The following is a 126,241-nucleotide window of genomic DNA, read 5'->3' on the forward strand; positions in this document are numbered from 1 at the left end:
TGACTTTCTATTACATGTATTTAGACGCATTTTGGACATAGATATATCAATATTTGGACAAATTTGAGTCACTTAATATGGGACGAGGGAGTATAACTCTTGTGTTCTAGATTTCTGTAAAAATCCATGGAACATGACACCAATTGCTGCAAGCTTTCTATTCTTGAGTTTCTTCTATCCCGCGTTCCAGCCCTTAGCCTTTTTTTGGAACAAGAACGATTAGCCTAGTTGGCACATCAAACGTCGTACGTCTACTAACGTCAGTCTTCATCGTATCCCTCGCATTCCCCCTTGTCTGTCAGATTACCATTCTTATCCAGGTAGCCTGAAGCGACCAGGTGGTCAACTGCATTCTCCAGTGCCACCGGCTCGATTGCTGGGTCAAAAACCTCAAAGCCAGCAGCGGCGTGCCTCTTGAGCATGAGCGCGAACATGGCCAGAGCGCCATCTCGTCTGACACGAGGGACCGTGCGCTCGTCCAGATCATTGAGCTCCTCCCGCATGTATAGCCGGTGGCAGCGCCCCCGGCCGGCAACGGCAAAGCCCGCCGTCGCCGCCCGCCTGTCCGCTACCTCCCTGGAGACCCTCTCGAACGGCTCCTCCGACAGCACGCCCGTGTCGATGACGTGGCCGATCCCGCCGACCAGCACGGCCGTCTCGGCCACGTCGGTCGCCAGCACGACCTTCCTGGCCCCATCCGGCACGGGCGCGTACAGCATGGCGTCCACGAGCTCCTCCGGGAGGTTGTCGTGGACGTACTTGATGACCAGCCCCGGGAGACCGAGCTGCTGCAGCTTGTCGTAGGCCTGCTGGATGTGGACGATGTCGGGGAAGAACACCAGCACGCCGCCGCCGGGCGACGGCGGCTGGGACGCGTGGATGGACGCCACCTCGTCCACCGACGCGCTCACCGCGTCGAGCACGGGGCCAGGCGAGTAGCGCACCTCGACCGGGCGCGAGGCCGTGCGCAGGCACGCCGCGATCGGCGCGCCGCCGAAGAACCCGCAGAGCGTGTCTTCGTCGCCGGCGGTGCAGAGCACGACCCTGCAGCTGTTCATGCTCCCGTTGTCCAGGGCGGCCTTGACCATGCCCAGGAGGAGGTCGGTGCCCAGCGTACTGCGGTTGTGCGCCTCGTCGATGACCACGGCGCCGAACATGGCGAGCGCCGGCAGGGACTGGGCGAAGGTGTCGAGGAGCCGCCGGGTGGTCGTGAACACGACGTCGCCCTGGCCCTGGCCGCGGGAGCGGGACTTGGCCGCGGCCACGGTCGCCGCGAGGTGGCGAGGCTGCGCGCAGATGACCGGGCCGTAGCCGCTGTTGGCGAGGTACCTGGGCAGCACGGACGACTTGCCTGAGCCTGGCGGGGCGGACACGACCACCACCTGTTGCTCGGCCAGGTACCGGAGGATGGTCGGCATCAGGTGGTCGATCGCCGGCGCGTCCAGCTCGGGCTCCTGCGGAGCGCTAGTGGCCATGACCGAAAAATCGAAAGAGACGTAGTACGCGAAACCGGCTGGGCGGGGCAGGCCGGCTATAATAGGCCGGATCCTGACACGGGCCGAATCTGAGACGGAGGTCGTCTGTCGTCCTAACCTTTTTTTTTTTGGGTTCTTACCAGCACGAGGGAAATCCGCCACCGGGATGATTCAGTCTGGGCACTCTGGATCCTGATCGATGATGGATGCCGGAAAGGGTTAACAGCATATCTGGTCTGTCCAAATTTCATCATCAATTACTCAAAAAACCAAAGCATCCTCCATGGTCCTTTACAAAGGCAAAAATGAAATTCGAATCTTAGATATCAACTTGTTGTTTTCCATTGTTCTTATTTTAGACATATTTTTTTGATTCTATGAAAATGATCCAAATTTAACGTTGTTACCTATTAGAGTAGGGGACACCCACCCCAACCAAAAACTGGATTGGGATTAGAGTAGGGGATATTCTCAGAGGATGAGAGTAGCATTGTGGGCAACAATGTTGATGAGGATGCTCCTATCCATGTCAAACGTGGCAGATCCAGGAGCTTGACGATGATTCACCGTTAATCTAGATGAATCCCAGACGACCATATGATGAACTTGGGTAGGAGGAGAGGAGATAAAAGGCAAATGCATACCTGAGAAAGCAGAGGTCACCTGCGAAAAGGAGTCATCAGTGGCTCAAGGGCAAGAAGAAAATTTCAGGGAGAAAAGGAGCTACTAGATTCCACACAAATGGCAAGGTGTGGAAGAGAACTAGGCATTGGGGTCGACCTATTGGTTAGAATTTCGGTGGAAATTGGCAATCAAGTCCATTGGCAGCCAAACAAGGTTATCACAGGAATCCAATTCCAATTTTGTGGTTCCAGCGTCAATTCATAAGAGCCAAATAACAAGGTGTAAATATTATTAAATATATCATCATATTAACTCGTGCCGGCACACAAGCGCTTTGAGCAACTACTTTGGAGCACATGGTATGTTAGCACAAAATACATTTCTACCGCGCACCATCCATGATCGCAGGATTACCACTGGACGCGTAAACCAGTAGCGGAAGTAGAGTTGATGAAGCCCGCCGATGTCGTAGAAGTATTGTCATCTCCTCCTCGTGGATAGCCCATATGGTTTATTCAAGCAGCACCTTCAAAATATCTACACGTACACGGAGAAACATCGAACGATTGGTTTAGTCATGGAGGTGGTGATAGCCGGATTGTGTCTAACACTCGCTGAAAGATCGGTATGGTCGACTACAAGGGGGGGTGAATAGCGATTAACAAATTTCAACTTTTCTTCTTCTTCTTTTCTTTGAGAGATAAAAGCAATTAGTCCTAGTGTTTATTAGATTCTCTAAAGTGAATGCAAAGCTAGTATGAAATGCAGTAACCGAAGCAATAGCCGAAGCAACAAGAAAAACAATATAACTTGCAAGTAACTAAAGGGTGAAATTGAGAGCCTTTTTACTGTACCCATTAATTAGTATGGACCGTCCAATTAGCTTGATCTAACGTTCAATATGACTTGGTACTCCACCCTCGTTTCTACGGAGTACCGATTTGAAAAGTTATGGAGTGCGTCCATTAAAAAGGGCAAAACTGTAATCAACCCACAACGGGCCGCCGGCGTGACTCTATGGCTTCTTCCATAGCATGGGATGAGCGACCGAAATCCCCAACCAGTGTCTACGAGCGTAAGCCGGCGAGACTTTGCGGGGGACATGGGATAAGCGACCAGAATCCCCAACCAGCGTCTACGAGGGTAAGCCGGCGAGACTTTGCGCTTAAGCACTGGCGGCCGCGGCGGAACCAAAGGCGTGGCGCGGTGGCCATCAGCGGCGGCTGCGGCGGCGAGCAGAGAGCGGGACGCGGGGGCCATCAGCGGCGGCGGAGTGGAGCGCGAGAGGCGGTGGCAATCGGCGGCAGCGACGAAGCGGAGGGTGGGACGCGGGGGCCATTTTAACGCTGCCATAGAGGGAGGTTGATCCCGTTGTGGACTGTGCCGTCCGCATCAGCATGCTGGCGAGGACGAGAAACGGGATGGCACCACCGTGAGAGATGCAAAGACGGGAAGCCAGAGAAGTAGCTGCTCTGCCGGTCTGCCGATGTGTAGCACGTACGTGAAAGAGAGCAGGCGGCCATGGCGTCCGGCTGGACCGCAGGAGGAAGACGATGTGCCGTGCGTTCGTTTGGGAATAGACGGGGATGTGACCACGTACCACTTAGTTTTTCCTTTTCTTTCCACCCCCGGCAAAGAAAATTAATTACCATGCATTGCATTGGGAAGGAAAAATTCTTAAACACCCTTTTAATCGAACGGCCAGATTTGCTTTGTACTCCCGCCTCTTTATATGGAGTATCAGGGTACCGTAAATACCAGCATATTTGACGCACTTTGTTTTGACAAATTGGTGATCGGATGAAGTGCCGTGGACTTCTCTATTTTAGTTTCTAAGCTCAGCTTTTCTTTCCCATTTCTCTAGTCCTTTTTCGTGTTTGCTGTAAAAAAAATCTATAACTAACTTTCCATTTTAAATGGATATCCACAATGGCTATAATTCCAAGGAAAGCAGTAGCACAAAATTGTGACGAAATACAGCAGCAGCAAAGGGTTTAGAAGCTGCTAGCATAAACAAAAGCACATAGCATTAATAAGCCTCTGTCAAAATTAGAAGCAGGTTGACGCCCTTGGTCTGGGTGAATTGATGTGGGGCTTGGATAGCAAAATTGTGATGGGTACCTTTTGACTCTCTTTAGTTCAACTAAATGAACTAAAAATTTAAAATGACACAACTTTTTTAAAAACTAGTTCATTTGTTTGAACTAAGAAGGGTCACAGGGTACCCTGAAGGTCACCATGTTGCACCCCCAGGCTTGGATGATTTGCCATAGGCTTTCCTATTTTAGTTCCTAAGCTCAGTTTTTCTCTCCACTCCTCTCTAGTCTATTTTCGTGTTTGGTGTAAATTTTCTGGTCAAACTCGTTTCGACCATCTTGGTGATAACGAAATGTTATGTCATTTTGCAAAATAAAAATAAAAACAGCAGCAGCACCGAAACAAGGAGTGAGTGCTGCTATCAAAATAAAGTTTCTCAGACATAACAACACTTGCAATATAACAAACTAATATTCAGGCAGGGAAGGAAAACATGAAAGCATAAAACCGCAAGTAGAACGATATTCAAAGTTTCATAAGCAAATATTATGCAACTCAAGCAAATGGGGTTTATCATAATCAAGGAGAACGATATTCAAAGTTTCATGGTAGTTCTTTGCTTCCCAAAGCAACTATTTCCGAAAGAAACGAATCCCAGCAATGCCAGATAATCTGAACTAAATGAAAACACCATCCGGTCGGGTATTAGATTAAGGATAACTAAACATCATAACATAAGAACAAAGATGCATCATCACAGTCACAAAGTTCTAGCCAGTTTTCTTGAGTTAAATAGCTTCATAAGTTGGAAGATATCGAGTTAGGATCTCTCTCATCTCTTCGCCATCAGGATCCACTCCCTCGCAGTTGACTCTATTGTAGCCGGTTTCATGACGATCTGGAATTTCATCATCTGACAGAAAATCATCTTTGCAGTCTATAAGTATATTGTGAAGGAGACAACAGACAAGAATCAAACTTGGCAACTTATTCTTATCAGGCCTCCAAATGACTTTGTCCAAGATCCTCCAGCAGCCCTTCAGCTTGGCTAAAGCTCTTGTTCCAAGCATCCTTGCTGCTTTTTGGTGATCATTGAAGTTGACCATTGGAGCAGACGGATCCTCTTCTTCATATGGAGTCATTAGCCAGGGGAGCAGAGGATAACACTTGTCACCAACAATGAACTCCCTTATTTCGGCAGCATCCTCCTTGCAGCTGGAACCTCTGACAGGACCATCCAAGCATTTCCCAGCTTGACAGAGCTCGTAAAACTGAGAGAATTCCAACATTTTCTCAAACGGCAGGCTGCCAGGATAACCGGTGACAATATTAATAAACCTCATCTCATCATCAAAAATCCCTTGAAGGAGCATGCTATACTTCTGCGCGGGGTCGCGCCAATCTTCAGATGACTTCGCATTAGGAAGCGTCATAACTATGTGGGTGGCATCAATTGCACCGCAGCAATTCGGTAGACCGGACAAAGCCTCCAGATTAGATTTGATTTCTTCCATTCTCGCCCGGTTGGGCCACACCAGATGATGGCGAGCATTGCGTTCCATGGACTGGATGAACCTCCATGTCACTTGTGAAACAGTAGACTGCCCCACGCCAAAAGCAGCCCCCACTGACATCTGTGAATCACCGGATGCCAGCCTCCAGATGGCAATTGCAACTTGCTTCTCCACCCTAAGCAGTCTTCCCTCGATCGTGATCAGCCCTGGTGGTGGCAATGAGATCAAATCCTTCCTTACAATCGAGCAGATGTAGGCAAAGGTACTCTTCGACATCCTAAAGAAGTGCCTGAATGCTTCCTCCTGCTGATCTGAATGTGGTGCACCTTCACCTGTCCATGGACGTGAATCAAAAATCAAAATCGGATGCACGCACATAGTCAGTCAGAAGATTTGAATGTCTACGTCTGTACTGTCTTCCTAAAAAAAGTCAGAAGATTTGATGTATATACCGACCTGACTTGGCCTGCCTATCCAGGAAAGTGCACCACCACTCCCAGTCGGGGCCGCGGAGCTCCGCTGCCATCGTGCCATCGGACTTGGCGCTCTTAAGCTTGCCGGAGTCCTTAGTCTTCCGCGTGCCAGAGTTCATGATCTTCCGTTCGCCCTTCTTTACCGGCGGCATCTTTCGACCCCTCTCGGTCTTGCTCTCGCCCTCATCATTTTTCTCTTCCTGTTGTTTGCGTAGGGCAAGCATTGTTCTGCCAGCAACACTGATTGGTGGGACCATGCAAATACAAGTATAATCATGATTTTTTATTTGGAAATACAGACGCAAATTATGAAGATAGAAAGAAAGAAAATATCGGCAAATATGGTAAATTAATTAATTAATTAACAAAAGCAGTGGCTAATCCGGGCATTCTGTTAGTTGCATCATTTTGTTTTTTTCTTCCAGAATACACCAAAGCTGGTGTATATCATCCATTCATAGAAGAAAAGCTTCCATGCAGCAAAGTTTAATTACAAATGCGGCTCTTAGCCGGTATCCCTGCACCCTACAGGATCAACCCCGAAAGAATCAACTAAATGGTCATCAAGGATGCCAGCTTGCCGCCAACATCCTTTCGTTAATCATGTTGATTAATAGTAGTTTCTTCTTTAATTTTTCTAGAATACTTTCTTCTTTAATTGGGAACAATGAAAATTGTATTGCTAAGTGCATATACAATGCGTGAGGTCACCCTTTTTTTAACGATGTCACGTTGAATAATTGTGACGTGGAAGAAAGAGAAATGAATAAAGTCGATCTCTTCACAAAGAGGATAAGACAAAGATAAACAAATTTTCCATTGTACTATATTTCACATTTTCTTAACATTTATTTAATTGATTTTATCCGCCTAAGCATTAACTATATGATATGGCACTAAGAGATATCTATTCCACAACATGTTTTGTTGTCTTTTCTAAATGACGTGGAACACATAAAAGATTTTTATCAACCATTGTACATGGTGATTTCTACGGTACCTAATACTCCCATAGAGCAGATGGAGTATTAGGGAAGGGTAGCATTGACTTTTCACATCTAATAAAATAAATCAAAATAGTAAATTCTTCAGAACCCCGCGCACCGTCCAGCTCCAGCGCCGGTGGGTCCTCCAGGGCCGCTGCCGCCCTCATCGCAGCGGCCGGCGCTGGCCTCCTCCAGCGCCACCGCCCTCCCTCGCCATCCCCAAGCGCCACCGCCTCCGTGCTCCGCGCCGCGCGCCGCTGCCGGACTCCGACGCCCGCACCGTCGCCGCCTTCTTGCCGCGGCCGCCGCCCTCCTCCGCCGTCCCCTAGCCCACACTGCCAGCGCCTCCTTGCAGCGGCCGCCGCCGGCGCCGGCGCCGACAGGTCATCCCGCGGCCACCGCCTCCTCCCCGCGTCTGCCACCCGGCTTCCGCACCGTCCCCCAGCGTCGCCGCCGCTCTCCTCCATGCCGGCGCAGTTATCCACGTAGCTTGCCGGCGATGCCCTCGTAGCGGCAGCTGTTGCGCTTTTTTTTTTTCAGTTGGTTTGTTTACTTTTTTACCCTTGTTTCTTGATACCCATGCATCTAAGTTGAAGTATTACGGAGTAACAGCGAATCTAAGCCTTTAGATTAAAAAAATTGACGGTTCACATTAATCTTGGGGTACCGGAGAAAAGCTCTTGTAAATGCCCTAAAACTTTGGAATAAATTAAAATTTGAGATAGTACTTACTTCTAGGACTAAGTCATATCAAAAGGGATCAAGTCATATTGCGGTAAAAACATATAAATCAAACTAAAGGTATCACAAGGGGAGCAGTCCTTACCCAGTCGGAAAAGTTGTTCCATCCTCCATTCTGCTGGGCATGAAGCCACGCAAATCACGAAGAGCGATGCCTATGGTTCAATCTGGAAAAATGGTTCGGGAACCAGCAACAGAAACAACATATCAGGAGAATGCAAGGATAATGAAGAAGCACCAATGCTTGCCAACTGGCAGCGCAGCCTATGCGGTAAGGATAATTAATTAAGAACTAACACATGTATATGCCTGAGATTTGTAAGTGCGTGTTTTACTGGTACATCTACAAGAAGTGCTTTCAACTAAATGAAAATCCATGAACAAGTAGAAAGACAAAAAATAGGTGGCTGGAACCAATGCACCTACTTAACCTTCAAAGAAGAGTAATTTGTACTGTACTATTTTATACTTGCAGCCTTTACTGATCTTGTAACCAGTAACTTTCAAAGGAAGTGTACAAGAAACAACAGGCATGCCAACCACATGCGTATAATCACAATCTGAATTCTTGAAAATATCAACATTTTCAGTTCTTATTGACATATACCCCCGACTCAAGCAGAAACACAAAAAATTTCAACGAATATTAGAAGGAAAAAAGTTTCAAAACTTCATCAGCCACTGGATTGGGTTGGTTTGGCTTGAAGATATAAAATAAGAAAAACCCGAATTTCGTTGTAGAAGGTTCCACGATACCCTAATTGACATAGTATAACAATTTGGCCAGGCCCATTGCACATGGGGAGCGCGCTCTCTCTCTCTCTCCTGATTTTTTTAATGATTGATATATAAGAACATCGAGATGCAAAGCTTTTTGAGTTTTCTCGGAAGAAAAGAACTGATACTGCACTCAGTTTTAGCCTGTGCCTTGCGCAAGATTTAAACTGATAAGAATAGACGTTGCTGCCTTGATTCTTTGCTCGGTTGATGATGGTGTAAAACCTACTTGAAGAATTTCAAGTGTAAACTTGCACTATAAAAACCAGATGAGGCCCGAAGTGGGGGCCTACTTGGGGTTTGTCAAGAAAGATGGTGGTTTTCATCCGTGCTTAAATAAGCAAAGGCTGAAAAGCACGCCAACGGACAGAATCAGTGTCTAGGTAATGCCACCAACCAATTGTCCGTAGAAAGTAGTTCGGATTGATTAGATCCATTCCAAAAAAATGAATTTTGAAAAAATAGCCTTTTTGTCAATGATCGATCCCTTTCCTTCGACCGAGTCGAAGTGATTTGCTCAAAAAATACTATCCCCCTCCCAAGCTCAAAAGGGTATTATCGACTTTTTGCATTGGTGAAAAGATTAAATAAAAAAATCTTCTCATCTTCCACCAGGGCCGTCCTCGCCACGCCGCTGACTCCTCCTCGCAACGGCGACGCCGCCTCCCTCCTCCAGCACGCCGCTGCCTCCCTCGTCAGTAGCCGTCGCCTCGGAAAAAGCCAAGAAATGTGAGCTGCACGGCAAGCCGACAGCAGCGGACGTAGAGTTGTTTCGGACGGGCACATACCTTATCCTAACAATGGATCTGGGTCAGAGAGGCAACGGGCCGTGTCGGGAAAGTTCTCGAGGAGGAGATCAGCGATGTGGGCGGTGGTGTTGAGGAAGTTCCAATCCACGCCGAACGCGGCCAGATCCAGTAGGTTGACGATGATTCACCGTGGATCTAGACGAATCCCGTCGAATACAAGCAGGAGTTGGGTTGAGGAATGAGACAAGATGAAACCTAGAAGGAAAGGAGATGAAAAAGGAAAGGCATACCTAAGAAAGGAGAGGTTATCAGCAGCAAGGATGCCCGCCAGCGGCGAGGAGGATTTGGGGAAGATGCGCCATCGTGAGGGGCTCGGGGGCAAGAAGAAAATTTTAGGGAGAAAGAGGGATTTGAGGAGGGATTTGAGGTTCCACACAGATGACACGGTATATATGGAGAAGAACTATACATGGAAGTAGAACCGTTCGCTGGAATTTCGTTGAAAATTAGAAATTCTCAATTCGAGTGGCAGCCAAAGGGTTATCTCGGGGAATTCCAATTTTGTGATTCCAGTGTCAGTTTATGTGAGACAAACGAGGTACAAAATGTTATTGAAATACATTGCCTTGTTAACTCATGCTGACACACAAGTTAGCTATGAGCAACTACGTTTCTCATCACAATTACTTAAAGATCCAATATATTTACATGTTTATATTTATATAGACTTGGAAATCCTATATAATACCAAGGGTAATTATTCCTGTCCGTCAGCTGTTGATGTCATCTTCACATGTCCCCAGTGATCAAGCCTCCATGTGGTGCTACTGGGAAGAGAAAAGCTGGGTTCACCTTAGACTCGACTCGACCTTAGACTTGAAATATATTAAATTTATTTGACTAGTTTTTGTCCAGATTATCTAGTTCTAGGTTGTTTCTTTCATTGGTATCCAGTTCTTCTACAACGATGTTGCCGAATTTTGAACCATGTGAAAGTCATCGGAGAGTTGGCTCCTGCCAACAAACTACCAGATAAATAGTGCCATTCTAATCCATCTATTATTCTTCAGGCCAAATACTCAATTAATATTAATCCAGCCACCACCACATCGAACAGATATTGGTACCTACTATCCTTGTCTTCACTGTTCTTTTGCCCCACCTGTAAGTCCAGGTGAGGGTTGCCGGGAGGAGCTCCACTACTCGGGCTAGGAACGTTGCGGGGAATAGCATGCCTTGACCTTGCCGAGTCGGCATCTCCCGGGCTGTGTTTGCGGGAAGGTGTCCTTCTTGTTCTGGATCTTGGCTTTGACGTTGTCAGTGGTGTCAGATCTCTCAACCTCCAATGTGACGGTCTTGGCAGTGAGTGTCTCTCGTAGGCCTGCTGACTGTCCTTGCGGGGGGAGCTTCCCGGGCAGGGCGCTCCCCGGGCTCGCCCTGCCCGGGAAGCTGACCTTGCGGGATCTTGGCCGTCGCGACCCACGCGTCCAGCATCAGTGGGACCCCATGGGCCACTGGTGCGACATAAAATGAAACAAAGAACATTAGCAACACATCAGGCTGCAAATAGCTAATTCACATCAGGCATGGGGCAGGGATCCATCTAATTCACCACAGATTGGCACTAGGTTAGTGCGTTTTGAGGAGAATGCTTTCAGGCAGACACCCACCCCAGCCAAAAACTTGATTGGGATTAGAGTAGGGGCTATTCTTGAGGATGAGAGTAGCATTGTGGGCAACAATGTTGATGAGGATGCTCCTATCCATGTCAAAAGTGGCGAGATCCAAGAGCTTGACGATGATTCATCGTTGATCTAGATGAATCCCTGAGGACCATATGATGAACTTGGGTAGGAGGAGAGGAGATGAAAAGGAAATGCATACCTGAGAAAGCAGAGGTCACCTGCGAAAAGGAGTCATCAGTGGCTCAAGGGCAAGAAGAAAATTTCAGGGAGAAAAAGGGCTACTAGATTCCACACAAATGGCAGGGTGTGGAAAAGAACTAGGCATTGGAGTCGACCTATTGGTTAGAATTTCGGTGGAAATTGGCAATCAAGTCCATTGGCAGCCAAACAAGGGTATCACATGAATCCAATTCCAATTTCGTGGTTCCAGCATCAATTCATAAGAGCCAGACAAGGTTATCACATGAATCCAATTCCAATTTCGTGGTTCCAGCATCAATTCATCAGAGCCAAACAAGGTGTAGGTAATATTAAATATATCGTCATATTAACTCGTGCTGGCACACAACTACTTTGGAGCACATGGTATGTTAGCACAAAATATATTTCTACCGCGCACCATCCATGATCGTAGGATTACCACTGGACGTGCAAATCCGTAGCGGAAGTAGAGTTGATGAAGCCCGCCGATGTCGTAGAAGTATTGTCATCTCCTCCTCGTGGATAGCCCATATGGTTTGTTCAAGCGCAAAACAGGTGCAACACCTTCAAAGTATCTACACGTACACGGAGAAACATCGAACGACTGAATGCTAGGTAAAATCACTCAACCTAGTCGTGGAGGTGGTGACAGCCGGATTGTGTCTAACACTCGCTGAAAGATCGGTATGGTCTACTAGAGGGGGGGTGAATAGCGACTAACAAGTTTCACCTTTTCTTCTTCTTTTCTTTGAGAGATAAAAGCAATTAGTCTTAGTGCTCACTAGATTCTCTAAAGTGAATGCAATCCTAATATGAAATGCACTAACCGAAGCAACAAGATAAACAATATAACTTGCAAGTAACTAAAGGGGTGAAATTGATACAACACGGGAGACGAAGATTTGACTTTGGAGTTCCACCTTTTGAGAGGTGTACGTCTCCGTTTGGAGGAGTGATCTACCACAAAGGTAGAGGCGCCACAAATGCTCACTCTATTCTCCTCTCGCAACACCACAAAGGCGAGGTGAGGTCCACTAAGTGGTTTCCTCGAGGGCGAACACGAAACCCTTACAAACTTGACTGGGACACCACTTCACAACTCAATTGGAGGCTGCTAATCCAATCCTCAAGCTCAATAACACAAGTATGAGCATGAGGCAACCGCTTCCGTCTAGTGTTCTCAAGAACCCCAAACACATGAAATCCATAAAGGAAAAAGGGGAATCAACTTTCTGATTTGATGAACCCTAGATCTTGCTATTCTCCTCCTATCCTCAAAGTATTGGCTTGGGGGAGCAACTCAGGAGAGAGATCAAGGGAGATGAAGTTCTTGTGTTCTTCAAGTGAGAGAGTGACAGTTCTTGGCTTGTGCTCGGGCAAAGACCCGTTGGGGACGAAGGGGTATATAAATGAAGTCCCCAAAATCTAACCTTTATGTGATGCGAAGCGAGGTGCGGAACTTCCGCGGAATCACTAAAAGTTCTCCGACCCTGGAAGTTTCGCCCAAGTTCCGCAATTTAATTGGAGAGAAAATTACTTAAAACCACCACAATTGAGGCAACTGTCTAGGAAAACTACCTTTTTTTCTTTTGCAAATTGCCACCACTTTTGAGGCAAGAGTACTCTCGCGCACTGATTTGCTGGTTGATCACATTTTGACAGAAAAACTGACAGTGGGGCCCGCATGTCAGGTCCAATGTGTTATTTTTTCGATTCAACGTGGACTTTTCCTCTGCCACGAGGTCGTCAACGCTCTGGGTCCGGTTCCCCTACCCCAACAAATGCTACACCGCCGGCGGCCAGTTCCCCTGCCCGCGTCGCCTCGGACTCCGGCAGCTCCCCGTCGCCCTTGAGGAGGCTCCGACAGGTGACTTTCCGCGCTACGCGTCGCTGTGCCAGCCAAGGAAGATCGCCATGCTGCCTCCGGCGAAGGCACAAGGCGAAGGAGGCGACATCCCCCAAATCAAGTAGGGCGTCGGCGTCAAGGAGACGCGGTGGCGGCCGAGAGCCCGTGGGGGAGAGCCATGCGGTGCCCAGCAGCGATACTGCTCCTGCCGGTGGCGACGAGAGCGCGGGGCGTGGGCGGCGCGAGCAGAGGCCGAGCTACGGGGCGGGCAAGAGGTCAGAGCGGGGTGCCGACGGGGAGCTCGCCTAGCGGCGGAGGAGCAACGCGGCGGGACCTGGGGTGTCAGGGGCGAGGACAAAGGGAGATGGCGCGCTAGCACCTCTGACCGGAGGTAGGGAAGACGAGCTCAAATAGGTCAGAGCTCCTCGCCCGCCGCCACGACAATGCCTTCGACCGCCGGCGGGAACCTCACCCCCCGCCTCGTCGGAGTCAGCTGCCCTCTTCCTCCCACGGCGGACTCCCGCCATGAAGCACGCAAGGACAGGATCGACCTCGCTGAAGCCGGCAGTTCCGCCATGAGCTCCTCCGCCGGATCCAAGTCGAGGTCAGGTCCGGCCATGGTGGACGCCTAGGCCAGCGTGGACCTGACATGCGGGCCCAACTGTCAGTTTTTCCGTCAAAATGCGATCAACCAACGAATCAGTGCGCGGGAGTACTGCTTGCCTCAAAAGTGGTGGCAATTTGCAAAAAATTAAAAAAAGGTAGTTTTCCTAGACAGTTGTCCCAATTGTGGTAGTTTTAAGTAATTTTCTCTTGATTGGAAGTACGCACTGCGAACGTTTGCTGGACGTTGTGCAGAAGTTCCGGGGGTCCACCGGAACATCCGGGGTTGGGAAGAACACACAACAAATGGCACTTGATTTCTGTTCTCTCTCACTTTGGGCAGACTTTATGTGGGTGCAAATATGTGTATTTGTGTACGTGAAATTGATTCACCCATTACCTTATCTTGTGGACTCTCTTTTCATAGGACGGAATTCGTACGGCTCAATAAAATTTAAAAGCCGTTAAACTCCACTACGCTTCTTTCCTTCTTGAGGGCATCGAATCGTCTTGCGTCATTTGATATCAAATCTGAAATAATTAGCGCACATTAGTCCACAAGACATGTTATCATCACGACCAAAATCTTTAGGAAGGGAAATGCCCTTTCACTTGCATAGCCAACCACTGCCACATGCTAAATCAATGTTGTTTGTCCATTTGTCCGCAGACATTTCTATTTATACCAAATTTCAGATTGATTTGGCAAGTCAGGACATTGTGAGAGAACACACCATATAAGTAAATTTGACATGTTTCCTTTGTAAAAAAAAATATTTTGTCCATATACCAAGTTGTCACACACACGCGCGCGCGCGCGGATGAATGCCATATCCATCACACGAAGTATGTTGTAGATGCGCATGAAGCCATCATCGACCGACAGCTTTGTTCCCCATCTCAACAAGACGGGGAGGACCCCCCTCGAAAAGATTCGGTGGAGGAGCACCGGCCGGACCTCAGCGCTCACGTCCAATTCCGTCGCCTTCATCAGCTCACTTCCTTTACAGAGCATCATGGCTGCCAAAGTGCTTGACGTGCCCCCACTTTATTCAACGCGATCTTCCGCGCCGTGCTCTCGTCCAGCGGGCGTCTCGTGCGGCCGTGTATATGCGTCGTTGGTACAGCGGACCCGAGACTTCCAGTTCCAGCCAGCCACGTTCCACACTCCACCGAGGAGCCGGCGGGTCCCGCGGCGAGATGGACAAGCCGTTCCTGCCGCACTTGGCAAGATCCGCATACGAGTCCGTGCTTCCGTTCCTGCCGCACTTGGCCCGTTATACACCGTAGGTCATTAGCAGCAGCAGCAGCCCCGGCCCGACCAGTGGTCACGTCACATCGTGTGTGTATCCTGCGCGGCCGTGGCAAGCAGCACGCAGGCAAGGGCTCACGCGGGTTGCCCTGACGGACGGCGTGGCGCGACCGCTTTCCGCGCTCTGATAGCGTGCACCCACCCACGAATCGCGCTGCGGCAGTTGCGGCCCCCAATCAATAAATTAACAGGAACCGTCCGGCCCGGGGACAAAAGGAGGACCACGCCAAACCCGGCGCGGCCCAGCTGGCCCGGCGTCACCTGCCTTTTTCCCACGGACGGTCCAGATCAACCCCCCTCTCCTCACCCGGACCACACGATGGATCCGCGGGTCCCGCGAGCAGTCAGTGGCCCTGACGTGGACTCGGGAAGCGAACCTCCCCGGAGGGCACGCGCCGCACCCCGATGATATAGGTTTATAAAAATCAAGCCAAAGGCGGAAAGAAAAATATATTTTCCGGGGCGGCGGTAGTTGCGTTTTGGTTCGCTCAGAGAGGCAAGGGATCTCTCTTGGTTGAGGGCAGGAGCAGATGAGATTGGTTGGAGAGGGACTGGTGAGGGAACGGAGCAAGCGACCTGGAAGAGGAGCAGGAGGAGGAGCAGGAGGAAGGGATTTGGGAGGAGTGGTTGCCGCGTCGCCGTCGGCTGCCACTGCTCGCCCTCTTTTTAATGCCCGCCTAGCCTGCCGCCGTCTTCTTCTTGTCTAGACTCTAGGCTGCTGCTGCTACACTGCGCGAGCGCTCTCTCCGGCTCTGGAGAGACTGGGGTGATCAGGTACTTCGAAGCTTCTAGTATTTCCTTCTTATTTCGCTGGCTACATGACATGTTTTTCTGAGTGCGGCTCGGTGGCAGATTGGATTTGTCTCCGGGTTTTCTAGATCGATCTTGCTCTGGGATTTACCGGCTTATTTGATCCGTGTTTTGGGGTATTAGTGTTGTAGTATTGGGTAGTAGTTATCCTTTGGTGAATTCGTTCGTAGTGGCATATTGGGGTGCTTCGCTCTCACGCTAGCCGCAAAGCTCGTGTGAATGGGTCAAGTCTGGAGTTGTGCTTTTTGGCACAACACGGCAGAGTTGCAAGCGAGTTCTTATTCGGATGCTGCTGCGCTTTTACTTCTTTTTTTGGCCGAGAGTTAATAGCTAGTGTGAAGCAAGAGTGCTCTATATGATTTCGTTATGATTTTTGATCTTGCTGTGCTCGCCCTGCCGTCAATGAATCGAGGTGTAGTATTTCACAAATGAATCGCTACTTTTGGCTGGTAGATAATACTGGTAATAGGGGTAGTAGCAGTAGCCAGTAAGTGAACCATCAGTTCATCATTAACAATTGCAGATTTGTCCTTCACATCACATCAAAGTCTCGTAGTACCACCTTTGAATTAATAGTTCAATACAGCACTAGAAGAATTTTTATCTTGTTACGGAATGAAGGGTTTTTCTCCTACTAGTACTACCAGTTCCTTACGATCTCTCCGTACCTTCTGCTGGTCTATTCCCGGTTGGTATGCGTTACTTGTGCTTTCTTGAGCTGTTTTATGTTCCTGCCTCTTTTGGTGAGACTGACTACAGTTTGTACCAGAGAACAAAGATTCCTTGCTGCTTATCTGCGACACTGCAAGATGTCGGTAGCCAAGAAGGAAGAGGTACTTGAAATCTCCTTGTTGGAGGTCAATTCTGACTGCTTGGATGTCTCTTTTCTCCTCTCTATGTGCATAAATTGTGGATGTTCGTGAGCAGGTTTGCGGTCATCCGCGGAGATTGGGTGAGCCAGCTGTTGGTGTTCCTATTAAGAAAAGGCCCGTTTTCTTGTCTGACAAATCAGTTCCATCTGGATTAGTGCTCCCGATGAAGCCATCATCTACAGCGACGGGGATATCTGTCTCAGCCGCAGGGGCAGGCTGTAGCAAGGAGCCTTTCTTGAATCGATCTAAATCAGATGTCCCCCATCAATCCGTTTCTCCATTTGCGAGTGAGAAGAATGGAGTGCTACTTAATTTCTCAAGCGTGAACCCCTCTTGTGGAGAGAGTGGTAGAGGAAGGAGCGTTGCTCCCATCGTCAAATCACAGTCTGAGAAGTTCTTGACTTTAGATCTACAGTTAACATCTCGTGAAAATTCCAAAATCAATAATAGTTCCCCTGTGAAGAAAGAGAAAGTAGACCAGGTTATTTCAATCTTTCCTTCAGCAAGACCTCCCAAGGATATTCAAACAACACTTAGCATGGAATCTCCTACGAACAGTAGTTTGGGAAAACTATCTAATTTAGATCTTAATGTGTCATTGGACCCAGTTGATCACCTTGAAGGCTTGCCTGCAATGCAGACGAGCTCTAATGGACTATATCATAGAACATTTCAGCATCAGAAAGCTCAGGTTCCCCTAGTGGCACCAATTTCTACAACAAGAAGTGAACTCAGTCTAAACATTGACAGTACTGTGAACCTGTCCAGTACATGTCAATTTTCTTGTAAGAGTGGAGAAGATGATGTCACCTTAGATTTGCAACTTAAACCACCAACCAGGCCTGTGCTCGGAATAAGCTGGAAAGGACTTGCTCCTGCTCCTGAGCTCAGTCTATCTCTATTTGGTAATCACACAGATGAGCCTAAGGATCCAAGTGAACCTGATGCTATATTCAAACCTGAACCTGTTGAAAGAGCAAAGAAGATGAGTGGGGAGGTTGCCACACCAGGGTCTGACAAATCACCAGTCGAGAAGATTTTGAAACCTGTACCCTGTAATGCAAACCCTCGCATGACTTTGCCATCAACAACAGTTCCTGGAAATGTGAATTTAATGCCCAGTACTTTGGTGAAGAAAGAGCCTGAAGAACCTTCGTGGCAAAATATTCAAAAGAATGCAGAAAAGGCACCCCTGTTTGAACAGCAAACTGTCGGGCTGGTTAGCAATCGTGCAGAATTTGAGAAAACTGGCGATATAAACCAAGTGCTTGGTGAAGCTAGCTTTGATTTGAACTCTGAAATACTTAGAAACAATAGTATCCACAATGGACTAGAGGTAGTGACTGATAATGTTCCTGCACAAACGAACATGTCATGTGATGTCGTTTGCACTGAGAATATGCCTGGTGTTTCTGATGTCGAGAAATTTATCAAGCAAGAAGAAATCACAGCAGATACTCCGAGTCCAGTGATTGCAACAGCCAGTGGCCAGCCTGCATTATCGATTGCGAAATCATTGCTTTTGGAAGGTAATGTTGGCAGACCTGCTGTTGGATCATGTGAATCACCTGGACAGCCCACCATTATAGCACCTGCTGTTGGATCATGTGAATCAGCTAGACAGCCCACCATTCATACTTCAGAACCTGCATGCTGTAATCCTGTTGAGGCTAGTACTGATTGTGAACCAACAGTTAGTCATGTTCATGCTCGTGAAAATATGACATACAAGTCTTGTGGTGCTAAAGTTTGTGATATATCCCGAAGTTCCTCCAAACCTCTAGCGAAATCTTTGGTGTTGAATTGTCTGGACCGTGCTTCATTTGATGTTATGTCTCAAGGGAGTGCTTCAATGGACTGTTCAGATGATGGTGATAATGTTGTTTCACAGTTGCCAATTACCAGCAATCCTCATGTTGAGTTATTAGGGAACAGTCAAAACACTGAGACTAATAACTTAAGCACAGAGCATCGGAAAGAAGATGACATTGATATGCATCATGACTGTTCATCCGTGAAAAATAAGGTTCATATGCAGGGTATTGACAATGTCAAGCATGTTAACACAAAAGATGTTATTGCCACTCTTTCAGGTGAGGAAGAGCATGAAAGTGAGGTTAACGAGAAGTCCAAAGACAAACAGTTGCTGGCATCAGATAAGAGTTCCCCACCGAATAATACTGATGTCGCCATGCAAGATGTTAAGATTGCCACAGTTGCCAGTTCAGCAGATCTCAAAATGTCATCAGCTTTGGGAACTTCAGCTTCGGCTGAAATAGTTTCAACTGGGCAATCTAACAATACTTTTGATAACTGTGCCGGGAAGAGTAGAATCCCAATGATAAAATCCGAAAGGAGCCAGTCTCCTGATGGTAAACAAGCTGCTAATTGTAGTGAGGGCAATGCAAAAGTTGCTGCAGTTGCTGTAAAGAGTGAGCATGGGACAGGAAACGAAGAGATTGCTAGAACCTCTAATTTACACCCAAGTGATTCTATTCTGGCTGAAGATTCACATCTAGATGGAGCTTCTAGCAGTCAACCACATAGTGAATGTACAAAGTCAAAGTCGGCATGTGAAGGGTCAGAACACGAAAAATCCAAACCTGACTCTTGCATGACATCTTCTGTACAGAATGAAAAAGATGGACAGGTTAATGTATCACATTGGCGAGAGGTGGCGAATGCGTGTGTGAATAGGTATGACTCTTGATTTTGTTATTATTGGTCATGCTGCACTAAGTCAGACTGGATTTTCCACATCCATATGGTGTTTAGATTTGCTGATTTTACCTTTTACTAGTGTTACAGAAGGTTATTTTTAACTTTGTCTCCGCAGGAATGAAAGATGGGAGAGGTTCATGCAATCTGAGCGAGAGAAGCATAATGAAGAATATCCTGGTGGCAGACATGCATCTGACATGATCAATCAACGAAGGACAGATCATCGTTACAGTGGTCGTGGTGCTGGATATCATGGCCATCCAAGGAATTTCCAAGGCCCGAGAATGAATGATGAGTCTGAAATTGACTTCACGGATGGACCTTTGATTGGCAGAAGACGCCCATTTGAAAATGGCATTGGTCATTTGCACCGAGTTCCACATAGGCGGCTGCGCTCACCACCGAATCAGATGTCTGGCTGCCTGATGAGAGATATGGACCATGACAGATTTTCTGGAAGAGACATTCTGGACCCTAGGCTCTTGGCACATGGTCAAATGGAAGATTTTCCAGATGACATGATGGAAGAGAGCTTTTTCATACACCACCCACAGCACGCACTAGGTGATCATCCATTTATTCGTAGGGATAGGAGCCATTCACCTGAGCAAAGAAGGGGTGCTCCTATGCATTTCCATCGGGGACGGTCCCCTGAAGCGATGCACAGACCACCACCATTAAACAGAACTGACAGACCTTACTTGCCTCATCAACGCCACACCCGTCGCCGTGGTTCACCTTTCGACCAGATAGGACGTGATGAGAGAGGCATAAGAAGGTGTGGTATGCATCAAGGTGTGCAAGATGATGGTTTTGAGCCATCTCTGCATCCTGCTCAACTAGCTGAACTACATGCAGAGGCTGAACTTGCAGAGAGAAGGAAGTTTGGGGAGAGGAGAGCGTACCGTCGATCCTTGGAAGAGAGCCCTACTGGTAATAAAGAGATGATGTCGTACCATGGAGAAGGCGACATGCACTTTACTGAAGGTGACGGCGTTCAACGGGAGGCTGATGGCCGCTTCAGGAACAAATTGGAGCACCGAGCTAGGGGTGAGCAAGAAGATGGCTACAGGCACAGGGGTCCTCAAGGGTGGCGTGATGGCAACTCCAATGACAGCAGACCGAAGAAGAGGAGGTACTGACTGACCTAGTCTGGAACTGCCATGGCTATGAGTGAATCTAGACTGATAAATAGTAGCCTTCCCGATCAACTATTCCTTCTCTAAACCAAGTGAAGAAGTATTTGGCAACCATATCCTCTTCCTCCATTGGTTTGTTTGTTTCGTTATTTCTCAGGAGATCTGCTGCAGTTTAGCATCTACAGCCTTGGCTCCTGCCTTGCATAAACTGAAGCTAGCATGGAGGCTGTAACCGATAATTCTCGCCAATTCAAAGCAAACGAGTGATGCCTTGTCTCTGTCTGCCATGTTCAGTGCTTGGCTTAAACTGGGCAACAAGAAGTCTCTCTCTGGGCCAAGGCTACTTGCAGTCTTCTTGCACGGTATTGGTATTTGGTAGGGCCTCCTCGTGTATTAAAGTTGGCTTGTCTCTATAATTTGGTTCTTTGGTCTAGACAAAGCAGATGGGATAGTGTCATCGTGCTGCTGGATAGTGGGATGCGGATGCTCGGTGTTAGGAGTTGTTGCTGTCTTGGACCCGACTTTTATTTAGCAATTTAATTCAAGGATGTACACCGCCGGGCAATCTGGTTTCCATGGAATAAATGTGTGGCGTGCTTGGTTTGCACTGCCCCCTTTTTTTTATGAACCCCGTCATGGTGTGGAAAAGGTATGCCGCAAGGTGGGCAATGTGACGCTTTGCGTGAGTCAAGTCTATGTGACGAAAATTACGATGTTCATTGGTTGCATCGCTGGCTACTTAATTGGCGACTTGGCGTTGGTCGGTCGCCTGCTTAGTTTCCGTTATGTGGGCCAGGCATGGAAATTATGATCGGCTCTTTGACGTGGGGCTGTGGATAGATGTAGCTACAGACATTGGAGACCATTGGCGTCCTCTGCATTGGACGAAGTCATGTGCGTTTCTGCGCAAGGAATCGACGTTTTTCTTGTGGAATCCACAAAAGCGTGATCCACGGTTGAGGGCCAAGTGGCCAACGGCAGCATTTCTTCGCTCCTCCATTTCGTTGCTGCTACCATAGCAAACTGTCCGACGAAGAGAAACTCCCAATTCGCGAAGCACAAATTTAATGGAAAACATACACTTCACGACGATCAGAGAACAAGGGAAGAAAATAAAGTGGATTGTTCTAATCTAGAAGCACATTCTCTGAAGCGTCCAAACAATTACGCATTTCGGAAGCAATGCCAGAGTTGTCTCAAGGATGACAGCCTCAAGAAATATTCCATTTCAGAACATGCGGGGAAATTGGAGTTAAGATCAGGCAAATGACGAAAAAAAATATACAGCACCTTTTTTTTTTATCTCGCATCGTTAACCAAATTTCAAATTTCAGTTTTCACAACACATCTTTGCCGAAACCCAATACGTCAACTCAGGAGGTAAATTACAAAAAGGAAGCATCCTACCAGTACCAACGGAACCAAAATCCACGAAGACGCCGGGCCGTGCCGGTCATTCACCGCCCGTCGGCGTCTTGGGCGGCGCCGGGCCCGGCCAGACGCTGATCCGCTCCTTCTCGTACTTGACGAACACCGTGCCGGCCGCGACGATGGTGTACACCTGGAGGAACAGCGTGGGCGCCTGGTGGTACTTGACCAGGGACTTCCCGGAGGCGAGCTCCACCAGCAGCAGCGCGGTGAGTCCGACCGTGGCGAGCAGGCCGTTGAGCCGCTCGCTGTAGCCGGTGAAGCCGAACTCAACGGGCAGGCCGAGCGCCGACCGGGGCTCCCGCAGCGGCACGGGCGGGAGCGTCACGGCCTTGGACTCCGCCGCGGCCTTCCTCTTCCGGGCCCCGGCGCTGCCCCGCTTCTTGGGCCCGACGCGGGACTTCATGCGCAGGACGCGCTGCTCGAACTCGTCGTCGCCGGCGGCGGTGGTGGTGGCCGTGTTGGCCGACGGCTCTGGCCCGGCGGGGGCGTCATCGCCGGAGGTCGCGCGGGGAGGAGGGAGCGGCAGCGCATGGAGGCGGCCGTGCCGGAGCGGGGCGGCGCGGAGGGTGGTGACGGAGAAGGGGCTGGAGAGCGGCGTCGCCATGGCTCCCATGGGTGCATGCGTGCACCAGCACTCTTGATGTTCGCGCGGCTGAGTTGTTCCCCTCGTGGTTCTGGATAAGATTTCATTGGTGGATGCGTGGCTCCGGTCGCTGCACGGGGCCGCGAAAGCTGTACGCCTGTGAATTGTTTCTTCCGACAAAAAGGAAAATTGGGAATAAAATCGAACGAAAAATTACGAACTTGAAGAATGAAGAACGTCGGCTGGCCCGTAACGCTAATGCCCACTGGCCACAGCCCACGGGCCGACGAGGTCCACAAACGCAATTTTATGAATCCCGAGCCTTCCTAGGCCATCAGATTGTTCTTCCGGTTTCCTCGGTTACGTCAGGGGACGCCTCCGGCCGCCGTCTTGGCGCTGCGAGGTGGGGGAACTTCCCTTTCTTCTAAGAATATACATAAGTGTTTCACTATTTCAATTGTTTGGTTTCGATCGGCAACGCAATGGTGGAGGTTGTGATGCCGTCGAAAACAAAGGTACTTTGGTTTTTTCTTTTGTTGTGGTGGTGTCTCAACGGACGTTGTTGCGGAGCTAGAGATTTTTAATTCCCGTGGGTTTAGTGTACCCGATCTTGTGGATATTGGTTTATGTACTTAGAGGTCCATTTATATGTATATGTTGAGTTTTTGTTAGTGTGTCATGGTGATTTTGTTGGTTGTATCTTTTGTAATTTTGAATTACTTCTCTGGTGTTCTGATGAAGATCTTGCGGTTCGACGACCTGCACGTTTAGGGGATCATCCCCGGCCCAAGTACGTTCAACGCTCAAGGCTTCTCATCTTTTTTTATGAGCGACTCAAGGGGTTTTCGAAACCTTGTCAAGTTCGTGCAGGGATACCAGTAATGATGTTGCTGCTACAGTCTGATTGCAGTCTCTATGTTAAAGCCTCAACAGAATTTCATGTTGCAAAGTATGATATCACGAAGAAGATGTCTTTAAGAGATTTCATTGTAATTCTTAATTATAGGAGTTACCTTATAGTTTCTAGAGTTTATGATCCAAAGCATTGTACCTGTAATGTTTCTTGTGTTTGAATAAACTTACATGTTATTCTAAAAAAAAAGTTACGTTAGGCGAGAGCTCGGTGGAACCCTAGCCGTCAAGAGCCTTCGAATCAGCGTTCTTCTCTGACCGCCAATTCAGCATCGGGTGACGAGAGGAACCGTAGATCAACATCTGGCTGTAAGTTGTTTACCTTTTTTGTGAGGTTTCGTGTCCTCGTGACGGCATCGTGGTGGAGGAGGCGGCGACGTATGGAATAATGCTCTTCCGGCTCCATCCTCTTTATGGCGTAGTCAACACGATAACTCCATGGAGCTAGTGGATCTCGCGGTTTGTATTTTCGTTATTTTGGTCTTCTTTCTAGTCGTTCATTAATACTTTTTGTTGTTGCTTTTCGTTTCATTTTCGATCACTTTTACTTTGTTCATCGAATCAATAAAGCCAGGTGTTTCTAAAAAAAAAATCAGATTCTTTAACTTCTTCTTAAAAAAAGAAAATCAAATTTAACATGCGTGTTGTAATTCGCCTAAGTGAAGGTGCCCACTGGAGTAGATTCAGACTCCACATAAATCAAACAAAAACAAAGAACATAATTGAAAAACCCTTAACTGACAAACACGTTCGCTGAACGAAAGCAACTCATCAGCGTGCCGCACCACGGTAAGAGAATCAGAATCGCCGCGCCTCCCTATAGCCTCCAGCTCCTTCCATGCGCCCGCCGCGTGCCTAAATGGCCGTGCCGCACTCTTCTTCTCCAAGAATGGCAGAGCGCCTATAACGCCCTAGCGTCACCCTGACAGCTCTCTAGACTCAAAACTGTCATGTTTGCCATGCCCTCACAACTGAGGCCACCAAGCTGCCACCAATAATAGCTCTCGTAAACCCTAACCAAAATATTCTCTCCTGAACCGACGAACACTCAAAAAGAAAAACTTACAGCACCAGATTCAGAGAACCAAAGGGAAGAAGTGGGAAATCAGAATAGAGCAGAAGTGTGTGGAAGAAGAGAGGATGGACCGATGGACCGACTTGTGGAAGGCATGTCGGTCAGCATGCCATCCACTGACAGTGGGTCTCGCGGACAAACACAACCAACGCTGGAAAAAAGAACGAGCGGGTGTAGCTAGAGGGCATCAAATTCTTCCCCTTCGGGATTGAGATTTGTTTTTGGCGGGGGTTGAGAATTATTGACCGCACCGCACGTACATGAGCATGCTCCATGACTTCAGCACGATCTATCGGTCTATCCGATTTAATGGCGACTTGATTGCCCTCTTTCGGTCAGTTTATCTAAACCCTTTCACGGTGCTGAAGTTTACATGGAGTATGTTTCGGGGCCACGCATCTCCGGCTTGTGCACGCACGACGGCTTATTTGGGCGTCCATCCTCGTGGATGACCTACCCGAGCAAATATGCTATCAGGAACGAAGCAGCAGATCTGCTCAGCCTCAGAGTAGTACTAGCAGGCTGGCTTTGTTTAGGCTGGAGGTTAACTCAAGCCAGCTGTAGCCGGAAAAAGCTAATTTTCTGCTGGAGCTGGAAGGCTGGAGTTGGATCTGACTTGCTGTTCGTTTAGGGTAGCAGTGAAACTGCGGCTCTAGCTGGATGCCAGTGGAATGTCTGAAATGCCCTATTTGCTGCAAATTTTAATCAAATGCTGAGTTTGCTGATGTAAATGCAAATACCAAATTTAAGAGTTGTTTAAAGTGTAAAGTACCTAATTTTGATGGGATTTACATGAGATCGTGTGTTTTGGAAGATTCAGCGAGAGTTGCTATTTCATAGAGTACTCCCTCCATTTCACAAAAAATGGACCACGCTTTTCGAGGTCGAACTTTGACCAACGATTAGACCAATTGTATGTAGATTATATGTTACAAATTTTATATCGTTGGAAAAAAATTTAAAATACGAATCCAATAATATGATTTTTATAACACATAAGCCTCAGAACGGTGAACTTCACTGCAGACAGAGAGCAAGCAATGAAGATGTATTCTAACATACAAATACATTTGCACTGCACATTTAACTAATACGGTTCAGATCTACTAGTACAGAAGTACTACTCCAATAAAACGAGGACGGGGATCGGAGGCGGGGCTGCTCGTTCGCTTGGCATGAGCGGAGGCTGAGGACGGGGAGGCTTGGGATGAGGCAGACGACGGAGAGGGACCAGCGGCACAGAGGAGGCGCGGAGGGGGTTGATGGAGGGCGTTGACGAGGCGGATCCCGCAGGGGCGGGCCGGTGAAGCGCCCGGGCGGGGCTGGTCCGGCTGGATCTGGATGAGTCTTGGCGACGCAGATCTCAGGCGGCCCAGGCCGCGTTCGGATGGTTCCGGGCGGACGACGGGGACGCGGAGGATGGCGAGGCCTTGGTCGGGAGGCTCTGAGGCAAGCTGGCGGAGGATGGCTGGGAAGGGGCTGAGGTGCGCCGACGGCGTCCCGGTGTCACCCGGACCCTGGCGCGGCCGTCGCTCGCGAAGAGGAGGGTAGGAAATCGTGGAAGGACTGAGAGCATCTCCAATCCAAGAGGTTCCCTGGAACTAATTTCCTAAAATCCTAAAATCAGTTTCAGGGACAGGAGAGAGAAGGATTTCTAAGAAAAAATGTGCTCCTTTCCAACAGGTTTCCTAAAGTGGTTCTCTATATCTTGCTTCTTGTCTCACTGTTGAAGCGGATCCATTTGTCAGCCACAGGAAAGCTGTCTTCTTCCTCCCCATGCTACTCCAGCACAGCGCCACCCCCCAAGCCCAAAGCCGATGCTCCCCTTCCCGTCGCGCGAGCCAGCCGCCGCGCCCCTTGCCCGCTGCTCATCCGCGAACCTGCACGCGCCGCATGCCTCGCAGCCGCGCGTGACCCCGCCTCATGGTCACGGTGCCTTGGGCGCTCGCGGAGACGAAGGGGACCGGTCTGCCCTTGCGCTTGGCGGTGGTCTTCCTCGGCGGGCGGCCGCTCGTCTGCAGCAAGGAGGACGGCGGCGGCGACGCCATAGGCGTAGCCGGGTCCTCCTCGTGTGCCACGGCAGGGGCGGAGAAGGGAGGAGCAGGGGCGTGGGAGGGCAGCGCAGGGCCGTGGGAGGGCGGCGGTGGCAAGGAGAAGGGCGCCAGAGGCGCGGACGAAGGTGGCGGCGCTGACCCGGGCGGCGGCATCAACCCGAGGCGTTGGTGCGATTTCTTCGCGGACGAGGCAGCGGGAGGCGGAGGCGGGCCGATTCCGCGAGGATCCGGAGACGCGGCCATGGCCGCCGGCGGCGGAGAGCAGTGGCGGCGGCCGAATCGCAGGAGGCGGGGCAGCCAGGCAGGCGCGGAAGGGAAAGGAAACGGGCGGTTTTTCTTCGCGCGCTCGCTTTTCACGTTTTAGGGAACGGGAAGAGGAGAGAGAAAGTAGGTAAATTCCCTAATATTTTAGGGATAGGCAATGAGATAGGTAAACTGTTGGAGCAAATTTTGGGCATTTTTAGGGAATGTGGACAGTCATTTTAGGAAATGGGTGATTTTAGGGAACCTCGTGGAGATGCTCTGAAGGAGGCGGGCTCGGAAAGAAAACGGTTCGGGAGCTCGGTGGCATTTACGATGTAAATAGAGGATAAGTGAGAAGGGTATTAGGGCGTGGGAATTTGTACAAGCTCCAGCCACAAAGAGAAGCACCGAAATAGGTGCTTGTGGTGTGTAGTGCAATTTTGGCTAGAGCTTCTTGTCTCCAGCTAGCTGCAAATGAGGTGTTTGTTTTGGCTTTTGGTTTGTAGTCCCTAGAAGCCAAATAAGCCCTGTTTGTTTGGGATTCTGTTTCGTGCTTCTAACAATCTCAAAAGCACATCTCCTTTTTACACATGAAGCTGAGAAGCATTTTCGGACGTGCTTCTCAGCTAGAAACAATCTCAAAAGCACATCTCCTTTTTAAACATGTGAAGTGTTTTTGAGATTGCTGAAAGCACAAAAAACTGAAGTAGAAACCCCAACAAACAGTTAAACAAAGGGACCCGTAGTAGGAGCTGGAGGCTGCTCGCTTGCTTGTGAGCGAAGCTTGACGGGTTGTTGCCTTTTTCTTTTCCCCCACAGAGATAGCATCGAGTTCCTGCTCTTGAAAGTGAAACGTCAACACCAACATTTAAAATCGGTAGTCTTCAAAAGTAAACTTACCAAATCGACATGACGAGAGTCTGTAACTGTATTATCCATCATTATTTGTACAGGTACACTTGCAACCCTAGCTAAACACATGCGCCCACTCGCGCGATGGGCCAAGGCCAACAACCCCTCTTCAACCAAACCCGCTAGCTCCCGTGACAGCTAGCTCTGCAGTTCCTCTCCTGTTTCTTCCTCCGATCTCTGCCGCTCCTAGTTAGATAACACGCTTTTGAAACGGCCTGACGATTTTGGAAACGCCAGTTGTGGAATACGTCAGTGTCCACTAGTAAGATATTGTAATTTTGTGCTTGATGGCAGTTGCTTTCCGGGTAGCGAGGTAAGGTAAGGTAAGGATGTGTGTGTGTGGTGGGATTGCATAGCGAAGGCATGTGGAAACACTTCTTTTTTGTTATGAGAACCGGCACAATGCAAACTTTACGCATACACAGTTCCAACACCGTGCATACATTCGGACACTGTTTAGCAAACACGGAGATGTGCTACGCGGGGTGGAGTAAAGAAAGCAGAGGCGCTGGGCCGGAAAAGCAGAGCTACGCGGGTGGAGGAAAGAAAGGCGTGGCACCGGCCGAGCCAATATGGATTGCAATTGCATACTGGGTTTAAGGTGGAGGGTCCACGTGTCGGCAGATTTTTGGTGGTTTGCGGGTAATGATCATGCGTCACAGCGGGTAATCATGATTGCGTGCCACCAGTTTAAAAGCACTGCCCACCCTCCACTGCCCCCTCTCGTCTTTGCTTCTTCCGCTTCTTCTCCTGCCGGAGAAAGCTTCTCCGGCTTCTGCTAAGGTTCAAGACCTTGGAACATCCGCGGCAGGAAAGGTAGGAGCTCCTCCGGCATACTTCTTCTTTCTCTTGTGTGTGCCTTCACTTCATCGTAAGTTCATAGCTCACATCACATCTAAGCCTCTCTTTAGTTTCCGACGGGGGAAACCCCAAAGTTTAGCAACTGTACTAGTTTGCTCTCTTGCTACTTTTACATTGAATTTTCCTGCACCACTGTCGGAACTGAGCAGATGAGAAGAGGAGATTAGTAATGGTATTTCAAATAGCTTTGTCATGCTACAATTTTGCATTCATTTGGAAAGAGGGAAATGAAACCATTGCTACGTTATTTCGCTTCTTTTCTCCTTGATTTAGTTAGTTCCTCTGAAACTTAGAGGATCAAATATGTTCAGACGTCAGTTGGTGTACTAACTGTCCTTTTGTTGCCATAGCTCTGTGCTGTGTCTCTGCACCGAAGTAGGAGACGTGGAGTAGAGATCAAGGCAGCGACTGATGTATACTTTTGTTAGTAAAATTGACCAACTACCAAGCTAGATATTGATTCGGGGATATGTCAGAAAGTAGCTAATATTCCCAAGAAATTAGGATTCTTGTAATCCACTCACCTCTGCTTCTCTGGAAAATGAAAAGTGACCTCTGCTTCTCTGGAAAATGAAAGTCACCTCTGCTTCTCTGGAAAATTAGTACTCCATACTAGCAGCAAATGGTGAAATAATATTGGACTGAAGCAACAATCTCTTTAGGGAATGGAACAAAAATAATATTGGACTGACACTGACAATATGTTTTTACTTGTTGATCTCTTGTAAGATGTCGACAATCATCATGAGAGTCGACCTAGACTGCGACAGATGCTACAAGAAGATCAGGAAGGTCCTCTGCAAGCTCCAAGGTTAAATTCCCCCCAAAATCCCAAGTGCAAATCACTTGTTTCCATACTAGCAGCAATTAGCAACATAAATGATTGTTTATCCCTTGAGAAATTCACTCTATTAATTACACTTTTGCTATATCAGACAGAGAAAACATCAAGTCGATCTCGTACGACGAGAAGAGCAGCACGGTGACGGTGTCCGGGTCGTTCGACGCCGAGGAGGTCTCCGACAGGCTCCGCTCCGACGCCGGCAAGGTGATTACCGACATACAAGTCGTCCGAGGGAACCAGATCATGAAGCCCGGCGCTGCCAAGGCGGCGCCCAAGCAGCCCGGGAACGGGAAGGAGAGCCAGGGCCACGGCCACGGGTCACACGGACACGGCAACAGCCACGGCGGCGGCGGTGGCGGCAAGCCGGACAAGACCAAGCACGTCAAGTTCGACATGGACGACGACCACGAGGGAATCAGCAAGCATGCCGGCCATGGCCAAGCCCAAGCCCAAGGCCACGGCCACGGCCACGGCCACGGCCACGGACACGGACAGGCCAACAAGCCGAGGGTGGTGACCACGACCGCCATGTCACGGATGGAGGGCCCGCACGCGCATCAGCCGGCGTCGATGACGGCGATGGCGCCGATGCGGATGCCCATGCCAGCGCCGATGCCGGGCATGACAATGATGCCGCAGGCGATGGCCACGCCGTCCATCTGGCCGCCGCCGGTCGCCGCCGCCCCGGAGTGGGGGTACAGCGCCCCGCCGTATGGGGGGCCACCTGGCGGCGGGTACGGGCCGTACGGCGCGCCCGCGTATGAACACGGCGGGTACGGGCCGTACGGCGGGCACGGCAGGTACCCGGCGTACCAGCCGCAGTACTACGAGGAGCCCAGCGCCGGGTGCAGCGTCATGTGATGGCGCCGCGCGTCGACCGCGACGGGTCATCTGACAATCTTGGCGACCGTGCTTTGATGAGCACAGCACGCACGAATGGATACGTTTAGTTGAGGAGGCGTGCAGGAAAACCTTCTACTACTAGTGAATTTCTACCTCCTTTTGCGTTTTGGTTTTCCTTCTTCTTTTCTTGGTTGCTTGGTGTGTCTTATGAATACGATCGTATCGCGTCGTTGTCTAGTTCGCGTGTTATATGGCCATAGATATGTATTACTAGCGTAGTTAATTTATGAATGTGAAGCGGTTGCTCCCTCTAATGTACTGTAAAGCTCAACTTATATGAGAATGCTAGGTTGTCTGATCTTTAATTTTGGCGTCCGTATCTTTTAACAAATTTGCCTTTTTTCCAATAAGTTATAAGAAAATTAATTTCACGGTTGCTCCACATATGCCACATACTTTTTGCAGGGTGAAGAAAATCAGTACTCTGTACATAAGATAAGATGTAAACTCACAGAAGATGTTTACGGTACATGGTACGTACTACTGTGGAGAAGGTGGGAGTGCCACTAAAATCTGGCCATTCGGTTAGAAGGGCAGTTTTGTAATTTTATTTTCTATCGGGTGGCTCCGTATCTAATCCGCTTAACAGAATCGCTCACGCATGCCAGATCTTCGTCGATCTCGTTTTCGTTGCGCGCGTGTTCTATCTTGAGTTCTCGACGGTACCATCTTGTTCACTAAAAACATCAAGTCAGTTTAGATACATGTAATATATTGCATCATTGGCCCTCCCATCGCAATAGCGCCGTCGGCCCGGCCACTGTGATCACCGAGCAAGTTTTCTCGTTAATCCATCCCTTGCTAACTACTCCCTCCGTTCTCTAAAAAAAACTACTCCCTTGGTGACATAATTTTTGTCTCAAATTTACCTAAAAATTAATGTATATATTTCTAAAATATGTTTAGATACATGTAATATTTCAACAAGAATTATGAAACTGAGCGAGTAGACCTACTGGCTGGCCACTCGTCCTTCCCGTGCAGGCAGAAAATGGTCGCCGGCGGCACCTTCCATGAGTAATTAACAAGGATCGAGTGGAATCGCTTTTCTAGAGCAGCCTTCCATACTTGCTGAATGTATGGATAGCGTTATGGGCGTCCTGCCTCTAACTGCGTTTCAGATTACGTTTTTACCCCTAAATCCAATCTACCCTAGCTTTTTCAACCGTTGGAGTATGAGTTGAGATCATCCATCCGATCGAAGAAAAAGAAGGGTCCATATTAATTTCAGGGTATTGTAAAAGAGCTCAAATTCACAAGAGTTTTTTTTCACAAGAGTTTAACATCGTCAAGGAGTAAAAAGGCACATGCTGACATAACAAAGAAGAAAGCAATTAGCAGGAAGCGTGACGGCCGGGGCTCCAGCAGCGGCGCGGGGAGGAGCGTGACGGCCTCTTGTGATACCAAAGTTGGGCTGCATGGGGCCGTGACCCCGTGAAAGCTGCCCATGTTGGAATTGCAAACATTGTGTATCCTAGCAAGGTGGCCGTGCGTTGCTACTGGAACATAACACTTTGTGTTGTTTGATTGATTTTTGTCACTGCTATTTATTCTGCTTTAATAGTCCGGCTGACGGAGAATTGGGGATTGGAGAATAGAGGCGGCAGTTGCGGGTTGATTGGGGGAGGAGGTCGGCAGAGGAAAGAAGATACCGAAGTAGATTGGAGTTTGAAGCGATAGAAAAAAATATGAGGCCAGTGTGATTCGGACAGGCCCATTTGTCAGTTGCCAGTACTCGGAAGGAGATGCATGGAAGGTGAATTGACGACCAGCAAGTCAAAACTTTATAAGTATATATCATAAATAAGAAAATAAGTGCAAGCTGCCACCCCCTCAAAGAAATGTGCAAACTGTGACATTTTTTTAGGGGTAGCTTGTTTTTTTAGAACAACGATCTGGCTTTATTTATTCAACGAATAAAGTACATCTGATCCGAAAAATTAAAACGACAACAAAGATTCAGATAAACCGAAAGTTACATAAAAAAAATCTTTGAAACCAACTTCTATAGCTGCTTCTTTTGCATCTTGATGCTTCTCCTAATCTCTGGTGACGAAACAGTAGAACACCAAATCTGCATAAGCCGAACTGACCTTGTAGGTTTTACTTAGCCGCATGAGCTGCCCACCCCAGCGGGTGAGAACTTAAGATCGTTGAATACGCGGTGGCCCGGGACACACCCCTCGCAAGACAAGTTGTCAAACCATTGAATCATCGCCGAAGCGACGAGGAAGAAGACCAAAATCACGAAATTACGAGCCATGAGATCCACAAACTCCATGGAGTAGACCATGATAGCCATGTCGGAACGGGGATGGAGCCGGGAGACCAAAAATCCGAGCGTCGTCGTCTCCACCGTCAGGACGCCGTCGCCAAGAATACACAAAACCTTATAAAATATGTAGTATGACAATGGGCAGATGTTGATCTGTGGTTCCCCTCACCTCCTGATAGCCAAAAGGCTACCGGAGACGAGAGGAACCGAAGAAGACGACACCGGCGGCTTTTCTCCAGGCGGCGACTAGGGTTCCACGAACTCTCGATCCGTACGGACCTTCTTTTTAAAGGGTAGCTGCGACTTGTATTGTGAGGTTTCTTTTTTTTAGAGTAGTATTGTGAGGTTTCTTCCCAGAAAAAAACGAGGACTAAAATCAGGCCTTAAGCCCTTCACCTCCCTAGCCCACTACCCGCAAAAAAGAAAAGGAAAACCTCCCCTAGCCCGTAACGCTGTTGTCCCACTGGACACAGCCCACGGGCCGACGAGCTCAACAATGGCACTATTTTTTTTGAACATCGAGCCTCTGCAGGCCACCAAATTGTTTAACATGTCCTCAGAAAAAGAACATTGTTTAACATGTGTCAGTGTTATAGTTAGGAAAACCTGGACCATTATTCCTATAAATACTAGTTACATTACTTTGGGCATGTAACTGACCACAATTGTTGGATACTGCTCTAGACCTTCGTTGATGCGAGAAATTCTAGTTTTGTCCTGAATCAACTTTTTTACACTTTGATTAAATGTATAGAAAAGTGTACCAACATTTACAATTTCAAATTAGTTTTGTTAGATCTATCATGATATATATTTTCAAAGTATACTTTGTTGGAGAATACAATGCAAGCTTCTAGAGTGTTCTCAATATTACAAGAAAGAAGACATTACTATGGAATACTCTAGAATATAAAATAAATAAAAGAGGGAACCTTCTAGTGTTTAGATATGCATAAAGAAGCTTTGGAATACTCTAGAATAGGAGTTTAAAATAAATAAATAGGAAACCTTCTAGTATCTAGATATTTATGTAGAAGTGTGTGGAAGGCTTTAGATATTTTGTATCAATGGCTAAGATTTTGACACATGTCAAAAATCCAATGGCCATGTAGTCCTATAAATAGAGGCCCTTGCCTCACACCTTGTGTAGTAGAGAATAAGAAAGTGAAGAAGGTGGAGAACAAGGTGTGAGCAAGTGTAAGGTGTGTATGCTCTCTCTTGTACTAATATTCCTAAAGCAATATAGTACTATTTTGTTCATATAAGTCTCCCGGTTAGGCCTTGTTATTTCTAAGTACTTAGTGCATATAAGTTGTGATTTAACGTGAGCGGATTCGCCCGGAATCACAACGGTCTTGTTTCAACGTGAGTGACATAGCCGCCCGGATTCAAGACTTGCTTTAACGTGAGTGGCTCTGCCGCCCGGAAGCTTGCACTAAGTAAATAGAAATAAAAAGGGACTAATCAACTACACCAAAGTAGTTGGTATAGGTGAGTAGGCCCTCTCGTAGTGTGTTAGGTCCACCTCGAATTCTCTACATACTTATTTTATAAATTTGATCAAACTTTAAATGTTTTGAGTCGGGACAAAGGGAAGACTTGTTACATTTAGGAAAGCCACACATGGCTGCGTTACAAAAGCAAAACCACATGGCACGAACACACATGACAGACGATCAAAGAGCGCGTTCGGGGCGGACCAAAGATGAGGTGACCTAGAGAGGCATAGGACATGAACTCAAATTTTCAAATTGCAATAGTGTTCTCTTCATCAATTTCTAAGAAAGAAAAACATGAAAAATTTGAATTTAAACAAGAAATGCCCAACTAAAACCATTTGCCTCCACTCAAATTTATTTCTTTGATCGATCGACCTGCAGGCCATGTCATCATCTCCGCTTGTTCCTGCTTCCCAGCACGAGCGTGAGGTAGAAGAGCACCCGGAATAAGAACCCCCACGCGACGGTGGCCCAGAGGCAGTTCCACTTGCCGAGCTGGTTCACGGCCTGCTTCGCTAGTATGTCCGTCCCGGTGGTGATGCACGAGGTGCTGTTGAAGTCGATCTTCATCGACTTGCTCATGGCGTTGAGCACGGTGACCTGCGTGGCCACCGGCAGCTTTCCCATGGGCGTCCCGTCGAACATCTGCACCCCGCGCATGAAGCACTTGCTGGGGTCTGCGCCGAACTCGTTCTGCATCACCGCCTCGTACGGGTACTTGATCAGCGACAGGTAGTGGAACCATATCCAGTAATCCGGGATGCGATCGCGCGTGACGAAGAAGCCGCTGAAGAGCAGGAAGTACGCCAGCATGGCCACCACCACGGTGTACCCGATGATGACGTGCGGGACGACGCCGGAGAGGAAGGTGACGAACCCGCTCCCCGCCCAGAAGGAGGCGAGCACGATGAGCGCGAAGAAGACGAAGCCCTCGGCGCCCCCCGCGAGCCCCACGGCGAAGAAGGTGATGGCGGTGAAGGCGAGGGAGAGGAAGACGAGCGGCGGGAAGGCGACGATGGCGTTGGAGAGCGTGTAGGAGGACCTGCGGTAGGCGTTGTGCGCCGTCTCCCGGAGGAAGATGTAGCGCTCGATGAGGAACACCGGGAGCGCGTCGGCGCTGGTGTAGAACATGGTGGACATGGCGATGGCGAAGAAGCCGAACCGCTCGTTCACGCCCTTGGGCGTGTTGTCCAGCCGCCAGAAGATGGTGGCCAGGACGAAGCCGGTCACCACCACCGCGCCCAGGCGGATTAGGAACAGCTCCGGCGTGCGCCGCGTGTTGGTGAAGGCGCGCCGCGTCAGCACCCACACCTCCGCCCACCACGGGTTCGCGTACGTCGCCACTTCGGTTGTCGCCGCGGCCACCTCCGGGCTGCCAGTGCTCGTGCCGGACACTAGCTTGCCGCGGGCGATGCTCAAGCTGATGGCTTCCTTAAGCGACAGAGACGGCTTATCGCTGCTTGCCGCCGAGACGGCACGGGACAACGGCTTCTCCTGCCACGACTTGCTTAACTGCACGAGCTCCTTGGTCCCGTCCTGAGTGCTCTCGAGCTCGCGGATGTGATCGAGCGCGAACTCGGCCGGGTTCTCGCCGTCGGGGATCGGGTGCCCGAACTCCGAGAAGAACAGAGGCAGCGCGGCAGGTGCTCCATAGTACACCGTCCGACCACGGGAGAGGAACAGGAGACGGTCAAGGAGGCCGAGGATGCGGTAGCTGGGCTGGTGGACGGACATGACCACGACGCTGCCGCTGTGCGCGATGCGCTGCAGCACCTTGACGACCATGAAGGCGCTGGTGGAGTCGAGCCCGGAGGTGGGCTCGTCGAGGAACAGGATGATGGGGTCGTGGATGATGTCGATGCCGATGGACACGCGGCGTCGCTCCCCGCCCGACACGCCGCGCCGGCCCTCGTCGCCGATGATGGTGTCGGCCGCGGCGCGCAGTCCGAGCTGGTCGATGAGAGCCTGCACGCGGCTCCGCTTCTTGGACGCGGCGAGCGAGCGCGGGAGGCGGAACTCGGCCGAGTACATGAGCGTCTCGGCCACGGTGAGCATCGGGTACAGCAGGTCGTCCTGCATCACGTACGCCGAGATGACCCTGAGCAGGCGGCTGTCCAGGGCGTCCCCGTTGAGCGTGACGGCGCCCCGGAGGCTCTCGCGCTGGATCCGGCCGGCCAGCGCGTCGATGAGCGTGCTCTTGCCGGCGCCGCTCGCGCCCAGCACGGCCAGGATCTCGCCCTCCCGCGCCTCCCCGGAGATGCCGTCCAGCAGCGTGTTCTTCGCCGCCCTCGCGCGGCCCTGCTCGCCGTGACGAGCGGCGCCGGTCTCCTCGACGTTGACGTTGTCGCGTCTCCGGTGGAATGAGCTCCTCGGCCGCTTGACGCTGTACGTCAGGTCGTGGAAGGCCAGCACGAAGTGGACGGCCGGGCGGCAGACGAAGTCAACCGTGGGTTGCACGTCCACGACGAGGTGCCGGGACGTGTCGCCTGCGCTGCTGGTGGCCGTAGTCACCGAGCCGCGTGAACGGAGCGCGACAAGCTGATCGAGGGTGGTGACGCCGGAGCTGTCACTGGAGCGTGGGTCCCCTGCGCTGCTGCTAGGCAGGATGTGGTTGCGCGGCCCGTGCCGGGCGCAGCCTGACTCCATCGATCGCCAAGGAATGTATCTCAAGTGGCTTGGTTGCGAGCTCTCGGGTATATATGGATCGCTAAGGAAGCTATCTCAAGAACGTGCTGCTGAGACTGACACGCACGTTTACGACTCTTCTCAAGCTAATTCATGTGCATCAGCAAACCGAAAAAAAAAGTGCAGTGAACAGGTCTCTGTTAAACGAGTTCACTATGCTAGCTTATCGGATCACAATTTTTTTTATTGGAGTAGTGAGGACTAGGGAGGCTTCAACAAGCAAGCATGCATCGGTGGCTGATACTGTAAAGATTTTACCTGGAGAAATGATGGCCACCTAATCGTTTTCTACGAGCGTGTGCGTGTCTGCAGTGATCTCCAAGATAATTTGGACGGTTGGACCAAGCTGAGGAAGTTCGAATTGCACCTGCGAATTTCAATATTTAACCGACCGTTGAATTGTGCAGTCACTGTCTTCTTCCATCTTCAAATTGAAATACAGACATGTTGCGTCAGAAGAACATGATTGATTCCCTTTGTTTAATGGTGTACATTTCTACTGAGATTTGTCATAACAACTGGAACTAGCATGTCGATCTCAACCCAGCGAGTGGCAAGGAAATTCACCAGATTGACATTTTGGTTCACAAGGGATGTAACCATCCAGTTATATAAATCGTGCACATCGTATTACGTACCGTTGCACGCTGTACATGGAACTGTATACCACGGTCTTGGACAGAGACTCTTGGTGGCGAAGCTAATGGCTGTTTTTGTTTTATTCAAATCAGCCGAGACTGAAGTATTGGCCGGTGTCGAAGGTCTGACTGACACTCAGGAAGTCTTGTGACGGATCATGCCACGGTGAACCGTTCCCCTGCAGTCGTCTTTGACGAACAAGTTGCGCTAGAGTTTGATGACATAAAATCTAGTTGAGCTCAGGGCAGGACCGAACCAGTGCGAGCATACTCATATTTTGGAAGAATACCGAAAAACCGTCAATATGCATATTTTGGTCCAAAAACCAGCTCCAACAGCACACCCATATTTGTTAGATACCCAAACAAATTCAGGTAGCTACCCATATTTTGCCCCTCAATACCCAAATATGGATATTCTAGGTTAGAGTAGCAAAAGATACAAATCCACCAGCGGTAACCAACTACCATGATTTTTCACGGTTCTCTCTCCTGTCCCTTCTGCTCCCGTCGCCGGCCGCCGGAAATCCCTCCGCCTCCGGTGAGCTGCAGGTCGCCGGCCCCCTCCCCAGTGCGCCTGGACCGCCGCCGCCACCTCCCGACCATCCGCGCACTCCCCGCCGCCCTCGCGCGCGCTCCCCAAACCCCGATGGCGGCCGCCGAGCTTGAGCAAGACGCCAGCCCCGCCGCGGCCTCTGTCCGCCGTCCCGAGGCCTCCCGCATTGCCTCTTGCTCCTCCCCGCCCCTCTGTGCTCCCCTCCCCTCCCCGCGTCGTGCCGTACAGCGGCGGCTAGTGCTCGCACCCCACTGCCTCCTCCGCCTAGCTCCTCCTCGCCGTTGCTCCACGATTGGGGTTCAATTTTGTGCTTGATGTGGGATCGATTTGGGACTGATTTGGGGAAGAAGAAACTTGGCTCAATGACAGGTGGGACCGTTATGAATTGGTGGATTTGGGTATCCAGTTTTGGGTTTGTTGGAAAAGTTGGAGCCAATTTGGATACCCATATTGTCTCTCTCCCCTACCCATAATGGATTTAGGTATCCAAAATATGGATATGCTGTTGGAGATGCTCTGAACCGGCAAAAAACCGGACCATATCGCAGAAACCCAACCCTTTTGATACTGCCGAGGCCGACATGTGGGACTCACTTATTCTAATACTACTAATTAGTGCAATAGTACGGGGTTAAGTGATAAATTCCAAAAGTTAGTTTTTCGGTACATTTCCAAAAGTAAGGATTTCATAATATCTGGCACGAGAAGGATGCCACACCTATATGTCTAGCACGTTTTAGGCTCAATTAGCGGTGTCGGAACTATGATGTGCTGTTTTTTAAATATAATTTGTTGTGAAAAACTAAAAATAAAACTAGACCCGCAGAGGGAAAGAAACCATGAGAACACAATCGGTCTTAGTCTCTTAGAATTGTGCTTTGGCGTGGGACGGACGATGATTTTTTTACTCCAGCCTATAATTCGTCGATGGCCGCCTCCATGAGCCCGCACCATCTTCACATGCCTCCGACGGTACGAAACACCATCAGAACAAGGTCGAGGCGGTGAGACCTTATTCCAAGCCAACGACGACGCTTCCGTTTCATCGCCGCCGATGTTGGACAAACGAAGACCTATCAAAACCTCTAGGCGAGAAAAAACTATAACTTACACCCGTGTATCTTGGCCTTCTTACACATCCCACCGGCAGAACCGATGACGAAGAAGAAGAAGACCGACGGTCTACTAGTGGAGTAGGAGTGACGGAGGAGGTGAAATCCTAGATGAGTTTTGTAGGAGAGATTAGAGGCAAGAACTGTTAATTACTCATACATTTTCGTGACAGACCCCCTTTGGTATTATGTCCATTGTTTTTATTAATGATTTAGCCAGTCATAGTTTGCTTCAAGCTTAGGCTGAGCAGGGAGGTTTTGCTCTGGGCGTCAAAGATTGAGCATTGTATACATATATATCAAATCGTCACAAAAAAATGATCTATATCAAGGCGCGCCATATATCAAAGATAAAAAGATATCTTGATGTTTAGATAAAAAAAAGATATTTTGGCCTACAATTTTATAGTACTTCCTCCGACGATCCATAATAAGTGTCCTTGAATAGGTCATTCCTTTCTTTTGAACTCTTATTAGGTAGCAAGGAGCAATTCAAGTATGTGCTCTAAGGTTCGCTCCGAGGAGGGACCAAAGAGGGGATAGATATGGTTCTTTCTTTTTACGGAAAATTATTCAAAACCACCGCATTTGAGGTACATATCTAGGAAATCCACTTTTTTTTAATTTTTTTCAAATTACAACCGTTTTTGTGGTTCGTTGTACTCCCGCAACTGATCTGCGAGTTGATTGTGTTTTGATGCAAAAAATGACAATTGGGACCCATAAGTCGGTGCCAGCTTGGCGGCACGCTGGACAAGGGGCCTGAACTCTGAACAAGCCGCCCTGTCCCTTTCTCTCCGTCGAAGCAAAGCCGCCCCCGATCGATCGCCCATGGATCCAAGCCCGCCACTGCCATTCGTGCTGCCTGCCTCCGCCCACCCCTCCATGCTCCGGTCCGGTCCGCGTCCTCCTCCGAACCGCCCGCCAAGAGTCAGTCCGCCGCCGCCGTCCTCCTCCCCCCTCGCGCCGCCGCAAGCCACCGGGCCGGCTACGCCAGCCCCGGCCCGCCCGTGTCCTGCAGGACGGCGAGGGCCGCCACAGGCCCACGCAGCTGGTCCTGCCTAGGAATGCTCTCTTGTGGCGGCGCCGTTCGTCAGATCCAAGGCTGCACGACCGGCGGAGGAGCGACGACGCGGGGGTGCTTCGGGCAGCAGCGGGCTCGGGAGAGGGCGCCGGTGGCTTCGCGAAGGAGAGGCAGACGTCCGGGCGCTGGTACGGACGCAGGGGAGGCTTCGGTCGGGCGGATGGGGAGCGGCGGCGCACTGCCAGGGTGTGGAATACGACCTCTCGCAGGGGCCATGGGGCGTGCACGGGGTTCATGCGTTGTAGTGTTAGGGTTTAGGGTGCGGAGCGATGCAGCGGGGTCGGGGAGGCCTGGAGGTCGACGGGGAGCGGCCGGAGTCGGGCTAGAGAGTTGGCCGGAATTGGAGAAGAAAAAAAGGGAGAGAGGAGGGCTCCAGGGTGGCGCCATGGTGGCACCGACAGGTGGGTCCCATTATCAGTTTTCGCATCAAAACGCAATCAAGTCGCACATCAGTGCGCAGGAGTACAATTGACCACAAAAGCGGTGGTAATTTGAATTTTTTTTAAAGGTGATTTTTCTAGATAAGTGCCTCAAATGTGGTGGTTTTGAATAATTTTCTCTTCTTTTTATTCTCTCACTATTACAAAGTTGTACAAAATCAACGACACTTATTATGGATCGGAGTAGTACCAATAATCGAGTTTCATTTCAGTTAAGAAAAATATCTGGACAGATACCCTATCATGATTTTTGATGCAAATCGTCGGAAGAGAATCACACAAATTATAACCAGGTACGGTGCTTGCATTTGCACGTCGCACGATTACAATTTATTTTTAAAATGTTGAGTTGTAAGTTGTCAGTATCTCACGACAGAAAAGATTGTGTAGCTGTAACTGAGGCTCTAATGTGCAGCGCGCAGAAGGTCTTGCAACTGGATTGGGAATAATAGTTGCATGTTATTGTTGCTGGAAAGAGTATCCTTTCAAGTTTTCATCGTAAAGATCATACTGCCACAAGCCCACAAGGAGTCAGGCTACTTTCCGCTGGTGAAGGGAAGCTAGCCACGCCGGCAGGCAGCAGGTTCAGCATCGTGGACGATCACGGCGAGGACGAGGACGACCTCGAGACCGCCAAGTTATCCGCGGCAGTACAAAGACCATGGAGCAAGATAGGGAGGCAACGGACTCTCGGATCAGGACGGTTGCACTCTTTTTTACATCTATTACAATATATATTGCAATCGGTGGTGATGGGTGGGCGTCGTTGGTCGGTGTTGGTCGGTCAATTTCGTTAAAATTACAATCAATATGCCATTCTTCCTTATTTTCTTTCCCTCCCGCCTTATTCACGATTTCAGTAGCAGAAATTTTACGGTTTAGATTTACCGAAAGTTATCGTACGGTCCAAATTTGTCACAACATAATACGAACAATCCTAAAATAAATCAATCTCCTTAGCATGAAATCCAAAATTCTTCGTATCCATCTCAGTATGAAAATCAATCCGAACCCAAACAAAAAATCTCGGTATCAATCTCAGTATGGAAATCAATCCAATCGAAAAATCAATGTCCAGACTTTGCCTCCACCGGCTCGTGCTTGATACACTTTCCGTTGTTCCGTAGCATCGCACGGGTTCTTTTGCTAGTATAAGTACACCCGAGCAGGTGTATCGTTGATTTATGAGTAAATTTCATAAAAACACTGTTTTTGAGGCATTCGTATCGTTGTACCACAATTAACGAAAAATCATCCGCAGAACCACACCTTTTGAGTCAATTTGTTTCGGTCAGCCCGAAACCGGATGTGTAAGATGTTCTACTTAAATCCTTACCGGTGGGCCCCGCTTGTCGGAGACCACGTTGGTTCTGAAAACTTACGGGAGCGAGAAGGAGGGGGGGCGGGGGGGGGGGCTTAATCGTGGGCTAACGGATCAGGTCTGATTGGAGCCGACGTGACGTGGGCCCACCTATAAGAAATCAAGCAAAATCACCAAACCACTCTCTTTCGGGCTAACCGAGACAACTTCACTCAAATGATGTGGTTTTGCGGACAGTTTTCCATTAGTTGTGCTTCAGTGACACGACTGTCCCAAAAAAAAGGATTTTGTGAAATTTACTCTAAATTTAAAGAAAGATTGTGTGTTGATTTAAAGAAACAAAGCTTAGAAAAGCTAAAAAGCGAATCTGTTTCAAGATGGCACCATTCAGAGACCGACCTTGATCATTTTTCGTTGAAAGCTTGCACCAGGAGGAAAAGTGGAAAACGCTTGCGGCAAAAGAAAAGTAAGAACGGAAAGGAGACGCTGAGACGGCATAAATGGAGACATAATTGAACTCTGTACGGCCTTATTCGGTTAGGCTCAGCCTGGTCGGAATTGCAGCCCAATTACCGTGGATCAGCCCAATCAGGGATTCGTTCTGGCCCCATCCAAATGAGGGAAAAAGAACATCTATATTCACTGTCACGGATCATCATGTTATTTGCGGGTGTTAGGCTTAGTTTGGTATTGTTGAACTGTATTGTATTGTGTTGAATTTATTTTATACTCATTTCGTCTTATATTAAGTGACTCAAATTTGATCAAATATGGATATATTTATATCAAAAAATCGTTTAGATACATGTAATATTTTATCATTTAATATGGGACGGAGCAGTAATTTGCTGTCACAAATTACACAGGAAGCAATCAAAAGTTGCTTAATCAAACAAAAAATAGGGATAAGTTGGTTGAAAAGGCTGAACTATCATGATTCACCACAACACCAAACTCACCTTTAAACGTTCACCCATGACTGCTGAGAGATCCGGGCTTTTGCCTCCACCCGTCAGAGATGATGACTATGGATGATTTTATAAAAAAAAGAGAATAATATTTTTTTAAACCACATTTTTGTGTCTAAGTTTTCACATAACCACAATTATTGTTAATTGGTTCGTAGAGAATCACCATTTTTTGGACGTATGTCCTCACAGAACACAAATCTTAGTAGATTAGTTTATTTGGCACGGTTACTGACATGCCGATTAGCCCGTATTTTTACTAGTATTTCTTAATTTGCAGTTGCGTCTGTGGTAGGACGATAAGCTCGTACGTCTCCCAGCCCTCGTACTCAAGGAACCACCGGCCCCACCCACACACACGCACAGCGGCGGCAACCCTCTGCCCCTCTTTCTCCGGCCGCCGCAACGGCACCGGCGGCGGCGAGCTCCTCCTCATTGGCAGCCCCTGCAGAGCATGGCTAGCGTGCTCGTAGCAGGCTCCAGTTGGCGTGCTTGCCGCCTTTCCGACGCCACCGGTTCAGGAGGGACCTTGCACCTACCCCTTCGGTTCGACCGGCCTCGTCGCGCCGGTATAAACGGCCAAGTTAACTCGAGATCCAATCGTCGCCCCATTCCCCCTATCCATCACCGCCGCCACCCTCCTTCCCTGCGCGTGCAACCTCCGCCCGCATCCCCCTCCGCTGGCCAAGATCCATGGACGGCCCGCCACCGCGCGCCGCCATGGACTCTGGATCGGCCGCCACCGCCATGGAGCATAAACGGCTGCCGCCGCGTTACCACCGGGAGTCACTAGTCACGACCTGCCTTGCCCTCCCCCTTTACTCATCCTGATCTGGACCAAGCCGACGAGCGTCTCTTCCACTTCCCCGCCACAAACATTGAGCCTGCAAAAATCATTCTATTTTTTTTTTAGAATCACGACATGAAGATATCATGCGTCCTCTGTTTTCTATGTAGCCGTCGCCAGCATGGCCACGAGCGGGACAAAGCCGATAGAAGATCTCAAAAGGTAAGCACAGTGGAGGCAGGGCGTACTGCTGAAGATATTTCTCCGGTTTCTGAACTGCCCCATCATAGTGCATTTGTTGGTGTCTGTCTGCAGGTGCAGACTGCGTTGGCATTCGATCATTCATCAATTCCTGCAGCCAAATAATTTCTGATTTTATGGTACACATATTTGGACCCGTTACAAACTTCTTTGGCTCTACTCCACCATCAATTAAGAATTATCGGTGAGTTCTCTTTCTTGTAGTTGTAAGTAATTCTGATGTTCATCCGACCTGCTATCGGTAAATTAAAAGCATGGTCTAGAACATTTCACTCCAGCATCTGTTCTATTATTATGTAACTTTCTTATGCTACAGTTTGATAGGTAAATTAAAATTTCCAATCTTTCATTGGCGTTGTATGCCTTTTGACGCATATAATGTTTTTGGTGTTCATGTTTAGAATTTCGTACAAGCTTAGTGAGATGATAAGAAATTGAAGTGAAATTTCTTATGCTTTTAGAACTGTCAGATTTGCTCTACTGTGCTTGTATGTGTAAAGTACTAAAGTCAGATGGATACTTATTTTGTGAACTCTTTTTTTCCTTTGCTATACATGAGCAGGAACTCCATTTGTTCTTTTGTGCACATCATTATTTTGTTTCTCAAATATATGTTCAGTTTTTATCTATTAGGCATGCTCGATATATATCTGATTGTCAAACAATGCATATTCTATATATGTCTTACTAATATATGTTCCGAAATCATGTCAATATGACATTTTGAGCATGACCATGATCTCTCCAGGTGGCAATATTGTAGCATGAGCTCGAGTTGGTATTATGGATGCTATTGAGAGCGAGAAATATGATGTCAATGGCACAGAAAAGGGTCCTTATTTTGGGAGACAAGGCCTTTCCAAAATTTTCCCATGGTCAGATCATTTCCAAAGATTACCGGGTTACCATACATTAAGGTATGAGGAGATTTCCAAGGTACCTTCAGATTTGTGCCCTTTCAATGATTTTGTTCATCAAATTGCTTCTTTTAAATTCCCGTTATGTTCTGCATGATAAAAGCCAAAAATCAATATTTCAATAGGTAGAGTTTGTACGTTTAATTGTTTCATACGCCAATGAGCGTATCCTTGCAGTGGTCCTTTCTTGTGTGGGCAAAAGTGCTATGTAAAACAAATCCCGTTGATCTAGATCCATCCAGGACCACCGGTCAGTTCCTCATTTAAAGCTGATAGGATGTATTTCTCGTCTTGCTTGAATCACTCCGTATGAGAACACAAAACAACAGATCTCAACAATTATACGTCAGTATGGCAGCAAGGAAACATATGCATGAGCAACACCAATCAATAACCTCATCTCCTAAGTCTCCCTATCCCTATGTATACAGGTATTGCAAGTGGCCTTTTTATATTCTGAAATATGTCTGATGTCGTCTCAAATAATTGTGATCCCAATGCCCACCTGGAAAGAGTGTTACACAGAAATCATGTGCCGACATGTTTTCATAAGCAGTTATATTTTGGAAGAAATAGCTCATAAGAAGTATGTGTTAATTTTCAGGTCTGTTTCTCAGGTGAACTGAACTCGAATATGGCTATAGTTCGTCAATTTTGATGCTTCTATAGTCATTAGCTATGATACTCATTTTTCGAGGTCTAATCATCTTATCAGTTACTCACTTTTGGCCCATAGACTGCTGGTCCTATGATTTGTTGTCCATCTTTTGGAGGGAGAAAATATATGTTGTTTACTACAATGGGTTTTAGAATGGAGGTGCAGCGGTGCATGTCAGATTTGTCCAATGATTCGTTTCCCTTTGCAGTCTTTTTTATGGATGAGGAATAGTTATTCTATTTCGCTTGTTGCACGGATTGTAACAGTTATGGTTGACATTTTCACTTCCACTGCTGATTAGGGATAAATGTTGACATTGTCTGTTCATAATGTGTTCATAATGACATACTCCCTCCATTTCACAAAGGTTGGCGTATCTTGTTTCGTTAAGACAAGGTTTTGACCGATGAAAACTCTATTGATATGTGTTTTTTCATACATGAAATTTATATCAATGGATTCGTCTTTAAAAGTACTTGCTAATGATCATGGTTTCATATCATATAACTTACATATTAATAAATTAATTTTTGGTCAAAGGCTTGTCTTAACGAAACAAAATACGCCAACCTTTGTGAAATGGAGGGAGTATTTATTTATAATGACATATTATTATAGTTTAGTCGCATGTCTTCATGTGTTCATAATGACATATTATTATAATATCAGAAGAACAGTTATGTCTTGTCTTCATGTGCTCATAATGACATATTATTATATTTTAGTCGTATTTTGTTTTTCCTTGCAACGCACGGGCACTCAACTAATCTTTTGACACATTTGACTTATGCGGACCGCATGTCAAGAAAAATGTGTTAGCCGGGTCCGGTCTGGATCTGACGTGTCAAATGATATTTGTTTCCCGTGGTAACATGAGCAACTAACTACAGCTACCAAGAGCTAACGTTTGTGTACTGGATTGTCCATCATGTATGTTGGCAGGACATAGTTTCTTGGTTGCTAAACCGATTTTTTTGTTCTGTTCACCAAAACATACTGATGCGCCACAGCATACCCAGAAAAACTGTACACTAAGTTTTGATCAAATCAATACTAGGTAACAAAAAAACGTGGAAATGGAAAGCTTGAGGAAGAAAAGAAAATCAAAATCATATCCATATCAATATCCTCTGATTACAGTTTCAACTTGCCATGATAACGTACACCTTACAAGCAAATTTACACGCACCAAATACCCTTTCCATCTTAATCACATGCGGTTAATTAAAAGATTTAAAATTTGAACAAATTAAAATTACAGGACAGGACGGACCGAGAGCGAAGCCGACGGGAACGGAAATGGATGCAATGGAAGCAACGCGCGCCTCCCCCCTAGCTTGCCGCTGGATCCAGAGAGGAACTCATCATCTTGCATCTACCTCCTCTTGTTCCTGCTGCCGAGCAGCAGCGCGATGTAGAAGAGGATGCGGAAGAGGAAGCCCCAGGCGACGGTGATCCAGAGGCATTCCCACTTGGTGAGGTCGTTGACGGCCTGCTGCTTGAGGAAGTCGGGCCCCGTGGTGATGCACGTCGACGTGCCGATGTTGATCCCGAGCGACGAGCTCATGGCACGCAGCACCCGCACCTTGACCGCCGGCGACAGGATGGAGAGCGGCGTGTTGTCGAACATCTGCACCCCGCGCACGAAGCACCGGGACGGGTCGCTGAACTCGTTGATCATCACCGCCTCGTACGGGTACTTGACCAGCGACGCGTAGTGGAACCACAGCCAGTACTTTGGGATCCTGTCCCGGTTGATGAAGAAGCCGCTGAAGAGCAGGAAGTAGGCCAGCGTGGACACCACCACGGGGAACCCCAGCATGACGTTGGTGACCACGCCGGACAGGAACGTGGCGAACCCGCTCCCTGCCCAGAAGGAAGCCAGCACGATGGCCACGAAGAAGAAGAAGCCGTCGACGCCGCCGGCCAGCCCCACGGCGAAGAATGTGGTGACGGCGAAGGCGAGGGAGAGGACGATGAGCGAGGGGAAGCCGACGATGGTGTGGGAGAGCACGTAGGAGGAGCGTCGGTACGCGTTGTAGGCCGTCTCCCTGAGGAAGATGTAGCGCTCGTTGAGGAACACGGGCAGCGCGTCGGAGCATGTGTAGAACATGGTGGACATGGCGATGGCGAAGAATCCCAGGCGCTCCTCCACGCCCTTGGGCGAGTCGTCCAGGCGCCAGAAGATGGTGGCCAGGATGAACCCCGTGATGAGCACCGCGCCCAGGCGGATCACGAAGATCTCCGGAGTGCGCTTCGTGTTGAGGAACGCGCGGCGGGTCAGCACGCCCATCTCCACCCAGAACGGGTTCGCGAACTTGGACACCGCGGACTCCGGCGACGCCGACGACGACACCGTGACGTTGCCGTCGGTCGCGCCGGACACGAGCTTCCCGCGGGAGATGCTGGCGCTGATGGCCTCCTTCAGTGAGAGCGACGGCTTCTCGCCGTCGTCGTCGTGGTGTTTCATCTTGGGGCCCATGCGCTTCTGCCACGACTTGTTGTGCTCGACGAGGTCCCTGGCTCCGTCCGGCATGGTCTCGAGCTCCCTGACGAGGTCCAGCGCGAACTCCGTCGGGTTCTCGTTGTCATGGATGGGCTTGCCGAAGTCGTGGAAAAAGGACGAGAGCGCGCCAGGCGGGCCGTAGTACACCGTCTGGCCGCGGGACAGGAAGAGGAGGCGGTCGAGGAGGCCGAGGATGCGGTAGCTCGGCTGGTGGATGGACATGACCACGACGCTGCCGCTCTGCGCGATGCGCTGCAGCACCTTGACGACCATGAAGGCGCTGGTGGAGTCGAGCCCGGAGGTGGGCTCGTCGAGGAACAGCACGATGGGGTCGTGGATGATGTCCACGCCGATGGACACGCGCCGGCGCTCGCCGCCCGACACGCCGCGGTGGCCCTCGTCGCCGATGATGGTGTTGGCGGCGTTGCGCAGCCCGAGCTGGTCGATGAGCGCCTGCACCCGTTTCTTCTTCTCCTTGGTGGGGAGGGAGCGCGGCAGGCGGAACTCGGCCGAGAACATGAGCGTCTCCTCCACGGTGAGCATCGGGTACAGGAGGTCGTCCTGCATCACGTACGCCGAGATCACCTTGAGCAGGTTGTTGTCCATGGACTCGCCGTTGAGCGTCACGGAGCCGTGCAGGCTCTCCTTCCTGATGCGGTTGGCCAGCGCGTCGATCAGCGTGCTCTTGCCGGACCCGCTCGCGCCCAGCACCGCCATGATCTCGCCCTCCCGGGCCTCCCCGGAGATGTTGTCGAGAAGCGTCTTCATCCGTGGCGCCTCGGGCTCTGCCGCTGCCCGGAACGGGAGCGCCGGAAGGCACGGGCCCTTCTTCCGCTGCTTCACGCTGTACGTGAGGTCGGTGAACTTGAGCACGAACGGCAGGAGTGTGCCGACACCGGCGTGGGCGGTCAGCTCGCTGCCGTCGCTGCCGGTGGATCCCGGCGCGGACCCGCCGAGCTCGATGGTGTAGTGCGACGGCGATGAGTTGGGCGACGACACGTCGCTGCGCGCCTCGTTGACGCGCTTCAGGAGCTGCGCCAGCGTGAAGGACGACTGCTTCGTGGGCGGCGACGGCTGCGGCGACATCATGGCGCTCTGTGCTGCAGGCTGCTGGTGGTGGTAATGGTGGTGGCCGCCGTGCAGGTGGAGGAGGCCGCTGCGCGGGATGTCATCCGCCTCCTCCATTGGCGACGCTCTCCGGTCGAAGAACGGCAGCTTGTCCACAAACCGCGACATCCTTGCTCCCCGTGTGCTAGTATATATCTAGCTGAGTGAGTACCTTAGCGTGCGCACAGGCGGCCACCTTTGCTAGGCTGTGGCTGCCGCGGCAAGAGAGACCCGATTGAATTTGGGCGATGTTGGGTTGGACTCTATGCATCCTACTAGTAACCATTCTTATAGTTCTGCACTCGAGTAGTCAACCCGAGAGCAGCTGATCAGGTTGGTGAGGGGAGATTGGCAATCGGCTGGCTGCTGCTTTGTGGCTTGTGGGGTTTCTTGTTGTTAGTTGGAATCAGTTAACTTGACACGAAGGCGAAACTGGGAGGATCTGAGCGAGAAACTGGCAGCGGTAGCTTGGGTTTAGGAGGGGGTCAAGAAGGTGGGTGCGGTGGTTGGCGGGACGAACGGCACTTGCCTGTATATGTGCTCGCGCGCAAGAAATGTTGCAGAGGTGGTTAAGTGTAGCTCAGCCAAAGCTCACCAAATGGGCAGCTAACAATGGCACCGCTGGGCTATCAGCTATGTTAGCTGCAAAAGTACGGAAAAATATTGTGCAAGAGGGTTGGGGATGGTGTTGGCCAAAGTCAGGAAATGTGTGCAGCCACAATTTAATCAAATGTCAGTACAGTCTCTTGGAATTAGCCAATTGGATGGTTCTCGCGGTCTCACTGACACTTTCTTCTTCTGATTTCATTCAGATGCAAGTATGTTTGCTAGCATATCAACTTTCTGTTTGTTATTTCCAGTGTTGTGATGATTGATCAACTTGTAGCAAGTTTTTGACCCTCCTGCAGTACTTGCTAAGATAGATTGTGTCATCTGTCAGACAGCTTTACAATCCATGATGATGATAATTAGACGGGCAATAATCCGCTCTACCGCTTACAAAAAATCATGTTAGGTGCAACCATACCGTTTGCGTGCGAGTAACCTGTTTAACCCGGGTAATACTACTTCGTGACTAGGGATCTTGCACTATTTAAAGCACCGGCTGCCGCTCTGGTCAAAATCATGTGAGCAAAGCTTGCAAGTTTAGTTTTTGTCAAACAGAAATCATTGGCGAAGGGACGCATGTTTTAGGTTGGTCAGAGTGGTGAGTAACTTAGAATAGTAACATGTACATGTTACTAGACTAAATTATTACCTTCATAGTGGGTAGTAACATATATGTGGTGTCATGCATTGTGTCATTTATTAGGTTGTAGACTCATCTTGCCTTGATTTGTGTGATGTTATGGTAACATATCTAGTTATCACATCTCTTTCTTTTTTCATTTAATACCATGCAATGTCACCAAAATGCCTAGTTGGCATTTTATGTTAGTACCTAAGTTACTCCCACTATGAGTAGCCTTATTACTCGGAGCACGGAGATGGTGAACAGTTCATCGTCTAACCATCGGAGGTCTAAAATTTCTAGCGCTGGGGCGCTCGCGCTTCTGTGGCAAACGTACGGAACAACCTGATCGGCGTGTTTCTTCTCTAGGCGAGACCGGGAGGCGCATATCATTTTCGGCAAAACCCACATTCTGGCAAACAAGTAAATGGATGAGCTGATTTCCTTAACAACTGTCCATTCTTATATGTCAAGCAACTGGTCACATCATAGTCTGACCAAGATAACGTTCAGTCAACCCAATAGATGACCATATTTATACGCTTAACACATTTTTTCTAAAACAATGGGCTCTTCCAATCGATTTCTATTAGACAAACCGTCCCGGTTATTACAAGCGTTCAAATGAAATGTATGCAAGCAGAAAAAAAGGGTTCCAGAACAACAAGCCACTACTCCAGGAAAGCTATTACAGACTCCAGGCTCACACCTAAGAACAAAACAGCTAGCACATAGCCCCACACAAAATCCATTTTGACAAAAGTATCAGCCTGCGATTCTTCTATTCATTGGCGCCCATCCTTGTCGCTGCGAGAAGGCTTCTAGTGGAACTTGTCTAATCTTCGCGCTCCCTGCCTCCAAGCTTCTTCTGTTTGCTTCGATCTGTAACAGAGCCCAAGAGTTCAAATTGCTGCATAAGCTGAAAATGATTGTCGCAGGATCTTGCGGAAACTGCTTCCTGAACACAGGCATTGTTTCTGGTTTTCCAGATTGTCCACGGTACTGCAGCTGCACCACAAAGTGCCAGCTTGCGATGGATAGAGGAAAAAGAGGTGCCCCAGGCCCAAAACAAATTTTCTGTAGAATCTGGCACCCGCGGCCTAAGCCCCAACGCACAGCCAGTGACTTGCCATATGAATCTGGCAACTGGGCATGTGAACATAAGGCGGTCAATGGTCTCTGCAGCAGTGCAAAAGAAGCATTGTGCATTCCCAGTCCAACCCCTCCTGAGCAAGTAATCCTTGGTTTGCCGACTTTAAATTTTCTTGCAAATTGGCCAGCGAATTCAACTAAGCTAAAAAAAAACTAAAGGGAACAGAATCGAAATTAATGTGGTCCAGTTTTTACAACCAGAACAATTAGTGAGACGCAGAAGCAAGAACGACTAGGAGGAGCCGGAGGGCGTCCTCCATAGGTTCCAGGGACACGTGACACCGTCCTATGGGGAGCACGTGGTTTCTCTTTTTACTTAGATCAAAGATTTAAACTGCAATTAAACTGACCATCTAATTGTGAATGGTCTCGTCGATGACTTTTTGAATATCTTCAAATCTAGATCTCATATTGGTATGTTTCATGAGAAAAAAAAACCATTTTTACATTCCATGTATTGCTGGTGCTATGTTGCTTGTTATCCAAGTGCATAACACAGGTAAAAGACATGGGAAACCATGAGACATCAGGCATGACAACTGCCAAACATAAGATGGACAACTATGACTCTACGAGAAACAATGCATGACAAAGCCACAAGGCATGACACCTAGCCAGTACAAAGACAAAAGACAAGATAATTGTGCAAAAATAGCAAGACAATCGTGAGACGGACATATATAAAGTGACGACACTCTTTTTTTCACGAAAAATGTATTGACATCAGACCTTATTTTGAAGATCTCGTCATGATGAACTGATACACCAAAACAACTTGTAATTTGGATGCTAAGTTACTGCCTTTTGAATTTTGTAATTCCTAAAGACCAAATGATTGCCGCCTCATAGGAAAATATCTCTCTATCTATCTATCTATATATATATATGACACGCATGCACGCGCTACATACAAAACACACACAAAATATAGCACCGAAGTTATTAATCTAGTCTAGAGGGGAAAAATTCCATCTCCCGACCCACGTGTTGGCGACCTCCACGGAACCGGACCCACATGCCGATGATCTCCACGACACCGGACCCCACATGTCGATGATCTCCACCGCACCAGATCGAGTTAATCGGCCCAGACACTTGTCATGTGTCTTGTTATTTTTTCTAGCAAAACAACAAGAAATATTGTTCATTTTTTTAGGGGATTTTGTTCAGTATTTTCAGAATCAATTTGGTTTCTTTTCCCTATTTCTGCAGGGGAGTGTACCGAATAGTCGTGCCCAAGGCCCACACCCCAACATGACCATATGACTACACCCCGCGAGGCCCAACCCATCTCCGATTCCCTAACTCTCCCAAAAAAGAATCAGGAAAAACAAGAAGGTCTCCACAACCGTACTCCCCGCCGCCGCGCCCTAGTAGCCGTCCAGGCTCGCCGCGAGAGGCGTCCGTCATCGCGCTAGCGCCGGAAGCAGACGAGGCGGACCGTGTGCCTCCACTTTATACGCGCCTCCGCCGGCGACCGTGGAGATCGGGAAGCCTTATCACAGCTCCGACAGCGACGGCGACCGTGCGCTCCACTGAAACCTTAGGCGTTGATTCCCAGTCTCCCACTTCCTGTCAGTACACGATCCTCTCCCACCGATCACCTCCAGTCAGTCTACCACCGCCTCCCAGTCCCATCCCACCCATGGACGGGAGCCTCGCTTCGTCCGATCCCGGCCCGTCCTTCGCCAAGCCGCCTGGCAGCTCGGGGGACTCGGGGCCGTGCGCATCCAGAAGCTCGGGCCCTGGTCCCGAGGTGGAGGTCCGAGCTCTCGTATCGATGGCCGGCGGACTCTACCCGTTGGCTCGGGCGGAGGCACTGCGTGGCCTCGCTGCGGTCGTCGAGAAGGTGGGGACCAGTGGTGGGGCCGTGGAATGTTGCTACGGCTGCGCGGTGGAGTTGCTGAGGGACGAGGACCAGAGTATCAGGTTGGCCGCCGTGCGATTGGTGAGTTACGTTTTGTTGTTGTTATTGCGCTTCCATGCTTTCGGGGTTTACACATGAGGATTTGAGATATCATGTTTCTGGTGATAGATTGGTCTATGTGCGGAGAAGTTTGCTGGACGAGAGGAAGTGAGTGGCATTGGCAATGGTGACCAAATGGACCTTATTTTTCTACAGGTACGGTTTGTAGTTTGTACTGGATTTGGTTGTTCATGCAAGCAGGATGAATTGCCTGAGGGCGCAACCTAATCTTAATGCAATTACAAAATTTGGATTTAGCCCAAATAAATTGATACTCGGGAGATGTTATTTTTTCTTACAAGATCTATATTCCCACAATTGTCAATGCCAATTGCATTTATACATGCTTGTCAGTAGAAATCCTTTTACAGCACAAGGTGAAAGTTCTCATGTCAAAATGATACAGTATTATTTAACACTTGATGCACAATAATCAATAAAAATCTGTGCATTTGGTTATCTTTGTGCATTGAATATTTTTCAAAATAATAACACTAGAGTTGCTCTGCGATAATACTTACAACTCTGTTTTTCTTTTCTGTTTCGTCCATTCAGCTTAGCTCCACAGCTAGGGATATGTGTATGCAAGTGAGAATCGAAGCATTCAATGGACTTGCTAAAATGCAGAGAGTATCCGAGGGTGTTTTGCTTCAGTCATTGTCTAAGAAGGTCATAAGGACTGACACTGGGAGTGGCTCTATCTGCAAAGCGAACAAACTACCCCCTAAACTAATATTTCCTTGTGCTGCTGGCATTTTTGCACATGGGATTGAAGATGAGTTTTATCAGGTCATATCGTTTCTCCTATACCGCTCAATTCCCCATTACACTTACTTGTTTTGTTTTAGTAATGCTATTTCCTTACTACAGGTTCGAATAGCTGCCTGTAAAACATTGGGAGCACTTGCAAAGTTTTCAGGCCAATATGCGCAGAAGGCCTTGGACTTGTTGATGGACATGATGAACGATGACACAGAAGCAGTTAGATTGCAGACTTTGCAGACACTATTTAATATGGCAACATATGGATATTTGAGTGTGCAGGAGAAGCACATGCATATGGTACTAATTGTCACGTGTAAGCTTGATGTATTAATTGGTTATGTATGTGTATTTAGTGTTGCTAAATGCTAAATTTGGTAAACATATGCCTGCTTTTGCAGTTCCTTGCCACATTGATTGATGCGAATGCCATAGTGCGAAATGCAGCACGCAAGATCCTAGGGTTAGTGAATCTGCCTAAACTTCAAATGTTTAGATCTGCACTTGATGGTCTCATTACAAGTTTGGAGAAAAATCCGGAGGTATGTTAGTGTAATACCATATCAAAGCGATCGCCAGGCTTGGTGGGTTATCTCTCCTTTACTATTCATGTTCTGTTCTCAGCTTGACAAGGTACATAAATATAGGTGCAGTCAACAAACTTTGATCATCAATATATGTGAAAGTATATAAACTTGCGCATGTAAGAATAAAATCGTTGGATTTGTCTTGCAATATACTCCCTCCGTTCCTAAATACTTGTCGTGGTTTTAGTGCAAATTTGCACTAAAACCACGACAAAGTATTTAGGAACGGAGGGAGTACTTTTATGTGATATGTCTTACTAATTCTGTAGGCATATCATAAGTAACTATCGTAATCAAAGTGATGTATTGGAGACTGAGAAGTCTAGTGTCCCTTATATTTTGGAACGGGTGGAGTAACATTTAATAATTAGCACTATCATCCTCCCAAATTCGTTTAGCAAATCATGGCTAAAGGTTGTGCACTTTTCAAATCAGTAGTTATCTGTATTTTTACCCTGCCAGATCTTGATTTCCACTGCCTGTCAGCATACAGGATAGAGAGCTTACTCTAGAAGTTTGAGGCTTTGAGCATATGACTTCTCTTTTGTACTCATTGACACTTTTCTTCCATGGTGTAACTGTATACGTGCAGGAACAAGATATATACAGCATTCTGTTTTCCATTGGGAAGAATCATGGGAGCTTTTCAGCCAATGTAGCTAAACATTTAGCCAAAGAGGTGTTTCTCAATTGCTTATTTCCAGCTGTATTTACGTGTTAGCGATCTACTCCCTCCGTCACATATTAAGTGACTCAAATTTGTCTAAATATGGATGTATCTATATACTAAAATACGTATAAATACATGTATATTTCGGCACTGAATATGTGACGGAAGGAGTATACAAAATGGCAGTCTTCACTTTCAGCCAAAAGATGCTCTTTTTTTTTCCGCACTGGCTCTTTTTTGCTTGTGCGGTCTACAGTCTACTCCGTATTAAAATTTAGTGTTTGAATAAATGTTTACCCTACTTGTTAGTTAACTTGGATCGTGCCGTAACTAACCATTCAGTATTCTCTCAAGTTTCTATCTTTGTGTTCTTTTCACTCCCATTTTTTTCTTCAGCAATTAGTAGTGATTTTAAGGTAATTAGGCTGCATAATAGCTCTATTAGATGGTTTAACTTATGCCTTGGCAGCTTTGCCCCCTCTTTTCCTCCCTCCAAGCTCCAGCACTGACTGAGTAGTAGTCATTGCCTGTTTTTTTTTTCCTTTTCTTCAATTTATAAATTGCCATATTTGTTTTCTCATTTTTGTTATTCTTAACATACAAGGACTTTGGACTTCAATTTTTTTTATACTCCCTCCGATCCATAATAAGTGTCTCAGATTTAGTACAACTTTGTAGAAAGTTGTACTAAATCTGAGAGAAAGTTGTACTAAATCTGAGACACTTATTATGGATCGGAAGGGAGTACATGAGTAGCATATATTGAGAAGTAAATCTAAATTTTTCTTTTGGAATAATTCCTCTTGATTTGATGGCCAAACAAAAAACAACCGCTTGAGTGGACCACAAAGGGTGATTGCATAGAATGTTGCCTTTGTTATGCTATTTAGCGGCAACTGTCTAATAAGGCTGTCCTGCCCTGCATGATCTTTTTTTCCATGTGTATTATGAGCTTCTGTGCTTATACTCATCTACCACATTGAGTATAGCAACATTTTCTTTGTAGTTCTTTGATCAAGTTTTTTGTCCCTGAATATTACATTTCCTGTGACACAGATCAGTACAGCACCCAATGGAGAGCTAATCTTGGATAAACATAGGATCCAGGCATTGTTAATAGTGTCTATCTCGGCACCTGTTTCTGCTGATAAACACAAGAAATTAGATATACCTTCGGTTATATTTTCACATGCAATTCCCTTACTTGGGAGGATCTCATCTGCATTAGGAGAAGATATTATAAAAGACTTATCCTACTTGTGTCATCCAAGTGGGATGCCTTTTGCAGAGAAAGGGTTAATGTCTGGAGAAGGTGGAAGATCTGAGTTCTGGAGTGTTGAAACTATGAGGGGGACTCATGCTCTGATAGAAAAAACCAGAAAGGAAACTAATTGCTCAGATGAAGTGCTGATAATGGGATCGATGAGGCTGATGCTAGAAACAGTTGAAGAAACCTGGGCCATGAGAGAATCATGTGGTATAGAAGAAATTCGAACTATTCTGAGGTATCTATTACTCTATTCCTTTCTTTGACATGCAGACAATATCTGTTACAGTATTCTGTTAATACTTAAGGATTTCTGATTTTCTTGGTTGCAGAACATGCAAAGAAGAAGTCAAGGTATTTGCTATTAAGTCTTCTGGGTCAACTGGTGCATTCTTGAGCTTTCTATGTGACTATCTTGATGCCATACGATGCATTGTTGAAATACGGCAGTTGATTCAATTGGAGAATTCTTATGCTATTGGCCCTACTTCACTTGATATTTTGCTAGAGAAGTTAGATACATATGTGAGAAGGATGAAATGTTGTTACACTGGATTGAACAGAGAACTGGAGGTTCAAGTTTTGGAGCTTGTTCTCTTAGCTAATTTGTTTAGACTCTCAAAGTTTGGAGTATGTTCAAAATTAATGCTGGATAAGTTGCATTGGATAATCAACCAGTTAGATGGTCTATGTGCTGATGGATCCTGCGAGTTTTCTGACTTCAGCAACACAGTTAAGCAAACATTTGATGCCAATGTTATTGACGGTACTCTTGTTGTGGATATTTGCAATTTTCTTAAAATCTTCCGTCTAAAACCAGCAAAAGATTTTGGAATGCTTAATGCTGCAAGTGCCGTGTTGCAAGTCTTGGGTAATAATTCTGAAAATCCGTTACCATACATTTGTGGATTACCTGTGGGTGTAAGCTTTGACATATCTCTATCAAATATCTCTGGTCATGATAGAATCTGGATCCGCATGAATTCTGGTCAGTCAATCCAACATGCCTTCTTAGAGTTATCCTGTTTTGAAGGCAATGATGAGGTCAAGAGCTGCTCTACAGTAATTCCTTTCTATGCTACTCCATTGGCGTGTTCATTTGTTCTGAGGGTATGTTTGGTAATTGAATGCCCATCTGGAAGTATCTGCACACACTATGAAGAACATGGAGGGCCAAGAGATAGTGTAGTCCAACTCTGTGATGAATTAAATGTATACCTTGTTAGTACTGATACAGAGTGCAAGAATTAAATGCTCCAGGCTTTTTATTCTTCAGCATTCTCTTTGATTGAGGTTACAGTTGACTTCTAACATCAAAGTGTGGTCAGGTCATATGAAAATGACTGGTTTGATCATGCAAAAATACTCCCTCTGATCCGAATTTGTTGATGCAGGCACTTCACAATAACTCCCTCCCTCCAGCCGGCCGTCGCGTCAAGCTTTTCGGATCAGAGGGAGTAGTTAAGAATACTATTAACGAGAAGTCCCATGTAATGCATTTCATTATCAGATTAATCTGGTTAGTTTTCTTTATGAATGGTTAATTTCTTACGGCATGTGACCTGAAACTGTTGTCCGATAACTGACACTGATTCTTGGAACACTTAATGAAGAATTCTGCTCTACCAAGATTTTTGTAGCAGTAGCAGTAAGCAAGAACAAACAGTTCCACTACCAATTGAAACATGTTCCTGCTCAAGGTATGTGTGCATCCTGCTGCGTATGTGATTACTGTTATGTTGTTGTTAAGATGTGTATGATATGTGATCTGATGTGCTTTTGATATACGAAGTGTCTCGTGAGTTTTTTGTCTGTTTAGTTGGGTCATTTTTCCTATGAGAAGAAGAATCTGATGTACTCCCGTGTCGCTAAATGAACGACACTTAATATGAGACGGAGGGAGTAGTTGGCATTGGAGCTGTCATTTGGCCTCTACGGAATACATCAAATGCGGCTTGGCTTGTTCCCGTTTATTGGTTATTTTTTCATTTCTCTGTTTTGTTGGGAAGATTTTTTATTTGTCGTTAGCTGGATTTCTAGGCTAGTTTTAATTTGCCTTTTTTTTAATGGCAAGTTTGTTCATTTCTCTTTGGTAGCATATCTGGTACGGATGCAAGTGGGATCCCACATATATTCTGGTTTTAGGTCAACCTTCAGCAAGTCAATTAAGCGGGATCCTGCTTCGGATCCCTAATTTCTGGTCTAGTATTTTGCTAAGAGAAAATTGGAAAGAAGAACTATATTTTTTTTCTAGAATACAAGAAGAAGGAACTATATGGTCAACAGCTTGTCTGCAGCCTTTCAGCATGGGGCGTATTTATTTCTTTTGTATGTTCTGATTTTTTCTGTTTGTTACATGCTGGTACAACAGTTTGTTATATGTCTTTCTCATACCATCTCAGAGTGTTAAATTTGATGTCTTTTTCGCTCTACTGACGGATAGTGACAGTATCTTGACTTCAGTGGTTTCCCTCTCTTTCTGTCTCGGGAAAACAGCGCCCTGTAGTCAATTCCTGTATGAAAATCTGGGTCACTTGGGAACCACTCCCTCCGTTTCTAAATTCTTTTCGTGATTTTAGTGCAAATTTGAACTAAAACCACGATAAGAATTTAGGAACCCTAACCATGATTTGTTCACGCTAATGTATTGTTTCATGTATACTGCTCATGGCTATATATCATATATCGCTGTTTGAATTTATGTGTGACAAAAAATATGTGTTGCTCAAAAATTTGCGACAACTTTGGTTAATCTGGTCATTACCGAAACCGAACCGAAATAAAAATGATTATAACCTAGACTAAACTGTATTTTTATATAAACCATATAAACTGAAGTACTCCCTCCGTCCCTTTATTCTGGGCGTATTATTCAAAGCCCTCTGTCCGTTTATACGAGGCGTAGAACTCTTTTGCCAAGTTTCTTCCGAAAATACCCTCGTCCTGTGACTGCAGCTGCTGCATGCATATAAAATAATGCTAACCCATGTGACCAAGCACTGCATGCAAGTCTAGGCCGAGCCAAATAGAAAAGGCTAGTATGCTGGAGGAATTTCACAGGGTAGCAAAATTTCACAGGGTAGCAAGTCTGTTTCTTCCGGCTCCTTGGTACCTGTGCTGAACCGAACTGAAAACTGAATGCACAGTCTCTGCACCGTGCCTCTTGATGTCCTGTTTTCTGTAGTGCACTGACGATCCATAACGTGCAGTACATGGTTTCCATACTGATTTTATTTTACAACCGCATGGTTCTACCTCCTGCCATAGCCAGCGCGTCAAAAGCGTTCTACTTTCACCACCATGATTGAGTACAGGAGCAGGAAGTGCAGCTGTACAGGCACGCTCGTTGGTCGTTTCCACTGCTCACATCAAGGAGCGGGGCGGCAGAAGCAGGGCCCCCGCCCTAGTGAGCAGTGAAGGAGAATTTGCAGGAAGACGACGCCGGAGGAGCATGATGGCTGTCCACCTCCGCAGCCGCGACGAACTCGCACTTTTTTTTACCGGAAAGATGAACCTGCACCCACGACCCATATCGATCGATTGTTGATGCCTTGGGCTAATGCCTCATCCATCGATAAGATTAAGCCGGCTGACTAAAGTGCACTTAAGTAAAAATAAATCAACGTAGAAAGTCGAAATGGACAAATTAATCAACAGCTGGATTAGATTCCTCTTTACTGGCGGTAACAAAAGGTACCATAAAAAACCTCTTTTCGAAAAAGGATCTCGGCTGTTACAATGGAATACAACACGGAGGCTCGAAGCAATCAAGCTAGTATTCAAATGCCCATGTGCACGATCTAGCACGAGAAAAAAAAATCAGGAACAGAATTAAGATAGCTATACACAGAACTTTTCTGCGATGCTAAAAGAATAATAGAATCGCCTGCAGACATGGAGCAGGAGTAGTACACTACAAAAGTAAACCTACAATTACAATAGGACAGAGCTAAAAAAGACTGATCGCTGCGGTAGCTGCCGAGCTCCTGTCTGTCAAATCGACCGCGGCAGGCGTATCCGAAGTGCAGAAACAGAACGTACGAAACGGTATCCTTCCTCTTCGTCACGCGTGCAGAATTGCAGATAGCCGCGCCCGTGCCGGCATCTCACTTTGCAAATTGCATGGCATAGTAGACGTCGTCGTGGCCACACCCTCCCCGGTTCTTCCCGATATGGCTGGCTACTGACTTGAACAACTCGTGGCGTCTGAGTCTGACTCCTGGCCGTTCGTCAGTGTCGATACCTCTTCGGTCTCCGACACGCTCTCCTCGTCCTCTTCAATCTCCGACGACACGCTCTCCTCCTCCTGCTCCACCCACTCTTCCTCCCTCTGGAATGGGCAGTAGTCCCTAAGGTACCTCTGGCGGCGCGAGTAGGCCTCGCACATCGCCGCCCATCTGGCGCCGCCCCCTCCTCCGCCGCTCTTCCCGCGGGCGATCACGGACTCCAAGAACGCGGCTTCGGATCCCGGACCGAAGCGGTAGGCGCACGTCTCGCGCACCGGCGCCTTGTTATAACCTCCCGGCGGGAACAGTGGCTTCTCCGGCGGCCGGTACTCCTGGAGCAGTATCGCCGACCGGTCCCCTTCGTCCCACCGGGGATCTGGCCCGCCGGCTCGCTGCATCGCCTCCACGACCAGCCGCTTCTGCTCGGCGATCCACTCCCTCTTCTCGGCTTCTTCGCGAGCCAGGACTTGCATTTGCGACAAGCTGTCGTTCCTCCGTGCCTGTGATCGCGGCCTCAGCCCCTCGAGCAGCCGCTTCCGCTCTTGGGCGCAGCGCCTCCTCTCGATCTCGCGTTCTTCGTCCGGCGACGGGACGTTGTACGAGGGGTGTGCGTCGCGGGCCTCGCGGCGGCGGCGGCGGCGGAACCAGCTCGGGAGCAGCGCGCGTGCCGCCATGCCCATGCAAGCTACGTTCGCTCTGTTCGCGTGAATTGGTCCGGTCTCTGGGAACAACCGCTTGCCGAGGCTTTTATTGACGGTCGTCTCTCCAGTAATAAAGCCTACCCCGAGTCAGGGATGGGCTTGCGGTTGAGACGCGCGTGCTGTGATGCTGTCCGAATCCGTTTGGAGGATGATGAGCGGCGCCGTGGGGTGCAGATGGGCCTTGGGCTGGAACTCGAAGCCTGAATAATTTGGGGGACAATACTTGCCCACTCAGCGGCCCGTTTCCTGAGGCAGCTCGTAATTTTTGTAAATAACTAGCAGAATGCCCGTGTGTTGCCACGGCCCAGACTCTAGGCAGGCGCATGATGGTTATCAAGATCACTTTGAAAGGTGGTCTATCGCGCGCATCATGCCGTCGAACTCTGACGTGTGGTGACCAGGGCAGCATTGCTTTGGCACCACGACACCACCACCATGTAGTAAAACAAGTACCTTTTGTATTTTAAAGGAGAGTCGTGCAACATTAGAGATTCATAACCTATGACACGAAAAAAATCAATTTTCTAGATTGCATAATCATCTTGAATAAAAAAATCAAGGTAATACTGTTCATTCATCTTCTTATCTTCTTTGCCTTCCAAATTTTATGAGCAAAATGGAATTTAAACATCAGCTCTGTTTTGTGTCTGGCAAAATTTTGTTGTAGACAAAGTGTATACCTTAACTAAACAAGCCAAACACATTGAAGGCAATCTATATCCTTATCATTTCTTTCGTCAGTACATTTTAGTTTCAAAATGGCAGACACCAAACAAACAAGCACGCTGTTGGAAACAAAATCTTCAACCAGATAGTTCTTTCTCCTTCTGCATAGTGCTGATTAATATATCATCTGAATTAACACCAGAGAATTCATGAAAATAAGAATTATGATCATATATTTATCTACCACAATTGATGCTTTTGTGATGTTAAATTTATGCACAATGTAGTTCCGTAATCAAATCGTTAGGGACAATGATACATGATAAGTTTCAACATCGACCTCTTGCAAATGAAGAAGCACTTCGGGAGTCCAGCATGACCGATTGCTCGACGCGAGAAGAAAATAGTGATCTCCTTAACCAGCAAATTCACCAACAATAAAAGCTCTCAGCAAACGCTCTACACTCCAAATCATCCATATTGGTAGAAAAATCAAGAGATGCCCACACCAGACAAAGGGTGCAAATGGGAGGTTGGTGAATTTCTGGTACTTGCTGTCCAGTGCCACCGTGCCTGGGCGGAATCATCGCAGCATCAATTATTTGGTGCAGATATCGAATTGGTAATCCAGCCAGTCACAAATCAAAATAACAACTGCTGCCGCTGCTCCACGCTCCAACCCGCACGGCGGTGGCTACCTCTCCCCCTGACCCCGAGCTCACGCCGCTGCCCCGATCCTCTTGACCTCGAGCTCCCGCTTCCCTGCGCCGCCACGGCGCCGCCACCTCCTCCTTCTCTGCTCACCGATGACTGCTGCTCCTCGCGCTGGCGCTCCTCCGCGACTGCTGCTCCTCGCGCTACTGTTGGGGGGAGTGTGCCGTGTGCGGCGTGTGGTGTTGTGGTGGGCAAGTCAGAGCGGCGGGCGAGGGCAGCTGAGTTTGGATTATGCGAGGCGGCTGCAAGGAGTCCGGCGGCGGCGCACGCGGTTTATAGATAGATGGGTGCTTCCATGCTCGTGTTCGAGTAGGCTTCCGTGATTCGTATATTTGGCAGTACTATTCCGATCGATGGCTGGATGAGTCCGTACGTATTGCTTCCGTCTGTTGGGCTGACACAGGGGGCGTCGGACGACCGAAGTTTGACAAAGGACTAAAACGCCGGAACGGTCCGTATTTTTTAGATAGTTATAGATAACTAGCCTTTTTTATTTTCAGGCGTTCCCGCCATAGTTTTCTTAAAAAAGACAGCTTGCTCGTCTCACAAGCGGACCTCAACTAGATAAGCTTTGCTGCTGGAATATATGCTACATACAATAATGAACTTTTATTTAAGCAGATGCTCGAATAACAAAATGTTCTTGAAATAAACCTATGTTCCCTGAAAAATTGAAGCAATAAAAAATGGACCACAACATTGAAGATAACAAATATGAACACCTCCCCAAGACTGCTAATGAGAAGAGCATCACAAAATGTGCAGAAAAGACAAATAGATTGTGCGGACAGTGATACGGTGAGCTTGATTATTAGATGTCATCATGTTGCCATGATAAATCTTATAAGGAAAAGATGAACTCTAGAATCTGAATGCATAGCTCCCATGCCAACAATGTGAAGAAATATAAGAGTAAGCCTTGTGCTCCAAGTCTACATCCAGTGTTAGTGGGCCAGAGAATTTCTTTTCCGTTGCTACAAAACCACGTAGTTATCAGAGATCGGAATAAAAATTGTATCCTTGCGATGATCTAACAGCTTGTAGACTGTTGCCATTCGCACGTATCTTCAAATCCTGCAACAAAAAAGGTTGTTGCTATTGGCACAATATTTAGACTGCAGATGCTATTAACAGATCACAAGCTACTGATCACGACTACGCACACCAGGGGGAGGAATAGAACATACTCCCTCTGATTCTAAATGCTTGACTCAAATTTGCCCAAATATGAATGTATCTATTCTTCAATAGCGTCTAGATACATGTAATATTTCGACAACAATTTAGGATCAGAGGGAGTACTCATTGTGATCCACAAAAGTGACGCTTCGGCAACTGTTATGTCCTCCGTGGACCTTTCCTCCCATGAAGAAGCGTCTTGGCAGCAGCGTCCATCGCTTGCTCCTTGGCGGTACCCGTCGTGCCGAGTCGACAGAGAACAGCATCTCGAGGAGCCCAAACACGGCTTTGTTGGGCACCTCGGACAGACAAAGGTCTCCCTCAGACAGCTCTCGTACGGCATCTGTGGCCGGAACACGGCGGCGATGCAGACGGAGGAGGTCCGGAACAAGTCAGCGTCATCGAACAGTGAGCCACAGCTTGCTCCAACTCCATGCGCCCCTGCAGGATGGGCCACCAAGAGCGGACTCTACTATTCGTATAAAATGAAATTAGGAGAGAGTCTGAGAGAAGATGGGAAGGGGCTTGAGATGATGCGCTCGGAAGTTGGTTTTATATGCCGCGAAGGGAGATCGAGAGCTAGATGACAACAACGGGCATTCGGGGCGCGTCAGTTACAAATAGGAATTGAAGAGGGGAGACGAATCATTGGTGGCCTTAATCGGTTTGTGGAGCGACGTGGATTAATTATTCAGTGTCGATTTGCAAGGTGGGATTCCAGATTTCCACGTGAATGCGGCAGTTTCATGGTTGTGCTTATGGAACGCTTGGACTTGAACTGAGGAGGAAGATGACACGTCGGGCTGAACAGCGCTAGGGTGTGATTGGGCCAGGTTCGGCTACGCTTGGCTACGCAGTGCTCAGGCGGAAGCTGCTGAGAGGCACGTACCTCTTGAGAAGCCCATATCGCCAGAAGGAGCGCTGCTGAAGGGTACATAACTAGGCGAAGCCCACATCGCGGGAACAGAAGGACAACATCGAGAGAAATCATGTGAACGGTATGGATAATTGATCCCTACGTGATAACGACGTGGCAAATTGCTGAGGTGGATAGGTTGCATGTTGGGCAAAATAGCTTAGTGGAGATCTCCTATTTAGGCATAGAAGATTACTCTCCGCACCTAAGTTCCTTTTCAACACTTGCACCTCTGGCGTCTGGCCCATGTACATCAACGAGGCCCAACCGGAGAGCAACACTTGCTTGTAAGGTCTTGGGGCTTTGTTATGAAATAGTCTGTCAATTAGGCTACGCCAAGTGTAAACAAGGCAGGCACTCGACATAGCTGTTTCCTGTAATCGAAACTATCTTGTGAAAAACCTTGCCGCCACAGCCGGAGAAAAAGATCTCCATTTTCCTCGCCTCCGACAGCCTATTGGGCGTCAGTAGGTAGGGGAACCACATATAAACATCCAGCCATCATCTTTGTACCTTTTTGGTAAGTTTTTGTGTATCCTTGGCAGCAACGGCCTGACGATGGAGGCGGCGACGCACAGATTAAAGGTCCTAACTCCATCCCTGTATTGGCGTGGCTATCATGGTTTATTCCATGAAATTTGTGGATCTCATGGTTCGTAATTTTGTGATTTTGGTCATGTTCCTCGTCGGTTCGGCGATGATTCGACAACCTGTCTCATTTATATTTTTGTTTGTGTATTCTTTGTAGTACAATCTTGAGCGATTGTTCTAACATCTGAAAAAAAAACTATTGTTGACTTAAAATATACTCCAGCTAAGCTAACGGCCGGTCAGTTCATCAATAAACCGATTTGTCCGGGTGAGAGCAGCGAGAAAAAGCTCGTCCCAGTTAACCTCAGGCTCAGATACGACCTGATACTGTGAGAAGGTTATAAGTTATTGGAATTATATTGCTTATCTCCAGATGGACTATGCAAGTAGGTACACTTGGCCTGAACAGCTTGCTTAAACCACCACTTCTCATAACTGATGACCATCATATTTACAACATTTGAAAGCATACTTTGAAGTTTATTTGGCATAAAAATCTAGCTTTATTGATCAAATTTCTCAATTAGAGAGTAGAAGTACTTGCAAATACATGGTATGAGCTACTTTACAGCCTGGGGCTCACATTTGCAGGATTGGTGCGACAAGGCACCCCAATTCTACTCCAAGGCTTATGTGAGGATCTTCTTCAAGTTCTGTCCCTGCTCTTGGACCTGCCGGCGACAACTACAGAGAAGAGAGGGAGCAAAATATAAGATTGTCAATGTATCCAGGGATCAACTTGAGAAGAAAATACATGTGCTTGAGGACTAAAGTGCCAAAAATCTCAATTGCCCCAAAAAGTACACACGCGCTGGGACACCAGCCAGAGAGAGAGGGGTGGAGGAAGGCCATCACCAGGGAGGAGGGCTTGGCATCCAAGAAGAAGAGAGGGGAAAAGAGAGAAGAAGAAGGGAAGACATGGAGGCGGATCTCGATCTGTTCCTGGGCTGACCGAGTTCTTCTTCATCGTCGTCAAGCTCCCTGCAAGTCTAGTTGCAACGCATGCAAGTCTCCTCCTTCTGATCTCCGTCGCTGCCTCACCTGCTTCTGCTCTGTCAAGTCGCCCTCAACTTGCAAGATCTCGGTGAAAAGACTCGAACCACTCTCTCCCTTTCTCAGTTCCCTGCTTATCTTGTTGATCATGCCAACTGAGAAGTAGTTTAGCGACCTGAACCTGTTCGTGACTTTGCTTGTATGAGATCAAAGTTTCAGAAATCCTTGTTGATCTTTAGTTTCTTATTAATTCCTAAGCTCTATGTCGTGATGCTTATTTCAGTGATTGATGCTAGTTTACTTTGTCACCTGCCTACTGTGATTTTTCCTTCTTCCCTTTCCAGTCACTTGCTTCTACCTTCTCTAGTTTGTTTGCTCGTGAGTAAAACCTACAATGAGTAGTGTTAATCTGTGTGTTGGAGGTAGGTATTTCGATCAGTGAAACAATCGAGGAAAGTATTGTTCGGATTTCTAATTCGGTCATCTATTTTGCTGCTTTTAATTACTGTTCACCTACGACAACAAGTTCTTCCGGTTAAGCTGTTTGAATCTGAATTTCTGTTAGTAATTTGGTCCCTGTGAATGAACACGACAACTCTATATTATAAACTGATCAAAATTGGCGCCGTTGCCGGGGACTAGCAGCGAGCGATTGTGTGAGGTTATAGACTAGTTTTTTTTTTCTTGTGCTAAATATTTATGTGATAGATTTTTGTCTAGTAGCCCCTGTTCTAGGTGTTTCTCTTTTTTTTTTGTTTCTTGTCCTATTTCGCAGGTTAAAGTATAATCTTGGTCATGTCTTACTATTTCGATTATCATGGGCATGTTAGCAGTAGCACTAATCATATGGGAAATCTTCAAGGAAATATGAGTAATCAAACTTTACATGAATTATCTATGCAACATGGTACATATTTAGTGGATGGGCCTAGCTGTTATGATCCTTATTCTCTAGGGTATCCATTTGTTGGTCCTACATGCCATGTTTGCGGATTTCAGGGTCATACACCCGCCGATTGTCGGTGTGGTAAACCTTACACTCCAGATTGTTATGGTATGAGTTTTGCTCCATGGCATGACCCATACCACAACAATTATTCACCCAGATGGCCTGGAAATCCAAACATGACATATAGGAACGACAGCCCTGAGGTCTCATCTTTTTCTTCTAGCTATCCTATGCAGGGATTTAGGAATGAAGAGGCAAAGTCACAAGCTCAGTTAAATTTTGAAGCAGAACAACAAGCTTGGTTTGAAGATTTTATGAAGATGCAGCAAGAGAAGATGTTCCATCAACAATCAGCTATACCTTCAGATGCAGATCAAGAACATGTGATTCCTGAAAACGAAGAAAAAGTTGCTCAGATTCGGGAAGAAGAGAAATCTGAGATTAAAGAAGATGATGTGCTAGAAGAAAACATACGGAATGAGCAAGAGGTGGGCTGTGCAAGTAGCAAAAATACAGTAGTTGTCAATCCTGAAGACAAAGAAGAAGCTAATGAAGCAGAAAATGGAGATAAAGAAGAGATTCAAGTGGACATGCCCATTCTCATGCAAGAATGTGTGGTTAAAGGTTTATCTAATATTCTCTGTGACATCCTTCCTTATGAAATTTCTGCTACTACCTTGCATTGCATGATACCATCACTAAAGGTAGAACTGAAGTGTTACTTTCTTAAACTTGATGATGCATACTCTATTAGTGCCACTTCTGAAATTGATGATGATGACTCGTGTTACCCAAATGCTAGAATGTTGCCTAAGGATGCATGCTCTAATATTACTCTTATCTCACATGCGAATACTTATCATCATCACCATGTGCTTTATTGCTATGCTTACATAATTGGTTTCTCAATTGATGACTTAGAGGGTATTGGTCCAGTGATCTCTCCTAGATTCTATTCATATGATATAATTGAGCTTAATGTGATATATCATCCTCGCCATGTGTGGTATCGATATGCGTATGCCATTGGTTACTCCATTGATAATTTGGAGGGGGTCAACTCTGTCATTTTTAGTTCCTGTTGTGAGCGTATTTCAGGGATTTCACGGGTGCTTTGTCAACAAGGAAAAAACAAGGTTCGAGTTGACATTCCGTGGGACCCAGGTGGATCCATGACATTGTGATGAGAAGAGAGAGCACGAGGAGAAGAGAAGGAGAGTGCAGGAGGTTGTGAGATGGTGGAGCAAAGAAAGCTGTATCGTACTCATTCTTGTCATTCAGAGTTTTATCTTATCGGAAAGAGTTCAAGTGTGGAGGGATATGATAGAAGAGAGCAAAGAAGAAATTCTAATCTGGTGAGCAGTTCCCAATTTGTGCCTCTTTATTCACTTACAGATTGACGACTCTAAAATCTTGCATTTTTTTTTACTGTCCTTATTTGTGATTCTTTCGTTGTGCTCTGAAAACTTGATAAGAAAAGTTTAGTTGCCTATATATTTGGATATCTTCTGAGCGAAACAAGTTTCAGAAATCTGCAGCTGATATTTGCATCATCGATTACCTTGTTGTGTGAAAAATTCTGAATTGAAGCTATAGCCATCGAGTCTTTACATTGCAGATATCTGCACTATACTTTAGTTTCTCTTTATGGTCATGTATTACTGTTGATAAAATGAAGAATCAGATCGTTGACGATTGAATTGTGAAGTCAGTCCATCTTTGAGCCAATTAATCAGGGCCATTAACTAGCACATCATGATCTCGGGATCGGTGGCGTGTGAAGAAGACGGTGTCCTTGATTATAGATTTCTTTATAAAAAACCTGCATACATTCTGAAGTTTTATCCCAATAAGTGGCTATACAAACAGCTTGTAGGCACACAAAATCAACACATGTTCTGACTTTCAGTTCATACAAACAGCAAGCAACAGGGGGGAAAGGGAGAGAGATTTTGATGGGGATTCACCCAAGGAGAAGGGGCAGCAAGGAGTTGAGGAAGGGAAGAGGTTGCAGTGGCACTCGTGCTTGCCGGAGGCGCTTGTTCTTCACTTGCTGCAGAAGCTTGAGGGAACGAGGAGGAGCAGCAGCAGATTGGAGACGAGGAGGAGGTGCAGCAGCTTGGAGACGAGGAGGAGCAGCAGTAGTGGATCGGGAGCAGGGGCAGCAGCAGCTTCGGTGGCGCGCCGCCACGCTGGCCTGGCTGCGGCGGCGGCCGGAGGTGGAGCAGGAGGTTAGGGGAAGGGAGAGGGAATGCCATGCTCGAAGGGGATTGAGGAGGTTCTAGGGATTTAACCCCCTCTTTTCCATTTTGCCCCTCTCTTTTTCCTCTTATAACATAAGTTGATCCTTTCCTCTTCACACTTCAGCACTTGTTGACTTGTTTCTTTCACATTCAGGCCCTTCTTCGTATTGCTGATCAGCAGCTCGTCTAAAATAAGGAGAATTTGTGCCTTTTCGCACTTAACTGCAAAATAAATTAGAACAAGTTGTAAATCATTCTTTTGTAGATAATTGTACATTTTTCGATGCAATTATGCTCAAAATAACACTGACCAGTGGCTAAAAGATACACAATATATAATTAAAACATGCAAAATAAAGCATCAATAACCCCTTTGAGTTTGACTTGAGTTATGAACAGAGTAGGTAGCCTTGCTCAATCGGTTCTTCTAGTATCTTTGACAGCGACTCCGTGATTCATTGATTCAATTTGTCCACGCACGTCGACATCCAGAGAGTAGCCTACGTGCCTAATTCGGTTGTCCCGGCGGCCGGCGGCCACATGTGATTCAAGGTTTCAAATACTTTCTCCGTCGCATCAAGTGACTTAAAATATAAATTATTTATATTTAAAAAATGCCATACATTCGTGTAATATTCGGCACTTAATATAGGACGGACGGAGCATCTTCTTTTGGTTTCTTCGTTTCTTCGGGTGTGATGGTTCAGGCAAGACTGGCAGCTAGACTGGGACTTCTTTTGTCATCGTGTCGAGCATGCGTCCTCGTGCCATTGTTCCTCTACACGATTTTTCTTTCGAACCGGAGTGCGAAGGACTCGATCTATTAATTAAGAAGAATAGAGTTGTCCAGTTAATTTACGGAAAACCGGACGAAAACCGTAACAAACATCCATGGCGTCGTCATGGAGCATGACCGCGCCAAGAACCACACTGGCCGACTTGGCCACCCACACTCACTCAACGCACGCAACCGAGAAGATAGCCGTCGAGATTGCTCGCAGAAGTCATCATCATCACACAAACACTCCTCCTGAGCCGGTGACTCTGACTTCCCCCCACCAACGCCCAAGAACGGGTCACTGACTCTGCACGCTCGCAAGCTCGCGTCAGCCCATGCCAAACAGTCGGCCACTCATGCCAACGACCAAGTGGCGCCGATTTTGATGCCGAGCTTCGAAGGGGCAATATGCAAGGCTTGCGCTGAATAGGAACCCCGCAGATCGGACCACTCATCACCAAGTCATCGTCATCACAAATCACTCCTCTGAGCTGGCGACTCTGACTTCCCAGCGACGAAGCAAAACAAACCTTGGATTATTTTTTTGAGGCCTCCTCTACACGAAATTTGCTCTCGCGTGGACTTGATCGGCCAGACACCCGTTTTAACCTTTGAAAGGGCATTTCGATCCATAAGTGTTTTGGTGTTAATGACAACATAACTTGTGGACTAATCGTGCGCCAAGTGTTTTCAGATTTTATAACTAGTGTTGTGACACGATTCATCGTCCTCAAAAAGGAAAGAAGAGTAGAAGGATTTATGGCGTTTTACTTTATTGAGTCGTAGGAAAATCCGTACTATAAAGAGCGAGTCCATTTGGGAACGCTTTGTGTGAATCAACTTCACGTACACAAATCTACTAAATTGCACCCACATAAAGCCTAAACCCAATTTTGAGTTGAGAGTTGTCGTTATCCTGCTTTGCCTGTCAAACTTTTTCAGTGATAGCCGGTACTGCCGCCTAAATAGCCGGAGGTTCTGGTGGGCGGAAGTTCTGCCCTGGTACCGGTCTGGTACTGAAATGCTACTGGAATCCTACTGTGTATAGCGGTAGGAGATCGGTAGCAGGGCAGAAGTTCTACCCCCTAGAACTTCCGGTCCACTACAGGCCTGGTACCAGTGTTACTGAAATGTGTCCTAACAGCTGGATTTTGATGGGGTATAAAAGGGGCGTCGTCCCCAACGGGTTTTCTTGCCCGAGTTCACCCAGTTCATCCCCGTTCTCTCACTCAAGAACACCAAGAGCTTCAAATCTCGAGATCTCTCTCCCTAGTGCATCCCCCAAGCCAATACTTTGAGGAAGGGTCAAGAAGAGCTCGATCTAGGGTTTCACCAAATCAAAAGTTGATTCACCATGTTTTCCTTGGTGGATTTTGTTACTCTTGGAATTTTTGGATTCCTAATCGGAAGGTGTTTCTTCAAGCACTCCAATCTTGTGAGGAGGTGTTTGAGGATTTGGGAAGGAGTCTCCAATTTAGTTGTGGATTCGTGCACTCCCCCTTGTTTGTAAAGGTTTGGCGTTCGCCTTCAAGGAAGCCATTAATGGAACTCACCTCGCTTTTGTGGTGTTGTGGGAACTCATCCCACCTTTGTGGTGTGGTGAGTTGGAGAATAAAGTGAGCCTTCGTGGCGTCTCTCTCTTTGTGGTGAGAGCACTCCTCCAAACGGAGACGTACACCGATCCCAATATGTGGAACTCCCGTGAAATCTTCGTCTTCTCGTGTGTTATCATACTTGCCCCTTTACTTACTTGTTTTACTTCATTGTCTATGCTTTGCTTCGGCTAGTGCTTCGGCTATTGCACTTCATACTAGGGTTGCATTCCTTTTAGAGAATTTAGTGAACCCTAAGATTAAGTGTTTGTATCTTTCAAGAAAAGAAATTTAAAAAGTAAAATTTGTTAGTCGCCTATTCCACCCCCCCCTTTAGTCGACCATACTGATCTTTCAATTGGTATCAGAGCGCTGTCTCTTAATTAGGGCTTTACCGCTCTTAAGAGTATGGCGGCGATGATGGGGAACCCACCGTGAAACCCCAAGAAACCGAGGTGATAGATGATAATGCTCCACTAACTTTTAGATCCATCAAATTGCTTTTGGATAGCATGCAAAAAGTGATTCTAGATAGTGTGGACAAAAAGATTAGTGAGCACCTACCTAACAAAGCCTTTTCTTCTTCTACCGAGTCCTTCCATGCCAAGCCACCAAGTGCGGTGGATTTGACTAAGGAAGATTCGGATGCCAAAACCCGTAACAAGGCTAAGGCTATAGAAGAGAGTGCCTCCAAATCCCAAGGTAGGGGTGGCTATGGGTTGTATAGTGATCCCCCCATGCTAACCTCCACTAACTACGTTGATTGGTTTCATTCCATGAGGACTCACTTCAAGAGCACATCAACGGAGTTATGGAGAATTTTTTATGAAGGTTACTTTGTTTATGATCCAAAGAACATGTCGCCAAGAGAGTATGTGGACAATCAACTCAATGAGCATGCAATTGGAATACTCCTAAAGACTCTACCCTTGGAGTATAGAACCTATGTCCGTGGAGTTGATTCCGCTAGAGATGCTTGGTGTGGATTCGTGCCCTCCCCCTTGTTTGTAAAGGTTTGGCGTTCGCCTTCAAGGAAGCCATTAGTGGAACTCACCTCGCCTTTGTGGTGTTGTGAGAGCTCATCCCACCTTTGTGGTGTGGTGAGTTGGAGAATAGAGTGAGTCTTCGTGGCGTCTCTGTCTTTGTGGTAAGAGCACTCCTTCAAACGGAGACGTATACCGATCACAAGAGGTGGATACTTGCCCCTTTACTTACTTGTTTTACTTCATTGTCTATACTTTGCTTCGGCTAGTGCTTCGGCTATTGCACTTCATATTAGGGTTGTATTCCTTTTAGAGAATTTAGTGAACCCTAAGATTAAGTGTTTGTATCTTTCAAGAAAATAAATTAAAAAATAAATTTGTTAGTCGGCTATTCACCCCCCCTCCAGTCGACCATACCGATCTTCCAATCTTGGACTCACGCACGAGAAGCAACCTATGTTAGGAGCGGTTGTTAAAATTGTGCCTCGCACGTCTCAGTTATGTATACTAATTTTGGAGAAGCAAAAATAGTCAAAATGATGCCGAGGTGCAGTACCAGCTTCAGAGATCACTTGAACTTGTAGATGAATTGGTGAAGTCAGTGGCAGGTCGAGCTGCAGTAACTGAAAAGGGGAAATGGAAGCAACCTGAGTTTGGGTGGAATAAAGCTGAACATGGATGGTGTAACAGATATTTGCTCAAATTGTGCAGGATTGAAGTGCTTCCTCGCAGAGACACGGTACTGATGGCTATAGTGAGTTGGCAAGGCAGAAGACAGATCGAAACACTTTGTCAGGGTCTGATCTTAGCATGGCACAATCGCCAGATGTTCAGGGAGTTAGAAAGTTGCAGTCTCCAACCTTCAGGGATTCAGGTTCAATTTCAATCGGCACGACGGAAGTGAAGAGCTTCATGCGCTAACCAACACAACTAAAAGACCGATCTGATGGAAAGGGTTAGGCAATCCACTTATACTTCAACAGAAAGTAAAGCAGCGATTGTGTGCGCTTGTGGAGCACTTAGTTTAGTTTGCATGTTATGAACCGTTGTGGTTATCCCTGATGCCCAATCGGGACTCATATGCCGCTAATGGAATAAAATACTGAGGGCGACCTAAAAAAGGAAGAAGGTACTTTGCACAATTTATTTCACAAGTCAACGTGGATAATTTAAAATGTCGACGGTGAAACAATCCAAACCCATGCCTTGTTTCTTCTTTTTTAAGGATTTGCACAGTATGTGGGCAATGTTGGGAATAGGGACAACAATTACGCAAACCTAAACCCACTGAACTTGTAATGAACTTTGAGGATAGTTTCAACCAACAAGTATGCAGCGGAAATGACACAAACAACATGCACAAGTGACATAAGGATTTAATGTGGAAAAATCTCCTCAACGTGAGGAGTAAAAAATCACGGCTGTGGACCGACCTGTCCACGCAACTTCCACTATGAGCAAATGGATACAAGAGTCTCTCAAGAAAATCTATAGATGTAAAACACACTCGGCACATTACCAACCGGTAATCACAACAACAACCATGAGAGGTAGAACCACAACAAAATAGAGTTGACACAGCTTCTGTCCCCATCAGTATTCTGTCAAGTGTTCTTAAATCGCTGATCCAAACAACACGAAATTTGGCAGACAAGTAGACCCACGAGTCCTCAACAAGCCCTCCAAATTTCATCTCAATTGGACACCGTTTGCGTACCCAAACTGTTCGTCTATCAAAACTACTCTGTTCTGAAACTGCAGTCACAAAGCTGACGAAATCATTCTCAAATCTGACGCTCCTCTGACCCAACACTCAAACCAGCCGACCAGATTGAAGTACTCAAAGCAAGGAACAAGCTCATCAAGTTTGGAGCCAATCCAAGCACGTTTGAGCCTTCAACCACCGGCTTGAAGACAACCGGTCTTGCGTCACTAATCTGGACAGAAATCAGCTCTAACTTCTTCTTCCTCTATTCTCACAGATTGTGTTCCTTGTGTTGCTCTCTCTTGCTCTCACAATGGTAGCCACACTCTCAGTACTTGAGACTTCTTGGTGGCTAGGGTTTCTTCTTCTCCTTATATACAACAAGAGAGCAATCTCAACCGTTGAATGGGGCTGAGATCAACGGTTCACAAGCGCTGGGCTTGTGGCTGTTTGCTGTGCTGAAAGTTCACCTCCATGTGGAGGGATGGCCCAACAGGAAATACTATATGTGATGTTTTTTTCATGCTTGCCCCACATGTCAGCGTGTGTGTGGCAGCTTGGGCGGCTGAATTCCCGGCCTGGTAGTGATTTGGACATTGTGTTCGTAGCTAGAATAGCGTTGGACGTGTGGTAGGACGTATGTACGCATCTTTTTGCTGCCTCCTCTTCTCATACATCGCCTCTCCGGCTGTCCAAGCCTTGGCTAGGGCTGCTATTCTTGATCGCTAACCAGCAAGCTTGCGCTTCGTTCATCCTGTCCTCCTACCCATACGGGATCACCTCATCCTCTTCTTCTCCCTTTGCTTCTTGGGTAAGTCATAATGTGCACTCCTCATAGATAGATTGTCTACTTCTTTGGTCTCTATTTTGGTTTTAGGCTTCCGAGCTTGATTAAATTTAGTGGGAAAATTAGTTTGCGGTTCTTGTAGGTGACATGTACTACACCAATTCCATCTGAATCATCGCGGATACCGCGGGCCCCGAAGCCTGGGCCAACTTGGTGGCCCCTATGGGCGGGTACTTGTAAGAGGTTTTGGTGGATGAAAATGTTCCTCTAAAATAGAGCGCAAAAGAATCTTCAGTCGAAGAAGCGCTAAACAAATTCATCCATACAAACATCTTATGTGTCAAACAGTTTCCTTAAAGCAAATTCGGTTTACCGATCATGTGGGATTCAATGTTACATTTCTTTTTGCAAAGTGAGTAGAGTCGATGGCTAGGAGGACGGTGCCACCACGCCTGTGCATCAGACACTGTCCCAACATTATCGGTAGGGTCGACGACTAGGTTGGACGGGCGGGCACTGTGTCTGTACATTAGACATTGTCCCGGAATTATGTCACTATTTTACTACTGTATTTCCTTTTGTACCTCAATGCCCTAGCAATGTCATGTCCCGTCGTTAGGAAATTTTGGTGGACAGGTGTACAAAAAGGGAACTCCTCCAACTCACTCTGTTTAAAAGCTTGGGAGGACATTTGTAAGTCGAAAAGAGAAGGAGGGCTTGGAATCAAAAACATTGAGGCAACTAACATTAGTCTTGTTTGCTCAGCAGCTTGGAGATTAGCTCAGGATCCTAACAGTATGCTTGCTCTCCTCTTAAGAGCAAAATACCATCCAGGTACTACCATTTGGAAGGCCAACAAAGCCATGCCCAAATCAGCTTTTTAGGCCTCCATCCTCATGGTATGCCATTTTATTGAAAACCCTTGTTTCTATCAAATGGTAGATGGCAATATCTCCATCTGGAGCACACCTTGGTGTAACATTTGGAAAGACATTCATGATCATCTCATTATTCAAAATCCTGACTTTGTTTATCTGGCTGTAGTTAGAGATCTCTGGATTCCTGGAACTAAAACTTGGGACAATAACCTCATCCGAAATCTTTTCTCTCCCCAAGCTACAATGTCTATTCTTAATACTCCTATTCTTCAGTCTCCAGGAAGCGACATTTTGTGCTGGAAACACAATCATTCAGGCATTTGTACTACTAAAAGTGCTTACAAATTAGCTATTCAACAAATCTACTCTAGCATCTTCCTCCATCCAGCAATTAGATCTTGCTCTTCTCAACACCATTTGGGCCTCCAAAATTCTTATACCTAGAGTTCAACTCTTTGCTTGGAGATTAATTAGGAAAGCACTTCGCACAGGTAAAAGAGCAGGTAACTATTGTAGGCATATAAGCAAGCTCTGCTGCAGGTGGGGCGTTATTGAAGATGATTTACACCTTGTTTTTCTTTGCCCCTTCTCCAAAGCAGCTTGGTTCTTAGCTCCTTGGTTCATAAGAACTGAGATTATTGTGAACTCCAATCCTAGTGTGGCTGCCACTATATACATCATTTTAACCTCTATCCACCCTCTTGCCACTCTTCAAAATATTCTCACTTTTCTCTGGTGCTTTTGGAAAGCAAGGAATGATTGCCTTTTTAGCAAGGAAAAAGGCCAAGCCTCAGCAGGTCTTCAAGGATACGCAAGCTCTCATTAGCCGCACAAGCTTTGAACTTGGAGATAATGCTTCCATCCCTGATCTTCAGCACGGAACTAAACTTCAGCAGGATCCCCTTAACTTTGCTCTAAGTTTTGTCCTCTCCAGGTACTCATGTCTATTCTGACGCAGCCTGGAAGTTGCCTCGGCGAAGTCCAGGCTCCTCAGAAGCTAAAGCAGGTCTCGGAGTTTACATCGAACACTTCTCCCAAACAGGAAGATTAAAAGTACAGATCTCGGCAGCTTCTCCTCCCTGTAGCTCTCATTACTGGCAGAAGCTTGGGCTCTTCTTCTTGCGGCAGAATGTAGCAGGTGTCTCCAATTTGAAAGAGGCTCTCTTCTCTCAGACAACATCACTCTCAGTCAAACTGCTGATCGAAGAAACTTTCAACATTTCCCGAGACACTGGTCTATTAGACATTTGCTTGCTGAAATATGGAATAAAATTCCACATGCTTTTTCTGTTAAGCATGTCCCTAGAGATTGCAATGGTGTGGCTCTTAATCTAGCTTCTAATGTTAATCTTACAAACATCTGTAGCCCATCAAAGTTTACTTGTATCAATTTCTCTCACAGAATGTTGTCTGCCCTGTACAACAAGCTCTGAGCCTCGTAAGTGTGATGAGTATCACACTGAGTAATGTCCTGTGCTTCTAATGAATAAATCTTCTTCTTTTTTAAAAAAAATAGCAACGTCATGTCGAGCTCATCCAATTCTTTCCAAGTAAAAAAAAGGTCATCCAATCCAACCCATGCACCGGACTCTATCTCGTATCGTATTCCCGTGTGCAACCCCAGCGGTCAGGCCAGCGCATGTGCATTTCTGGCTGTCTCCCACAAACGGCAAACGGGGGACCCATCGATCCCTACAACACTTGTGCAACTGGTCTCCGTTTCACCGTGAAAATTTTATCCAGATCTGACACCACACCACCAGTACGCGAAAAGGAACGGGCGACAGGAACGGAGGTTACCACGAGGCACCACCTTTACAATATACGAACTCCACTCCACTACCTACCACCTGAATACACGATTCTTCCTGCGCTCCAGGCGAGCAGCAAACGCGCGCGTGACAGGAGATATTTCCTCGTCGTGACCCAAAGGAACAAGAGCAGCAACGTGGTGCGCCGCTTTGAGCCTGCGCTGCTGCCCGTAGCAGGTTCGGTTGATTCCCCAAGCGTGTGTGCACGCTGCACTCGCACGGCAAGCGAAGACGCAAGGCGCTGCAGAAACCGTGTTCGTGTGCCCCCGTGCCTCCTGGACGGACGCCCTTCGCTCTCTGTACCTTCCAGAATTCCTCTTTCCCGTGCCGGGCCTGGGGGAAGCCCGATAAGGAGCGGAGGAGTACAGGTGGCGCGTCATGATTGGCTGGAGACGCGTCATTAGTACTAGCACTCCTATGGGTTTAAGGCTCTGCTCGAGCGGCGTGCCGTGCGATGCTTGGCGGCCGCGACTGACGTCACGTCACTCCGCAGCAGAAAAGATTCCTGGCATCCCCGATCCGCGCAAAGCGGTCCCGCCAGCGACGAGAGCAGCGCATCCTTCTCACTGCATGTGGGTCCATACTGATCGTGGTCCCGTGTATCAGTGTCTCGAGCCACTGCCGCAGGCACGAAGGGCTTGAAAACCCAAATTTCTCGAGAGAACACGTGGCCGCTCTCCGGGTCAAGCAAAGCCATCGACCAAGAACCCCCGTTCCTTACCGGTTAATTAATCCGCTCATCTCATCATCGCATTCGCACGGTAAGAAGCCACACTCACGAACCCTGTCGCTCGCTGACACAGCTGTCCCACAACGTGCAGTCCCACCTGCAGAAAGACGCAAAGGTCGAACGAGATGCTGGGATAAATAGTCGGAGCGTACAATGCGTAGCCCACCAAATCCCCTCTATTTAAGCGGCGATTAAACTAGTGGTACAATTTCTCATCGTCCCGATCGATTTAGAATAAGAAAGTAGTTTACGCCATAAAGAAAAGGGGCGAAGTAAAGGCAAAAGCCCCCCCTCCGTCCTTCCCTGCTTTCGAATCCACACTGCACCACCACCAATCGCCCTCCCTTCCTACTAGTCTCCCCCTCCCGGCAGCCGCCTCCATCCCCTTCTAGGGTTAAGATTCCATGCGATCTAGCTGCCGCGGAGGACGGAAACCCTAGGAGCGTTTCCTCTCCGTTCGAGCATCAAGTCGTGACCAATGGGTAAGGGCGGGCAGGACGAGGCCAGGCGGCCCGACGGATCCGACGGCTCCGGGTCGGAGCCCGCCGTCGCAGCCTTCCCGGTGTGGGCGCGCACCCCGAGCGAGTGCCTGGCGGAGCTGGGCGTCTCGGCGGACCGCGGGCTCAGCTCCGAGGAGGCGGCCGCGCGGCTGCAGAAGTACGGGCCCAACGAGCTTGAGCGGCATGCCCCGCCGTCGGTGTGGAAGCTGGTGCTCGAGCAGTTCAACGACACGCTCGTGCGCATCCTGCTCGCTGCGGCTGTGGTGTCGTTCGTGCTTGCGCTCTATGACGGCGCCGAGGGAGGCGAGGTCAGGGCCACCGCTTTCGTGGAGCCGCTCGTCATCTTCCTCATCCTGATTGTCAACGCCGTGGTCGGCGTCTGGCAGGAGAGCAACGCCGAGAAGGCACTTGAGGCCCTGAAGGAGATCCAGTCTGAGCACGCCACTGTTAAGCGTGATGGCCGGTGGTCGCATGGGCTCCCAGCGCGAGACCTCGTCATTGGAGACATTGTTGAGCTCCGCGTTGGCGACAAGGTCCCCGCGGACATGCGTGTGCTCCAGCTTATCAGCTCTACGCTCCGTGTTGAGCAGGGCTCCCTCACTGGCGAGACCTCTTCGGTTAACAAGACCAGCCACAAGATCGATCTGGAGGACACAGATATCCAGGGAAAGGAGTGCATGGTCTTTGCTGGTACCACCATTGTCAATGGCAGCGCTGTCTGTGTCGTAACAGGAACTGGCATGGCGACAGAAATAGGCAAGATCCACTCGCAGATCCAAGAGGCCTCACAGGAGGAGGATGATACGCCGCTGAAAAAGAAGCTCAATGAGTTCGGTGAGGCACTGACTGCCATAATTGGAGTGATCTGTATTCTGGTTTGGCTTATTAACGTGAAGTATTTCCTCACCTGGGAGTATGTGGATGGATGGCCAAGGAATTTTAAGTTCTCATTTGAGAAGTGCACATATTACTTTGAGATTGCAGTGGCACTGGCTGTTGCAGCAATTCCAGAGGGCCTGCCTGCAGTGATCACCACATGCTTGGCGTTAGGCACAAGGAAGATGGCTCAGAAGAATGCACTTGTGAGAAAGTTGCCAAGTGTTGAGACATTAGGTTGCACAACAGTGATCTGCTCTGATAAGACAGGAACTTTGACCACTAACCAGATGTCAGCAGTGAAGCTTGTGGCGATTGGGAGGTGGCCCGATACACTGAGGGACTTTAAGGTTGATGGAACCACTTATGATCCAAGTGATGGTAAGATCCATGAGTGGCCAAGTTTGGAAATGGATGAGAATCTCCAAATGATAGCAAAGATAGCTGCACTCTGCAATGATGCAAGTATTGCACACTCCGAGCATCAGTATGTTGCCACGGGGATGCCCACTGAGGCCGCATTGAAGGTATGATCTGTTAATGTTATATGTTGCTTTTACTAGCGGACTCAACATTTCGTTGTTTATATTTCATTCCTCTAAACACATAGGAGTGTAAAGGAAGATCATGTGAAACTGCAATGTACTAACAGTAGTGTGTATAACAGAAAAGAAAGATGTGGAGCAACATGGGTTGTTAAGTTAGTATCGCTTCTAATTATGTCTGCACAAGTAAAACTTGTTTTTGAATAGCATTTGCTAAATCTGATCATTTGTAATGTACTTAATTTACTATTGTTCGATCATTTGCCAAATTGGGTGACTGTTATGTGTATGCCAGGTTCTGGTTGAGAAAATGGGCCTTCCTGGTGGATATACTCCATCTCTGGATTCATCGGATTTGCTAAGTACGGTGATTTGTTCTGTGCACAATACATTATAGTCTGAGGGCTTTATCCAGTTCTTTTGTGGAAATAATCAAGAATAATTGTCATTTGTTTGTTTTTTCAAGGGTGCTGTCAGTGGTGGAATAATGATGCTAAAAGAGTAGGGACTCTGGAATTTGATCGGACTAGAAAATCAATGGGAGTTATTGTCAAGAAAGCAGACTCTGGAAAGAATTTGCTGCTTGTGAAGGTATTTTGAATCGTTCATATAATTTTGTTCTGTTGCAAAGCAGCATATGTTCCACTTTTGTATCTCAAGTGGTTTAGTGCGCAGAAGTAATCTTGTTCTGTAATTTACTTTACTAATGTTTTATTCCTCATTTCTCATAATGTGGGAAATAATTGACTTGTGCACTGTCACGATTCAACCACTGTGCCACTTTTTGCACCCTCTGTTTCTCCTGGAATTAGGGTATCATCTTTGTCATACCATCAGCTGTCATTTCTCTTCATCTATTCTGTTGATGGATGTAGTTATGGCTTCAGCCACCACTTAGCATTGAATTTCATATTTGCTTATGTGATGGCAAGTGTTATGGCATATTGTTGTTTGCGTTGTTTTTGGTCATGTTATCTGTGGCCTACAAATATTCATTCATGGCACAATGTACTCTTGCAGGGAGCAGTAGAAAATCTGCTAGAGAGAAGTGCTTATATTCAATTGCTCGATGGATCTGTTGTGCTCTTGGATGATGGTGCCAAGGCACTCATATTGTCAAGACTTAGTGAAATGTCAGCCAGTGCATTGCGCTGTCTGGGATTCGCTTACAAGGAGGATTTGGCAGAATTTGCAACATATGACGGAGAAGAGCATGCCGCTCACAAGTATCTGCTTGATCCTTCATACTACTCTTCCATAGAGAATAATCTGATATTCTGTGGTTTTGTTGGTCTAAGGGTGAGACCCTCGGCTTCATGAAAATTCTCTTAAAGGATAGATGTCATTCTAAGTTGTACCTTGTAACATTATTATTATTTAACTACCACAGGATCCTCCCCGAGAAGAAGTCCACAAAGCAATTGAAGATTGCAGAGCTGCTGGCATACGTGTTATGGTGATAACAGGAGATAACAAAGAAACAGCAGAGGCAATATGCCGTGAGATTGGGGTTTTTGGTCCCAGTGAAAACATTAGTTCAAGGAGTTTTGCAGGGAAGGAATTCATGGCTCTTCCTGATAAGAAGAAGCTCTTGAGACAAACAGGTGGCCTTCTCTTCTCCAGGGCAGAGCCAAAACATAAGCAGGAAATTGTTAGGTTGCTCAAAGAAGATGGTGAAGTTGTTGCAATGACCGGTGATGGAGTGAATGATGCACCGGCTCTGAAATTAGCTGATATTGGAATTGCGATGGGCATCACTGGGACTGAGGTCTGCCTTCTTGCTCTGTTATCAAATTATCCTTGTTCTTAATAGTTCTATCTTAATTCGTGAAATTTATTTGTAGCTCAATTTTGTGAAAGAATGTCAACTGCTAGACATTTTGAGAGTACTGAATTAGGCTTCACGTAGAACCCTAGTCTTACTAGCTAAATGTCCGCGCTCTGCTACGAAATTAAGAATTTGTGTTATGCATGAGTTGTTTAAATATGTGTCGCTCGTATTTTTTAAATTTGTGATAAATAAGAATTATGTCAAAATATTATTTTTGAAAAATACAATTACTCTTGAAAGTCATGAAAACCAATCAAGCATAGTTGAAAGATCATGATACGTATAGAATGAGTGGCAATTAGATGATTCCGTATCCTTTAAGTGATAGTCTTGTTGGAGTGAACTCGCGACCACCAACTCAGATCTTTATAAGTGTAAAGATAATTTTTTCTCTGGTACTTAAAGTGCTTGTACTTGCAACTATTGTTTTTTAGCATTTGCTAGTCTTGTGTAATGTTGCTGCGCTGTCACATTGTTCTGGTGCTCTTGGTCTCTCTCTCAAATTCCCTGCAGAACATTTGATACTATTAACAATTAAGATCCACACAATATATCTTAGGCAATGAAGATGCATAGGATTTCTAAATTTGTGTATGATTCACCTTTCATTTTTTTGGCCCAATATTTACTCCTCAAAGCTCTGATCTCATGGTGTTATCTGTCCTCTCTCTATGTTGATGAAAGAATGCAGAGACTATGGTGGTGGTGTGCATAAGACCTCATACATAATTCAATATAGAACACATATGCACATGCTTGTTAATGAAGACATAATTCTGCAAATGCGTTGTCTGTCTGTGTGGAATCTTGGCACGCCTTCATATTTCATGGTTCCTAAGAGCATGCTGTTGTTGCCTGTTCTGACATATACAGATTGGAGTTGTGACATTGTATTCTGATGATTTATGTTAGGTTGCAAAAGAAGCTTCAGATATGGTGCTTGCAGATGATAACTTCAGTACAATAGTCTCGGCTGTTGGTGAGGGAAGGTCTATTTACAACAACATGAAAGCTTTTATAAGGTACTTCTTTTTGTTGGTTTGACCTTTTCTTTTGATTACTATTTGACAAATAAAAATAAAAATGCAACCAGTTGATGTTATCTTTGTTGCATTGCAGATATATGATCTCTTCGAACATTGGAGAAGTTGCCTCCATATTCCTAACATCAGCTTTAGGTATTCCAGAAGGCCTCATTCCTGTACAACTTCTGTGGGTCAATCTTGTTACAGATGGCCCTCCAGCTACGGCTTTGGGTTTCAACCCACCCGATAAAGATATCATGAAGAAACCCCCTCGAAGAAGTGATGATTCATTGATCACTCCTTGGATTCTGTTCCGTTATATGGTATGTTTTCCTGTGCATCATGTATTTCCGCAAGTATCCTCTTTCTAAATCAGTGGTGTTGAAGCTATTTGTTTAACGTGTCCCTTGTAGCATTTTTATTCGTATATGGTACATTATCTGACAACTGCTATACTATTAGTCAGGCCAACAAAAACTAATACTACCTCCCTTCCAAAATAAGTGATGTGGATTTGTATAAGAATCTATACAAATCCACGTCACTTATTTTGGGACGGAGGGAGTACAACTCTATAAGCCAGACATAAAATGTTTTTCGGCATTTAGTGTACAGGATGTGATCTGTGGGTCATTCTTAAGTTTTGTCTTGAAGGGGCTTCAAACTTTAGCTTCAATTATTACACTTGAAATTCTGTCAAGTAATATTGATTTATACATGTGTCTGCAAGTGTTGGTTTAAGTGATCTATACTACTGAAGAGGGAACTCACGTGGGGGTATATGTAGATAAAACTGCTCTGGTTAGCTAATAAGGAGTGAAATTTAGACAGGTAGCATGAATCACGAATAACAATTAAACAATGTTGTAGCCTTATTGATTTTGATTTTCAGTTACCTGTGTAGAATATTAATGTTCTCCAGTACCTGATTCATGCAATTGTATTCCTCTCTGGTTATACTTGAATACTTGAAATTTTATGAACATAATCTGTGTAGGTCATTGGGCTGTATGTTGGGATTGCAACGGTGGGAATCTTTGTCATCTGGTACACTCATGGCTCTTTCCTGGGAATTGATCTGGCTGGTGATGGTCACACTCTTGTCTCATACTCCCAGCTCTCAAACTGGGGCCAGTGCCCTTCATGGGAGGGTTTCAATGTGTCGTCATTCACAGCAGGGTCTCGGACATTTGAGTTTGATGCAAACCCATGCGATTACTTCCAGGGTGGCAAAATAAAAGCGACGACCCTCTCCCTGTCTGTCCTGGTGTCGATTGAGATGTTCAACTCTCTGAATGCCCTCTCCGAAGATGGCAGCCTTCTGAGCATGCCTCCATGGGTTAACCCCTGGCTTCTTCTGGCAATGTCGGTGTCGTTTGGGCTTCATTTTTTGATCCTTTACGTCCCTTTCCTTACCCAAATCTTCGGAATTGTGCCCCTCAGTTTCAACGAATGGCTTTTGGTGATAGCAGTTGCCTTCCCTGTGGTACTCATCGATGAGGTTCTTAAGTTTGTGGGGAGGTGCTTGACAGCTCGTGCCAGAAAACAATTAGGAAAGCGGAAGGAAGAGTAGATGCTAGTCTTCAGCATTAGATTTCAGGTTTGCCATGGGAGTAGATGTCTGATGAGATCCCATCGTTTTGTCTCTCGAGTTCCAAGGACTCTGCTATTTCTTGAGAAACAGAACCATGCAGGAAGTTAGGGTACTATATAGAACTCATAATCAGGCCGTGGGTTTAACAAACTGCATTTATTCATTTGTAACAAAATTATGTGTCATGAATGTGCTGGAGACACGGCATATTTCACTGTGAATCTAGGCCGTCTGGTCTGTGTGCACTCTTCTGTCTCAGCCTTGTCTGACCGATGATAATGCAGAGAAGTTTACTTTATGCTATTTCTTAACGAACTGTGCAGAATCTGTTGCTCCTTATTGGTGTCTAATACACATCACTACTTGGTATAACTTTCTTCTACATGAAATTATGTACGTACAGCTTACAATGTACGAACTACAGAATAAAAAAAATGATATACATGCCCTTTACTCTTGTCTACAACGTTCACGAGGCTTCACCTGACCTCTTCGCTCTTGACCATCTTCGAGAATACTCCACTCATGGACATGCCGTCGAGATCACCCAAGTTCGCTGTCATGGCAGTGTCAGTCGCGACGCTAGCGATCGACTGGATACGCTGAACCTGGGGTGTTGCCACAGGTGCCAGCGGCATGCCGTCGATGACTGAATCATCCGGTGATGCGACCTGCAGCTGCAGCGCGAACTCGAGGCACCACAGCACGTCCCCCATGGTTGGCCGCTCCACGCCGTACTCCGCGAGGCACTTCTCCGCCGTGTCCGCCAGCTTCTTGAGCGACTGTGGCCGTATAGTCCCAGCGATCCTCTGGTCGACGATTCGATCGACCTCGCCTTTCTTGAGCCACTGCATCGCCCACTCCGCCAGGTTCACCATCTCCCGGGGCAGCGTCGGGTCGATGACCGCGCGGGCGCAGAGCACCTCCAGCAGGACCACGCCGAAGGAATACACGTCGGACTTCTCCGTCAGCATCTGCCGCCGGAAGTACTCCGGGTCGAGGTACCCGAAGCTGCCCTTCACTTTGGTGCTGACGTGCGTCTTGTCCAGCTCCGGCCCGGCCTTGGACAGCCCGAAGTCGGCGACCTTGGCCATGAGAGTCTCGTCGAGGAGGATGTTGGACGACTTGACATCACGGTGGATGACCGCCGTCGCGGAGCTGGTGTGGAGGTAGTGCAGGCCCCGGGCAGCGCCGATGCAGGCCTCCAGCCTCTGCTCCCAGGTCAGGGGAGGCAGGTCGTCGGCACCGTAGAGGTGGCTCCGGAGCGTGCCCATGGCCATGTACTCGTACACGAGGATCATCTCGTCGCGCGCGTCGCAGTAGCCGATGAGCGAGACGAGGTGCCGGTGCCGCATCCGGGACAGCATCTCGATCTCCGTGCGGAACTCTTGCATCGCCTGCAGCGTCTTCCGGCTGCCGCGCTTCACGGCCACCGGCGTCTCGTCGGGCAGCGTGCCCTTGTACACCTTCCCGAAGCCGCCCTCCCCGATCACCATCGCCTCGCCGAACCCGCTGGTGGCCTCTTGGAGCACCGCCAAGGGGATCCTGTACCCGGCGCCCAGGCCGTTCTGCCCGAGCACGATGGTGTTGCCGTTGCTCTTCTTGCCGGAGCTGCGAGAACGGGAGCCCAGCGCGCTCGCCGAGAACGGCGACAAGGTGCTGTTTGACGCCTTCTTCTCCGGCTTCCCCCTCTTCCTACATAGCATCCTGAACGCGATGAACGCGAGCGCCATCGCCACCGCGGCTCCACCAACGGCCGAGCCGGCAATGATCCAGGTCTTGACCTTTGAACTGCGCTTGGACGGCTCTGCGCCAGCCCCAGCGCTCCCGAGCACTCTCATGATCTCGAGCCCGTTCAGGAAACCGTCCGGCGACACGTTGCTGACACCCACAGTCGACGACCCGATGCTCACGGTGATGTTCCCCCCCTTGACGTCCTTGGCGCCCAGCACGAAATCCTTGTACACCGGCACGGCTAGCGTGTTGATCGTGTCTCGGGAGTACTCGTAGTTGTCCAGCACAAGCCACGCGCCTACGTAGACGTTGAAGGCCAGCCCGGTCGCCGCCTTGCTGACGATGTCGCAGAAGTGGAACCGGAGCAGGTAGTCCGACCCGGCCGCCACGGCGCCGAACCTCCAGGTCACGTTGAACTGCACGTTGATGGTGCTGGTGCCCCCCGACGTGCTCTGCTTCGTCGCCGTCGCGTAGACGCCGACCGGCGCCGTCCACGGTGTGGCGACCGGCGTGTACTTGATCGCCGAAGGCAGCACCTCCTTATGCTCAGCCAAGGCCAAGCTGCTGTCGAGCTGGAAGCTCTGGTCCGGCAGCCACGTCCTCCACAGCGTGTCGTTGGCCGGGGTGATCTTGGGGGCACCCATGTTGATCCTGTGGACCGTCTCTAGCGCCCGCGCCGACAGCCCCGTGTACAGGCCACGAGCGCTGCCCGCCATCGCCGCTGTGTCGGCGATGAGGTCGTCGGGGAGCGACACGACCTCGATGGCGTTCACGAACGCCAGCTTGCCCGTCGGCGTGAACGCGATCACCAGGCTGCCACCTGTGACGTTCACCGAGAACTCCTTGACGACAACAGTGCCGTTCTTCGGCGTGTACGACCCGTCGACGAAGACCGCGCCCTGGACGAACACCTTGAACGCGGCGGCGGCGGCCAGGTCGTAGGACTGGTACCGGAAGGGGAAGAAGTGGAGGCGCACGAAGTGCCGGCCGGGCTTCTTGATGGCGAACGTGTAGGAAGCCGGCGCCGTGAATATGCGCGCGGACTGGTACAGCGCCTGCTCATCGCCGTTGGAGGAGCTCAGCGATGCGTTGGCCTCGACGCTCTGGGGCGCGGCCAGCGCGCTGGCTGGCAGGCGACCGTCCCCAACGAAAGTCCGGCCGGCGGTGTCAGTGGCGCTCCCTGACGTGCCGCAGATGACGAGGTAGTTGTCCGCTGGCACGAACGCCGTGCTGGGAGTGGCAGCGCTGGCTAGCACGGGCGCGGATACGACGAGGAGCCATAGCAGGAGCAAATCAAGATGGGGCGGCATGGTGCGAGAACTCCGGCAAAAGCATAGAAGGAGGCCACGGACTACTTCGCGGTCAAATACGGCGAGCCTAGCTTGTGTGAGCAAACTGGAGGGTGTACTGGCCTCACCGGTCACCGGAGAGCGCGGAGATGACGGCCGATTCGCAGAGGAGCTGTTCAGAAACTTGCAGCTTTAGGCGACGACTCGAAATTACTGGGAGGCGGCTGGCGAGACAAGCACAGCGATCAGTCAGAAACTGCTAGTACTAATACCCACAGGAGTTAATCGCTGATTTGATCAGGTATGGGGGCAATATTGTAGTGATAGAAGAGTTTGGAGGAGGTGGCACACTTGATTAACTGGGGAGCACTGCCAACCGCGGTGTCATTTTCTGAGGATCTCCGGTAGAGAGATAGCTTTGGATATATTTTTAATTGTTATCGGGAGCCTTTTAAAGTTCAATGGTGTCATTTTCCTGGTTTACAGGTTGTCTGGCACATACTATTTGCTATTTGATTCTGTAACTTTATGGTTTAATTCTGAAGAAAAAGTCCATATTATTTAAAGACAAGGGAGAAAAATTCCCACGGCATGGCAATGTGCAGAACTGTTTCAGGTGTTTTTCACGGGTCTTCGGTCTTAGCTCACCGGAAACCGTAAAGGTCACCAGTTCATAGCTTTGGTGACTTTGGAGGCGTAGCTGTGAGAGAACGAGACGAGAGAAAAGTTCCATGGGTCCTGTTGTTCCCACGGCGAGACATTCGCAGACGGTGAGACGAAAGCGACGGTGAATCAAAGGGAAAAAACGAGAACAAACCTTTGTTGCTCAGGAACAAAGTAAAAAAGGTGGTTATCGCAGGAGCATATACTACTCCTGCAGAGTGCTCAGCGAGAACCTTTGGGTCGTGAGGTGGGAAAGGGCGAGGAAGAAGTCTCCAACCACCTCGCGGTCGTCCACCTGACCAGAAGACGCACACGCACACACACGCACGCAGCCGTCGTTTTCGTACCACCGTCGTGCGTGCCATGACTGCCATTTCTTTTTTTCCTTCTTCCGGCCGGTGTGTACGTACGCGTCTTAGGCTTGGATCCATGGTATCGGTGCTAGGATGATAAGGCAGGTTGATCGATTGGTTTATTGGATCTCTCGCCTTCTGGATTTCATTCAGAAGGAAAAAAAACCCCGATGTGTATGCCTATAGCTTCCTTAGTCGTTGCTTATTACCTTTTGTTTTCATTAACAAATGTCTCGTGAACCATGAAGGAACGCACCTTGGTTTCGTAAAGCGAGAGAGTATTTATGTTCCTGGATCGGTGCTGACTGTCGTCGTGTACATAGGACATATATACCAGGAAAGGAAAGAAGAGAGAATGAATGAGTTATCCATCTACTGGTAGAATAACGCAAGCAGACAGCATGGTTCGCACCTGGCAGCGGTGGTAGGGCACACGAACCAACTGCCTGGAGGAGGGAAAAAGCGACGCGGTTCCGTCTTCCTTGACTCGGTACCCCGGCGTACTTGTTCCGGATCACGTCCGTGTTCCTGTGTTTTTAAAGGGTGGTGTTTGCGCTGCGTTGGTGATCAAGCTGATGAATTAACACTGGCTCTATGCGAGTACACTTCAACGTTGTGGGTCGCTGGCCATGTCGCCATCTTTCTAACGACCAAACAAAAGTGGCCGGGAGTTGATGGACTCAACTGTTACATCACAGATACGTACGAGAACGTGCCTCCTGGGAAGGAGAGTATGCCGTATGCATGTATAGCTAGCACCGTCAATTAGACAGTTACGTCAGGTATGACCACGTCCACGGGAGAATTGGCGTAGTCTTGTCGATAAGATGGTTAACTTCTTTCCCTCAAAAAAAGATGGTTAACTTCTTCCAGGCCGACAAGATTCCGGCCGCCGCCGGGGCGAGATCACCACGCCGGACAGGCGCAGCGTGTCCAGACAAGGGAAGAAGGTCTTGCTATGCACCGGAAGAGCTCGTGGCGGCGGAGCATGGCGCCGCCGCTGGCTTGCAGCCTGCAAGAGGTCCCGTGGGAGTGGGAGCACCGGGGGCGCCGTCGGCGAACCGGATTACCAGGCGACGATTGCTCTCACGTATGGGGAAAGGCAGAGCAAATGGGCTTCAGCCCATAACAAAAGAGAAACGCTTTGACCTTTAACTTTTTAAATGACAAATATCTACATTTACCCTTATCAAATCAACGGTGAAGAGATGAAGAGAAACAACTGTTTTGCATATTAGGTTCATTTGAGAACTGAGAGCAAACATTTGATATGGGGTAGGGAACTGAATAAAGATCTTATCTCCTTGTAAAACAAAGCACATAATTTAACCCAAGAAACTGACACTTCACTAGTTCACTACATACATTTCACACCTCTTCTGAAGTTCTGATACTCCTTCAATGGGCCTCATTATTCTGTTGCTCTGCACTAACCTGACACCTGATGTCTTCTTCTTTTGTACTCTTTAGGGCATGTGTTTGTGCCATGGAGACAAACGAACCTAGTTTATACCTGATTATCTAATTACTGTCGGGAAGCATAGAAACAACTGCAGAATTGGGACGCAATTGGACAATTTGAATCGAGTTCAGTAGCACATGTCTACTAATGCATCTAGAAGTGATCAAAGTGCGTGCAGAAATAAGAGAAAATGCAACAGGCCAGTAAAATATATGGTTGCACTTCCTGGTACGTACTTAAAACTATCCAAGAAGAAATAATCAAAATAATAAGCGAATGATAGCCACAACACGGACTAAATCTTAAGATGATCAAATTGTACAAAATGATCAGGAGTTGTTTGAAAATTTGATATTCCTAAATAAAAACAAGGACCTAAACATCAGCGTACCATTCCTTAAATTGTTCGCCGCCCAAAGAGCCTAATCTCCGAGAAGAGGCGCTATTTGAAAGCTCCCCAATCATGCAAGGGGTGTATGGAAATGATTCGTATATGCCATTTGTAGGTCGTATAACATAGTCTTTTGGGCGCAATTTGCCACGGTACTGAACTTTTGAGCTATTTAAATGATAAGCAACTTCTTCAAACCACGGTAACTCCAAGAAAACTACCTCTTTGTAGGAGTGAAACCCAAGGAAGTAGAAGTCGTCGTCGATATTTCGACAACCATCTTTAATATTCAGAATACTGTTCATCATCAGAGTTCCATCCAAAATTCTCCCTCATGAGCATTCCAGTATATTGATCTTCATCACCATCTCCTTTTTCATCTTCTCCTTCATCATCATCCTCATCCTCGTCATAATGGTAATCATCACCTTCATCTAAGATATCCAGGTTTTGTCAAATCCCATCAGGTCTCCCGACCAATATAAGGTTGCCCATGGCTTCAGATCAATATGATGCCTCAACACCCAATCCATCTGTCCGCTTGATTCATCGAGGGTCCAGACCCGAAGTTGATAACTGTCATGAATCGTTGCAAAGCAGACCCCTTTTTCTGATTTCCCTAGGTACTGCGAGTGTAGTTTACTTTCCGCAATATCTATTGGGCTTTGTATTACTCCCTAGCCCCTAGGTACTTGGTACTTAGCATCCGGCAAAGATAACCTACAAAAATGTTAAGAACGACAAGTTTCAACATTTTACAGAGTTACTTTTGCATGTGAGAGAAATACTGCTGATGCCATTGAGAAGTTGATTTGGCAAATTAAGATGCGGTGCATATATACCTCGCGACAAATGAACCACGGCAATGCACGTAGAGTGATCCTTGCCAGTACACACTGTAGCGCCACCTCGGGCCCCCGCGACCCACATATGGCTCCAATGCATCTGGTTGAAAAAATTTCACTGTCTCTGCAGCCTCGCCTTGGCGCACAAACGACCTCTCTCGCCTTGTGCTGGACGTGAACACCTGCAGCTTCCTGTCTCCTGAGGCAAGTCTGGGACCGAGAACACCTCGTAGGGCGGTGAGACGGCAGGGTCAAACACAAGGCAGGCGTGGCAGTTCATACTATCGTCGCGGCGGCGGGGAAGATTGTCCCACCGTCTCGTGGCAGGGTTGGCCACACAGAACGCCCGGAATGCGCCGTAAAGCACGAGGCCGTTGCAGTGATCCACGACTGGGTCGAAATCGTACGGGTCACCGGGCAGGAAATTGCCGTTGATCGCAGGCCGCTTGCCGGAGGGGCGGGCTTAAAAGTGCGGGCGCCTGCAGTCGATGTAGTTGATGAAGAGGCCGTGCAGCGAGTGCGCGGGAGCAGGAGCCGGTTGTCGTCGACGACGGCGCGCCATGCCTTGCGGACGCAGCGGGAGGCGGCGAGATCGCGCGGTGGGAGGCGACGGAGGATGTCGGCGAGCGCGTCGTCTCGTCCGGCAGAGCTGGGAGTCCCGTCTGATCCATTGGAGGCCCGAATCAAGGCGAAACGGGTGGCGGCGACGTGTTTAGGCTACATGGAGAAATCCGGATGGAAGGCAGAGAGTCCAGCTCCAGCACATCCCCGCAATGCGGTTTTGACACAAGAGTCCACCTATTATTCAACCGTTCCTTGTGCATCCTTTGATATTGTCTTTCCTAAACGTAAATAAAAAGTCTTAACTTTGTTCTATGTCAAATTGTGAAATTTCTTAAATTTTAACCAAACTTATTGAAGAAATTAGCAACATTCATATTATATTTACTTAGGGTGTGTTCGTGACAGCTCCAGCTCCACGGAGTTGGTGGAGCAGGTCTCCACGAAAATGTGAAACTATGAATGACCATCTCCATCAAATTTGTCGAGACGGAGCTGTCCCAAACACACCCTTAATATTTTAGATGTTGGTTGAAATTTCTATAAACTTGGTGAGTTAATTTTTTTGACTTAAGACAAAGTTAGGACTTATTGCATTCAAGAACGAAGAGAGTACAAGTGAAGAAAAGAGAGAACAAAACTCGCATCATACTAGTTTAAGCTTAGGTAGTTTGTAAGCCTAATCAAATTTAGCGGTCGGCTTCCCAAAAAACACAGGGAAGGGGCAGCTTTCGGCAAAATCCCCCTAAAAGAACTGGGCCTAAGAATGTCTTGAAGAATGTTAAGTATATCCCTTTGAAGTAAGAAGAGCCTCTTCTAATTCTACATAATCAGAACGCACATTACTGCCTGCCGTTCCCGGTATGTTTTCCGTTTTTAGCTCTGGACATAATATTTCATGCAAGTACCCTTAAAAAAATGATTGTAATGCTATGCCGTACTATGTCCATTGCTGAATCCTGGTCATGTTCCTCAAAGGATAAAAAGAGTAAAAGATAAAATAAAAAAAAACTTCTTTCATTCCACAAAACAACTAGTGCAATTTTTCTCTCATTTGTTTCACAATACAACTCATTTTTTCTCGTTTCCGGCATCCAGCCAATAACTACTTACCTCCATCTACTCTTAATCCAATAGGAATGGTCAGTTACTAGAAACGAGAGATTCCTTGGTCTAAGTGCACAAATCTATATGAGTTGTTTGGTGGAATGGAGGGAGTAGTCATGTATTCTTAAAATCAAGTTGTATAGCATGTTTGTGTTACTCCAGTAAATGGCCAGCTGTGTTTGAGAACCTTAAGTTCCTCAACGATGCCGGACTTGGAGAATTGGAATCGATAACCTAAACATCAATAATGTGAGATTGCTTGAGGACCGCAATGACCGATGGGGTTACCAATATTTCTTTTGTGCTTGGTTGCCTGACCATCCCCGGTGTCCATGGAGAAGAAAAACACAGCGACCAAAATAGGACAATGCTTTTGGACCGTAGAGTGTGTTTTGTCGACAACCAAAACCAACCTCCCTACCAATTTTTAATTTTTTTTTGTTCTTGTTAGGCGATAAACCTCTTTGGCAAGGCACTGCGTGGCATTGTCGATTCGACACATGTCTGCACAGAACCACACCCCCCCCACCCCCTCACACACGAACCCTCTCTCCCTCGTGTTCTCCTCCACCCCCAATGTCTTATCTTCTTCCTCATGCTTTTTTGTTTGTGTCGCGTCTCTCTCCTTTCCCACTCTGTGTGCTGCCGCCACCATCTCCGCGTGCTGTGTTACCACTGATTTCGCACATCGCGGGTCTCGCGCATGCCCTGCATCTAGGAGCTCCTCTGCCGCTGCACGCTGCCCGAAGGCACCTCCCAGAGGGCCCTGCCATGGATCTCGTCGCCGGTAAGCCCCACTCCTTTGATCTTCTTATCTACTCTCTCCGTCCCAAAATAAGTGACATGAATTGAAAAGGGAGTAAAAAAAAATCAAAGTTAAAAAGCAAAAGTTCAAAAACCGTGAATTGAGAAAATCCCTTGTCAGGATGGTTGTCAAAATATTGGAGCCTCGTGATGCCGGTGGCCCGGCAGGAGAAGGCGCAACTATTTTCCCCTTTTGTCGCTGGCAGTCCTTTTCCTAATATTTCACCCAAGCGTACGATCCTACAGTTGGTAATGCGAGAGCGCTGGAAGAGAGCTCAGTTTTACTTTCCTCGATACAAAATAATAATAATTGCATTTCTTGATAGAAAAAAATGACGACATGGACGCTACCACTCGGTTAATTGATTCAATGTATTACATTCAGACTCTACTACTCAAAGTTCATTTTATATTGACTCACAGGCTAGTATGTACAATTACACATCACAATATGTGCATACCTGACCGATGATACAACAAAACAAATGATCTATCAGCGAGAAACTTCACTGGAGCCACCTACACCACCCTATGTGAGCTTCTAAGAAACTGATGATACAAGATATGATACACATTCTTTCACGGTACAACACAAGGTTCTCCCAGGAGAAACTGAGCTACTCACATTACACCCCTCTTTGGAAACTTCTAAGGAACTAGTCAAGATGTTACAAGGTACAACATGGCAATGCAAAGAATCAAGGCTAAAATGGTTATATCCTCTGATATTCACGACCATGAGTCGCAGCATCAACCCAGCTTTTCTAGCAGAGAATGAACAGAGGTGGCAAACTTTGTGACGATGAGGGGGAACAAGTCAACCGTTAGGTTTTGCCATTCTGACTAAAGAGTACCTTCTATGTTTTGTGAGAATGCAAACTTAGGTGGTAGCACCATGAGGGGATCACTGCCAGTCTTGTTCAGATAGGCCATGGCCAGGGCATACCCAAGTGCACGGCCAACGGGTACGGCCACAGCATTTTCAATCTGGCAATACCTGCAGCCAGGCTTATCACATGTTAACATTTATGCTACAGGCTGGACAATCGCCAGTACCTAATATTGTATATTCTTCTGTACATTACGAGAAATTGCAGTTACTCAACCATTTAGACTTGCCGACTTACAGCAAAAGAAAGGAAAACAAGTACCTTTCTTTGACTTCTCCATGAAACCTGTAGCTATCAGGAAAACCTTGCAATCGAGCACTTTCACGAATAGTGAGCAGTCTGTCCTGTGCAGGATGTATAAAGGCCTGAAACATAGTCTCTTAGTCTCTTACTACATATTCTAAAATCACGAGCCAAGTGAATAAAAAAGATAGAATCATAGGTAACCTGCGTATGAGCATTTGGACATGTGACCACAGTTCCCACCACCTCATCCCACCATAATCGACCAAAAGGTCTACAACACATCATACAAGAAACAGTTAAATCAGAAATAAGAAACCATATCTATGGAACAACAGTGTAGTTCTAAAATCAATTGAAGCTAACCTTAAGGATTTACCATCCTCATATTTTAGTATACAATCAAGCACCTGAAATGAAAATAAGAAATGAACTGACGTTAAGGTATTCACTGAATTTCACATATAGAGAAGTACGGTGTATCCTGGGCAACTTACCAAGGGATTACCAGATGGTAAAAGTATTCTTTCCTTTGTTGGATCTAATTTAGCTACGTTGTCAGGACCAACTACGACTCCAGGAAGGTCTCTAAAATTAGCTCCCTGGAATAGGACTGGTGAGATTGCAAGGAATGGTATGTATAAGATGGAATCTGAACATACAAGTGTCTCAGCAAACCTTTTTCTTGGGAATTTGCAATACCCTTAAGTAGTTATCATTATCCAGCACAAACGGCCGATGGTCATACAATTTTGGCTTAGCTTTTCTTGACTTAGATTTTGCGGCACGAGATTTCGGACCTCGCACTTCTGCACATGGAAGAAATTTATGTGAGCCTTTTAGGCACAATTATGATGAAGACATGAAGTGACATCAACAGATTTAGTGAAGAAAAGGTGCGGTGCTAAAGAAAATTATGGAAATTACAGGTGAAAACAAAAGAGTAAATTATGTGATCTCGTTCTAGTATTAGCTTAGTACGTCCCACCTGTCAGTATTGGAGAAAGGCTCAAATGGAAATTATTTGTACTGTACAGCCCAAAGGACAAATATATAGATAGTATAGGGATACACCCAAACCCTCGGAAACCCCATTTGGCTCACGAGCGCCAGGGGACACTATATCTCCAACAGGACGAAAATCACACTTCCGGATTTTCAAAAATCATAAAGGAAAACTTTGGATGTACATATGAGCGTATGTTACACATTTGCAAGGTAGCGAAATCTTGTTGATTTTGAGCTACACAAAAAATAACAAATGCACATATTTCAAATGTACTATTATACATTCACAGATTTGGGATTTTTGCACAGACCACAAATCAATCTATCTTTCGACGAAAATGTACAGATATATAGTACACATCTATACTTACACTGGGAAAAAAATTTAGACTTTTCTGAAACTTCAAAATATGATTTTCATGATGTTTGAACTATAGTGTCCACTAGAGCTCGGGACTACAGGTAGTGATACAATAAAAACCATACCCTTGATACCACCACCTGCTGTTATCAAAATTTCTTCAATTGAATTGTATTTAATTTCCCTGAATTCTCCCAACAATTGCTGCCGATACAATCCCATTTTATTACTCAACTTTGTAAGGAAATGCATCTTCCTAGGCCAGAGATCCATGGCAAAAACGACAAAGCATAGAAGAACATTAAAGTTTAGGGACCCACCAGAATTAAATGCCCGAATGTATCTTTGGAATTCCGTTTGAGGGTCTTTTACATATGGCATTTCATCACGACTTTCCTCGTTTCCCACCTAACAAAGGTATTGGACAGTTTATGAATCAAAAGGTTACTAAAATTAGAGGTTTAAGAACTCTAAGATTGTCAATTACTTCTGGAAGATCTGAAAGAATGTCTTCAAGGACAATCGGCTTCGCTAGTTGCACTGTCGTGCCATCCGACCACCCAACCAAATTACGCTACAAGATAAAAAAACAAATTTGAAATTACGCTTCAAGGTTAAAAGAAGTGTCATGATTACACTAGAGGTCAAAGACTACTCTGCCTGACAGAAAAAACTAATAGCAGGCATCAACAGGTGGAAATTCCTAGATGATGGATAAGCAAAACAATCAGATTACAACACACATAACGCATGTAAGTTTACATACAATAAGAATGCAAGAGAAAGCATGTCCTGAGTTTTGACAGAATAATAATGTGAAATATAAAGAGTGAACTGAAGTCTTTCCATACACTAGCTCAAATGCACGTGCTTTGCTACGGAATTAAAAAGTATATATTATGCATGAGTTATATGTTTGTTCCTCATGTTTTCTAATTTGTGCTAAATGAGAATTTTTCTCGAAGTTCCTCTTTTTGAGAAAAATATATACTTCGAGAAAAATTCTCATTTAGCACAAATTAGAAAACATGAGGAACAAACATATAACTCATGCATAACATATAACTCATGTTTAATTAGGTAATCAACCATAATCAAAAGATCATGGTACATATATCTACCGCATAGTAAGAGTGGCAATTAGGTGATTCTGTACCAATCGAGGAAGTGGTTTCGGTGAAGTGAACGGACGACCACCAACTCAGATCTTTGTAAGTGTAAAATATATGTCCAAGGTGGAAATACACTACTTGTTTTTCACATAAACCAAATTCGGTCAAATTACATTTACCTCAAAAGCCAAGGGGCAACCATTTTTACGAATTGCTTCATGTGTAGGCAGAGGAAATGGGGGCAATTTCTACAAAGTAAAAATGGTAATAAGGCAACAGCAAAGTAATTTTTCAATATCAGAACATGGTTTTTCCAGTAGGGCTCTCTCCCATAGTGCCACGCATATAAGAAAAAAGCATACTTGCCTCCTCAGGATGACAGCCCAATAAAAACACACGCATCCGAAATTGTGGAACGCCATAACATCCAGCAGCCATGATCCCTAGTTTGGCTTGGTAACGCATAGCAACTAGGCGACTTAAAGCATATCTTGCAAGTGTTGCATCAGCAAACTTCAATATATCAAGGACGTTTTCCATGTAGACGTATTTTGGCTTCAAGAATTGCATGACATCCATAAAGAAAATGATCTCCTTGTTTTCCTCACACTTAAATTGGGCATCGAATTCTCTATTCCGGTTGTAGCCACTAATACCTTGGCATGGTGGACCTCCACATACAACATCGACATCACCCTGAAAACATAAATAAACAAGACATGAAAGGAAATATTAACTAATAAAGGCCATGGCAAACATGCGTAATATTACGAGTGAAATTCACCACCAGTCCTTTAACTCTGAGAAGTATAATTAGGTCCATGAACCGGGGAAATACACATTTTGCCTGTTTTCTAAAATAGACAGCCCAACACAGGGCACATTTTCTGTACGTGACACAAGTTGAAGAGGCATGAGGCCCATGATTAGGGTGACAGGCAGCAGCAAGGTGATTGGTGCCACGTCTGGTGATTCGACAGTGGCAACCAGCTGGGAGAACCGGAAAGCCGCTCTAATTTACGCTGAGTTAGATCAGCTCATTTGCCCTTAGGTTTATCAGTTAAGTAGAGTTTTTAGGCACAGATCATGGGAGATTAGGGCGCTACGGTTTCATCCTTTTTGCTGGAGAAGATTTGCTCAATGAGCCACCATCCATGGGGAGGCGAGCGCGAGATGGATGAGATGCTCGACTACGGTAAGGGATACGAAATTGGGTGCGGAATTCGGAATTGAATCAGGTGGCCAGCATTTGTCTATTTTGCAAAAAAAAAAAAAGGGGGGGGGGGGGGGGGGCACTCACACGCAGTCCTGGCCAGGCCACGCGGATGCCACGGTACGGCCTACATTCTCGCTGGGTGTTTTTGGGCCAGAGTAGTTCACTTAAATGTGTTTATGGTGCATTACCCAGTTGATGGGCTAAAGTGTTGTCTTCCTCCGAGTTTATGGAATATGAACTAATGGTGTATTTTACTCTGGTATTAACAAAGAAATAATTAATTCACTACATGCGCCCGAGTACCACAAGAATTATAATGTTATAGTGTGATAAAAGTTTCATCTTAAAAGAAATAGCATAACATGTTATTTTAAAGAAACAGTCCTTTTTGAACCCTATGTTATGGAACGAGATTTTGTTTAACCTAATGCTCGTAACTGCTAGATTGCGTGGGGAGGACAGAAACTGTCTAGATTGCAATCTTGAAGTATCAAAACCATTCAACCATTCACTTTTCACCCTCAACTCATTCCAGAGCAGTTTTGACTGACATTGATCCCACATGTTTGCCACATCACCCAAGACATTTTTTTAACAAATCAGCCAATAGAAAATGTTCGACAAGTCAGTCTTTTTCCCTGCCTACTTCTCTCAAGTCTCTCCTTCCTCTTCTTCCTCTGATCATCTTTCTCCGGCCTCAACCATTACTGCCAATCACCATGCCCAAAGCCAACTAAACTCATGTGCTTCGCCATGCCTTCGTTTATTTCTGAACTCACATGGCACTGAAGTGCACTGTACCAGACTGACAGGGAACTGGTCTCAACATACTGGAGGAGGTGGTGGAGAAGGGTAGTCTGGTGGCAAATCTACCTACACAGGGGGGGTACGTTGTGCACCTGTAGAATCCAACTCAAAAGGGCAGAACCATGAGTTACCTACTGCAGGACCGGACCGCCACGAGCACACTGGAGATGCAGGTGGGCAGGTTGACTCTACAACCTACTCCTAGGCGAAGCAGATGAACAAACACTTTGCACGGAGATGGTGGTGGCAGAAACAGAGCACCAGCTCTGTGACATGGTGAGGCTCGTAAGGATGGTTCACATTGGGTCAACTCCGCAGAAGATGGGGGACTTGTCGGAGTCTGCGTCAATGGTGTATCTGCCGTCAGAAGAATCCTCCAATATTGCTTTGTGCTTCCCATACCGTCGCTGGTACTCGTGCCAGTGTTTGTGTCTGTGTGAACGTGCTTGATCAGCCGTGGCTCTGGTACCTCTCCATCCACCATAAATGACCATGATCTTAGGAAGATACGGAGTAGGGAGGAAGCAGTGAGCACTGGGAGCCGATGGGGAGGTGGCTCCTTTGGTAGTGGCTAGGCCAGGAGTGACAAGCTCCAGTCTTGCAGCTGGGCTTGAGAGAGAGAGGGAGAGAGCGGGAGAGGTAAGTCATTTAAATTTTTCCATTTCAAACATTTGTTTCAGGAGAAAAAGGTAATCCCGGAAAAGTGAAATAAAAAAAAAGTTACCATTTATAACAGATTTATCTTCTCAACTTAAAATTTTGAAAATTTAAATGGGTTATAAATTCTTTTTTGTTTTTTCCTTTTCAGTACAACCCCCTTTAAAATATTATGACTCTCAAAGCCAAAGCGGTTATTAATGAAAAAGGGAAACTCTGTGCTTGTTACTTGGTTATGATTTTCCTTCCCTATCCCTAACCGAAATTATTCATTTCCCCACTGTCAAATATGAAAATCTAGATAACCAAGCGTTGCTCGGGTGGCTGGCCTTGCCGTAGTGCAGGCAGCCCACCCAGGTTCGATCCCCGGTTGGGCGAATCTGCATGTAGGATTTAAATCCCTTCTGGTTCCGCCTCTCCACGCGTGTACCTTAGTGGTAGTGCAACGTACCCGTTGCTGACAGAGTCCGTCGAATCTGGGAATCTAGTATGCTTGTATTAGTAGGTTGTAGGTCTTCTTTGCGCACTAGAGGAAGGGTGTGTGAGTGTGGCGTGCGTGTGGTATGTGTTAGTGTGTGGGTTCAAATACTATAGCTGTACTGTAGAAGAGAGGCTTAAAAAACATGAAAATCTAGAGCCATGCCTCTTCAAAAGAAGATTAGTTAGCAAAATGGGTTTAGCCCCTCCACAATTCATGCAGGCTGCCAACATCATGCTTACACAAGGAAAAATCAAGCTCTTCTAAGTTGATGAGGAGGAAGACAGATTTTTGCCCCCCGCGGCGCATGCATGCTCACTTGAACAAAATCATCCACGGCTACAATCAGATGAACCAACGGAAGATGCAATATACAGGGAATTAGGAAGATCCAATATGCAGCAAATAGGGAACATTCACCAGGAGGTTGATTAGATCCATTTATCAGTGTTTCGAACAAACATGGAATAAATATAAGAAATTGGCGACTTCAGATCTGATTGGGATTAAGAAATCAAAGCAGTTTCTTTTTTGCAAGAGGAAATCAAGAAGTTACTAATACATATATTGTATGATAATAAAATGAGACTTTAATATGTAAGAGCAAGAATGTCTCTTAGAAAATATAAAACAGTAAGGGATCACCCCCAAAATGCATATATATAGGAGTAATTCCACAAAACCATACACATTTTTCGCAAATGTTTAGAGTACTACACACTTAGATAATAAAATGAAAGCCACATGTCCATTACATTGACTGTTCGAACCAATATGATAGATTACATTGCATTTAACAGAATCTGAAGTATATGTAGTTAAATGAAATACAAATTGAAATATGTAGCTTTCTGACGATGCAAAATATGTTCCTTTTCACAGGAACTCTAAAGGTTACATAAATGAGAATGAACTCTTGTAAGTTTTGGATTTTTTTTTATCATTCCTCCTACTTATTCTTTGCTCACTATCAACTACACAAATCTTGCAGATGGTATCTATAACAATTATCACAAACTCAGAGGATCTGCCATGAGCCTGTGACACTTTGATGTTCGATGAGAAACACATTATGATGGATCCCACATGGAATGAAGGTTTGATCACGTTTATTATTTAAAACATATACCATGTCAACACAAAGAGACATCCATCGCCCCAAAAAAGCATAAAGAGAGGAATTGCCACAAAGACAATACTGCATCATGTCAAAATTGCATAGTTTAGGTCTTTGCAATATGTCCTTGGATCTTTATTCCGAAGGTCACAAATTAAACTGGACTCGATTTTTCATCTATATTTAGTTTCCTTTTTTGGGGTAAGGATCTAGTCTAGCAGATGACAATCATGTACTCAGTAATCAGTATACTCAATTTCGCCAAAGATGACTTTGAATAATAACACTCACAGGAAGTGGTAGTATCTTCCGCTTATGACCTTCAATAACAAAATCCCTAATTGCCTCATTGCAGTTCCTGCATTAAAAAAGTCAACTGTTCATATTACGTGAAACAAGTCGTGGTAAGATTAAATTTTGCATACCCTAATCCATCAATTGGCTCCCAGGTGTCATCATTACGGCCATAACCCTTCCAACGGACCTGCATACATATTACATAATAAAATAGCACATTTAGTTCAACGTAAAAACGATATATGAACAAAAAGAAGAAAAGTATGTGATCTATCGACATATAGAAGAGCTTGCTACAGGGTTATGGAAAGAGAGTGAACTTACTTTTTTTTATAACCTAAACGCACACAACAAGGAAATCATTTATATGTTTTCTCATGGGTAAAAATCTAAACAGAAATATTTGGTGGGCCCTTCTAAAAGTCAGACTTGTCAGAGGCCCCTTTAATATACTCCCTCCGTTCCATAATTCTTGTCTCAAATTTGCCAAAAAATGGATGTATCTATTCCTAAAAAGTGTCTAGATACATGTAAGATTTCAACAAGAATTATGGAACGGAGGGAGTAGCTACAATGGTGGTGTGTTTATAGGGACTAAAGTGGCTCCATTGTGTTATCTTCTAGCCAGGTTTGAATTAAGCCCAATGAGGCCCTTATTCTATTGCAAAGACAATATATGGTCCAGGAGCATGTGTTAAGTTGAACCAAATGGAAATAAGGATTTCTGCTTGCACCGATAAATCTGGCAAGTAATTAAGCTGCTTCTATTGTAATTTGAAAACAGTAGGAAACTAATCATTACAAACCTTAAAATGTAAGCAGTGATTCTCGATACCATTGGGATCACCAAAGCAAATATCAACTAGCTTCCATACTTCAAGCTCTTCAGTAGGGTCCACAGAATCATCTGGAATTTCATTAATGGTTTCTGTTAATCCGTCAGCATGGTCCTTTACTTCACTTTGCTCCACATATTTTTTGCATAACTTTTGCCATTCTTTCAGCAACAGAAGGAAATCATTGGTAGTTTCGTTCCGGACCTTTTAAAGCAGCATGTCAGTGTAGGGGCAGAAATCCACAATTCATTTCGAGTTACTTAATAGCCTATTTCTTATACCATATCTCTATCTCTATCCCGTGAAATTCTCGAGCCCAAAGATGGTTAGTATTAAAATATATTGAAAGAAACTAGCATGGGCAATGAAATTTACAGTACCCGAGTTTCTGGATGATTCAGTCTGTAGCTTTCGCATGCAACCAGATCATCATCAACAGCCCATTTCTGTAGACAATGAGCAAAACATTAAAAAAAAGAAGGCATTCCTACTAAGTTACAGCACCTATGAGTTGTTCGTTAAGAAAAGTACCTTCACAAGATTCACACCAGCACCATGAGCCCCAAGACAAAGTCCAGTTGACATTCCACCACAACCACAGTACAGATCTAACAAAGAGAGATCCTTCTTATTTGGTACAGGAGACTTTTGTTTCTTACTGAAGTCTACCTTTTTCATTTCGATACTACTTGCATGACTTGATTGCAATATGGCATTTGTATCTTCTGCATTCAGTAAAAGAAAGTCAGGATTATGAGGTAAGCGCGTAACAACAACAAAACAGATGATACAACAAAAGACTACAAAATTTTGCAAATTACAAGACTATATATCAGAAACTATGGCCAACATGATAATGATAAAACAAAATCTGAAAGCTGAGGACAACAGATGCAAACTGTGAAGAGCAGCTTTCAAATCCAAGTCATGATTGATGGGCACCGTAAATCGTTTCACCTCCTGCATCCTAGCCACATATGTATCACTGTTGTTTCAGAACACTAACCCATTTCCAAGGTAGAGAATGTACTGTAGTCCAGTGAGTACTTCATGTCATAGTAATATTGGGATGAAGGAATTGACTTGGACTCTTTATCAACCTGTAACGTAGAAAGAAAAAAAATCATACTTCCCTCGGGAACAAGTCTCAGCAAACCAGTCATCACAAAGAAATATCTAAGATGCAAGATGAAGCCATACGCAAGGAGGAACTTGCACAATTGTAAGTTTGGAGACAATACAGTCTAGTGAATAGTCGTCCTGAAGATCTGAGTAAAAGAGCCTCCTAGGGTCATTAGACTGTGCTTGGTCTTCCATCACCTGGGATCGAATAAGAGGTTGAAAGCATGGTTAGAGATCCTAATCATCAGCTTTCAATTTTATAGGCTCAAAATTGTTCAACACATGCTTATTTCTCAGTCAAACAGCAAGGAGCCAAGGACGACAGAACTTACCGTATCTTCAGCTCTGAAAAACCATTGCACTCTGCAGTAACATTCACCAGCAACAGTTTCAAAAAACTCTAGTATCCTGCTTATGTAATTTGGTCTTCCTTCTGGACCCTGTAAAAACTTAACCCTGTTAGAGTTGTGCGACAATGATATAAGAAAACAGAAAACTCATGTAAACTATATTTTGTAGTCGGACATCAGGTCTAGATAACTAAAAGATTCTGCAAAAATTATGCAGATAGACAACTCTACAAAGTGGCAAAAGGCTACATAAGCTTGAACAATGAGTTGTTTTTCTGAATACTTGTTTGGAACATTAATGAGTTTTTTCTGCGACTAAGAAAAGAGTTTAAAAGACAAATGAAGAGGACATAAGCCATAAAGATACATAAAAGAATGATAAACTTTTAGAATCTGAACTCACCTTCACAAATGCACAATCTCCAACGCATAAAGTAGATCCAGATACACTAGCTTGCAAATAGTGACATTTAACATCCAATACATCATTGCCAGCACTGTAATGTAAGGTAGGATGTATAGCTGTTAGCCTGAGGTGCCAAGATTAACTTAGTTATTTATAAAGTAAAAAAAGACAATGCATTTTTGCTCACTTGGCAAACGGTTGGTTACCACTCCTCTTATCCTTCAAAGAGAGAAACTACAAGGAGAAAACGTTACTTGCATAAAATTCAATTGTTACAAGTCCAACATAAAGCAGACTCTATGAACTTGTAGTATGCACTAATAAAAGCTATAAATATTTCATATAAAATTCTACAGATTATGTAGAAACTTGTCCATGGGTATACTTACTACAAGATTGTACTATTATGCACACACGAGAAAGTATTAGTTTCTTCCTGTCTTTTCATACAACTTAGCCTTTAATTCTGTGTTTCCTGTTACACAGCGATCATTCTTTGGGCTGAATTTTCGTCAACTGTCAACCTCACTGAAAATGTCTATCCAGATTTAAGAATTCTGTTCACTTCTCTTATCATATTAATTCACTGACCATTTACTCGAACCATTGTCCAAACTTACCTGTAACTCCCGTGTTACTAGCTGCATAGAAGATGAAATCTCGCAAAAAAAACGTGCATGGCTTTATTTCTGGGTTTGAAGTTAAATTACTTTCTGTTTCAAATTGTATGAAGGATTCCAGTTTCCATAATGTACATTGGACTAAGTAGCTGTAATATCATCAACAAATATACTCATAAGGTACACTGCAGCACACAGATTGATTGATATTGATAGACAGTAACATGATTATATTGATGTCTTTTGACATTTTCCTACTATGCTTGAATGTTATTGCTACTGCATTGCATGTGTACTAATCAGCACTCTTTGTTATATTTGTAGTTGTGTACTGCTGTGATGAGCATATAGTAAACAACTCCTACTCTTGACAAGCCTAAATATCCACAACTATTTAATCTCAATTAATCTGCACCAACAAATATATCATTCTTAAATCAAGTATATGATGATGCTCCACTAAAAAAATACATGATGATGCAGCCATGCAAAGAGCACACCGGTGAAGCCAAATGCCTACCTTCTCCACAAAGTGGTGATTCTTCTTGTATCGGTGAGGCCACCTCTGCTTAGCCTCCTCCTCTAGCACTGCCTCCCCCACAAAGAAACAGGATCCATCATCACTTTCAACCATCTCTGAATCAGTCAAGTGCTTATCCAAGATGACTTCGTGAGTATTTCCCGGATCTGGCATCGTTGTGACATTTGGCAATCTGCCGATTGAGCCACTATTTTTCTTTGCCCTCTTCAAATTTGGCAAGCATTTATCTGTCGATCCCCGCACCCTCTTTGCCTTAAGAGGCCTAGAAGATTTCCCTTCTACCTCTTGGGGCATCTCTCTGACCACTTGCGGCGTCTGTAAAGCTAGCACCACTTGATTGCTGAGACTGGAGGTGCTTTGCTCCACCCTGTTGGGCAAAGGGAGGTCGCTCCTTTCTGGTGCAGCATTGGTGGTCTCTTTCATCGGCTCAGTGGTGGATAAGTCCGGGCAAGCGACTGGTGGTGACGGCGAAGACTCCAGCACCGGCGCGGAGTCGGAGACGAACACGAGCTTTTCTCGCATGTCTACAGCAACCGGCGTAGACGGAGATTCCGGCATAGGTGAATAATTATCGAGATGATCCAGCGACCTCACCTCCGGAGCGCCTTCCGAGGAATCAAACGCGGGGGTGGGGGCGGGGGCGAAGCCCGGGGCCGCGGTGGGTGGGGATGGCGCCCGGGTCGTCGCCGCTGCGCCCTCGCAGGCGACGAGCCCCGTTGACATCCACGGGGCAGCGTCCCAGGGCCCTCCTCCGAGGTCCTCCAGGGGGTCGGGGTCTGTGGCGGCGACGGCGGCGAACTCGGCGGCGAAGTCGAATTCCCTGGGCGGCGACCACGGCTCCAGCTCCGGGGGGCCGAAGATGCGCTCCAACATGGACTCAAGGCTCCCGTCGAATCCCCCCGCCGCCTCGTCTCCGTCGGCTCCAGCATAGGGCGCCGGCGAGCCATCGGTCACCGGAGGTGGGGAGGGGGGCGAGATGGGATTATGGGGCGGAGTTTCCATGGGTGAACGGTGGCTGGCTGCCTGACTGAACCGAGCAACCCACAAGCAAAGGTAAGTCAATGGATGTGGCAACGGACGCACATATTTCTCATTTACACTGGGCTTGCTGGGCTGGCTGCAACTTTGCTCGACAACGCCTTAGCTGAGGTCACACCGTCACGCTTATGAGGCTACCGATGGCTACCGTGACTCATCTTCTGGCTACCGTGACTCATCTCCTTCTTCTTCTTTTTTGTAAGTACCGTGACGCATCTTCTGATCTCTATAGCATTTTCTCTAGTGGAGATTATCCTAAACCCCGTCGGTTAGAGCTGGAACTGTAGATCTAGAGACACATAATTCAAGCCCGAACCTAAGAGGACTCCATCCTGAAAGTACGAAGCACCAGCAAATGGCTGGTAATTATATGACAGCTAACAGACTCTTTGATGTGGGCCGAACTAAATGGCTGGCAATTAGAGCGTGTTCGGTAACTCCTCAGGTTTTGAAAACTCCGTCGATCCAGCTTTGCAAGCTAACTCCAGCATCTTTTTTTTTAGAGGGTTAACTCCAGCATCCATGGGAGCAAATAACGTTCGGCAGAGCTCCATCGTTCTTGCTGGGCTAGAAGCCCATTAAATCCAAGTTGGACCAGCTAGCTTTGGAGAACTGGGCCGTGCAACGTCTGGCCCGTGCGAAGAAAGCCGTCGCCCCCGCGGCTGCCACCTGCTCCCCCGCCGCCGCCGCTTCTCCCCAACATCCGCATCCGGATCGATCCAGCAACTCCCCACTGACGGACGTGAAGAAATGCAGGTCATTCACTTAGCTTGCCGGCGTCGCTGGGGTTCGACTTCGCAAGTACGGAATCCAGCGAGTTCTGGACTTGAGATAAACCCTCGGAATATCAAAACACTAAACACTAGTGTGGTGTTAATGTATTTTTAGTCACCATTTTTAGTCACCAGTGTTTAGGTTTTTGGGTGTTCTCTCAAAAACCCATATGAGAAGTGTTTTAATTTGGTAAAAAATGAAGTGTTTTGTGGAGAACTAGGGATAATCCCTTTTCTACAAAACAATCATTTGGGATTTCTACAGTTTTTTATTTTGGAGTAGATAATACTCTTAAAAACACTCAAAAAATTCGATTACCAAACAAGGCATAAGGGCTTGTTTGGTGTTAGTATTTTTTTAGTTACTAGTGACTAAGAAAAACACTAGTATGCGAAGTGTTTTTTTAGAAAAGCACCATTATGCGAAGTGTTTTAATTTGGTACAAAAATGGAGTGTTCTGTGGAGAGGGAAAAACTATGGATAATCCCTTCTAGACTCTTCCTACCAAACAACCATTTGAGTTTCTAGTGTTTTTCAATTTGGAGTGGATAATACCTTAGAAAACATCCCAAAAACTCTAGTACCAAGTAAGTCCTAACCCCAAACAATACTCCTTCCGTCCCATAAAGATTGGCACGGCTTTCAACTATAGTTCAAAGCCATGCCAATCTTTATGGAACGAAGGGAGTACCTTGTATGGCCCGCACATGAGAGTTTTATGGATCGCCATACTCATATTCCCTGGTGCCCACGCCGTCGCCAAGTCCCCCAATCAAATGAGGCGGGGTGTGGCGAGGCCGGGAAGGTCGCTCTGCCTCGCCGCGCGTCCTCCAGTGGCGTCGCTGGGGAGGCCTCCACATCGGGCTGGACCGCGTCCCGGCGAACTGGCGGCGGGACGAGGAGCAGATGGCCGCGGACAAGGAGCACTTCTCGCCCGCCGCCTACCGTGGGGAGTCGGAGCCGAGGGGCTCCGGGTCCATCTCCCGCCCGCCACCCACACGCCGCATGCCGTCTCTAACTCCAACAACGATGACGAGGAGGCACGACAACTCCAGTAAGCCCTCCATGAGTCGAGGCTCTGTTTCGAGGCGGAGAGGGAGGTCGCCCCAAGGTCGACAAGGAGCGGACCACAAAGGGCATTGAGCCCTCTTTGGCACTCGATCCTATGTGGCGGCCCCCAAGTTTTCTTAACGGCGTAAACGAAAAATTATCAAATGTTTGGATCTGACCCACGGTTGAAGATCGGACAGCTCACACTGCACTTAGTACACTCAAGTAACTAGTGCATAGCATATGCCCCTGTAAAGAGAGAAGGTATGTATGTGGTTAGAAAAAAGATAAGGGAGGCCGGAAAGATGTGTTGAACTATGCAATAAATCTTCGCTATATGAGATCCTATTCTATGTGGCGACCCACGTGGTGCGATGTTGATGTGTCACGTGCCTCGGGTCCACCTTCATTATCTCTTTCATTCTATGTGCCTCATCTTTTTTTCCTCTCTCCTAGATTCTCTCTCTCTATGTATGTATGTTTCTCTTCGCCTCTTTCAGCCCTCGCCTTTGTTTGGTCGGTTGGGTTTTCAGGAGGGTGGGGGTGAGTAGAGGTGTCTGATGTGATTTTTCTTTTCCAAATTTGATGAAAATTCTATATAATTTAAACTTTCTTGCAAGAAATTGAAACTTGAAAAACCGAACTTCATTGAAAACACTAAAGTTCAAAATTTTGGGAGGAAAAATATCTTTTAAAAAGAGTGAAGATACCGAAAAAAATTCTCGAGAAAAAGAGAAGTCTTCCTCTAAAAAACAAAAGTTCTCTTGGATTTTTTTAAAAAGGTTTCTCTAGAATAGATTGTCTCTACTCCTAAAAGGAATATGAAATTTTCCTAAAAAAAGAGAGTGGTCAGATTCTGACAAGCCAAAAGGCACCGGTCGAAATCGACCGTGGCACACTAAATGCACAAACGACTGTCGACTAGGCATGAAACTATATTGTCATGCTTTCGAGGAAGTCATAGTCTTCATGTTTGTAATAAAATAAAATATTCCCGAAATATTATACTACCTACGATCCATATGAATTGTCGCCAAAATCTTCGACAACAAATATATATTGGAAGGAGCAATATAAACTTTAGTCTATAAGCATCTCTGGTTGATCGAGAACCCGAATAATAAAACTTCCATTTTCTATAAAAAAGAAGCCAGTGATGTATTTTGGGTGGGTTTGGGAGAGCTCCATCCCATCTGTTACCTTTGTTTTTCCAGCTCACGCGATGGTTCAACAAGTGATCAACAGCCATAAACGTCGGTTGTATTCAAGAATTTATCACCGCTCATATCAATTCTTATGATGACTTTCTTACACACAGAGAGAAGGATTCATTCTTTTCTGTATGCTAAAAAAAGGATTTAATTCGTGTCCCCTCGGCAACTGGATGCATACATGATCGCCATATATCTGTGCATCAGTCATCCTTCCATACACAAACATCTCAAAACAGGTTGGGCGCGCACATGTGAATAAGTTAGCGCCAAAATCCGATGTAAAAAAAAAGTTGGCGCCAAAATCCTGTAAGTTCCCGCCAAATTATTGTGTCTGTCCACTAAAATTAAGGAAGGTGAAACCAATAATCCGCCGATTCCCCCACCCCCCACATTCTCCAATCCCACTTCTTCCACCACTAAGCCACGTCTTGCCCTGCATCGCGCCAGCCCCCAGCCATGGAGGCGCCGCGGCCGGCGGACACATCCAGGAAGCGCAAATTCGATCGAGTGGACGACGAAGAACCACCAGGGAGCGGCGGCGCCGGCGATGGAGCCAACCTCGATTTCATCGGCAGCCTCCCCGACGCCGTCCTTGGCACAATCATCTCGCTCCTCCCCACCAAGGACGGCGTCCGCACCCAGGCCATCTCCCGCCGGTGGCGTCCCCTTTGGCGCTCTGCGCCTCTCAACCTCGTGGTCGACTACAATCTCTCCGGCCAGGAACGCAAGCGCGTCGTCTTCGTCTCCAATATCCTCACCAAGCACCGTGGTCCCGCCCTCCGCCTCTCCATCAGCTGCATCCGCGTACGCCACTATAGCAAGATTGAATGCTGGCTTCGTTCGCAGTCACTCACCAATCTGCAGGAGCTCCGCTTCAGCTACAGCTCCGACGAGGACCTGCCGTCCCCGCCGCCGATGCCACCGTCGGCGCTCAGCTTCGCGCCAACACTCACAATCGCCAGCTTCAGCTGCTGCAAATTCCCCAACTTGTCTGCGCAGTCTCTGAATTTTCCGCACCTCAAGCAGCTCAGTATGTACGAGGTCACCATCTCGGAGGACGCTCTCCACAACATGCTCTCTGGTTGCCCTGCATTGGAAAGCCTTTTGCTGCAGTATATGAACATTGGTCACCTGCACATCAGCTCCCCAAGTCTTCGGGCATCTTCAACGGCAAGTTACTTCTGCAACTAACTAGTATAATTTTTTCTCTTCATCTTTCCGCCAGGTAGGACTAGTACCAGCTCAGTATCTCCTATTGGAGATGTCCTTAAGAGCATCGGCTTCTATGCTCCTTATAAGAGAGAAAATGAGGCATCCGTTTTTCAAGAGCTGGTCATCGAGGACGCCCCTTGCCTTGAGAGGTTGTTACCACTTTATTCTGACAGTGGTCCAACGACCATCCGGGTAATCCGAGCACCCAAGCTGAAGGTACTGGGTTTGCTGTCAAAACACATTGGAAACACAGTTTTTCAGGTAACTGTAATTTTTTTGAATCATGGAATCAGAAATCCTATCAGAAGTTATTGTTCTTATTTATACTTGTCATTTTGATGCGGTAATTGACTTCCTCAAGTGCTTCCCCTGCTTGGAGAGGCTGTACGTTATTGTGAGTATCCATATTTGCTTGTTTTCACCGCCAAAACAAATATACGACTCACTTATGCTCTAGTCGATTAGGAGTGTTATACTTCCCAACCAACTGCCTTTATATCGTTTATTCTTTCCATCTCCAGTCGCACCTGCAAAAGGGCATGAAAAATGTGCGGAAGTATGACTCGCAGGATCCAATTGAATGCCTGGAGCTCCATCTTCAGAAAGTGGTGTTGAAGAACTACATTGGCAACAGGCCAGACGTTGACTTCGCCAATTTTTTTGTTTTGCATGCGAAGGTTCTTGAAGAAATGGAATTTGGGGCATTTACCAATTGCAACGACAAATGGAAGTCTAATCAACACAGGCGGTTACAACTGGACAATAGAGCTTCTCGAGATGCTCGATTTGAATTCAAAAGTGGTTCCTGGAGTAGTTTCACACACAACAAGAATACCCATGATTTATCAATGGCGGATCCCTTTGAGAAAAGTCTTGAGTTGATGCTGCATGCAAATTCTGTTCCCTTTCAGAAGATTGTCTTCTCTATATGTTTGTAGTTGTTTTTGGTCTAAAGTTATGCCGGTATGCCACCCTTCTGATTCTCTTTACACAATGGTCTATTTAGTCCAATAATGGAAGGTTTTGTGGCCCGCTCAGGTGCATGCCTTAAGCTCAAGCTTTAAATCCAAAACTTGCAAAATGTGCAAGACGATGCTGAATAGAAGATGTTGAGGGATTTTCCAGTAGTTTTATTTCTGATCTGTTGTGCTTGAATGTTATTTGCTATATTTTCTATTTACCTGGTATAGGTTGTTTCTTTTCTGATTGATGTTGTATTGCTGTATCAGCTAGTGTGCTTCTGTACTGAATACACTTGCTCTGGTGCGAAGGGCAAAAGGTGGGGGCATTGTGGTTGTCTAAATAATGCCTCCTCCGTTTCATAATTCTTGTCTCAAATTTGACCAAAAAATGGATGTATTTATTCCTAAAAAATGTCTAGATACATGTAACGGAGGGAGTATGTAGTTTGAAGTTTCACTCTTTGCAGCAACACATGATATTGACGTAGCTGAGATATGCAATCATAACTATATCAATTCGTGCAACGAGCGAATTAAAACACTATTCGTTGCCCATAACAAAAAGAAAACTCCAAAGGAGAATTGATGCATTTAAGAAATCTGAATGCACTGCTGCACGTCCATGCTTCCTCCATTCTAAAGCTCATTAGTATAAATATCATACTTTTGCTCCCGCCAATGATGCCAGCAAACACTAGAACCTGCAGCCTATGACAGAAAAATCATAAATAACATATAACATAGATATTCTAAAATTTTCTCTGGTAATTATTGGGCATGGAAAGAAAACTGAAGCCTCGCCCTCTGAGTAAGCAGATTTCTTTTCACCTTCCTGGCAATATATCAAGATACAACTTTCTTAGAGTAGGCATCAAACATATAGACATTAAACATTGTTATCTCGTTGCTGAGAGGTGCTAGTGCACCGATAACTATTGGTTTGATAATACTGTTTAACAATCTACTGTCAGTAGGTTGATGACCGTATTGGGAGTGCTATTCTTTCCATTTACGGTAATCAATCCTGCCATGCAAACACAAATATTTGCTTCTGAAATTAACCATCTATTCTTGAAGAAAATACCAAACATACTTGACACAAGCTTACTTCAGTTATGTACATGATACTTAGAAAAACATTGTCACATATTCGCTCTGTTCCTTAAAATATGTCATATTAGATTTCATTAAGACAAAACTTTGACCACAAATTATTATGTCAAGGTGTGGTTTATATGACATGAAATTAGTATCGCTAGATTCGTTATAAAAAATACTTCATGATACTAGTGGTTTCATGTCATATATACCACATTTTGACATGGTAATTTGTGGTCAAAGCGTTGTCTTAATGAAAGCTAATATGACATTTTTAAATAACGGAGGGAGTAGCACTGCCCAAATTATATATCACGTCATAATAAGTATAGACGTGCCAAAAAAAGGACAAATTGGAGCCTATGTCTGATTATAATTTGCGTGAGTAGCAGAGTTAGAAATCAATACATATTCCTCTTGAATCAAGATGACAATGGATAGTCAAAATGTCCAGCCCATGGATCGCGGGTATGGAGCGGGTTTTCGATTCATGAATATTCATTAATGGATACCCGCCAACTCATGAAGCGGGCACGGATACCACTTTGGATCCATGAATACCCATGGATACCCGGTATTTATTAAAATAAATAAATTACTGACATTTGGTTCATTAGTTAGCTATACCAGTCATATATAAATAGTCCACTTCCCACTGAAGCCTAACCCTAACTCCCTCCTCTCCCTCAGTCCCACACTCCTGGCTAACCCCTCCTGAACTGCTATTTGTTGTTGTTTAATGCTGCTGATGTATATGCTACTGTATATATTAATGAGCTATTTGTTGCATTTGCTAAAGGATGGTTTATGTGTAACATTTTCTTTTTCCAGGTGGCACTGGGCTGCAAGATCATTTAATTTGATTCGGTAGGCTTTGGGCATGTTCCTGAAGTTTGAAGATCTATGTTATTAGGAAAAGGAAAAGGTTGCGTGTGTCACCTCATGAGCTATTAAAAATGAATTAGCTGGGACATAGTAGCATAGTGGATAATGCTATGATGGTTAATGCCTAACAAGAGGGAGGGTTGTACAGCTAGAGCGTATATTTTTTAGTGAAAGCCCTAGAAAGTAGCAGAAAACTGATACTTCATAGACAAAAGACAGAAATAGAAGTTGTATTCAATTAATCATACATTATCTGGACAAATGTAATTTAATTGCAGAGAATATGTATGCAGATAAAGTATTCATGACCAACTAAAATGCACCATGCATTACATTAGAATGACAGTTGTTAATCTCAGGTACCAGGTACAGCAAAAAGAACAAGCCTTAACATACACCAAAACTGGGAGTTTGCCAATTAAACAGTACCATATGAGTTTTGGTACAAGATAAGCTCAGACCTTGTCCTTGCTGAATTAACCATCATTATATACGCAACCGAAGAGCTCCGTGTTGGACGTATGGTCCACGATTGCAAATATGCAGCAGGATCATAATAACCTAAAGAAAACTAAACAAGCAACAAAATCCGCTTATTTACATCATTTAAGATAGTATTTAATTCCAGCTTATCCTCTTCTATGTCAATTTTGGATAGGGCCATGTTCGTATTGAAAACTCAAAGCTAAACTGTTTTTTCATGAAGCTCATGTGGAGCATAGAACTGCAAGAAATCCTAATCTACTAAACAATAAACTGGAAATGTAATAAAAATAGAACCACAGAATCTTTAAAAAGTTATAGCTACAGAAAAGCTTAACCTTCGATGTTTATAGGTTAATTCTCATTTGATTTCAAATCCATATGTGGCCCATCTGTTTAACATTCCTTCAATCACGTTTAATATCAAATCCATATGGTCCTTCTTCTGCTTTTTCATAAGCTCCAAGGACTGGAGCTCCCACCTTCTTCACACTACTAGTCCTGAAACGAGCCACAAACTCATAAACTCCACTGATGTCTACTGTCTACATGATTCATACAGCTTTTGTAATTACATATTCAATACATGGATTGTTAATTGTCTCATTCTCATCACACAGAACACATTTCAAAAGGTTTAATAATAATTCTTTTCCATGGATTGTCTCTGGCCATCAATTTTTGTGACGATAGCCACTTAAATTTATCCCCACCTAGTGAGAAAACAGATGGGTTTTCACCCAAAATTTAGAATCGCGATATTATTATGGTAATGAGAACAGAACCGAAAACAGAATAAATGCTCTTTAAGTTCGCTGTTGAGAGTATGGAGTTGGCCTTTGATGTCCTCAATATGCCCTCCTGTTGTTTCATGCAACTGAGCTCCCTGATCCCTAATAAGACGCTAAAACAGGTTTCAGTGGAGAAGACGGAAGATTAGATACAATAAAGTGTACCCCTGTATACAGTTTGAACACAAACATATTTGATATGCAGGTGCAATGAGCGCATATTGCACGGAGCCGAGCATCTAGATAGAAAAATGAGCAATTGAGGATACAGGCACATGTTCAGTTAGTAGCAGCATAAGAAGATGCTCAAAACTTGATAATGCAGTTTCACAATTTTTAATACCATCATAACATGAGTCTATAAAGTAAAAACAAGTACTCTTGTTTTATGACTGATTAGCAGCTCCAAAAAAGGTAAAATCATTCAGCAAGTCCCACTCAAGTAAAGGAAAACGATATATTGCAGCAATAGAAGTATGTTGTATAAGCACATTTTCCCCTTTGTTTCAAATGTTTTATTGTTCAGATCATAGCATGACAGATGTAACAATTAGAACATTACTCTGAACTTACCAGTTGTTGGTATCGTGAGTTGAGTTCCTTTTATGTATTCAATTTACAGCATTATTTTCTTCATTGATTCCTCATCAAGAAGTTAATCAACACGAGCCACCATTGGTCCAGACTTTCATCACTTCTCCAACTATATCTGATTTTGTGCTTTTCACCATCAATATGATTTCATTATAGAATCCCCACCAGAAGTTAAAGTTAAAAATAAATGAAAAATATCAAATATGATCTATGCGCTCATTTAGTGAAAGGCCATTCAGTTCATCAACATTGAGTTGACAGTATTGAAAATATGTTAGCCTCATTTTGTCCATGTTAAGTTGATATCATGTCAGTGTTCATGTTAATGACATGAACGTAAATCCAACATTAAGCATTGGGGTTTTGTATCCAATGAGTTTCCAGTTCAAATGTTTGGAAGGGGACTAATTGTAGTTAAGTGCTTTTAATAGTGAACTGGCTATTTACGTTGCAATTTGAGAACATACTCTGTACTTGCCAGAACTAAAACTACTTGAAATAAGAGTCTCCGAGAGACAATCTGTCTCCCAGGAAAGGAGCCAAAACAGTTGTTTGGACATGGGAAAAAAATGCAGACATAAACATTGGTGTTGGAAACCAACTTGTATTCCAGTTGGACGATTCCTCAGAAATAATTGGACATAGATGTCCGAGATCCTAAGCAAATAGTACTATGCAAGGGGGGTTTTCCATGGTAAAATTCTCAATCTTACAGGTGACAACCACAGAACTTATAGCTTGCAAGTAACGGTGGGGAGGAATCCTAAAAACGATATGTCCGGGGTTCATACTTGAGCCACCCTAAAATATTAGCAAACATGCCTTAGTTCATATTTGATAAATTGTTAAAAGAAGAAAACTGGAAGGAGCACTTGCAACTAAACTTCACATAAATATCGGTTGCGGCCAACTCTGTGTGTTGCTGTAAAATTGCCGGAAGACATATATCAGCTAATGGAGCCCAATATGGACAAATGAAAACGATATATCAGGCTGATATGCACCTTACGGAGGAAACTACACATGTTTTAGGTAATGACTTGATTAAATTATTGAGCTAATGCATGATCTCGGCAGTGATGTATATGCAATGTACTTTCTTATTTTCATACAAAATACGCCATGCAAGCTGCATATCAACCATATCATATCATATATATTAGAAAAAACACAATAAATCAACGCTCCCTCCGATCCATATTAGTTGTCGAAATATTACATGTATCTGGACGCTTTTTAGGCATAGATACATCCATATTTGGACAAATTTGAGACAATTATATATGGATTGGAGGAACTAACTTTTACTTGCATGATTTAACCAAATTAATATATGAATGCACTTTCTTATGTCCATACAAAAAGAAATGCAGGAGGCTACCTGGATGTGTTTCTGCTCAGCGGGAGGTCAATTTGGTCAAAACTCAAACCCCTTCACCCTCTTGAAATTTGGGCGAGTGTCTCGATGTTTCCAATGGTGATTTTGCCCCAGTGCCATTTCTTAAACTGTTTGCAACCCAGATGTTCATGACTTTCTGAAGCGTGTTTTAGAAGCTCCCTAATCATGCAAGGGGTGTATGGAAATCATTCATACATGCCATTTTTACGTGCTTGATAGTAATCTTTTTGGAGTAGTTTGCCAATATATAGAACTTTTGAGAACAGTAAGCCGCTGCTCTAAATGATGGTAAACCCCAAGAAAACAACCTTTTAGCAGGGGTGAAATCCAAGGGAGGTGGTTTTGCTCTAGCAAGTTTTATTGTCATTATTATGTTCCTCTAAAATAAACCTGACACCTGATATCATGTTGCTTTCAGTCTTTACGGCCTAGCTGGTTTGTGTGAATTGATCATTGTGAACACCGACGGATCATGCATCCAATGAAACACTGGACATAAGTGAACCTAAAGTTCATCTTGTTTATTTAACTATTGCTGGAAGACACAAAAACAACTAGCGTCAAGTAGCACATGTCTACTTAAAATAATCGAAAAGCATAGAGGCACAAGAGAAATGCAAGCAACCAAGCAGAACATAAATAGGAGCATGTACTTAAATATAACCTTAGAAGAAGAGAACATCACTAAGCAATATAGAGCACATGTTGCCCAAACCACAAATCTAAAGCATAAGATGATCATATATGTAAAAAATAATAATGCCAGGAGCAGTTTGAAACAAACGATAGTCATTAAATAAAAACAAGGACTCAAATATCATAGTGCAATTCCTAAACTGTTTGCATCCAAATGTTCTAATCTCTGTGACAACTCTTTGGAGCCTGTCTTAGAAGCTCCCCAATCATGCAAGGGGTGTATGGAAATGATTCGTACAACCCATTCGAATGTGCTTTATAGTAATCTTTTGGACGTAGCTTGCCGAGATACTGGACTTTTGAGCTTTTCAAATGATAAGCCACTCCAGTGAATGATGATAACTCGAAGAACACAACCTCTTTGTAGGGGTGAAACCCAAGGAAGTTGATGCCGCTATAGAAAGGTCCATAATCATCTCCGATATTTAAAACGTTATCATCATTCGAGTTCCATTCCCGGTTCTCTTCTCCTCCTTCTCCTCCATCATCATCATCATCATCATCATCATCATCATCATCATCATCATAATGATTATAGGAATACTTATAATCACTATCACTATCATCCAAGATCCAAGTTTTATTAAATCCCTTGAGATAATAAAAGTCTAGCATTGCCCATGACTCAATATCAGTATAGTGTTTCAACACCCAATCTATCTGTCCGCTTGTTTCGACGAGGGTCCAAACCCGAAGTCTGTATCTCTCATGTAGTGTCGCAAGGTACACCCCTTTTTCTGATTTCCCAAGATATTGTGCATGTTTGCTTGCCTCAATGTTTGTTGGCATTTGTATTACTTGGTACTTATCTTCAGACAATAACCTGCAAAAACCACATATTTCTAACAACTTTAATGGCACAGTAATGCAATGTTTGTACTAGAAATATTTACATGTAAACAGAAACACATCTAATGCAAAATTGATAAATTGATTTGGCAGAGATGTGCTGTGATGTATTATGCATACCTCACAACAAACCAACCACGACAATGCACGTACAATGATCCTCGCCAATAGACACCGTAATGCGACCTCGGCCCACCCCAACCCAGACCTCCTGGCTTGAACGGATCAAGTCGCATATTAGTAACTGTCCCTGCAGCCTCGCCTTGGCGAACAAGTGACCTCTTCTGCAATTGCCTTGAACTGGATGAGAACACGTTTAACGTCCACAAGGATGGTGGCCATTCCATTGAATCGTGTGGGTCCTCTTGTTTGTCCCTACTCTCAGGCCGTGATGATTCTGAACTGGTCGTAGAGTCACCCTCTTGTATGGAGTCTTGTTGTGGTGATAATTCTGTTGATCCATCTTCAAAGTGGTCCTCTTCTGTGTCCAGAGCTTCCAGTGTGCCATCAGGCAAAGAGAACAAGCTAGCCAAGCCATACGGTCCTGAGAATTGTCCTAGGTTCTTAGACTTCTCAAGGTTTTTTTTTAACGGAACTTCTCAAGCTTTTTAGGCTCGGGCACCACCAGCTTCTTAGGAAGATAGGGGATGAAGAACACCTCGTAATGCGATGTGACGGCAGGATCAAACACAAGGTACGAATTGCAGTCCCTATCCTCCATGGGGAGATCTTCCCAGCGTCTGGTGGCAGGATTGACCACATATAACCCCCTCAGTTCCTCGTAAAGCAAGAGGCCATTGCAGTGATCCACGATGGGGTTGAAGCTTGAGCTGTAGTCGGGAAAGAAGTCGAGATTGCTGTTGATGACGGGCCGCACCGTCGAGGGGCGGGAAAAGAAGCGTGGGCGCTCGTAGTCGATGTAGTTGATGAAGAAGCCGTGCAGAGAGTGCGGCAGGAGGTGAGGGAGTAAAAGCCGATGGGCGTCGACTAGGGCGCGCCACACCTTGCGCACGCAGCGGGAGGCGGCGAGGTCGCACGGCGGGAGGCGGCGGAGGATGTTGGCGAGCGCGTCGTCCGTCAAAGCTTCCGTCGGATCCATGGCTTCCACGGAGACCTTGATGGCTTGATGTGATGCAGATCGGCAATTGAACCAGCGATGGCGGCGGCGGGTTTAGGTAGCAGGACGAAAGGACTCTTTTTTTAGAGAAATTTGACAAAATGCCACACCTTTCTTTGTACTTTGTCTCAAAAGCACACCTTTCATTTACTTAGACAAAATAGCACACCTTTCTTTGACACGTCGAAAAAATAGCATATTTTTATTTTTCTTGCCACTTTTCCGACCTGGGCCTGCTAGTCAGATTATATTTTAGTCTTTTACTGGACGAGGATACCCACAAGTAAGATTAGATCGAACATATATTCTTTCAGTCTCCACGGCCAGCGGTGGGTACAGAGGAGGTGGACGATAATACCCTCAAGTAAGATTTTACTGGATTCCTTCAGTTGCCCTCCTCTGTACCCACCGCCGGCCGTGGAGACTGAAAGAATATATGTTTGATCTAATCTTACTTGAGGGTATCCTCATCCAGTAAAAGACTAAAATATAATCTGACTAGCAGACCCAGGTCGGAAAATTGGCAAGAAAAATAAAAATATGCTATTTTTTCGACGTGTCAAAAAAAGGTGTGCTATTTTGTCTAAGTAAATGAAAGGTGTGCTTTTGAGACAAAGTATAAAGAAAGGCGTGGCATTTTGTCAAAATTTTCCCTTTTTTAGGGTTCTGCTTTGGGAAAGAAGAAAATGTCGTGCCCGTATCATGGAGGCCTGCTGTAATGGGCCTTGGGCCTTGTGAAAAGATTCGTGCTCGGCAGCTACGTCCCCTCAGAAAAAAACAAATGCTCGGCAGCTACATAAATAGTAGTAGAAGTTGAACGTGTTGAAAAAAAAGGTTATCCAGGAGCGTTGTGCCGTAGCCGCCTTCTTTGAAGATTTACGGTTGCCCTCGCCTCCGGCTGCCCTCTTGGCGCTGCGAGGTGGGGAACCCCAGTTCCTCCTAATAGTAATCAGAAGTATTTGTTTATATCAATTGTTTGGTTTTGATCGGCAATGCAATGGTGGAGGTTGCGATGCCATCACGAATAAAGGTATTCTGGTTCTTCCCCTGCTGTGGTGGTGTCTCAATGGACGTTGCCCCGAAGATAGAGAGTTTTAATCACCGTAGATTCAGTTTACCCGATCTTGCGGATTTTGGGTTTGTGTACTCGCAGATCCGTTTATAGTATCTGCTGAGTTTTTGTTAGTGTGACATGGTGTTTTTGTTGGTTTTATCTTTTGTATCTTTGAAATCCTCCTGTGGCTTTCTGATGAACATCTTGTGGTTCGACGACCTATACCTGTTGTACGGGATCATCCCCGGGCTTTCTGATGAACAATTTGGCTTATCATTTTTTGGGATGAGCGACTCAAGGGTTTTTTTGAAACCTTTGGAAGTAGTCAAGTTCGTACAGGTATACGAGTGGCAATGTTGTTGCTATAGCTTGATTACGGTCTCTTTATTGAAGCCTTGGCAGTATTTTATGGTGCAAAAAATGATACCACGGAGAATAAGTCATTTAGAGATTTCATTGTAATTCTTAATTAGAGGAGTTGCCTTATAATTTATAGGGTAATGATTCAAAGCACTATACTTATAATGATTCTCGAGTTTGAATAAATTTACAGGTTCCTCTCTAAAGAAAATCATAAAGAGTAGTAGCAATCACTGAAGGCATGGAGCTGAAGAATAAACATTTTTTTTTCTTACGAAGCGTGACTGAAGATTAAACTGAATCATTCACAAAAGCATCTGATCAAGCCATACAAACGAACAAGAACAAACCTTGACATTAGACACTTCCACATAAAGTGCACATCATCTGATACTCCATCAGTGGGCTTTACGGTTTGTTAGGGTCCAGCAATACTCCTACGGTCCTGCCTTAGCCAGTATTTTCTTTTCTTTAGAGAACTAGTAGTTTTTGTGAGCGAATTTAGAGAACTAGTAAGAAGCAAGTGTTTATGTAACTCCGGCCGGCGGGCTGGTAAGGCCGGGATCCCCATAAGGCCTGCATGCAGGAACTTCTCTAGTATCGTTTCGTTTCTGAACAACCGTTGAACTTTGTGTCCCGTTATGTTGTTAAATGCAGTACGGCCGCGTCATGGCGTGAATGATCCGGACGGGTGGAAAAAAATCAAAGGCAAAATGTGGTTCCACCTGGAGATTCCAGATTTTAGGCAGTCCAATTATACGAAGTTCGACAATTTCTCATTTCATTCAAGCAACATTGCAAACGAATTCCTTCAATATACTTCAGAAAAATCCATCAAAAACCAATAATCGAAAAGCTAATTTAGAAATTAACAAGGGAAAGAAATTCAATGATGCCACAAAGGTACAATAACTGTTTGAAACAACAAACAAATGGCACCATCCAAAATTTGGCACAATTTCAGTTGCATATGCATATCCTTCTGCTTGGACCGGTCCACCACCGTCCATCCACCTTCGTCAATGCTGCCCTGACAGGCATCATCGATCAATGCCCTGGCAAGATCCATTACTGCCCCGATGAAGAGGCCTGAAAGAAAACACAAAGAAAACGACTGGACCGGCGGAGGAGAGGCTCCGCGCCGCCGAGGAGGCTACAGTGCCAAGGTGAGAGCGCAGCGAGGCTAACCTAGGGTGAGCACCTTGCGGTATTGAACCGACCGAGTTTGGGTTCTGATTTTCTGATTGTGGCGTAGTTGCAACAAAAACAACCTTTTAGCAGGGGTGAAATCCAAGGGAGGTGGTTTCGCTCTAACATGTATGTTCCTCTAAAATAAACCTGACACCAGTTGTCATGTTGCTTTCAGTGTTTAGGGCCTAGCTAGTTTGTGTGAATGGATCATTGTGAACACCGACGGATCATGTGCCCAAGTGAATCACTATGGACACAAATCAACCCAAAGTTCAACTTGTTTATTTAACTATTGTTGGATGACACAAGAACAACCAGGCATCAAGTAGCAAATTTCTAGTACTTAAAATAACGAAGACCGTAGAAGGGAGAAATGCAAGCAACCAAGCAGAACATAGGTAGGAGCATGTACTTAGGTAGAACCTTAGAAGAAGAAAATATCAACTAATAAACGTAGAACATTTGTTGCCCACGCCAAAAAACTAAAACATAAGATCATCATATGTAAACATTAAATATTACCGGGAGCAATTTGATACAAACGATAGTCATAAATAAAAATAAGGACGCAAATATCATAACGGAATTCCTAAAACTGTTTTGCATGCAAAATGTTATAATCTCTGCGACGACTCTCTGGAACCTGTTTTAAAAGCTCCCCAATCATGCAAGGAGTGTACGGGAATGATTCATACAACCCATTTGTAGGTGCACGATAATAATCCTTTGGGCGTAGCTTGCCGAGATACTGGACTTTTGAGCTTTTCAAATGATAAGCCACTCCAACAAATGCTGCTACCTCGAAGAACACAACCTCTTTGTATGGGTGAAAGCCAAGGAAGGTGATGCTGCTATCGAAAGGTCTATAATCATCTTTGATATTTAAAACATTATCATCATCTGAGTTCCATTCCCGATTCTCTTCTCCTCCTCCTCCTCCTCCTCCTCCATCGTCATCGTCGTCGCCATTGTCGCAATCCTCAGAATAAGAGTAAATTTCAAGAAACCACAGGTTTTGGGGCTAGGGTTTCACGGAAGCACAAGTTTTGCGCATTGCCACAGAAAACCACAAGTTAAGAGCCTAATTGTTTCAGAAAACCCAAATGACCCGGTTTAGCCGTTTTGACAGCAAATCCGACAAGGACGGCCCACATCTCAGACGCCACGTAGGATCTTAACGGGCGCCCGCCCGACCCGACCCGATAACTGTTCGCTTTTTTATTCTTTGTCGGGGATTCATGAGTTGTTTGTCCTACTGTCGACCGCGTGTTCTTGTCCGAGGTGAAGCAGCTGCGACGAAGGTGTTGCCGCCGTCGAGCCATGGCGTGGTGGCCCCCAAAGAAGTCGCTGGACTGGTTGGATCCAATCGCCGGGCTTGAGTAAGTTCTCCTCCTCTCCGCCTCTTTTCCGCCTTCGCCGATTCGATTCCCCCCTGACCCCGAGCCATCTGCGTAGAACCCTAGCTTTTGGTAATTTGAAATCCGCAATGATCGACGTGAAATTGTTGACAGATCCTTAGATTCTCAGTGAAATGGCGCTAAGATTTTACTCTATTAGCCGATTTAGCTTCCAGATTTCTGCCGAGAGCACTAGGGTTCCCAAATTTGGGATTTCTCGAGCTAGGTGTATTTCCTTCATCTCTAGCTTTTGGTATTTTGAAATCCGCAATGATCGACGTGAAATTGTTGACAAATCATCAGATTCTCGGTGAAATGGCGCTAAGATTTTTACTCTATTAGCCGATTTTGCTTCCAGATTCCTGCCGAGAGAACTAGGGTTCCCAAATTGGGGATTTCTCGAGCTAGGTGTATTTCCTTCATCTCTTAGGCCGTGTACTCCTTTAAAAAAATTTACAACATTTTTGCAATGTCTCTTTCGTAGTTTCGAGGACCAATTGTGGTCGGTGAAGGTTATGTACCGTGGCAGAGAGATGGTACAGAGTACAGTGGGAAGATCTTATCTTACCTTCGGCAATATACGTCAGTTGGTTGGTTATTCAGGAATGGAGTCTTGGGATCATATTTATTATGTTGAGACGCCAGATGTAGGGATAACAGGATGGGAATTGCTGCATCATCAGTAACAAATGCCACATATTTTGGAGAAGTTTCGGAAAGAAAGGGTGTTAACCCTGTATGTTCTGGAAAGGGGCAGTGAAGAGATTCATTTCTCTCCTGTCAGGCCATGTTCTGTGAGCAGCTCTTTTCAGGAGTTTTATGCTGATGTACCAGTTGCTGGGAAGAAGAGAAGGGGAAAGCGACCTGGTGCTGCTGAGGAGAGTGTCAACAAAGAGCATGCATGTGAGAGCAATGCCACAACAAAGAGGAAGAAGATAGACCAAAATGATAAAGGAATGGAGAAAGCAAAGGCACCAGAATCAAAAGTCAGTAAGGGATACACACCTGAGTACAATGATGCAGAGAGTGAGGTCTATGAAGGAGACACTGAAGTTGATGATTTGTATGCAGCAGAATCATCATCAGAAGAAGATGATGATGAATCAGATGATGATTATGAGCCAGAGCCTCTTCATTTTGTCCCTGAAGCAGGGATTGACAA

General features: G+C 46.1%; 12 protein-coding genes, 2 long non-coding RNA genes and 1 pseudogene across 27 annotated transcripts; 6 read left to right on the top strand and 9 right to left on the bottom strand.

The window, feature by feature from the left end:
* Positions 1-4,834: 4,834 nt before the first annotated feature.
* Positions 4,835-6,298, bottom strand: LOC100821074 (protein ANTAGONIST OF LIKE HETEROCHROMATIN PROTEIN 1-like). Its single transcript, XM_010231882.3, has 2 exons — positions 6,107-6,298; positions 4,835-5,982 (listed from the first exon to the last, which is right to left on the bottom strand). Exons 1-2 carry the CDS (start codon positions 6,273-6,275, stop codon positions 4,925-4,927), a joined length of 1,227 nt encoding a protein of 408 aa, XP_010230184.1. The 5' UTR covers positions 6,276-6,298; the 3' UTR covers positions 4,835-4,924.
* A 9,170-nt stretch (positions 6,299-15,468) lies between these two features.
* On the top strand, positions 15,469-21,189 carry LOC100821677. 3 transcript variants are annotated; one of them, XM_010230468.3, is made up of 4 exons: positions 15,469-15,797; positions 16,603-16,666; positions 16,761-19,402; positions 19,542-21,189. In XM_010230468.3, exons 2-4 carry the CDS (start codon positions 16,643-16,645, stop codon positions 20,566-20,568), a joined length of 3,693 nt encoding a protein of 1,230 aa, XP_010228770.1. In that variant the 5' UTR covers positions 15,469-15,797; positions 16,603-16,642; the 3' UTR covers positions 20,569-21,189. The 3 variants fall into 3 exon arrangements, with proteins under 3 accessions (XP_010228770.1, XP_010228771.1, XP_014752171.1); XM_010230469.3 differs by having other exon boundaries at positions 16,612-16,666; XM_014896685.2 differs by lacking the exon at positions 15,469-15,797 and having other exon boundaries at positions 15,822-16,666.
* A 579-nt stretch (positions 21,190-21,768) lies between these two features.
* LOC104581804 lies at positions 21,769-22,728 on the bottom strand. Its single transcript, XM_010230467.3, has one exon. It carries the CDS (start codon positions 22,607-22,609, stop codon positions 22,019-22,021), a length of 591 nt encoding a protein of 196 aa, XP_010228769.1. The 5' UTR covers positions 22,610-22,728; the 3' UTR covers positions 21,769-22,018.
* Positions 22,729-28,437: 5,709 nt separating this feature from the next.
* On the top strand, positions 28,438-30,688 carry LOC100822303 (heavy metal-associated isoprenylated plant protein 34). Its single transcript, XM_010230465.3, has 3 exons — positions 28,438-28,591; positions 29,366-29,447; positions 29,572-30,688. Exons 2-3 carry the CDS (start codon positions 29,366-29,368, stop codon positions 30,339-30,341), a joined length of 852 nt encoding a protein of 283 aa, XP_010228767.1. The 5' UTR covers positions 28,438-28,591; the 3' UTR covers positions 30,342-30,688.
* Positions 30,689-34,063: 3,375 nt separating this feature from the next.
* Positions 34,064-36,803, bottom strand: LOC100822612 (ABC transporter G family member 6). The gene has a single exon (XM_003561708.4). It carries the CDS (start codon positions 36,801-36,803, stop codon positions 34,548-34,550), a length of 2,256 nt encoding a protein of 751 aa, XP_003561756.1. The 3' UTR covers positions 34,064-34,547.
* Positions 36,804-40,360: 3,557 nt separating this feature from the next.
* Positions 40,361-41,477, top strand: LOC112269983. The gene is made up of 2 exons (XR_002962260.1): positions 40,361-40,965; positions 41,088-41,477. It is a non-coding gene; the product is annotated as an uncharacterized LOC112269983 (long non-coding RNA).
* A 5,192-nt stretch (positions 41,478-46,669) lies between these two features.
* LOC100844207 (ABC transporter G family member 5) lies at positions 46,670-49,594 on the bottom strand. The gene has a single exon (XM_003558150.4). It carries the CDS (start codon positions 49,324-49,326, stop codon positions 46,960-46,962), a length of 2,367 nt encoding a protein of 788 aa, XP_003558198.1. The 5' UTR covers positions 49,327-49,594; the 3' UTR covers positions 46,670-46,959.
* A 3,281-nt stretch (positions 49,595-52,875) lies between these two features.
* LOC100822925 (protein SIEL) lies at positions 52,876-59,529 on the top strand. 4 transcript variants are annotated; one of them, XM_014897849.2, is made up of 10 exons: positions 52,876-53,528; positions 53,616-53,702; positions 54,102-54,335; positions 54,417-54,608; positions 54,710-54,850; positions 55,488-55,574; positions 56,622-57,070; positions 57,165-57,564; positions 58,227-58,351; positions 58,446-59,529. In XM_014897849.2, coding segments are annotated over exons 1-10 (2,019 nt in total). In that variant the 5' UTR covers positions 52,876-53,225; the 3' UTR covers positions 58,447-59,529. The 4 variants fall into 4 exon arrangements, 3 of the variants coding, with proteins under 3 accessions (XP_014753335.1, XP_010228775.1, XP_010228774.1); XR_002962126.1 differs by having other exon boundaries at positions 57,165-58,351; positions 58,446-59,252; XM_010230473.3 differs by having other exon boundaries at positions 58,227-59,252.
* A 6,722-nt stretch (positions 59,530-66,251) lies between these two features.
* Positions 66,252-70,036, bottom strand: LOC112269895. 9 transcript variants are annotated; one of them, XR_002962134.1, is made up of 4 exons: positions 69,735-69,986; positions 68,242-68,295; positions 68,128-68,157; positions 66,252-66,509 (listed from the first exon to the last, which is right to left on the bottom strand). XR_002962134.1 is itself a non-coding variant. In XM_024457372.1 (3 exons), the coding sequence occupies exons 1-3, from the start codon at positions 70,023-70,025 to the stop codon at positions 66,405-66,407; spliced, it is 426 nt and encodes a 141-aa protein (XP_024313140.1). In that variant the 5' UTR covers positions 70,026-70,036; the 3' UTR covers positions 66,305-66,404. The 9 variants fall into 9 exon arrangements, 1 of the variants encoding a protein (XP_024313140.1); XR_002962130.1 differs by having other exon boundaries at positions 69,329-69,984; XR_002962128.1 differs by having other exon boundaries at positions 68,242-69,984.
* A 9,501-nt stretch (positions 70,037-79,537) lies between these two features.
* LOC100845328 (calcium-transporting ATPase 4, endoplasmic reticulum-type) lies at positions 79,538-85,896 on the top strand. The gene is made up of 8 exons (XM_010230474.3): positions 79,538-81,177; positions 81,491-81,557; positions 81,662-81,786; positions 82,216-82,494; positions 82,586-82,963; positions 83,939-84,048; positions 84,146-84,374; positions 85,049-85,896. Exons 1-8 carry the CDS (start codon positions 79,753-79,755, stop codon positions 85,622-85,624), a joined length of 3,189 nt encoding a protein of 1,062 aa, XP_010228776.1. The 5' UTR covers positions 79,538-79,752; the 3' UTR covers positions 85,625-85,896.
* A 109-nt stretch (positions 85,897-86,005) lies between these two features.
* Positions 86,006-88,995, bottom strand: LOC100845018 (receptor-like protein kinase HERK 1). The gene has a single exon (XM_003558153.4). The coding sequence runs from the start codon at positions 88,687-88,689 to the stop codon at positions 86,125-86,127; it is 2,565 nt and encodes an 854-aa protein (XP_003558201.1). The 5' UTR covers positions 88,690-88,995; the 3' UTR covers positions 86,006-86,124.
* A 2,408-nt stretch (positions 88,996-91,403) lies between these two features.
* Positions 91,404-93,135, bottom strand: LOC112270255. The gene is made up of 2 exons (XR_002962660.1): positions 92,380-93,135; positions 91,404-92,257 (listed from the first exon to the last, which is right to left on the bottom strand). It is a non-coding gene; the product is annotated as an uncharacterized LOC112270255 (long non-coding RNA).
* A 2,044-nt stretch (positions 93,136-95,179) lies between these two features.
* Positions 95,180-107,988, bottom strand: LOC100823231 (DNA (cytosine-5)-methyltransferase CMT2). Its single transcript, XM_014897119.2, has 21 exons — positions 106,895-107,988; positions 105,942-105,988; positions 105,752-105,845; positions 105,331-105,438; positions 105,077-105,196; positions 104,883-104,976; positions 104,408-104,601; positions 104,257-104,322; positions 103,847-104,080; positions 103,169-103,227; positions 103,035-103,101; positions 98,835-99,164; positions 98,648-98,716; positions 97,844-97,930; positions 97,677-97,764; positions 96,666-96,796; positions 96,485-96,589; positions 96,354-96,397; positions 96,192-96,261; positions 96,006-96,109; positions 95,180-95,851 (listed from the first exon to the last, which is right to left on the bottom strand). Exons 1-21 carry the CDS (start codon positions 107,915-107,917, stop codon positions 95,698-95,700), a joined length of 3,288 nt encoding a protein of 1,095 aa, XP_014752605.1. The 5' UTR covers positions 107,918-107,988; the 3' UTR covers positions 95,180-95,697.
* Positions 107,989-111,218: 3,230 nt separating this feature from the next.
* LOC100823541 lies at positions 111,219-113,528 on the top strand (annotated as a pseudogene).
* Positions 113,529-120,546: 7,018 nt separating this feature from the next.
* On the bottom strand, positions 120,547-121,059 carry LOC100823847 (putative F-box protein At5g52610). The gene has a single exon (XM_010231886.1). It carries the CDS (start codon positions 121,057-121,059, stop codon positions 120,547-120,549), a length of 513 nt encoding a protein of 170 aa, XP_010230188.1.
* Between the last annotated feature and the right edge of the window lie 5,182 nt (positions 121,060-126,241).

Source organism: Brachypodium distachyon, chromosome 1 (genome assembly GCF_000005505.3).
Source record: "Brachypodium distachyon strain Bd21 chromosome 1, Brachypodium_distachyon_v3.0, whole genome shotgun sequence".
Classification (NCBI taxonomy): domain Eukaryota; kingdom Viridiplantae; phylum Streptophyta; class Magnoliopsida; order Poales; family Poaceae; genus Brachypodium; species Brachypodium distachyon.

Bases quoted from the DNA above. Each gene is read 5' to 3' on its own strand.
- LOC100823847 (XM_010231886.1), bottom strand. From the start codon at position 121,059: ATGGATCCGACGGAAGCTTTGACGGACGACGCGCTCGCCAACATCCTC.
- LOC100845328 (XM_010230474.3), top strand. From the start codon at position 79,753: ATGGGTAAGGGCGGGCAGGACGAGGCCAGGCGGCCCGACGGATCCGAC. The intron at 81,178-81,490 runs GTATGATCTGTT...TGTGTATGCCAG, and splicing joins CCACTGAGGCCGCATTGAAG to GTTCTGGTTGAGAAAATGGG. The intron at 81,787-82,215 runs GTATTTTGAATC...GTACTCTTGCAG, and splicing joins AGAATTTGCTGCTTGTGAAG to GGAGCAGTAGAAAATCTGCT.
- LOC104581804 (XM_010230467.3), bottom strand. From the start codon at position 22,609: ATGGGAGCCATGGCGACGCCGCTCTCCAGCCCCTTCTCCGTCACCACC.
- LOC100823231 (XM_014897119.2), bottom strand. From the start codon at position 107,917: ATGGAAACTCCGCCCCATAATCCCATCTCGCCCCCCTCCCCACCTCCG. The intron at 103,228-103,846 runs GTTTGTAATGAT...ATATGTATGCAG, and splicing joins ATCACTGCTTACATTTTAAG to GTCCGTTGGAAGGGTTATGG. The intron at 96,797-97,676 runs GTGGGTCCCTAA...TTCCATGTGCAG, and splicing joins CATTCGGGCATTTAATTCTG to AAGTGCGAGGTCCGAAATCT.
- LOC100845018 (XM_003558153.4), bottom strand. From the start codon at position 88,689: ATGCCGCCCCATCTTGATTTGCTCCTGCTATGGCTCCTCGTCGTATCC.
- LOC100822612 (XM_003561708.4), bottom strand. From the start codon at position 36,803: ATGGAGTCAGGCTGCGCCCGGCACGGGCCGCGCAACCACATCCTGCCT.
- LOC100844207 (XM_003558150.4), bottom strand. From the start codon at position 49,326: ATGTCGCGGTTTGTGGACAAGCTGCCGTTCTTCGACCGGAGAGCGTCG.
- LOC112269895 (XM_024457372.1), bottom strand. From the start codon at position 70,025: ATGGCATTCCCTCTCCCTTCCCCTAACCTCCTGCTCCACCTCCGGCCG. The intron at 68,158-69,734 runs GTGAATCCCCAT...CTTCGTTTTCAG, and splicing joins TTGCTGCCCCTTCTCCTTGG to GAATCACATGTTCTTGATCT. The intron at 66,510-68,127 runs GTATAGCTGATT...TCTTCTCTGTAG, and splicing joins TTCTTGATCTGCATCTGAAG to TTGTCGCCGGCAGGTCCAAG.
- LOC100822925 (XM_010230472.3), top strand. From the start codon at position 53,226: ATGGACGGGAGCCTCGCTTCGTCCGATCCCGGCCCGTCCTTCGCCAAG. The intron at 53,703-54,101 runs GTACGGTTTGTA...TCGTCCATTCAG, and splicing joins TGGACCTTATTTTTCTACAG to CTTAGCTCCACAGCTAGGGA. The intron at 54,851-55,487 runs GTATGTTAGTGT...GTATACGTGCAG, and splicing joins GTTTGGAGAAAAATCCGGAG to GAACAAGATATATACAGCAT.
- LOC100821074 (XM_010231882.3), bottom strand. From the start codon at position 6,275: ATGCCGCCGGTAAAGAAGGGCGAACGGAAGATCATGAACTCTGGCACG. The intron at 5,983-6,106 runs GTCGGTATATAC...GTCCATGGACAG, and splicing joins GGATAGGCAGGCCAAGTCAG to GTGAAGGTGCACCACATTCA.
- LOC100821677 (XM_014896685.2), top strand. From the start codon at position 16,559: ATGTTCCTGCCTCTTTTGGTGAGACTGACTACAGTTTGTACCAGAGAA. The intron at 16,667-16,760 runs GTACTTGAAATC...GTTCGTGAGCAG, and splicing joins CGGTAGCCAAGAAGGAAGAG to GTTTGCGGTCATCCGCGGAG. The intron at 19,403-19,541 runs GTATGACTCTTG...TTGTCTCCGCAG, and splicing joins GCGAATGCGTGTGTGAATAG to GAATGAAAGATGGGAGAGGT.
- LOC100822303 (XM_010230465.3), top strand. From the start codon at position 29,366: ATGTCGACAATCATCATGAGAGTCGACCTAGACTGCGACAGATGCTAC. The intron at 29,448-29,571 runs GTTAAATTCCCC...TTGCTATATCAG, and splicing joins GGTCCTCTGCAAGCTCCAAG to ACAGAGAAAACATCAAGTCG.